General features: G+C 46.4%; 2 protein-coding genes across 7 annotated transcripts; both read left to right on the forward strand.

The window, feature by feature from the left end:
* The first annotated feature begins 8314 nt into the window (after positions 1 to 8314).
* LOC142587599 (uncharacterized) lies at positions 8315 to 45950 on the forward strand. Its single transcript, XM_075698729.1, has 9 exons — positions 8315 to 8707; positions 13793 to 14226; positions 16764 to 17061; positions 21125 to 21430; positions 28465 to 28680; positions 29014 to 29307; positions 39154 to 39375; positions 43809 to 44038; positions 44833 to 45950. Exons 1-9 carry the CDS (start codon positions 8672 to 8674, stop codon positions 45254 to 45256), a joined length of 2460 nt encoding a protein of 819 aa, XP_075554844.1. The 5' UTR covers positions 8315 to 8671; the 3' UTR covers positions 45257 to 45950.
* A 20203-nt stretch (positions 45951 to 66153) lies between these two features.
* Positions 66154 to 97664, forward strand: LOC142587600 (uncharacterized). 6 transcript variants are annotated; one of them, XM_075698731.1, is made up of 8 exons: positions 66154 to 66558; positions 66607 to 66741; positions 69077 to 69158; positions 75753 to 75941; positions 85439 to 85591; positions 87899 to 87966; positions 88050 to 88224; positions 95318 to 97664. In XM_075698731.1, the coding sequence occupies exons 1-5, from the start codon at positions 66400 to 66402 to the stop codon at positions 85534 to 85536; spliced, it is 663 nt and encodes a 220-aa protein (XP_075554846.1). In that variant the 5' UTR covers positions 66154 to 66399; the 3' UTR covers positions 85537 to 85591; positions 87899 to 87966; positions 88050 to 88224; positions 95318 to 97664. The 6 variants fall into 6 exon arrangements, with proteins under 6 accessions (XP_075554846.1, XP_075554849.1, XP_075554850.1 ...); XM_075698735.1 differs by adding an exon at positions 81014 to 81092 and having other exon boundaries at positions 66156 to 66741; positions 75864 to 75941; XM_075698733.1 differs by adding an exon at positions 81014 to 81092 and having other exon boundaries at positions 66161 to 66741; positions 85494 to 85591.
* The last annotated feature ends 46515 nt before the right edge of the window (positions 97665 to 144179 follow it).

Below are 144179 nucleotides of genomic sequence, written 5' to 3' on the forward strand. Positions count from 1 at the left end.
AGGTTACGAAGAAGGATGCGTACCCTCTACCCTCCATTTCCTCTTTAGTGTCTAACTTAGGCGGGGCGAAGTACTTTACAACGCTCGATGCTAGTCGCGGATACTTTCAGGTCGAAATGGACGAGCGTGACAAAGAGAAAACGGCTTTCACTTGTCACCGGGGGCTCTTTCAATTTAAAAGAATGTCTTTTGGTTTGGTCGGAGCTCCCGCTACTTATCAAAGGCTGATGGACCGAGTGCTAGGAGACGCGAAGTGGCAACATGCCCTCGCATATCTGGACGACATAGTGGTTTATTCGAAAACATTCGAGGAGCACTTGCGCCACTTGAGAGACGTCCTAGACAGGCTGAGATCCGCGGGTATCACGCTGAACCCGAACAAAGCTCAGATAGCTGCGAGCAGAATAGCGCTGTTGGGATTCACGCTGGACAACGGCCGCATCCTGCCGAGTAAGGATAAGCTCGAGGCTATATTGAGGTACCCGTCGCCGAAAGATATCGGCGAACTAAGGCGCTTTCTGGGATTGGTGAACTTTTATCGCCAATTCATTCCAGACTGCGCGGCAGTGCAAGCGCCTTTGACGAAGCTCTTGAGGAAAGACGAACGGTGAACTTGGGGACAAGAGCAGGAGGCGGCACTGCGGGGCCTCACGTAGGTGCTCGCTGACACGGCCGAATTGCAGCTGCCGGATTTGAATAGGGAGTTTGTGATTCAAACAGACGCAAGCGACCTAGGCTTAGGTGCAATTTTGCTTCAGGAGCACGGAGGCACTCTCCGACCGGTTGCGTTCGCGAGTCGTTTGTTGACGCCGGCCGAAAGGAACTACTCGGTGACAGAGAAGGAGTGCCTCGCGATAGTTTTCGCTCTGCGAAAGTTCGACTATTACGTCGATGGAGTGGCATTCAAGATTGAGACTGACCACATGGCTCTCACTTGGTTGAGGCGCCTGAGCGAGCCGAGTGGCCGCCTGGCGCGTTGGGCACTGCTGCTGCAGCGTTACGACTTCACCGTGCGCTACCGCAAAGGAAAAAGCAATGCCGCAGCTGACGCACTTTCGCGAGCGCCAGTCCGAGGCGATGGAGAGGCCCAAGTAAGGGACGCGGAACAACCGTCGATCCTGGGCGAGAGCGTGAACCACGTAGATGTTGTCGGTTCCGCAGGAGTCGTCTTTAGCAGAGAAGAGCTGTTCGAGGCTCAGCAGAAGGACGCGTTTTGTCGAAAAGTGCTCGACGAGCTCCGGGAGCAGGGTGGCGCGGCCGCCGCACACATGGAGGCAGCTGGTATTGCTGTCCGTGCTAAGCGCTCGGGATCAGTTGGTAATGCTGTGAGGGCGCTAGATTCTTATCTGCTGAATTCCGACGGACTCCTGCTGAGGTATATTCCCACCGAGGACGACACAAGTGAGGCGTTTAAGGTGGTGATACCGCGCGCGTTGCGAGGAGCACTGCTACGCTACTTTCACGACTCGTGTATCGCTGGGCACGCGAGTGGCCCCAAGACTTACATTAAGTTGTGTCGCCTCGCTACCTGGCCAGGCATGAAACGGGACGTGATGCGCTACGCCCGCTCATGTCATGTGTGCCAAAGCGTGAAGCCCCGAGGTGGACGACCGCCCGGCCTCATGCAGCCTATCGACAGCCAGACTCCCTGGCAAATCGCGGCGTGTGACGTCATGGGACCGTATCCCACCACACCGAGCAGGAACAAATTCTTGCTTGTAGTCACAGATCACTTCAGTAAATGGGTCGAACTTTTTCCCTTGGGAAAACTGACGGCACGAGTGATCATGGATAAGTTGACCGAGGTGTTCACCAGATTTGGCTATCCGGAGCAGTTGGTAACGGACAATGCGTCCTACTTCACTGCGAAGGTTTTCGTCGACTCGTGCGCTGCACTTGGCATTAAGCACAAGAAAACGACAACTTACCATGCTCAGTCGAACCCCACTGAACGGGTCAATCGCAACATTAAGCACATGCTTGTCGCGTTCTCTGAAAGACATAAGGACTGGGATACCTACCTTCCAGAGATCGGGTTTGCATTGCGATCGACAGTGAACCGCTCGACTGGGTATGCGCCTTCTTATCTCAACCTGGGGAGAGAGCTGCCGAATCCGATGGATAGAGTTCTCGCGGATCGCAGCGGAATGTCGGTCGCGCCGGCAGCACGAGCTGAATACGCGACGCACCTACGTGACAAGATGACGGAAGCTATACACAAAGCACGCCGTAATCTTCGCACTGCTAGGGCGCAACAGAAGGCGCAGTACGACCGCTCGCATCGGAACGTCCGCTACGAAGTGGGCGATCTGGTGTTTCGACGCCAGCACGTTCTCAGCGATTCTAGCAAACAGTTCGCTGCCTCGCTGGCGCCGAAGTGGACCGGGCCGTACCAAGTGCGAGAGAAGGTTTCCTCGCTTGTTTACCGGCTCGAGAGCATGAAAGGGAAGCCGATCGGCGGGCCGGTACACGTATGCGACCTGAAACGCTACGTGCCGCGTGATGAGCAGTGGGATGAAGATCAGACCCTCCCTCAACCGCGGTCGGTGAGTGAGAGCAGCCAGAATCGAACGGCGAGCCCACAGCCGCGCTACAACTTGCGTAGCAGGCGGAAGTGATCCGACGGCTATATTTGCGTAGCCCGATGACTGCGAGGACCATTCGGAAGTCCGGGCCGTGCTGGCACCTTGTTAGTTCCTGCCGGGAAGCGAACGTCTAGCGACAGCAGAGCGCAGAATATTGACGACGAGGCGTCGTTCCAGTCTTCAAGCAACCACACAGACTACGACGGGAATGTGGCGTGAACGATTCAACGTGTTTGCATGCGGTGTGTGCATTGACTAAAGACTTGCGAGGGCCAGTGCGGTGTGCTGTGAGTCGTTGATGATGCGGACGACCATTCCCTTCGTAACGGGCGTTGACGGTGTTCCCGGATCCGGACAGTCATGCTGCTTATCACAATTTCGTTCCGTGCAGTGGACTAATCCAATTTTCTGAAGCAGGAAACAAGACACGGCCGTGCGAACTGCCTGCAGTACTCGCGGGTACAACTGACGCACCGGCAGCGCTACGCTGGCCTTGCAGCCGCACGAACCGCTACCCGGCGCCCAGCAAGCGACCGCCCGGCTTGTGCAGCCGACACCTGGGGCGCGGCACGGAGAGTCGCCTTCGAGCCGGGACTACGATCCGCCTCGCAAGCCCGAGCAGTGCCGCTGACTGGACACCTTCGAGTAGGCATCAAGTACCTGCCACCTGAGGGCTACAGCAACGCAAGCCCGACGCTCAAAGCCGGCGTGTGCAACGCTGCCTTGATCGCCAACCTTGGCGGGAACATTAGCAAACGGGCGCCCGAACCCTTCGGGCGTACCTAGGTGCCAGCATCAACGTATGGGGGGCTTCTTAAGGGGAGGAGGACGCCTCCCCTGAGATCTAGTTTTCCCGCATGGCTCGTCTCCTGCAGGGCGGCTTCGCCCGCGGCGGTTGGAGTGGTACAAGCGCGGTGCGAGAGATGGCGCGAGCGTCGCGCCGCTGCGGGGTTACTCGGGCGTCGGGAGACAAGGCGCTCGGGCTGTTGGGTTCGAGACAGGAAGCGGGACGGCCGTGCCGCACGTGCAGCGACCCTCTTGCCCGGCGGGTCGGCGCGCGGCGGGGACGTGTCCCGCGTGCGCGCCGACCCATGCTTCTGCGAGACCGCCTCGCGTGGCCGCCCTCGAACGCGCCACGATTCGCGTGACCATACACGCGAACGACCAGGCCTTGAGATCCAGCATGGGGCGAACATATTCGCTCGCTTCCGGTCGCGGTGAGTCAGACTTCTAGATTTGTCGCGCGCCCAACGGCATGTTTTGTGGATAGCAACTCGGCTAGCAGGCACTGATCTATGAAAGGTGCAATAAATGCCCTTGTGATTGTTTGCACTACTGTGTTGTCGTTCCTTTGTCCCAAGAGCACGGGTGTGAGAGGACCCCACACTTGAAACAACATTTTTATTACGACCATACAAGCTGCAAAGCTTTTAAGCAATAAGAAGCCATCGATTCTTGCGCGGGAAGCCGCACAAGTGATATGGGGCGTTGAAACTCTATCACAGCGTTCAGTAAGTGGTAGGCTAGGACCTACAAGACACGGTGAAGGGGAGCCATGCAAGCAGTTATCCTCTGATAAGTTGGATGCTTTGTTTGGTGAGTTTTTTTTGTAGGCTTATGTACTTGAACTGTTCTTACTAACTTCATTTTTTCCTTTTAGCATGCCTGTCCCACTGGGGAAAAGAAAGAATGGTGACACCTCAGTGGCATCGGGAAAAGTCCTGCGCGTACTAAGTGAAAAAATTCAGGATGTTAAAAAAAAAAGCTAAGCTGCGTACTTGAAATTAGGATGTCGTCCTAGCACAAGGCTGCATGACAGTTGAAATAAAGTATTTTCAGTTTTACAATCTTGCTTTCTTTTACTGTGTACCTGAGCTGATCAGAAATTTCAGTGGAGGTACTCCAATAATCGCAGATGATCCAGCTGTAAGCTCTGCATTTTTGTTAAAGTATTGAGAAATCTATGTACTTCTGTACCACGAGTTAGATATATCGTCCTAAGCTAATAGTGCCTTATTGGTTTAACCAGAAACATTTTGATAACAATAGCCTAGGCCGTATTTCAATACCTTTACATTCAGCTCGAACTCTTAAATGTTCCATGTCCGGCTGGAATGCCTACCAGTTCCAGCTGGAAATGGCAAATATCCCAGTTGGAATATGTCATTCCTAGCTGGGCTCCAAAAGAAAATTTGATGTTTCTGGAAATTTCAAGATTCCAACTGGAAAATTCTCCATTGCTGGCTGGAAGTGGTAGACATTCCAACTGGAAATAAGACATTCCGACGGGAAAATTTTTTATTTCCAGCTCGAACTGGTAGACATCCCAGCTGGAAATTTCAAGACTCCAACTGGAATATTTTATGACTGGAAATAAAAAGATTATAACTAGAAAAGTTCCCATTTCCAGCTGGAACTGGCAGACATCCCAGCTGGAAATAAAAGATTCCAACTGGAAAGTTTTCCATTCCGGCTGAAAGCACCATCTTGTTTCTCTAGAAGAAACTGCTCCGCGAGAAGGGTTAATACTACTTTGCATATCGCGTGTTTCTTCAACGATGGACTCATGTTATTTAAAGTTTAGGAATTCGAGAGAAAATTATCTAATTTGCTGGTGAAGTTCTACAGCAGCGGCGGTCATCACGAAACGCGGAACAATTGCCGATATACTAACAAATAACAAATTTTCACTATTTAACCTTGCACTTATTTGATTTGGAGGCATTGGTGTAGTTCCATAATGCAGCATGTCCTTTTGCTACAAAGTTTGCGCGTAGCGTCGCTTACGTGAAGTAACAACAGTAGTTCTGACGCAAAATGTATCCCGGTTCCACTTGGTACTTTCCGTGCTGCCTTTCTATACAGTGCTGCAAAGGCATTGCATGTCGCAGGGGATATAAGCACTGCACAATTCACGATCGCAGCTCCAGTGTATGCTAAATGCGGGCACAGGCGCCCGTAATCGAATATGAAGCCACCAAGAGCAGGCGCTAAATCTGAGAAACCCTTTATTGCGTTTCTTCACTGGCATAGATCGGGTGGTTCCAGCTGTGGCAAATGTAGAGTGCATCATGTTCTAGTACAGCTTCCACGGCAGATGTCACAGCGCGCTGCCATGTTGTGGGAAGCAGCGTTATTTAAAAAGACACTTGTTGCCAGATGATGCCGTGGTACGTGCAATGAGTTCGGTGAGCGCTTCACCACCTGGAATGATCTGGATACCATGATCCAGAGCAATACAGCTGCCGTCACGATTATCCAGCAGCGTAAGAGGCTCTACAGGAGAACGTGGAGCCCGCATTCGCGCTATGGTCATCCTATCCTGTAGCCATATGACACCGGCCGGCTGTTTCTACTCTGCACAACAGCTTCGTTCACCTTCAACCGAAGGTCTTCGACATGTTGATTACGTCCCCGTTTACCTGTGGATAAATACTTCGCTTATGCCGACAAACCCTAAACAGTCGTCATAGCACATTTGCTAAAAAAAACATAAAGCAGCTCTGCAGTAACGCTAGCGCAGTTGCCTCATGCGGGCTATCGACGAGATGTACCGCACCTTTCACGATTTTCTTAATTTTTCATCATTGATCTCTGCACAGCTAATTATATTGTCTGACCGGAAAGAAATGTAATAAAGACGCGCGCCTTGCAAGATCGTCATCAGTGGCACGCACAGCTGTGCCTCGAACTTTTTCTTTACCTAAAGTTACGCATATTTTCAACGTTTGTGCAAATCATGGGCGTTATTGTCATTCACGTACGTTTTCTTTCCTTGCTTTCTGATGCTTTTTTTTCCCCGAGTTTGCCGGCACTGTCTTGCCGAGTGGACAACATGAAACAAAGGATATGTGGCCCGATGCCGGAATAGAGAATGTGGGATGCTGGGTCGATAAGTCCAACTTAAGATGTGCCCGAAAAGACAACTTTGATCTCATGGTATGTCTCGTTGGATACGTAGCAGAAAAAGAGTGGCCTTCCTGCTCAGAGTACCCAGGGCCCCACAAAATATTGTATGGTCACGTGACTCACCTTAAACTAACCCTTACTACATAGATAACACAGATTGGCACTTTTCAAACTCCTAAGTTAGCGTATCGCTTTACACGCCTCACAAGACCAAGAAATTGAGTTCTCTGTTAAATTTTATGAAATATTGCATATATCCTATTAATTTTTCAGCATTATATGTATAATTAGGCATAGATTAGGATTGTAGGAATATTTTGCTGGATATTAAATCGGAAATTGATTTTTAATCTGAACTGAAAAACTGAAAATTATCTGGCCTGATCGTGTGCTGTGAGCCTCCTATACGTGTAATGTTTCGTACTAAAAGTGAGAGCGCAGCTTGTAAGACGACAATTAAGAAAGTAGTTGCGGGACGCGTTCGTTCCCGAAATTACGCACTGATATGCTAAGCTTGACTTCGGTTACAAGCTTAATAAGAACACTTGTAAAGCCGCCTGCTCCTTGGCCAATCCCCCGTTGTACGCGTGGGTCATTCTTTGGCAACAACAATAATTACGCTGCGCGTCTAAAATCCTACTGTTTAGATTTGGCTCCTTTTCTACAACGTCAAGCACGGCGTGTTAGCACGGCGTGTTCTGTGGCAATTCGTTTTATAGCTGACTAAATTTACCGTTTCATCTGCAAAGTTCACCTCGGTGGCTGAGAAGCACATCCGCCACTGAAATCTGCAGCGCGGCCATTGTCGTAATGCCCCAGCTATCGTTTACAAAGGCGTCAAACCGAAGTTGGTTCCTCCAGGATTTCTTTACATACGGCTCTTCGCCCTGGCCGTCTTCGCTGGTTACAGGTCACATGTTGCTTTGGGGTTAGGAAGTTCGCTGGATGTGCTTAATTTGTTGTACGAGGAGTCGCCGGAGCATGGGTATCGAAGTAAAATGCAGCGAGATCAGAGAGACTCGAGAAAAGCGGTTTTTGACGTTGAGACCGCTTTTACACAGTTCAGCGACGTAGCGAAAGATGCACAAGTATGGCCGTCCCATGGGGTGAGACCAGAAAGTTACACAACCAGAAAGTTTTGAACACGATACTAGGTGGCATGTGCCACCGCCCCATTTCAAGAATTACGCTCATATCATCATGATCATCGTCGTCATAATCATCGTCATCGTAAACATTATCATCATCCTAACCACCAGCACCATGCATTTCCTCGAACACCATCATAACAGAAATCGAAACACGACTGTTAGAACCACGATACAAGTGGCAATCACGAAACGTTCTTTCAGGTTTCTTAGAATGAAGGAGGAGGCCACTAGCTCTTTACGTTAATGCAGTCCTTACACGTGCAAACAATATTTTTTAGAGCAGACGAACTGGCTGTTATTACCCAGGGAGCCTTGATTTCTTTTGCCGCATGAAGCTAAATCAACCTTGGCAGCATCGGCGGCTCCTCCTTTCAAGTGAATACCTGAAGAAACCCGTCCGTTCAATGTTTCTTTCACACAAAGATGCGCGGAAAACGGCAGGCGTCGCCCGGAAAGATGAATCAGAACTTTCATCGCTACCATTCCGGTAAGCTATCACTTTTCTTAGAAAATGATTTTGAGTTCTTGTTCCTATACTAGCGCAATTACCGGCCTACTCCCCGTAGTGGGCTGTGCCATTTTGTTTACAACCTACGAACGAACCTTCCGGTGGCGCAAGAGATGAAGAAGAAGAAGAAGAAGACGAGAAGTGCGTGAGTCCGGCCCGATTCTGCGCCTCGTTAGCTTTGCACTTTAAGAAGGGCTACTCTTTTCGTTATTATTAACATTATCGAGCGACACAACGACCACATGCGACAGCTTGGACGCATTCACTCGGCGACTGGACGTGGCCGCCAGGGAAGCGCGTCTCGTGCCAATCACTAGGACGCCCAACCATCACCGCAGAGCGTTCGCGACTTGGCTGATAAGCGACGTTGTTCGAGGCAAAGCTTGACGCTTCCCTCTACGTGTCCGGGCTGCACCGTTGCCTTCAGGAACAAAGAGCAGCGTCTTACTGCTATCAGCGTAAAGTGGCCGCTGGACAAGCACTGAGCCGCTGCACGCCAATCTCGCGACGTCGCCAAGATGCCGCCAAAGAAGCCCGCAAGACCGAAACACGCAGTAAGTGGACAGCTTGTGTTTCACGCAGTTCTTTTCGTTCGTACTTCAGAACGAAGACAGCACATAAGACTCGGATTTCAGGTCCGTATGCCACTCGTGTAATGCATAAGCCTGACAACCAGTGGTTAATCAGAGTAACAGGATGAATGTGAAGAGAAAGAAAACACAGTGCACTATAGTTGTATTTAGCGAGGGCGACAGGTATTTACATGTCGATGTGATAAAATATGGAAACTTCAACCACAAGATGGAGTCCGCTTATGAAAGACGAGCGGGGTGGGGGTGTACCTGCAGACAGCGTCCCCCCTCTTCCCGCGATATAAAAAAACGCGTAGTGCAGCACAGCCGTATCGTAATCGCCATATACGCCGATGTCAGGTTTAAATGCAAGCCATTCGAGTGTAGGATGTGTAGGCCTAACTAGCCTAACGTGCTTAACTCAGTTCGCTTGAGATCGAAACGTGCGTTCTTCACGGTGCGCGAGGCAAGGGTCTAATTAATGCCCGGCTTCCTTGGGTTGGCTTCGCCACAATATGCTTTGCCACAATTCATTCGTGTTTTGCGAAGAAGCATATGCCAAATACTGCGGTGAACCATTTTAAGAGTCGAAAGGGGCCACCGTCACGTGACATAGTACGGGTTCCTTAATACGTGTCTCATTAAGACGTGTCTCCGGTCACAGTACGAGCGCCGAGATATATGATAACTGTAATGGCAGCCATTAAAAGGTGTTTCTGACACCTTTTAATGGATGTGGCCAAGGAAAGAAATTTTAACTTTCTCGCCCCCCCCCCCCCCCCCCGCCTCACTCAACAAGTGCCCCAACTTTATTGTCGAGGTTCCCACGTGGGCAGGTATGACCCACAATGGTTATCAAAAAAGAAACATTTTGTAGCCAATCGCTCTCGATGACGAACAGTCGAAAGACACTGGAATGAAGGTGCGTTTCTAAACCAAGCCCTCGTCGTAGGAATCAACATGGAGCGTTAATGCATGACCTCGGAGATGGAGCGACTCGCGCGGGCTTTCGCAGAATTCTCCTGGCCTCTAAGATTGCACCGTTGCGCCGATGAAATCTCGGAGGCCACATATTACGGTAACGGTGCCAATTCTCTCACCGAAAGGCGACGCTGCACCCCACTGAAGCTTAGAGTTAACCTACATGCTCTTCTGCTGTGGATAATGTTTGGCAGCAGCGTAGTGATACTATAGGACAATGCAGATGATTTACAAGGGCTTGCGAATATGTGTGGCAATGACGCGACATATCTGGGTCTTAATTTTAGCACAGAGAAATCGGGATTTATAGTATTAATGAGGACACGAGTAATGGATGGGTAGGAATTCAATAGCAAGTAAACCAATTGGAATATCTGGGCATATATGTAGACGAAAAAAAAATACCTACACAAGTATCCATCAAAGATATGTGAAGCTGAAGGAGAAGCGATAGAGAAAGCAGGCAACCAAGTACAGAATAGCTGAAAGCGGGAATATGCATACAGGAGTCACCACAAGGAAAGTGAGAGAAACAAAGATGGTAAATTAAGCACAAAGGATGGAAACAAAACTGTCGAAAGAAGGCAAACCAAAATTCAGAATGGGAAATCTGTACGATAAAGCAAAGGGCAGCGCCTTGCCATTTGATGCTTGAGCTGGTTGTCGGAAGACAAAAGGAGCAAATTTAAGGGCACACTACGTCCGTCATTCTAAGCAACGAAATCTGAAGAAAATAAAGTTGGTTCCCCTGCAAAAACACGGCAACAAACGAGCATCTAAGCCTACATGCGTTGCCTACTTCAATGTTCATCTTTTGCACTCTTTTTAAATATAAGTTTGGTCTATCGGCATCTGCAACAAATGCGATGAGTTCTAAGAGACGAGATGTGTATGCGTGAAACGTCGTTTTCTCTGTACATGATAAGGGTGGATTTTTTTCCGTGGCGGCTGGCGGAGAAGACGACGCATCATCTTGACACACGTGCATTGTATTTTGCCATTGACCGTTGACCACCATCTAATCGTTGTCTGGTTCTTCACCGTCACTGCAACGCGACAATATGGTAAACATCATGTATAGCACAAGTAGAACGAAAAGTCGCAGCTTCCAACGCCGTACTTGCGGTCGTGTTTCAGCACCCCTAGGGCTTAATTACCGTCATACTCAACTTTCACTCGCTCTAACGCCAAAGCGACGCTGGCTCACGTGAAATAATGCTAAAAAAAAGCTCTGTACATAACAAAACGTGACCGATGGCGCAGATTGTACGCTTCTATAGCACTACGTCTCACACCAACACTGAGCATTAACGTGAGAAAGTGGGGCACACATAATTAGCCACTATATACCGCAACGTACCTCCCTCTTAATTTTGCCCACCCAGAGGAGCGATGCCTTTCGCTCTCAGAAAGCCATTTTTCAACCATTTGCAGAACACCTGCTGCAGCGCGGAACGCAGCCCGCGGGCTTCCTGTGAAAGTTAACCATCGTCATCAGCCTATTTAATGCCGACTGTATAGATAAACGCCTCTCCCAGTGACCTCCAATTACCCCTGTCTTGCGCCATCTGGCCTGCAAATTTCCTAATATCGCACCGCCCGTAATTCCTTGCCGTCCTCGGCTGCGCTTCCTTGCCCTTGGCACCCAACTCTATAACTCTAAAAGATCAAACATTATCTTCTTTACAAGCTGCATAGTCCGCTTGACTTCAGTTTTCTTTCCTCAGATTGCCGACTAGAATATGAGCTACCCCCGTTTGTTCCCTAATCCACACCGCTCTCTTCCTATCTATGAACCTTGCGCTTATCGTTATTCGCTTCGTTACTTAGAGGAGTGAGCAAAAAAAAGAACAGTAGTATTGAAAGTAGCCCATGCTGGTTTGGTACAACCTCGGAAGGGCGCGAAAAGAGGTGACATGACGAAAGAAGAAGAGACAGCGCCGACTGTCAAGTGAATTTTTGTTGAAGAGAGGAGAATCTAAATGGTGGGTGATACCCAACTTTGGGGCGATATACAAACCCGTAAAGCTTAAAAAGAAACACCGCAATGTCAATTGAGGCTACGACCCTTGAAGCAGTATTTGTTTCTTTGGCGTGGTAATACTTTACTCGCTTATCACACAGGATTTTGCTGCTTTGTTAAATTACGCTCGAATCTGCTCCGCTGGAGGTCATTGAGCTATCGTCACTCCGAAGGAGAGAATAAAAGAAGCGGCAGAAAATGGTGCTCGTGGAAAAAAATTACTAAAATAGATTCAATATATAGATAAAATAAAAAAAGAAATAGGAGGACAGAAAAGAAGAAAAAGAAAAAGACAAACTAAGCAACCCAAGTTCTGTTGCCTATAGCTTGAAATTTAGCATAGCCAATATGTTCTAAAGCTTCCTTTAAAACGGTTAGGCCTGTCGGTTGCAATGTCTTGAACTTATGGATGAGGTATGATTCTCTGTATTTTCTGTCTCGCGCCGAACGGTAATTTGACTGCAGCACGTATAGCTTAAGTTCATCAAATTTATTACCGGGTTGGTTGGAATGCTCGGCGATGGCAAACTTATTAGCTGTGTCTGCGCGATGTCCATTCAACCTTACTTTCACTGATTGTCTCGTTTCACCGATATATTGTATGTTACAGAAGAAACATTCAAGCCTATAAATCACAGCGGAACTAGTGCAAGTAAGGCTAGCTTTTACTTCGTGTGTATAACTATTCGAGGTACTTTTAATTTTAATGCTACTCTGAAGGTGCCGGCAGGTTTTGGACCTGGGGCGACAGCACGCTCTTATTACGGGGAATGGTGTTGGTTGACTTTTGCCTTTACTAACATGCCTTTAAAGTTTCTGTTGCAGCGATAGGTCACACTTGGTACCACCTGGAACACTTTTCTCAGACGCTCGTTACTTGATAATACTGGATGGTATTTTCTAGGATGTTGTTTGTTTGGAAGAGCATTAGACTATCTTGCTATAAAGGCTGGTGGTCTTCTCAGATTATGATGTAGGCTGTTTCCTAACTAATTCCGACTGCCTCTACAATTATGATGCAACGTCATAAGATCTGGTGAGAGAAACTTGTCGATAATTACTTTCTGCTAACGTTGCTTTAAGGTCATTTAGGTGGTGGATATAATAATTGTATTCGCTGCAGATACTTCTTATTCGTTTCGTTTGTCCGACGAAAATTCCCTGCTTGCAGTGTCGTGGGTGATGACTGTGGTAGTCTAAATATTGCTGGCAATCCGCAGGCTTCCGGTAAGATGTCGTTCTCAGTTTTTCGTTTTCTATGTAGGCCGTCGTGTCGAGGAAGTTGATTTGACCAGGAGAGTGGTAGCGGTGGGTCACTATACTCTCCTCTTCCAGTCAACTTCCTCGACTTCTTCTGGAGAGACATCCAACCCTCAGGCAGCGCACTAATAGGCGACCGGGGCTTTTCCGCTCTCCTTGCTTCTCCGACCCCCCTCTCGTCTGTCCCCTCTTTTATGAATGGATGCATCGATGCTATGAACATCCCCCTTGAAACGGAGCGCTGGGCTGCGCCTCCAAGCTCTTGCCATTATTTTGCCTAATGTCCTACCTATCCCGGGCGCTTCGCACCATCTACAAGAGAGCTAAGCGGTTAGGTTAAAGGGCACTTGGCGGCTGCACAGCAGAGGATGACAGCGACACGGACACTCATATACAAATCACGTTTACGGCTAGTTATTATCGTTTTCGATTATATTCTTGGTCGCGGAATATTGCTACGTGTTCTCGGCATGAATATGTGTCATTTGGTGCTATTTTGATGAACATATGACATTTACAGGTCGCCTAACCGTCCGCTTATTTTTTCTGGTAGTGGTTGCAAGATAGCCAGATTCCATACACGCCAAACCCTCACGAAGTGAGCTGACAAGACCTTGTCTTCAAAGAATGCCTGCGGCGCTCGCGGCAGCATCACCTTCTTCACCATGCACCTTAGCGAGGGCATGGGCCGGGTATGCCGAGATTGAGTTTTGAGTCGACGACCGCTTACAACGGCGCGGGCAAGCCGCGTAAACATTATGGCGCTCCGTCTGTCTCCTCCTAATTTGCGACGTCGTTCTCAGCAGGACGAGTACGCCCGTGTGGCCGCCGACATCCGCAAGCAGGTCATGGCCGTGGAGAGGAAGAGCAAGAAACAACGGCCGCGAGTGGCTGCGGCGTTCTCCGACAACGCGGAGAAAGCCTTGGTGCAGCGTTTCGAGGCGGCCAAGGACTCCAGACACAAGGCGGCGAACCTCGAGAACATGGTGCCCGAGGAGTTCGGAAGGCTCACGTTTTACGACGCAGCTCAGGCGCGCGCTGACCGACGCCTTCAGGAAGAAGGCGCCAGTCCCGCTCCACATCAGGGTTACACGTCGCCCTTGGAGTCGCCCGCTGGACACCTGTCGCCCGCGGTATCATCGGTGTCGCCATCCGCGAACATGTCGGCGGGATACGCGTCCCCGGGCCATGTGTCCCCCTCGACAGCCCTGTCGCTATCGGTGACGCCGCCTGGAGGGTGAGTGAGGCATTTAACAGTCGCGGTTGCGTATACGCGCATTTTGTCACAGTGAGAGCTGTAAATCGAATTTTCAAACGCTACACATTCGTATGCCTGAAGGCGTCGTAATTTCTATGATATTTTACTTTCAGTAAGTTGTTATTCATTAGGAGGTGATAAGGTTGGGGGGTTTGATGCACCTTCTTCGTAGCTTGGTTATGAATTTTTAGGTGCGTAAGCATTTCTATGCATCTCCAACGAAGGAACCCGCCCATCCGTCCGTCCGTCTGTCACGTAAGGCGAATCGCTATAAATAAATTCACGTAGAAAGCGATGTACACTCGAAAGGAAAAACGTTCGCAGTGGCGAGTTTCGAACCTACGACGCCACGCTGAGAAGCCGACTGTCTTACCCGCAGGGCTGAACACGCGCGTTTGCAACATGCGAAAATATCTGAACACCATGAATGTGTTGAACCGGCACCTCAGAATGTCAAAGGAGAACAGTTTCTATAAAGGCTCTGTTGAAAGAGTTCGACATAGTGGAATAAAAGCCGTCTCTAGGATCACATGCAGAGCCGACTTGTAGTATTGCAGACATCACGAAAATCCCGATTTCGCGAAAATTCAATGCCAGACATGCCACGGCCCCGATGCGTTTCGCTGGTCACAGGATGCGCCTTCCTTTGGGGCGGCGTTCGTATACACCGACCGAAGTGCGCCACTGACCAATGAGGGCTGATGCACTTCGCGTCGCGCAACTTCGACAGATGAGCGGGTAGTGAGTTGCTGGGACGATTAGGAGTGATTAGGGCTCACGTGGGTCTCATCACGGTTGATAATGGTTCGACAAGGATGGATAAAGTGCTAAAGGGCGATAAGGGCTTAAATCGTTGGAGCAATTCTGATAAAGTTAATGAGCACCGATAAGGCTTGACAAGGCTCGGATCGAGTCCGATAAGGTTGATAACAACCGATAAGGGTTGGCGAGGGTTCATACTAGTCGGATCAAGTTTCCCGGCACTTATAATGACACCGGGCTGCGTGGCGATGAGCAAGTGGCACAGTGCTTTCGCATACTTAGACCTAACACCCAGATTAGTTCCGGCATGATTTTTTTTTTTTTTTGGTTGCCGCACTTGGAGATGTTTTGTGTCTTTTGTTCTCGACGGACCAACGATTAGTATTTGGCTATTTGTCCGATAAGCTTTTCTATTTCACTGATCGTTGACCGAGGCAATCAAAAATATTAGATAGCTTTAGAATAGGGGCCCAAAACGTTTTGGGGCCCCAAATAAATAGCGTCAAGGCCACTGCGCATTCGCAAGACACAAACTGCGTTTGGGTTTGGCGTTGGGAACGCTATTTCACCGATTTAGCGGAAGCCCAAATAGCGGCCCCAAAAGCTTTGGGTCAGCAAACATGGCGGCACCGATCGAAGCGGCGGCTCTAACCTATAGCACCAAACTGCGTTCGATTTGCGGTAACGCGTGAAGTTCGCAAGCTAGGAGAAGTGACTGCGGTTATCGCTTTCTCTCAACTAGCGTGTGTTATGAAGATTGACTCATTAGATGCCGCTGATTTTGAATTCGATTGTGGATTATATGGCTTGTAGGCCTAACACGGCTAAGCTTGGCTGCTGAAGGCACGTAAAGCACTAATTGTTTGCTGCTTACAGAATAACCTCTAAATTGTAATTAAACGCGAATACACGCAAGTCAATATTACTATTCCTATCATAAAATGGTATATTGTATTTAATTATTTCTGATAGCTTTTGTTTGACGCCGTAATGGCGCTTCGGCGCAAGACGCTATCCGCAAACGCAATGCCCTATTCTAAAACTCTTCACTCCTGCGTGCACCTACGCTAACACCCTCAAAGCTCTTTGAGGCCCCAAACTATTGGGGCCCCTATTCTAAATCTCTCTAATTAATGAGTGATGATGATCTCGATATGCTGCCCGTTGTCGGTAACGCAAAATGCTCGCAAATGGCTCGCCCTTGCATCGACCTGGAGGCTGCACCTGCTGAACGCCAAGTGGCTGGAGTAGGCTACGAATACTAATCGCATTAAAAATACTAATTCGAAAGGATTCGGGGCTGGTTGACGTACGTAAACGTATACGACTGTACATGCGATCCTAGAGACGGCTTTTATTCCACCATCACGACATCTTTCAACAGAGGCTTCGTAGAAACTGTTCTCCTTTGACAAGTTCTGTGGCGCCGGTTCAACGAGTTCATGGCGTTCAGACGTTACCGTCCCGACTCCGCTGTGGGCGAAGGCAATAAATGATTTCGCTTGCTAGTAGGGCTCGGATGCCTTCGTTGCTAAAGCTCTTCCCCTGGCAGCATGGTGACGTAAATATCTAATCTATCCTGTCTCCTTCATTAACGAACCAACTTGAACAATTCTTGCGGTAAAACGCTTTTTTTTTTTTTTAGACGGCGCTTCACAAGTTCCGTTGTATATAACCAAATTTCCCTATGGGGCCATGGTCCTTCGTGGGACATTGGCGATGTGTCGGTCCCTCACGCGATTTGGCGCCTGCAGGACACCCTCGGACACGCTGCCTCGCGATAAGAACCAGAAGGGTGCGGAGGAGAGGAGACGTCGTCTTTTCTTGGCGGGTTTCGGCTGCGTCGTGCTCACGGCCGCCGTCGCCGCATCAACGGGCATCCTGATGGCTCTCCTAAACCGGAAGCCCGACCCGACGTGTCGCAGCCCCGGGTGCCAACTGTACAGTGAGAAGTTACGAGCCAGCATGGACATCACCGTGGACCCGTGCCAGGACTTCGGCCGATACGTGTGCGGCCGCTACTCACACCCGAGGAATTTCTCCGTGGCCGAGGTGAAGAGAGCATGCGGGGGAAAACAAATTCATCGAGACCCCTGCGCCAATATGTAGCAAACCATATATGCAGTCGATCACTCAGTCTCTCCGCTTCTCGCTTAGCGGTGCACCTCATTTGTGTTCGAGAGCTATAGTAGCCGCTCAAGTTTGGAATGAACGCGTGCCGATCAATATTTTGTTGCTGTGTGCGTTAGGTGTCGCTTCGTTAAGCCTTCTCCCATAAATTAGGAGCAATTGTGAAGCTGTATTGGAGTGAATAATTTTTCTTCTTTAAATTTAGGGATGTTCGAAAAGTGAAACTTGGAACCGAATGAGAATGTTCTTAAAATTACAGCTTCAAATATCGGATCGAATACCGAATATTTCCTAAATAATTGTTCGAAATTTATTTAGGATATCACTAATCCAGCATAAACATTCCACATTTTCTTGACAACACATCATTTCGGTGCGAACGTAGCGAGGCTCACTAAAAAAATATTTCGCTTAAACTGACGCAACTAATCTGCCTAAGGAGGAAAACACGCGCCACGGTACCCTTCGCTCTGGCCATGCGCTGCTAACCCCGAGGGCTTGGGATGGCCGCATTTCGATGGAGGCGAAATGCAAGAACGCCCGTGTATACCGTGCGCTGGGTGCACGTTAGAGAACCCGAGGCGTCAAAATGAATGCGGAGTCCCTCCCTACAGCGTACCCCACAATCATATCGTGATTCTGGCACGTAAAACCACGGTATTTCCTAAGCAGGAAATTTTGTGCATCTCGTAACTGCAAGATATTGTGAAAAAAAAAAAAGCTAGCCTGCTCTGAGACGGGTCGCTAGCCTTGCAGCGCGCTACAGCTTCCTGGTAACCTCAGGTCGTAGAGCGACAGCCCCGCAAAGGCGTTGGTCAAGGGTTGTGTCCCCGAAGCAAGCCGAATCAGTCTTCAACTGTGAATGCTCTTTTTTCCTGAGAAGCCCGTCCTTTGTAGCTTCGTCTTAAAGGTGGGGAGGATGAGAATTTTTCCTTTACTCTTGTTGTATCGTTCCCGGTGGACAGCCTCGCTTGTGTGTTTTTGCTGTAAAGGTGTAATTGCAGCAGTTCCCCCTGGCAGTGTTCTTCACCTAGTTTTGTTTAGGTGTCCGAGTTTTACGTGTTCGAATTATCCGAACGTTCAATTACCAAAATTAAGGGATCAGTCGCTGTACTTATGTCTTATTGTATTTCTTCTTGTGCATACGTGAGCGAATGTTTAATGCGCTAATGCATTCTTTTTAAGTCTTGTGAAACTGTGAATTTCCGGTTGCCGTTTTCGTTGGCATTTTAGTTTTCATTACTTGTAATTGCTTTGCATCCATCTGGCCGCATTTGGGTTCTTCAAATGTGCAACGTGAGGTGTGATCCCGCTACACATTATCAATTCGGAACCTCTTGATGTAATTACTGTTGTGTGACGTGATTTCACAGCGTGAGTGCGGCAAACATCTCTTCCTTCCTCAATCTTGGAACTCCTGCTGCAAACGTTTAAGCCACGTGCATATAATTCCAACTGGTCTTTTAAAGTGAAGCTTTCAATTCAATTCAATTCATTTTGTTTCGCCATACACATGGCCGGAGCTCTTGGGCAAAAAGCTGTGCGAAACAGCTTGACTGGGCCCAAGAGGCCACATCAAGGTAGAGCAGCGTGACAATGTAAACATCAGTAAAACACTAAATTAAGCAACAAAATTAAGGTGTTCAACAAAAAAAAGGACATGCAGCTAATACAGAACACATAGGTAATTACACCCTCGGACTTCTCTGACCATGGCTGCTGCTCCTGCGAGCTGTCTTGCCGAATATGTCGCACACATGACAGCACTCAAACACACATACTTGGGCACTTTTTTGTGGAAATGAATGGGAAGAAGCTACAGGGTCGGAGACAGCACGCAGTGGCGTTAGACGCCACTGCGTGCTGATCCGTGATCATTCATGTTTACTGGTTTCTCAGTTACCCCACGCGCAGAAGACAACACCAGAAAGATAAGTCAGGTTTTAAAATTCAGTTCTCTGTTTTAACGCGATAGCGTTGAGGGCCCCGTGTCGCAGAAAATCCGGTGTCGGTGTCGGCGTCAACGAAGCTCTCCGTGAGCGAAAATTTCCGTGTATATATATAGGTATATGTATATGCCACACCTTGCTACATACGTGTGGTATATGGGGTTTATATTGCCACACCATCCTATCACTAAATTTGCTCATACATTACATTACATTCTTTGCAAAGTTATTCATTCCTCGGAATTTCGACAGTGACAGCCCACGACCAAATGTCATGAAACAAAGCACCGAAAGCGCATGCCTTTTATGTTATATCTTCTCAGAATGAAATACTGAAAGTGCGAAACAATAACATAAACCTGGAAATTATGTAATTTTCTTGGTGCAGCTGTGGGGGGGGGGGGGGGGGCACCACCTCCTGGATAAGCCCACGCAAGAAGCCGCGTTTCTATCAGAAAGGTCGCCTTCGCGCATAGCGTTCGCCGCCAGCGTCTCCCGGTAAACATTACGGTTACACAAGCTGCAGTTGCCGGGAAGCGTGAGACGGGTAGTCAGGGATCTTTGAATGCTATCGCGTTACAATCTTAAAGACGAAGCTTAAGCGTCCTTCAGTTTTTTATATCATGTCGCTGTTCTAAATAAGATATTGGTCTGTTCTCTTTTCCAGCTTTTAATTACCACGGTGGTGAATGTGAGACTTTTTTTTTTTCTGGAGTGCTCTTGGACGCACTTTGCCTCCATAGCTTTCCTTACGAAAATAAAGCACTGCACAAGACACAGCGAGGACCAAGAAAAGACGACACCATGGCGCTCAACTTGCAACAACTTTACTGGGAAGCGCAGTACATTTATACATGATCATGAACCACATGCGGTCCCCGTTGTTTCACGCGCGCTGTTTTATTTTTTTTTGGTAATGTTGCACTGAAAAGCCAAGGTTTCCAGTATTCCATATCTTTATTCCCTTCACTGGCAAAGCAAGATTGCCCGCCAGTATATTCGGTGCACATTTAGCCCCATCTGTACTACCCCCGCAGATGGGCCGTTGGCCGGCAGTGTTCTCTGCGGAATTACGCAGTAAAACAACAAACCGTACCTAAATATCGTCAATGCAGCGAATGCGCCACTTCAGGCCCATAATCCCTTCCGTTAAGGCGACGCTTTCTGCGCCTTCTTTTCCTGGAATTCGGTGATTGCTCGCATGTTGCCTGATTTCCCGGGCAAGGCCACGTAATCGCTTCGCCGCGAGACGCCTTGCAGGCGATGAACAGTTGTGCGACATATAATTATCCATTTGAGGTAAGATACACTTCACAAAGATTCCAAAAAATGTGCGCGGTATCTGCTGAATTTCGCAAATAAAACATTGCGCCAGATCTAACGCACCTTGTTGGAATCGGCGTACAGCGAAGTTTCACTTAAATGCCTAAAAAAAAAAAGAATGCCGAAACCTCCGTTAGTTTCTGCGTTATTGCAATGTCAGTGCAACCTCACACCGATCGCCCAAACCACGTACGCCATCCACGTTTCAAGGTGTCCAAGCGCAGCCTCTTCTTCGCATCTGCACGCTATAGCGCATGCATGCAAGCGCTCTCGCGCTTTCTCTGCTGCGTAATAGGACTCACGTGGCCGTCATATCTCAAAGTGCTAGTTGGCGTTGGCACGATACAAGCGTGCCCGCGATTGTGGCACATGTCTCACGCCAATGATAGTGGCGCATTTGCCTGAATATTAAGCACTGGTTAGGCTAGAACTCTGCAGACCTCTCCGTCTTATTTCCACGTAATAAATACGAAGTGCGATTGTGGCACAATGGTTAGAGCGTCGGTTTGCTGCGTTGGAGAACCAAGGTTCGATACCACCATCAAGACCGAAATTTAACATCTTTTTTTTTATGTATGTTCGAGCTATTCGGTCAGACAGCAGTAGCACCCAGCAGCCCCGGTGGGCAAAATCCTGAGACGGTTCGCAAAAAAAAAAAAAATTTGCTGGCTTGAAAAAAGTGTTTACCCTTATAGAGGTGGCGGCTAACGCAGGCGGCGGCGCAGCGATACCGTGACGAGGTGGTGGCGCCGGTCCACAACGCCAGCCTGCTCGGTGCCGGTCAGAACGCCCTGCAGAAGTCCTGGCGCTTCTACAAGTCTTGCGAGGACGTTCTCGGGGGCGCCGTGGACAACACGCCCTACGTGGTGGACGCCCTGAACGACACTGGCATCCAGTGGCCCACGCCGTCCAACCACAAAGTCAACCTCGTTCATGCCATGGTGTACCTGGCGACCCGAATGGCTTGGCCCAGCATCGTCGACTTCGCGGTACAGCCCCAAGCTGACGATGTCGTGAAGGTCAGTACGGCAACGACCCCGCCAAGTCAGGGTTAAGTTGGAGCTTTATTCTGGCACGCTTACAGCTGTGTTGCAGAATAAGACGGCGCTCGAACGGGACCCACAGATTGTTGTCTTCCTGTCAAAACTGCACGCCCTATAATTATAAAAAAAATTGAACCAATTATGGTTTGTTGCAGCGAAGCTACTCACGGGCTACGAGGTACGCCGTAGTGGAGGGCCTTGGGATGATTTGACCACGTAGGTTTCAAGCTTAGGTCGGCAAGCTCCCGGATGAGTCGACTCACTCAGACTCGCTCATACTAAGCACGATCCATGAGTCTGAGCATGAGGGAGCTCGGCCTAATAGAATTTCGGTGAGTATGAGTGAGGGCCCTAAGGATCCTTTTTTTTTGTTTTTGCGAATGAATCTCAATGAGTGCCGTCCATTCTGCCGACCTAAACATTATATTGCGCTTATTATCCAAGTACTGAGGCTCTTTCTTTAGTTCTTTTCTTTTTCTTTTTGCATCGAAGCGACTAGAAGCGCTCAAAATCATTTATGACAGTTTTGCGGTTTTTTGGAAAAGCTACAATACTCTCGAAGTTTCCATTTCAAGGAAATATGTAGAACGTTAGGGCAATATGCAAGCTAAGTTTGAAGTGTATCCTTCAGTTAAGGGATGTCGTGTACTTTCAGTACCCTACATCCTTAGAGAGGCCCACACTTCCTGCAAACATACAATCTCCGCCGTTGGTGGTCCTTTCAGGATGGAGGCGAAATGCGAAAACACCCGCAGGAAATTGAGGAAGCATTTAAGCGTTTCCTACAAACGCATATATATATATATATATATATATATATATATATATATATATATATATATATATATATATATATATATATATATACATTGCGACGAGGTTTATTGTCGGTGAAAACGTTGCTGGAACGCTATAGGCAGAGGAAGGCACTGCAAGGGCTGTTCGTAGCACCGGAGTCACTCGCGATCACGGCACGGTCCTTCGTCCTTCCTCTTCACTCGGCCCATACACAGGGGCGCGTCTGCTTCATTACAATGCCTCGGGAGCGAAGCGTAGCCATCCTGGCAACTCAGGGTGTAGAGATGATGAGCTAATAGAGATAATACGGTAATACGGAGGTAATACGGTTTCAGGCGGCTGAGATGTGCTGTCTCTCGCCCACGGCGACGCAGGTCTGGAGACATTGTGAGCGGCTCGACGATGTAGCTGACCGGTGAAGTGCCATAGATGATACGGTACGGACCATAATAACGCGCCAGGAGCTTGGATAAAGGTCAGGAATGTGGGCTGGTATCCAAAGCCACACAAGCGAATCAGGAGCAGAGTTGTGCTGTGGTTGATGAGCATGGTCAGGTCGTGTCTTTTGACGTTGTTGAGTCTCGCTAGTCAGGGCACGTGCCAGCTGACAGCAATCTTCAGCAAATTTGGCGACTTCGGAAAGCGGAGTATACTCTGTAGCGTCAGGTTGGTACGGCAGTGTGGCGTCCAAAGGGCATGAAGGCTCACGGCCATACACAAGGAAAAAGGGGGAAAAGCCGGTGGTCGCTTGCGTCGCGGTGTGGTACGCGAACGTAACAAAGGGGAGTACGGTGTCCCAGTTAGAGTGGTCGAGCGAAATATAGGTATTCTCACATAAGCGATGAGTCGCCAAGTGTGCGACTGAACCGCTCGGTCAGACCGTTGGTTTGGGGGCGGTACGTGGTCGAATTTCAGTGAGTTATCCTGCACTAAGCGAAGAGAGCTTGGATGCCCTCCGACAGGAAGACACGGCCCCTATCACTCAGTAGTTCTCGGGGAGCACCTTGGCGAAGAACAAAATTGCGAAGGATGAAAAAACAAATGTCACGGGCGGTCGCTGCTGGCAGAGCTGCAGTCTCAGCGTAGCGAGTAAGGTGATATACGCCGACAATAATCCACCGATTTCCACACTCGCTGAATGGAAGCGGGCCGTAGAGGTCGATGCCGACGCGGTCGAACGGACGAGACGGGCATGGTAGCGGCTGCAACAGTCCTGCTAAACGTTGGGTATGTGTCTTGCCTTGTTGGCATCTAGTACAAGACTGAATGCACTTTTGCACAAAGTTGTACATGTCTCGCCAATAATAGCGCTGACTCAACCTTGTGCAAGTTTTGAGGACGCCGGCTTGAGCGCTTCGGGGATCAGCGTAAAAACGCTGATCCCCGAAGGAGGCCTTTCCGACCTTCGGGCATATAGTTGCGGCGATATTGAATGTTGTCCCGCACGGAAACGTGGGTTGCTTGGCGACGTAGTGCTCGCGTCGAAGGGACATCAGACGGAGCGGCGAGGTAGTCAAGTAACATTACAAGTGTTGGGCCCTCGCGTGGCTCTGTGAGCATGTCAGTGATGGTCAACGGTGACAGGGTGGACGAGTAAGCTGACAAAGACGCCAAATGAGGCGTCAGTGGGGAGCGGGAGAGCGCATCAGCGTCGGAGTGCTTGCGACAGGAACGGTACATGACGCGGATGTCGTACTCTTGCAAGTGAAGCGCCCGACGTCCCAAGTGTCCCGATGTGTCTTTCAATGAAGAAAGCCAACAAAGGGCATGGTGGTCAGTAACTACGGCGAAACAACGGCCGTAAAGGTGGCGAAACTTGCTTAGTGCCCAGAGGATCGCTAGGTACTCCTTTTCTGTGACTGAGTAATTTAATTCTGCTTTCTTTAGAGTACGGCTCACATAAGCGATGATGCATTCATCATAGCCAGCTTTCCGTTCCGCTAAGACCGCAACCAAGGCCAACTCCGCTTATGAACTTCCGTGGGACCAGCAGGGTCGTAGTGACGAAGAATCGATGGTGAGGTCGACAAGTGGCGCAACTGCTGAAATGCTGCATCACATTCAGGTGACCACGTTGCTATGCCGTTGCTGGCGAAAGGAATACTTGTCAATGGCACAATGATGGATGCGAAATTGCGTCCGAAGCGACGAAAATACGAACATAAGCCAATAAAACTCCTGAGAGTTTTGATAGACGTGGACGTTGGGAAGCCTTCAACGGCGCGAAGCTTGTCTGGGTCCGGGAGGACGCCGTCTTTTTAGATAACGTGACACAAGATGGTTAGCTTGCTTGCAGCAAAACGGCGCTTTTTGAGGTGAAGCTGTAGGCTGGCAGATGCGAGACATTCTCCATGGCGGTGTCAATTACCCACTGAAGGTGATGAGTCTGAGACGGAGGCGATGGCGTCAACGTAACAACGGAGCGAGTCGGTAGGAGCATCGAGATCGTAAACGTAGTCGACTGCCTTTAAGTACTCTAGGGTCTCTCCACGTAGTAGGGTGGTCGAGTATTGATAGTTGTTGGCGACCAGCATCACGGTTGACCCAGATGTTATAGTGAGCGCTGCAAACGGACGAACAATGCCCTTGCGCTGAGCAAACACATCGGACGGTGTGAACACTACAGTGGCGTCAGATGCATCCGCAGACGACAGGACAACAGCCATCGATGACTCAGGGGTTATGATTGTGTCGGCATCAACAGCGGGTTTGTTGGCATTAACAGCGGGTTTGTTGGCAAAGGGAGGAGAGCCGGTCAGCAGGGATTCACACAGTGGTAAAAGCGACACTTCTGCACGCGAACAGTCAATGGCAGCATGATGACGTGACAGGAAGTCCCACCCAAAGGTGGCGTCATGAGAGCACGATGGTAGCACGAAACACTCGATTGTGTACAGATTGTCGTTGATGACGGCACGGGACGTGCGTACAGCTGAATGGTGAATTCGCTGCGCGCTAGCAGTGGCGAGCACCAGGCCAGAGGGAGTTTTAATCACTTTTCGTAGTTTGCGACAAAGGTTCATGTGAATGACGCAAACCGCTGCTCCGGTATCGATTAGTGCCACTGCGGGTACTCCCTCCACAAAAACGGTAATAATATTTTGGGGCGAAGATTGAGGTCTTGAGAACGTCGATGTATTTGCAGTTCTTGCCTCAGGAAATGTACCAGTCAGTTTCCCTCTTCAGTGGGAGCTCGACGACGCAGGGGAGAAATCGAACGCAGACGCGGGGAAGGGGAACGCCAAGTTTCTGACCGGCGATCAGTGACAAGACGTCGCGGTGAAAATGAAGGCGTGGCGGCCTAGTGGTGCGTGGCTGGGCGCTTCAAAGGTGGTGCGCGTAGTTGGCATGCGGTGGCGACAGAAGCGCCCCACATGGCCAGCAATGCCGCAGTTGAAGCTGGTCATGAGTGCGCCACGTCTCGGTGGGACGAAAAAACTGTGGTGACGGTCGGGTAACTGGAAATGAACCCGGATGCATGGCCGATGAAAAGGAAGCTGCGGGCGCAGGTGGCCGTGCAACCGCGGCTGCGTAACTGAGCGGCAGCGACGTAGGGTGAGTGGTAAATTCGGTATAGGACAGCGGCACACTCATGGGATTGGGTGGGGGGTAGGGGGGGCGTGTAGCAGCTGCAGGAAGCGCGTCAGATATCTGAGTCCGGATGGTTTGCTGCAGCGTTGGGGGCAAAGCTGCCGTAGGTGCGTCGCTGTGAGGCAGCAGCGAGAGCTGCCTGGCCACCTCTTCATGAATAAAATCTTTGATATGCTGCAAGAGGGTCGAGTTGGTCAGGTAGGTAGAAACCGCGATGCTCGAGACGGAATCGGCGTGCTGAATGTTCTTGCGGGCGATGTAATTTGGCGGTGCAGCTCGCCAAAGCTCTGGCAGAGGTTAATAAGGACGGATGCACTCGCTGGGCTTTAGACCAGCAACATCTGGAATGCGCTGCTTTTGATACCCTTGAGGATATGCTTGATCTTGTCATCCTCTGACATGCTGGAATTTGCCTGCTTGCACAAATCGAGAACATCCTCGATGTAGCTGGGGAATGTCTCGCCAGGCTGCTGTGCGCGCTGGCGTAGATGCTGTTCAGCGCGTAGCTTGCGCACAGCTTGGCGATCAAATACTTCGGCAAAAAGAGTCTTAAACGCTGACCAGCTTGTAAAGTCGGATTCATGGTTGAAGAACCAAAGTTTGGCTACGTCGGCGAGATAGAAAGGCACGTGGGTCAGCGTAGGCTGGTCGTTCCATTTGTTATGGGAACTTACACGCTCGTACGATGACAGCCAGTCCTCCACATCGTGTTCGGCGGTCCCGCTGAAAATGGGTGGGTCGCATTGACGAGGGACGCCGGCGCAGACGCCAGTGGCCGCCGGTGATGCAAGCAACGAGGTGGCGGGATCAGGCATAGTGCAGGGCCATCTTGTAGGCAGGGTTCGAGTGCGGAGCTCCAGGACGAGGCGAAGGATCTCAGCAACCTCCACCAAATGCGACGAGGTTTATTGTCGTTGACGACGTTGCTGGAACGCTAAGCATAGGAAGGTACTGTGAGGGCTGTCCGTACCACGGGGCTCACTCGCGATCACAGCGCAGTCCTTCGTCTTCCTCTTCAGTCGGCACAGACACAGGAGCGGTCTGCTTCATTACAATATATATGCGTTTATACGAAACGCTTAAAATGTTTCCCAATTTTCGGGAAAGGACCAAAGGCGACAGAGATTGTATATCTGCAGGAAGTGTCTACTGAAAGTTTGAGGTGTAAAGCTGATTATGTGCTTTCAAAATAATTATTGAATCCTCCTCTTCCTTCAATTTTTATTATTTATACGAAGCATGTATTTGCTTTTCCATGGTCTCCTGGGTGATCTATGTGATGTCGGAAGCATCTTGTGACTAACTACAAATGTTTACTTTGTCTAGGGTAATTATAGTGTTTGCAGAAAGGTATTTATTCAAGCATATATATATATATATATATATATATCCGCCGCTCCGCTGTGGCTTAGCGGGGCCACTCGGAGCGGAGCGTACCGTAAGAACGCTCAACTGAAACACTCTAATCAAGCGAATAGCTTTCTCTAAGCGTTCGGCTGCTCGCTTGTATGGACGATCGTCGTCGATCATATCTGCACAATTTTTCTTTCCGTTTCGCAACTTGAAGTTATTCCTCGCACTCTAACATACCGGTGATCAACAATGGTTATTTATACAAGGAATGGCGTCGTAGCCAACGTTTCGATCGCAGGACCTACATGGTCAGGGCAGCAACTAGGGTTCGTATTATGTGCGAAGTTTTGCGGTAACCCGGGTCAGACTCAAGCATTGCCACTTGCGGGGACGTAAAGGAGCGATTCATAGTAAGAGGAAGCTTTAGCTCGGGTGCTCCTATCTAAATACACGTAAGCGAAGAATTCTTTTTTCTCGGCAACCACTGCACCAAACTTGACGAGTTTTGTTGCATTTAAAAGAAAAAAAATAAGGACTAGTGACTTTCGTTTCGAATTCTTTATTTAGGTCGTCAATTTTTATTAAGAATTGTCAAAAATCTAAAATTTTCTAAAGACGAATCTACCAAGTTTACAACTCCGTAACTCAGCAACGGAAAATGATAGTACCATACCGTGAATTGCATCTAATAGTACATCTAAAGCGGACAAAATTGATGTCACACACGAATCTAAAAAAAAAAAAAATTTGTGATATGGAAATACAGCTTTTGCAGAACCTTTGTAAACAACGTAACAAATTCACGTAAGGTATAAAATGACATATAGAATTTGTCCGCTTCCAATGATCTAATGGATGCCATTTACAGAACCGCAATATCTGTTCTTGATGCAGAGCTATGAATTTGTAAACTTCGGGCTTCTATATTTTTATTTCAAACTTTCAAATTTTTGAAAATCTTTCTGACCAAATTCAGACCCGAAATCGACATTCCGCTTCCCACAGCCACTGGAACTCAAATTTTTCTCTCAAATGCAACAAATTTCATTAAAATCGGCCCTGTGGTTATCTCCGAAAAACGTTTTTGCGTTTTACATGTATTTGAAAGGCCGCGTCGGAGTTGGGCCCGAGCTAAAGCTTCCTCTTAAAGAACGTCTAGGGCGAGAACATTCGAGCGAGATGGAGTATTGCATCGGATCGCGTGGCGGCGTTCCGCAACGCCATTTAACGCAGGCATGAGTGTCCCGTGAACCACGCTTTCCTCGCAGGTGACAATCAGCCCGTCGAAGTACACGGCCGAAGTCCTGCAACGTCGCGGGAGAGTCAACTTGACTGCATACGAGGACTTCTTCAATGTAGCCGTTAAACACTTCTCCAAGGCCGGGAGGTATGACAATACTAATACGTCCGCTGTCAACTTCAGTACCATGTACAACTTGGAAAACAACTACGAAGTTTACTACCTCAAGAAATCCGAGGAAGAGGTAAACCTTATTCGTCCTTCCATTTAATTTTTTTGTCTGCTCATTCGGTGCAGGCTCCTTCCGTCCGTCCGTCCGAACGCCCGGCCCTCCGTTTCACCTAACCGGCCTTGCCTTTACCTAGTCTTGCCTCGCTTTTACCTTGTGTGCCTGTGCGTCTGACTTCACGTGTCGTGACATCGATCTCTATGAAGCGTTTTCTTTTTTTTTTCTGCTCAGATAGTTGCACGACAATAAGTACTCTCGTTTAGCCTCTACTTTCGGCCACGCCATAGATTTCAGAAAGCCTCCTGTCACGGTTGTACGCGACCCACACGAGAACTGTGCTGCACGCAGGTAGTCTTCGACGAGAACCTCGAGTGGGTGCAGAAGTTGACCATCGTTCTGAAGGCCGAACTGATGCAGTCAATGCCTGACCGCGTGTATCCGCAGAGCCGGCTGAGAATCGCCACCGGCCACGAGGAGTTCATCAACTGGCTCGTCGACCAGGTCCTCGACCCCATGTCCCACGTCGAGCTCGTGCTCGGTTGGCACGTGGTGATGCACGTGGCGGCGCTCACGAACCGCGAGCTCGCGGTTCACTTTCACAGTCTCGTCACGGGCACCGGAGACCCCGTTTGGGAGCACAAGGTGTGCGCGCGCAGAGAGGCTTACCGTTACGCCTATTTTCGCTCACGAAAAAAAAAAATTGGCCGAAGATTACGCTTCTTGATAATGCGATCTTTGAGCGCAGCTGCTGCCTTATTTCTACAACAGGCAATCGCATGCAGAACACGCAGTGCCGAACGGAGGCGGTTCTGCGTTTCGGATTGGGTAGCACACACCGCGATCCGCCGCTGTGGAGCCGGTGCTCCGGCGACGCGCCATCGCGTCATCTTATATTGGGTCACCGCCGGGGAGAGGGGGGAAGGTGAGATTTGCAATTATTATTTAATATTTCTTCTGAAGTGAAATGAGGAAACGGGTGGAGAACAGGGGTATTGAGTAGAGGTCACACACTCATTCACTCGCAGACAGGCCTCAATTTGGCCGCACAAAGTTGGGGTGGGAAGTAGAAGCAAGGGGACGAAACGCTATAACTGTATTTAGAGTCACCGCAACGGCACTGCGCCAGATGTAAGAGGAGGTATAAGGCAAGAGGGGAGGAGGGAGAAGGACAGCCATACGCAAGCACTGCTGGATTCGACAAATGCCACAGAGGAACGCGCCCCGCAAACGGGGAAGCGAGAGACACAGCCACGCGACGCGGTGACGGAGTAGCGGAAAGCCGCGGATCACGCGCAAGGCGGCAAGGAGCGCCCGCCACCGCGGCGGTGCCGCGACAGCGGGAGAAGGGACGGCGAGGGCGGAGTTGACGGTAGCGGCGAGAGTCGCCGCAACGGCGCTGCGCGAAGGAAGAGGGCGAGAGGATAGGCGAGAACACGTGATCTGGCTTCGGAGGAGGTTGGACAACTTACCTCAAGGAAGCCCATGCTGCCCCCGCCAGAGAGATCAAGACCACTACGGAAGCACCAGCAGTACACGGCCATATCGCCCACCTCTTGGAGGCCCACAGAAGCCTCACCAAACGCTGGAAGCGGCAGCGGCGTAATCGCAAACTTAGACGCCGAATAGCCCTGTTGGCAAACGAAGCTAACGCCTATGCAAAGTAGCTGAATAATCAAAATTGGCGCAGCTTCTGCGACTCTCTCAGAGGCACCCTCAGCACCAAGAAGACCTGGGCCATTCTTCAGTGCATGTTAGGCCCAACTAGCATGCGCACCGAGCCGTCTAACGTCATGCGACGACTCTTAGGAGAATACAAGGGCTCAGAAGAAGAACTACTCGAGCACCTAAAACGCACCCACACCGGCGCTGCCCAGACATCTTCACGCGTTATGAGAGAATACCAAGAACAGGATAACTCGAACTTGGACGCCCCCATCATTTTCTCAGAGCTCTGCGCAGCGGCACAAACCTTCAAGAAGAACACGGCTCCTGGACCCGACCAAATCACCAACGCAATGCTGCGCAACCTTAGTGATGTAGCCCTACAGCACTTAGTCGACTTCTTCAATGAAGAGGTCTGGCGACGGGACGGAAGACTACCGCGAGAATGGAAGGAGGCAGACATCGCACTCATTTATTTATTTATTTATTTATTTATTCCTCAAATGCCCCTGGAGAGGGGTTTTACATTAGGGGTGGACTGCTTCAAAGGAAAATGCGTTCGATAACAGTCCTGAACGCAGTCGCACTGAGTGGTCCGCCGCTTCTTCAGGCAGGTCATTCCAGTCTCTCGCTGTACGTGGAAAAAAACGAATGAAGATGGGATGATGTGCGCGCATGCGGGTGGTACACTGACTTTGAATGATTGGTCCGGGATGAATGGCGGTGAGCTGGCGATATGACGCTGTTACCAATCGGGGCATGATAAAACTTGTGATATAGAATGAGCCTGGACACTCGCTTCTAGTCTAGGAAGATTCGCATTAGATTTTAGTGCTGTGGCACTTGTATATGAAGAATAGTCATGGAAGATAAATCGGGCTACGTGGTTTTGGACAGATTCAAGCATGTTAGAAAGATTAGTATGATGAGGGTCCCAAATTGAGCATGCGTATTCAAGTTTGGGCCTTACCACAGATTTGTAGGCAAGATTTTTTTACCGGAGGAGGGGCAAATTTCAGATGTCGCCGGAGAAAGCCTAAGGTGCGGTTAGCCTCGTTAGTTATTTTAGCGATGTGAGAGGACCATGGAAGATCTTGCGTTAAGATAAGGCCCAAATATTTATAACAGGTCACAGATTATATTATTGAATTACCTAAGAGATATGAGGGCGCTACATAAGAATGCCGACAATTGAAAGAGATTAATGAGGTTTTATTTACATTTAATGACATGTCTTATATGTCTTACTTAACCATGTCTTACACCATTTTTCAACTGTTTGTAAGTCACGCTGCAGGACAGGGATATCTGAGCTATTGTTAATGGGTCGGTATTTGTTATTATTATTGTTAACAGTCGCCTATTTGCGGACAGTCGTCCGCAACTAGGCGTATGTTAGAAGATATGTCATTAGGAAGGTCATTAATGTAAATTAAAAAGAGGAGGGGGCCAAGAACAGAACCTTGAGGAACCCCAGAAAGCACAGGAGACAGAGGGGATGAAAAGTTATTTGCAAAAACGCAGTGCCGAACGGAGGGAAAGCCGCGCGAGCTCAACCATCTCAGGCCCATATCTCTCACGTCTTGCATGGGCAAGCTCTTTGAACGAGTAATTCTAACCCGACTCGAGCCCACATCGAACGAAACTCACTCTTCCCTGAATCCATGTTCCGTTTCCGCAGGGGAATCTGTGCACAGGACCTCTTTCCTCTATTAAGAGATGAGGTGCTCGATCCACCTTCGGGCAGTATGGACAGAATCCTGCTAGCACTCGATGTCCATAGGGCATTTGATAACATCTCACACACGACAATACTAGACGGACTACGAGATGTCGGGTGTGGAGAAAGAGTATTTCATTACGTTCAAGACTCCCTGAGCAGCCGCTCCGCGAAAATAGGACTGGGTTCAGCACGTTCTACTCTGTATCGCCTACCAGATAAGGGCACTCCTCAAGGATCCATATTGTCACCACTTCTCTTTAACATCGGCTTACGTAGACTGGCTCTGGACTTACAGAAGAACCGGGACCTTGGCTGTGTCATATATGTAGACGACATTACACTCTGGTCCTGAAAAGGGTCCTACGGAAACCGACAGGACACGCTTCAACAGGCCATCAACACCATTGAAAGCTATATGAGGCGAGCAGGCATGCGGTGCGCCCCAGCGAAATCGGAGTACATTCATATTAGACCTAGACATACCCAAGCGACCAGGGCTCCGGATACGCAGCTCACCTTGGTGGGAGAGCCCATCAAGAAGACACCCCACCTGCGCGTACTGGGAATGTGCATTCAAGAAACGGGCCAGCGTTAGCATAGCGCTCTCCAATCTCAGACGCACTGTTCGGAGCGTAAGCGGGCTTAGTAGCAGAGTTCCACGCAGCCGAGAAGGCATGACCGAAGCAGACACCATGCAACTTATAAACGCCTTCGTCATTAGTCGTCTAACGTACGCTCTGCCTTTCCAAACCACGCGGCGTAACGACATCGAACATGCGGATAAGCTCATAAGAATCGCCTGTAAAGCAGCACTCGGCCTGCCTGAAAGCACAAGCACGATCCGACTGAACAAATTGGGAATGATGAACACTTTCGAGGAATATGCAGCGGCCACCCTAATGGCGCAGCGTGAACGGCTAAACACGACACCTCAGGGACGCTCTGTTTTACAAATACTTCACTATCCACTGACATCACAATATTGCGGCGAAGAAACAATACTACTACCATCTGAAATCCGAGAGGGCATCCACGTGGCGCCAATCCCTCGTCACATACACCCAGTCCATCATGCAGCACGGAGACGCGCGCGGGCAGCCACCTTCGAAGCGATCCGGATACAGGCACCCTCAATACATTTGCAGCAGTCGTGACTAGTCAAGGACGAACAACCGCAGCAGCATCCACACAGACTCGTAGGACGCCGGCCGCCTCTTCCTTGGGGCGGGAGGGAGGGGGGAGGGAGGGCTTTACCGGGCTGCGTCTTCCGCATCCTAGGAACGGAACTCACCATGGATCATTGCGTGACCTGGTGCCCGGTGCACACAGGGATAGCGGTGAAAGAACGGGCTCGAGGCATGACAGGCCGAGCCGCTGGCCACACCGCCCAAGAGAACACCTCGACACCCAGTGCGCCAAGAGAAATCCTCGAATTACAACGGCTAAGTAGGCGAACCAAAGCCCTTCCTTACCCAGACCTAGACAGGAGGCAAGCACGGGACTGGCGCCGCCTGCAAACACTTTCCCACATTTATGCAGACTACACAAAATGTACCCAGACAAACACAGCAACAAATGCCCGCGGTCCGAAGGAACAACGACATTGGAACACATAACATTCTAGTTCGCGTTACGTCCGGCGGCTGCCACCTCGCCGCTGCTTGACAACACTCTACATAACTGGTCGTGGGAGGCGCGACTCGCGGAAGTGGAATTGGGAAGCCAACTGGCGACCCTTGACCAGGCCCGGCGAGCCGCTGTAACCAGTGGAGCCCTGGAAGAGGGGCTCCACCCACCATAACCAAACAACCTGTACTACAATAAGCATTTACTCTCTCTCTCTCTCTGGCTTCGGAGGAGCAGCGAAGAGAGCAAGGCTCGCGCCGTGCGCGAGAGATTGCGCCAGGAGCGCGCGTAGTTAGAGCAGCGCGCTGGCCCCTGCTACGGAGCTGGTTACGGCGAGGCACGACGGCGACGCGAAACGCGGAAACGGGTGCTAAAGAGCTGCGCTCTAAAAACCCGAACACCGAACGTTTAAGCGGCTGCGGCGTAAGGTCCCTGAATAAAACTAAAAGGTAGCGACATTCATCTTCACACTGCCTCTCCTTCTCTTGGCCTTCTCGTAGCTCGCTCTTTCTCTCGTAGCTCGCTCTCACAGTTTGGTCGTTCGCTCGGAAGCCGCCCATAGAGTTACACGAGGGGAGACATTAAAAATTGTTGTTGGGTGTTCGCGCGTGAATTTTTACCGAATTTAAGGCTTGATTATTGTGTGCTGTGCAAGGAGCGATGATGGAACGCTATGAAAGTGGCAGAAGCAGTTGTTTCTTGTGCTTTTTCGGCGCTTAACTGCGCGCTTGTGGCTTCACGTTGGCTGCCCGCTTACAGCTAGAAGGCTTTTGAGGCTAGTTTGGTGGACAAATTCGTTTAAGTGTCGAGCACTAGCACAAAAATCAGAATTCTTTGTCTCGCCAGTAATGTATATGTAATGTATACGATGTTTATATACATGCCAGAGCTTTGTTAGAGTGTTATGTCGTCCAAAGGGGTGCATTCTATTCGTAGGCAAAAACACTCACGGCTTGCACAGATCAACCCGCTTCGCGAGTTATTTATATTGCAACGATCAGGTCTATTTGGCTTTCTAAAGACACTTGCCCGGCGTGAAATGGCTCCGATGAGCTTGCGTGTGTGCAGCACTATGTAGCTGGACTCGTGCAGCATTATGCCGCACTATGTAGCTGCCGATTCAACAGCTCGGATGCGTTTGCGCTGCTCGAAGTGCCTACGTGTGTACGTGCTTGTACCCAATCGACTGCCGTGTGTTCAGCTTGTGCAGCTTCATAATTTAATCATCTTAGTCCCACGACGACCGAACGCAAGGCGCTTGATATTTTCGCCTGATTAACGCGAGCGTCATGTGGAAACGTGCGCGACCAACGCGGAGCATCTCAGCTATTCTAGCCGTTTCGTCATGACGCTGGTATCTCTTTATGCAGTGAAACTGGTCCTACGCTTTTATGACAAACTGGTGCCGTTGGCTCTCAAGCGCAAACATCACAGTCGAACCTGTGCTACATTTGTGAAGAAAGCGTATGCAAGGGCAAAAGTTACGCATGGAAATGGTTTACATCAATCAGCACTTTCCCCTTTGCGCAGTTCCAAGTCAATATGAGCCAACAAACTCGTGCAGCACTTTATCCTGCCGAGATGGCGAAGCGGAGAAAGCCTACTCACTATTGTCAAAATCATTTGCACAGGTAGGGAACAGCTTGTTCTCCCGCAATACATTTGCAGCGCTTAACGAAAGCATGGACTTACAAAGCTATGCACTCTCAGTACTACAACAATAACACGTGTGACGTTTCTAGCACAATGTATGAGAGAACGCAGCCTACGTACTTCATAGCTTCATACACCCGTTGACGATAGCGTGATCAGGAAAACAAATCTGAACGAGCATCGAAATAGCACCCCTGCATAATAAGCTTACACATTCCTGACCTCCGTACCCGTAAAGAAAGACAAAAGCTCCGTTCCAATATGTTTGCACCACCAGTACTCTTAAGATCAATCCCTAACATAAAACAAAACAAAACCTGAGTTTTTCAATGACGCGGTTGGCCATGAAACTTAGCCAAAACATCCTAAATCCCTTGCGAAAGTGTCGCCGCGGAAACTCGACGGCCAACTATTATGGTGGCAAGTGCGCCGAGACCCGGAAAAGAAAGAGAGATAAGGGCGCGAAAAATACCACGTGAGTGCGCTCAACTAAATGGGAGACGCAGACCTTCTATCCTGCCTCCTCGCATGCCCATCGCAGTAGCAGCAGCGGCGAGATAAAAGCATGTCGCTGCCTTTTAGTTTTATTCAGGGAACTTGCAGCAGCAGACCGGGCATCGCCATTTTATGGCTCTTCATTCAACCCCAAAGCTTTAAGATTGTCCTTGAGTGAGAAGAGCAGGAACTCAGGGGCTCGATTTTAACGCGACAGCGTTGAGACCGCGTCGCAGAAAAGCCTGTGTCGGCGGCGTTGGTAGAGAGCGAAAAATCCCGGAAGGCCATTCATAAATAATAAACTTGAAGATGGGCTGGATGGGAATCGAACCAGGGTCTCCGGAGTGTGAGACGGAGACGCTACCACTCAGCCATGCGTTGGATGCGTCAAAGTGAGAGACAAGCGCCTCTAGTGAATGCGGTGTTGCCTTAGAAACGTTCCGTAGAAAGGTATACTGCGGTGTATATCGGTCATTATGAGCACGCAAATTACAGAAGTCGCAGTTAAACGAGTAGCGAAGTACGTTTCCTCTACAATTCTTCTACGCTTGGCGCACGCGCAGAGCCATCTTACGGCAAACACAGAAGACCCCCTGCTCGCAACGTATGGCGCTGCCCCGACAGGTGGCGCGCCACTCGCCCGCTTCTCCCCTTCGTCTCGTTTGAGCGCATTGGGGCCGCGCGGGGACCGGTGCGAGGATTCCCCAACACGCTTGCGTTTAACAAGTTATCTCGCTCTCTCCCCTTATAACTTCCAGCATGCGTCACTCGAACCCTCGCGTTTAGGAGACGCGGCTCCTCTTTCCGCTCACAGCACGATTCCTAGGGGCAGCGTCCGATGCGGGACGCCTCTGACTTGATCGCTGCGCCGTAGCGCGTCTGGTGGGAAAGCGTACCCTGCGATGTGTGCCGGGCTGCGAGTGACCGAGATGCTCAGTGCGTGTGAACGCTAAAGGAACAGGGAAGCAAAAACGTTGTAGTGCGCACAACACAGTGCGGTAATGTAGATTGTGAGAAGCACTTGTTAGAACAAATAATTAGAAAAAAGTTGTGCTGTGGACTTAGAAGTGTTGTATATGAAAACTATGTCTTTGTGTGACTCAAGAGCATGCCGAGCGAATGAGTGGGCGGTGCGAACGGGGTGCGATAACGCTATCGCGTTCCACCCTTGAAGGCGAAATTCAAGCGTCCGCTAATGTTATATAATCGCTTTGTTCCTGCAAGATAAAAAAAGGTGCGGCTTGCCACGTCAGGTGGACTTATATTCTATAGTAGGATACAACTTAAAGAAAGAGCAGTTGACAACCAAGGCGCACGGACAGCGGGGTTCTATTACTCCACTAGCCAATCACAGAAGGAAACCAAGTCGTCGTCATGCGACGTTTTTTAAATGGCGTCGTACTTCAAACCTCCGGACCGTCTGCTGTTTGTGAAGAGCTTTTTATCGGTGGAAGCGATGCGGTGGGCAACAGACTCGGACAATGTGTATGGAGTCTGAGCATTTCACTCTTCAATTGAAAAGTCCACGGCACAGTTCATTTCATTACTGAGTTCGTTTTACTCATGAAACTTCAATGCCAAGTGAAGTGAAACTTGACAGTAAATAGTTGCGGCGAAGCAAACGTTTTATTTCAGTTCAATAAAGAATTAGCCTTCACCGTTCTACTACAATAGACGAGTGAAAACGTATAAAATTAGGCGCATATAATTTTATTTTTGTGATTACCGCCTCATTTAGATAACAGGGAAAGTTTGAAGTACGAACTATTTTCAGCCTCGCGGAGGAACAGTGGCTGGCGGTTATGAGGGTGTGGGCGGAGCTTCACTGCAGAGATAAGTTGTAACCGGGCCGCAATGGGAACGAATGTCTCAGCCGTAGTTGCATTCTCGGTCACTTGGGGGGGCCGAACGGTGCTAGCTCTCGGACAAGATGCGTCGGTTTCCACGGTCGACGGCGTTCGACGCACGTTCCTCACGCATTTTCTATGCCGATCCCAGACAAGTCCCCGATCGCTAGCGCCGCGGCGTGTGACAGCGTTTTCGATGCACGCGGCAGGCCGCACCTTCTTTGTTTTAGACAGTTTTAGTTACACGTACGTAGAGGCTTCACGTACGCAAACGTGAAAAGCCTACGTACCTTACGTGCACTCCACCTGAAACGATTTTAGCTACACGTACGCGACGCACGCCAAGAGGTATTGTTCCTGTATATGTTCCGGTATATACAGGGACACTACCAAGAGGAAGAGAGACCCCGTAGCTCCATCTATCGGGAAGTGTGAACACGGCGGTAGCGCATTCAATCCTGTCACCGTGTTTCGATGCGAGCCGTCTGCGCGCGCGCGGCCCGCTATCGCTTGTTCGTGGTCTTGCGGAACTCCCGTGCGAAGCTGTCTACGTGCGCAAGAAACGCACGCAAAGAATTGAATCTCACGTACGTCCGCGAGACGCGCGCGCGCCCGCTACGTTCTACACATGCGCACTGCTCACACGTAGAAGCTCTACGTACGCAAAGCCTCTACGCACGTGTAACTAAAGCTGCCTTTTAACGCGATAGCGTTAAGGAGCTCGTGTCGCAGAAAAGCCGGTGTCGTCGGCGTTGACCGTGAGAGAAAAAGTGGCGGAAGGCAATTCGGAAATAAAAACAACTTGCAAGACAGGCTGGGTGGGAATCGAACCAGGGTCTCCGGAGTGCGAGACGGAGACGCTGCCTTTCAGCCATGAGTTCGATACTTCAAATGGGACAAAAGCGCCTCTAGTGAATGTGATGTTGCCTTAGAATCGAGCCGTAGAAAGTTATACTGCGGTCTATATCGGTAATTATGATCATGTAAATTACAGATGTCGCAGTTAAACGCGTAGCGAAGTACGTTTGCGCTACATTTCTTCTGCGCTTGGCGCGCACACAGAGCCATCTTGCGGCAAACACAGAAGACCCCCTCCCCGCAATGTACGGCGCTGCCCCGACAGGTGGCGTGCCACTCGCCCGCGCGACTCGGCTCGTCTTTCCGCTCACAGCGAGTTTCCTAGGTGCAGCGTCCGATGTGGAACGCCTCTGACGTACTCTGACGTGATCGCTGCGCCTTATGCGTCTGGTGGGAAAGCGTCCCCTGCGATGTGTGCCGGATTTCTGGCGAGGAGTCATGCGTCTGCGCGGTGCTCCCAAGCGAGATAGAGGACGATCCCCTCGAGGCGTCAGCCCCATGATCGCGTCCGCCTTTTTCTTTTTTCTTTTTTTCCAGCGGTCGTGCTCAATCTTGTGATCCGCGTACGCCCGTACAGTATCATTTGCTCTCAGGCGGCCGGCCGTACGCTGTTCCAACACGCAGAAACACTGTTTCGACCTGACCAAGAGGTACTTGGGCGTAGCGTCGATCCTGTACGTGAGCCAGCAGCGCTTCACCGACTCGGTGCGAGGCGACGTGGACAGCATGGCGCGCGACGTGCGTCGGACGTACTTCGGCACGCTCCAAGAGGCGACGTATGACTGGAACGACCTCAGGGTGCTGGTCGAGTTCTTCGACAGGGCGCTCTCCGGCGACATCCAGCAGGTAACCAAGGAAGTAACAGATAACGAAGCTCAATCCTTGCAAGTAAAACTGAAAGTCGGGGAACTGGCGCGAGTTCATATATTAAGACGGCACGAAGGGAGCACAAGGGCGAAGAGGAAAGAAGCGATGGGGACGAGCACTGAACTTGTGAGTCGGAGACACGGTGAACGTCTGTTACAAAGGCAACGCATGCCCACTTGGCCGCGCAAGAACACGAGATGGGGGGGGAGGGGGGTGACCACTAATATAATAATGCACAGCAAGCTCTGGCTATGGCGTGAGCCGTCTTATTTATTCCGAACCCACTCTCACTTAGCCGTCTTCATTGTGACTTCGTTGAGTTCGTTCGTCATCGCTCACGTAAGCAACTCTCTTAACACCTTTTTGCACTGCAGTTTGCACCAGGCGATACGGTCCAATGTGCATCTGCTTCGTACCTGAATGACATTTTGCTCCCAAGTATTAAATCGTTCAGCTGTATATATACGGGGTATCCGCGTGTTGTGGCGGCGGTCGAAATGTGTGTTCACATTTTCGCGGTATCGCTGGTGCGCTTCCGCAGTTTTCCTCTTATCGCACAATTGCAGGCGGTCAGCAATACCGAGCTGCGGATCAGCGGGGAGCTGAGGTGCCTTTCCAAATGCTGCGAAATACGGGTTGCAGCCCATGCTCGCAGTGTGCGACCGATAGTGATGAGCTATACAGCGACCTCCAAGCAGCACTTCCATCCGCCTTTAAAACTTGGATACACGGAAATAAACTGTGTAAAGTCACGTACGATTCTTTCAGCCACTCTGTTTCCTGCAGGATGGTAGCGCGCACAGCGTCGCAAAATAACTCGTTCCTTCGCCCACTCCTGCAGACGCTGGCTTGCAAATGCTGGTACATTGTCTGATATTACAACTTTAGTATTCTTAAACATCTCTCGGCTCAAAATGGCAATCGCACTATTTGCGTCTTCCATTTCCGGTCGTGCAGCCACTATTCTAGTGTACTGATCTATTGCCGCTAGGAGAGACCGCGTTTTTCTTACTCTTCCAGCCTTTTTCTTCAGCTCTGCAAAATCCGCCTGGACGACTTCAAACGGTTTGTCAGAACATTGAGGTAGGACCATCTCGTCTGTTCTCTGAAGGTACTTGGGTTTATGACCTTGACATTTATAGCAGGACTGGGCATATCGCTGGACGACTGCTTTAATGGCGATAAATTCACCAGAACCCGTCGTACCCGCCAGAGGCTGGGGAGTCATGATGAAGTTGCAAGATTCGAGGCACCATTGTTTCCGAGACTACGAACTTTATATCACGGAACTCCAGTTCTTCGGTGCCCTCCCACAGGAGAGTTGCGTGGTTATTCTCGTGACATGGGGTTACCGTAAGTCTTGAGGGTGCGCCTGCATCCTTGAGATATTCCCTAGGTCTGTGATGGGGACCACGAACACAAACTGCTGGAATTCACTTACCCACGTCGCGCCTAGGCTTTGCGAGGTTAAGGACGTAAGTAAAGGCTTAGTTATCGGGAAATAGCGTGAAGCTCCTGCAGTCCAGGTAAGATCTAAAATAGCGTACGGCCATTAGGACTGCCAAAGTTTCTTTCTCAGTAATTGTGTCATTGTGTCGGGCTTTCGAAAATGTATACGAACACTACCCTATAACCTTCTGTTGCCGGCTCCGTGGAGCTCCTGTATTCCTCCGGTAAAGCAGTGCACCTGTGCAGTAAGACGAAGCTTCGGTGTTCAGCTCGAAGGACAACTTGATGTCTGGAAGCATCAGAATAGGATCAGACGAAATGATCCTCACAAGGCTTTGACAAACAGAATCACACTCTGTTGGTCACCATAATGGGCATTCTTCTTGGTAATTTCTGTGAAGCTCGTTGTGTTCGTCACATAATCTCTAATGAATGACCGAAAATTCCCCGCAACGCCGAGAAATACCATCAAAGAGTGTAGACCATAAGGCTTCTGCATTTTCTATGATATTTCGACTGATTCCTGTTTTGTTGTCGTGGTTTGGCCATCGAACAATCTGGCTAGGAACACAACTTTACTATGGAAAAACTCACCTTTCTCTTCATTAATCTTGAGCTCTGCATCACTCAGTGCTTGAAGTACACTAGCGAGATGCTCCGATTGCTGCTCCTCACTGCGAAATTAAATTATTATATCCGTCGCTGTACACGGTACAAAACTGCCCAAGAAACGGTCGCAAGGCGTCGTTGACAATCCGCTGAAACCAAATGGGTGAGCTCTTCCATCCAAACGGGAGTCCATTATAGTCATAGATGTCGAACTGCGTTATGAAAGCTGAATATTTATTGTGGTCTTCTGAAAGAGGAACTTGCCAAAATCCTTTCTATAAACCAAACGCGAAAACACTCTGCAGCCACCCGTCTCGTCTATGATAGAGTCTATGATAGAGTCGTTCTTTAGCCACATTTTCTTGTCCTGCGACGTATTATAAGGCTTTTTTCTCGCCACTGTAGGATCGCTTAACTTAAATGGCACCTCAAAATTTGTAGCTCCCTTATGATATCCCTCCATGAATAGCAGTTCCGGGTAAAGCATCTTAACATCTTTACCTGATGATGGCTATTGCAGGCTCGTCGAAGACGAAGCTGAAGTGCTCGGACTGTGGCGCTTTTCTTCTGTGATTACTTCTCCAGGCCATTATATGTTAAGGCGAGGTACACTGATGGCTGATCGTCAAACGAGCAATTCATAGGGTACTCCGTCGAGTCTGGTTCTTGCACAACAACACTGCCACCTAGACGTGATATGAAGTTCGTAAACAGGGATAAGATGCCTCAGAAAGGCTGGCCAATGTTTCGATAGGAGGACCTATCTTCGTCAAAGGCGGCCTCGTCATCCTCGGCGTGTTAGTTTTAAAGGGTTAGTGCAGTGACGTCACGTGCGGGTGTTGTCGCTGGCGGCTGGTTTTAAAGAGAGGGACTACCAGAGGAAACAAGCGCTGTCGTCCGACGTCTGTGAGCTTCGTGGGAACGAAGCTCACAACGAAGTCCATTTATCGTGAACATCTCGCCTTCCGTCGTATCCATGTGCTTCTACAGGTCGTCCCTGTTGTACATTATGACCCTCAACAATACTGGAATTTACAGCTGTTATTCTTGCTCCACTGTCAACTATCGTGCTGCTTTCCTTTCCATCAATAAAAACAGATATGTACAAGCGGCTTGCATGCGACAAATAAATGGCTCCTCTTAGTGTCGTCAGGTGTAGGCTGAGGTCCTGTTTATTTAGTTTTTCTTGCTGTCGCATCATCTGACCCTTCATATTGGCTTGAGCCTCCCTGCTCAGTCAGAAAGGACACAGGAGTAGCAGTGGACTTCCAGCTTGCGAGCGGGCGTCTTTCATGAGCTAGTGTGGCAGTTGAACACCTTGCACCAGGCATCATGAGTTGCTGCTGTGACCTTGAGTCTTGTAGGTAGAGGTTTCGCATTCCCTGCAGTAGTTCGTCAACCGTTTTGGGCCCTATCACTTGTACAGTTGCTTATGAAGGTCCGGACTCAAACCATGAATGATAAGCGGAACCACGGACGTCTCAGGGAAACCTTAGTGAGCCAGCTGGAGTAACTTCCTTTTCTCGTAAAAGTAGCCGAGTGCAGATCCAGATCTGCACTTGAATGCGATAAATTTGTCCCATAATAATGTCTGGTTATCACCAAAATATCTGAGAAAACTTTCCTTCCACTCCGTCCATTGCTTGTTGCTGTGAACGTTGGCACGCAATTCCTACCAACTCTTGGCTATTCCTCATAAGAATAGTCGCATGTCATATTCATGGCATGTCATATTCATGGCATGTCATATTCATGGCATGTTAGCCAATATTCGGAGCTACTGGACTCTCTATCAAACATGTCTGGCTTCACATGTTCGAGGCTCGGTTTGTTTATTCCTCTTTCGGTCACGTTTACAAGCAGGCGCATTAATTCATTTTGCTGTCTCTTCCGTTCTTGTTGTAATTCAAGAACGTTAATGATCAGATTGACGTCACTGTCAGACGAAGCAACAATGGAAGGCTTCGTGCAGCTTCGAATTGGAGTCAAAGCAAAATTATCATAATATTGAAGTTTCATATTCAGCTTCACCGTTCCTTTCGCAATTGAACCGTATGAAGCAATGAATCGCAATTAGTATGAACCGCAATTAAACCGTTCTAGTGCTTATGAAGAAGACAAATGCGTCGGTGCTCATTGCTTCCGGAAGAGCTTGTTCCGCTTCATCTTCGTTAGCTAGCACAAGAGAGGGGTCCCGGTTTTTCTACAAGCTCACCTACGCTCGTACATCTGAAGCCATTCTTCGATAGCTCAGGAGGAACTCGCTTTCAAAGTGCACCCTATTTACCTATAACCCTGTATCAACCAGAACTCTTCGGTCCTTTTTCTTTCTTTCTTTCTTTGGTGGGGCGCAGATTCTCAGCAGCATGGGTGACATCGGCAACAACATCGTGGAGAACATGCGTTCCATGGCCGTGTCGACGTTCCGCACCGAAGAGTCGAAGCGGCGAGAGTTGATGGCCGAGCAGCTGGCCCGAACGCACGAGGAGCCGTTTCCGCAGCGGCCCGAGTACCCCGACGTGTCGGTGCTGCCGTCGGCGCTGATGTTTCCTTACTACGAAGCGAACGTGCCTGCGAGTATCAAGTACGTCGGCGCCGGTTGGCTTGCGATGGCTAGAGATACGGAGCGCACCTAGCGGACACGGTAACGCAGACGCACAGCGGCTCTATCCGAACTGACAAGGTCGGGCATGCTAAAGAGCACCATTACGTTAAAGGTGCCGAATTCATAACTACTATACGAATCCTCAGTAAAACACGTGTCAAGTGCAGCGCGGCTTCAGGCGTGAAACAGGATGCTATTCACGCCACCGAAAGCCCCTGCCACCAGACCGCTTCCTCGCGCTGGGCTGCGGACACGCCTGTCGCAAGCATGCAGGGCGCACGTTCTCCGACCCTATGTAGGAAGTTCGATGGATATATCCGTTGCGCGCCCGAGAGGATTCAGCAGACAACGTTTAACATGAGTGTGCCTATAATGTGTTCTAGAGTTCCAAATAGCCCTTAATTCTAAATACACGAGTAGATTTGACTGTAATGCGTGTACGTTCGGGCTAAGTGCATGTGCTCGCAGCCATACGCATGTGGAGCCAGTAAGCTATGTGATATTTTTTTTTTGCTCAGCAGAAATATCAGGTACACGAATTATTAACTGATTATGACAGTTTCATTTATGCATTTACTTCTGTAAGAGACAGCTCAGATTAATTTTTTGAAATCTGATGTTCTGGTGCCTTCGTCACACTAGCGCCAAAACCTCCAAATACGTCGTCATCGTCACGATCGTTGTCAGGTGCAGCGTGTAGCAGAACGAAATATCGACCAGTGTGCGCGACGGAGACGTCGCCTGACTTAGCCGCGGTGCACACGCCCTCACAGGTACGGCACCTTCGTCACCTCGCTGGCCAGGGCCACGGCCGTGCCCTACCTGACAATGGGCGCCCACGGCGGGTGGCCGCGCGCCTTCTCCAACTTCGACAACTGCGCTCGCAAAGACACCGCCACCACCACGAGGCTCGAAGACCTCATACGTGCCAGCGCCGTCGAGGCCAGCTCCATCCTCTACGCGGCCCACCGGAACGACCCCCAGTCGAAGGAGTCCGACCTGCTGCCCGGACTGGAGCAGCTCTCCCCGCCCAAGGCCTTCTACGTCGCCTTCTGCTACCTGCTGTGCACGGCCGACTTGAGCGACGTGCCCTGCAACGCCGCCCTCCAGTGGCACGAACCGTTCGCGAACGCCTTTGGCTGCCCGTCCAAAACCCATGCGGGGCCCCGGCGTCAGTGCCGCATGTTTCACCCGTAGCACGCGGTCCCCGTGATGGACGCATCTGGTGCGGCGACTAAGCGTGTAGGACACCGGGGAGCGTCTATATTGTGGATTCATTGTATAGCTCTTATTTATCGGTTACCTATTGTGTTCTTCGATACTTTTCAGTTCCTTTGCTTTGTAATTCCTTAGTGTTTTTTACGCGCCCTATACGTATATACATTCTGTGTCCAAGCGTTGTTAGGCTCACTTACGTGGAGTGTCATCTCGCTTTTTTTTTTCTTCAATTTGCGACTATTCTCAGGTGCTTACATATATAGCATAATTAATTGTTAATATATATGGACAATCATTCCAACGTCTGGAATGCTATTGTTAGGAACCCTTTTTGTCCCATAACGTTAGCTGTTCCTTGAATTTAACTTGCAATCCTGGACAACATTTTGTACCGAGGATCGCTCCAGTGAACGTGCTTTGTGCCCGTATAACACAAGTTTCGCAAGTAGCTGTTCTCATCGCTGCGCCGGAACGCGTTATCGCGAGGTTTTAGTTTCGACGACCATAAGCTGAAGATGTGCTAACCCTACCTAGTGGTCATAAAGGCAATTCGGGCGAAATTAGAATAGAGTACTGCTTTCTATTTGGAATGGTAAACACTCAACTGTTCCTGTGCTGCTTTCTTTCCTCCTTTTCCTTTTTCTATTTCACCTCTTAGATCATTTAATGCCTTTGCCTGTACTATGAATTAATAAATGACATCATTATTGAAAAAGCTGGCCCTTTGGCCTAATGTGCGGGTGGAATGTGGGGGGGGGGGGGAGAGCTAAGAGAACTGAGGTATTGGGAAAGGGCGGAAATGGTGCAGCAAACAGATCACGATTTTCAGTTCAGTCTGCGTGGCCGTCGCAGTATGAACAACAAACCAGAATCTCCAGCGAAGGCCACAAGGTAATCGTACACAGTACCGAGCCCGTCCGCTGGTTGGATCTAGCCTCGTAGTTCGGGAAAGTCGTCCAGTCGGATTCGGGAAGAGGCGCGTCGCAAATATCTATAGACCTAAACTATAAAAGATATTCTATTTTTAAGGGTGGAATACAGTACGATGCACCTGTCACGCTACCTTAATTGGGTAGTATTTTATGATGGGGCGAAACTCAAGGAAACTATGCTGCGCCCTTACAATAATGAACGGCCTACTAAAGGCTTGCTTCTACCGGTTGCGCCTATTAAACTTGCAGGGGTATTTTGTGTCGGCAGTGAATTAACTCTGGTAAAAGTACACTGAAAAAACTTCTGCCCCGTTCTTCCTTTAGCAGATGCTCGATTAATAAGCGCATGTTGCTCGCCAGAGCAGATATTTATGTGCATTAGATGTGAGACATTAGCGCAGATCAAATCGTCTGAACGCATAACACGTAGGCGCTAATTTTCCAGACAGGAGCTAGCGTCACACGGAAAGGTTGCAAATACAGGTACGGTGCCTGCAGGCGGCGTCTCGCGCAATGAACTGCACCTTCGCGAACGCCTGCTTTAACAACGGAAGACAAGGCACGGCAGTGGTTACACCAAAATAATTTTGGAAGCTGCGGCAATAGCTAAAGGGAAGGTCAGTAAGTAAGCCATTGATATCGCTGTCAGGTAAAGAGTTTTCATATTAGAATGCGTCTGCGCTCCGTAAGGAAGTCTAACAGGAATGGTCAGTTCCAGGCCAAGTCAGCGAAAGAGAATTTTCAAAATATATTTTCTCAAACCATTGAAGTAGCGGCATAACGAAAAGTTCTGGCACAACACATCTCACGATGAATGTCGTCAGTAATGCAATCAGCAGTGAAGCATTGTAGTGACAAACCTTATTGCCACCGCCGAAACATATCCTCTGTAAGGCACGAATGGACTCCTCTATGACGCTGCGCCATCTAGCGGTGCTGGCAGCCTCAGGACAAAAACATACCGGAGCAGTTCAGGATGCCTAGGCCCGTTAGTATGGCTTCGTGACTGACATTGTCAAAGGCGCCTTTGATGTCGACTGCCATGATGATATTTTCTCCGTAGCGTAGGATTTCGCTGAGTATTTCTTCTTTTATCTGCAGCAGCACGTCTTGCGTCGACAGCTTGGCTCTGAAGCCGAACTCGCATGCTCAACGGAGAAATCTGAGCTCCTGAGAGTACGCCGGAGACGCAAGGCCAGCGACGAGGACGAGCCCCTGGAAATCTACCTGGAGGGACACAAGATCCCGGAAGTGACGCAATGCAGAATACTGGGGATGTGGGTGCAAACAAACCAGTGTTGCACACACGCCCTCGCCCTAACCAAGACTGCAGTCAACCAAGTGGCCAGAATCATAAACCGGGTGTCGAAAAGAAGATATGGTATGAAGGAGGCAGACACACTCAAGCTGATAAAAAGCCCAGTATTCAGCAGAGTGGTGTACAGCCTACCGTGCTACAACTGTGTCAAAAGCGAAATCCAACAAATTGATACCATCCTAAGGAAAGCACTCGAAACGGCGCTTCAAATACCCCAAACAGCGTCGACCGGGAAGCTGCTAGCTCTAGGTCTGCACAACAGCTTTGAGGAACTGCAAGAAGCCCAAAGGATCGCACAATTCCAAAGACTACAGCAAACTGAAACCGGTAGAAGACTTCTAGTCAGGTACGGCGGCGAATCAACCCTACGAGGAGATAACATGACGATCCCGGACGAGTAGCGCAGTACCATCAGGGTAGCACCAATACTCAGAAATATGGACCCAAACCTGCACAAGGCACGCAGGGAGGCGAGGGCAGGGTACGTGCAAAGGACACTGGCCACCCGGAACGAAACCGTGTATGTTGACGCCGCAACATACACCGGCAAAGGGGAAGAAGGCAATAAGCATAAAGTGGCGACGGTGATTGGCTCGGACCTCAGGGAAATTACCAGCGCGCCAAAACGGAACTGCACGGTGGTTGAAGCCGAGGAAGCGGCCGTAGCTCTAGCGGCAGTGGAGGGCTATCGACTAGGCACGTCCCTAACGATTCTAACAGACTCGCAAACAGCATGCCGGAATTACATGAATGGTAGGATCAGCCGCAAAGCGCTGAACATTCTCCGCTCTAAAAGCCGACCCACAGACAAGCAAAGCAAACACGCGATAGTTTGGATACCGGGACTCACGAGTGTCGAGGGAAGTCTGGAGGCAGATAGGATAGCTCGAGGGCATGCAACAAACCGGGCGTCCAAGAACACTGCCGCCATAGAGGACCCAGAACCGGTAGGCGAAACATACGCGGACACGCTAAACTACTTCAGGGGCGCCAGAATGAGACATCCGGCACCAGACAAACAACTCAACAAAGAAGAAGCCGTAATCTGGCGGCAACTACAAACGGGGACATATCCGAACTTACATACACACTAAACAAAATTTACCCTACCCAATATGAGCACACATGCCCCTGGTGCGGGGACAAGCCCACGCTATATCATATCACGTGGGCCTGCCAAAAAGCAAGAGAAATAACCATAATAGAAAACCCGAGTGCGGAACAGTGGGAGAGGATGCTTTCCAGTGACATCCTGAAAGTCCAGCAAGGGCTAGTAACGCGTGCTTGCACGGCAGCTACCTTCAGTGGGGCCCTGGACTAGGGGCACCAACCCTGGATATCAAGATGGAAGAAGCCATCTGAAGAACCGCTAAATCCATATGTAAATAGAGCAAAATAAACGTTTTTCACCACCACCACTGCCGGAGCAAATATTCGTAACTAGGTGAGGCCTGGTCTCCGGTTGTGGTCTTGGATTTTTGCTGCATGATGCAGCAAAAATCCGGAGACCACTCAGCAAATCCCAATGGAACGCGAAGGGATTGACCCAATCAGACCCGTATGCAACGTGCACCTTCCAGAAGCGCTTGGATTTAAAGTGGACAAGTCAGGTCGCCAACCCGCCAGGTCGCCAACAGGCTGCGCGAAAAGAGCTTGCTACCCGTGTCCAGTCGTCGACTGGACACGGATCGTATAGAGACCGAATCGTATGTCTCTTACATACATGAAATGCTCGCGCTTTGCCGGAAAGTCGACGAGCACATGACCGAGGTTGACAAGGTGGGCCGTATCCTAAATGGCATCGCGGACGACGCCTTCAATTTGCTCGTCTATAACGACATTTCTACTGCCGACGCCATCGTCAAAGAATGCCGCCGCTGCGAAGTAGTCAAAAGCCGCCGCGTCGTCCCACAGTTTTTCTGGCTCCCAAATACCCCTGCCACGTCCTCTTGCTCCGCTCTTACCACCACACGACCATTTCAAGAGAACGTCACATGTATCGTTCGCCATGGGATTGAAGCGGAGAGTCCGGCCCCCCTTCATCCACTTCAACCAAGCGGCCCCCACTATTTCCTTTATTCAAGCAGTTGAGCGGGAAGAAATTGGGTGGAGGAAGTTCTGTATGATAACGCAAAGGAGAGTACCTTGCTATTTGAGACCCGAGCTGGCTGCCTGAGGACAGAAATATACCGAAGCAAACATGCGCCACTGAATGAGGTGCGTGTGTGCTGCAAAAAATTAAAAAAAAGAAAAGCCTGGGAACGACTCGGCACATTTAATGGAATGCCAAGGTCCCATTGGACCATGTATGTCCACCAGATATCCAGGGTAGAATTACTGGACATTCAATACGTATCCGTATCTGGACAGATATACGTATCTGGACCATACGTGTGGATGTCCAGCGGACATTCACACGTACCCGCCGGGTGTACTACTGACGTCCGTAGGAGCTCTCCACCTTGCGGGCTTCCGCAGAACTATTAGGTCAAAAGGCCCATCTTCCAAAGGGCCCCGTGGACGTCATACCCGGATATTCGGATGTCTCAGGGATGTATAAAACTGGCTATTCGCTCTTTCGAGATGTCCACAGGACATCTATAGGCTGCATATTTTGCATATATGTAATGTTCGAGGGATGTGAATTTTTTAAAATTTCATTGCATAAATACTGGCACCAGATCTGGTATTCCGCTCCTCAGGTCAATGTCATAACGTCATTGTTGTTGCAACATTAACATGCATGATCTTTTTTTTCATCGCAGTGTAAGTGCTGCAACACAAAAACAATAAACGGTACTGATTTTAACTGACGCCCATCATTGTGGTGCACAGCTATAGGAGCCGACATTCTTACAGGTTTTAACAAAATATCTACCATGCAACAGTCAACATGCAAGCTCTCAGACGTCAGGCTCCAAGATGGAGACCACAGCAACTGCAGACAATCTGTGTAACATAAATGTTCTTCAGTAGATGCAGGCCTCGACTTCTGCGAAGTTACATGCAATGTATGAAAAGGAGGTCGGCAAACTGGGGCCTGTCATAGGCTGGTCTCCAGATAATGCATTATGACCATCTTCAACGAGCTGTTTGTTCTTCGTTGACGCGTCAGTGAATCTGTATCTGAAACATCAAGTGTATTGATGCCATCTTGAACGTAGCCAATTTCACGGTAAAGGTGCTGGTATCAGGGAGTCATGCAGTCACATACGTTAAACGTACTCAAGCAAACGATCAAAAAAAAGTTTTACAGATTACAAATACACATTTCAACACAAACGAGAAAAAATCGCATCTCGGGTAATTTAAGCGAAGCACTAGCCACACTAAGATAATTGAGCTAAACTAATTAAATGCACAAATGACAGGTGTGCACACTTAACCTGCTTTGTTCGAAATTTTCATATATGGTTTCAACGGCTAACATGACGCTTTGCGAAACACAAATTACAGTTTGGCGCTATTCATACTATTGTACCTCGCACATTTCAACATTCGATACAATGACTTATGACTACGTTTAGTCCGCATGGCTGCAGCAAATAGCTGGCCGCCGCATTCCTGCAATGGCGAATAACAAGCTCACATGTATACTCGAGACGCTAGCAAAGCGCGTTATTCGCATAAGCGGAAATAACTCCATATCATAAAGACAATTTTATCTGTCGAATCACTTCGAACACAACAAGGTTACTTCGTCGCAACGATTATCAGTCACGCATCTAATGTCAGGCCGTTGTGACTGTCAGCTGTTACGGCAAATGCCTGACAGCACGCGATCAAGTATATAGAGCGTGTGAAATTCATTACGATCGCTTCAGTTAATTGCCGCTCATTCTACTGGCTCAAGTGAATAGCTGTGCCAAATATGCAGGCGCTAGATAAGTAGGTGACGCAACCGACAACTCTTTGTCTCGCCAACGCGACACATGCACAGTCAAGTCCGGACTACTTGACTGTGCGCCTCCGCATTGTAGGGATGTAGTGCGCGGTGGCGCGGCTACTCCGCACAGCCAAATAGCACGTAGACACTGGTTGGCATATTTTTGATGCTGATTGAAGAAATAAGTTTCTAGTATTATTTTAAACGACAAAGTGCAGGCTGTGTCCCCACCAATACATATTCTGTACCACAGGTTACCTGTACTAGCATTGGTAGCGAGCTGTATTTTCACAGTGTGAAACAACTACTGCACACTTGACCGTTTAAAGAAGAGAGAAGCGTTGCATATCGTGTACCTGCATATCGTATATTTGATTGTTTCAGTGAGGTCGCAAAAAGTATATTTCCCAGCAAAGTCCGGTGTCCGTAGGATATCCACTGGATAAAACTGATCGGCTCTTCTTAACCTTGTTCGCCCACACAGCATCCCATGTCGGATATGAATGTTCGGATGTTCTCCGTATGGTCTCGGCGAGTACCCGTGAATATTCTATGCGGGGTGTTGGCGTTCGGGCCTTATCCGGGTGTCCGTCGAATATCCATGGTCCAATGAGATTGACTAAGCGAGACTCGTATGGAGTGTCCTCCTTCCGGAAGCGTCAGGATTCAAAGAAGATGAAGGGATTAACCTATCAGCAGTCGAGGTAAGTAAGAGACGATTAGAATATTGGTGGAATAAAAGCGGGGAAGAGATTGATATAATCGGAGAATTTCAAGTGTAGGTATGATGTATACTCTTAAAGCAAAATTACACTCGTTGGGTCGTTTCTTGCCACAGAACAGTAATCGTCATCCGTCTTCCTTGCGTTTCCATTCTTGAAAACGCTGCGCTCGCTACCTTCCTGTCGAGAATGTTCTGTCATGCTGTTAACGCGCACGCCATTCGTGACTTGGAAGTACTGGGCTCGCAGCGTCGATAAAGGAAATACGGACAAGACAGATGACGATTATTGTTTCCTGGCAAGATACGACCCAAAGGGTGTAGGTCTGCTTAAGAGTGTATAGTAATAGGCTTTTTTAAAGGCGAAAGTTAAGATAGAGATAAGACAGGCAAAAAGATAGATAGCGATATATGTAGTAAAACTATGATAAATCAATTAGCTCAGGGGACTATTTGTCCTCACCCCGTCCCAAATGGAATGCCAAAAGAACTGCGGCAGAACCCATCTCACGATGATTATCGGCGGTAATGTGTTAGAATTGAATTAATATTGTGACACATCATATAGCCACCGTCGAAAAGCGTTATATATATATATATATATATATATATAGTAAAGGAAGTCTTCCAAAAAGTTCGTCGTCTCTTTCCTGCGCATGTTACGTCGGGTCCTGCGTGCTGAACTTTGAAGAAAACCCATATATATATATATATATATATATATATATATATATATATATATATATATATATATATATATATATATATATGAGGGAATCCTGTATGGCACTTCCCTAAGAACACTCTGCGCCATGTAGCGCCGCCGCCACGAAGCGTGCGAATGGCCTCCAAAATACATGTCGCGCTGGTGCGTGCTAAAGCTGAGAAACGCGCCATGCGGCAACTGGGTTCCTTTTTTCACGCTTCTGTTTGGCCTCGTTGCGCCATCTAAAGGCACAGCCGAGAAGTCCACTCGTGGACTCCGAGACGAGAAATGTGGCAGGCCGGTGCCTGTGAACGCTGAGGACTGTTCCCTTGCTTGCCGCACACTCAGTGGCACATATTCAGTTACTCAGGTTGTCAAGAGGCTCATTGAAAAACGGCACACACCCGGTGCATTTGCGGCGCCGCCAACTGTGTCGGCTTAAAGCTCCATGAGCCAAACCACATCCCTAAACATTTAGCATAATTCATTCCCTGTCATGGACATCACGGTTCTGATACTGGACTTGTCCGCACAAAAAAAGCGAGGTCGTCTGCATATGCCAGCACTTTTACCTCTGTTCTGCAAACACTGAAGCCATGGGTATTACAAGAGTCAATTACGTTTAAACGCAGTGGTTCTAAGGGGAAAAAATTAATGGCGGCAAGGGACAACCTCGCTTTACAGAGGAACGAATGGACACATGCTCGGACAGGTGACCGTTAACAATCAGATGAGTTGAACCATCGTTATAGCACAGTTTTGCACCTTTAAACATAATGGAGTCGACGAGTCGACATTATTAGGCTCGAGAAGAGAAAACAAAAGAATGACGGACCCTATCAAACGCCTTAGCTGAGCCTACTTCGAGCACTGTTAGTCGGTCATGAGAACTTGAACAGTGTTTCAGTACTGCACGGGCGATGTGTATATTTGTTTACATCGAGCGGCCTTCCAGACCGCAGGTCTTGTGAGAACCAATAAGAATCGACATTGCAGTTTGCAGTCTGTTTGATAATACCGTTTCGAAAATTTCAGTTTGCATTAGACAGTGTAGTGGGTCTGTAGCCTTCAACAAGTCGCAGTTTCTCTCTGTCGGTGTATTTTGGAATTAAAGCTGTGTGGCCCCTAGTGAATGATTGAGGAAGAGTACCCAGATCAAAACTAAGTCTGAAAATCTTGAGTAACACGGGGGGAAAGCAGGGATTTAAATACATTATAAAACTCGCCTGAAATGCCATCCGGACCCGGCGCCCTTGATATCGGTAATTGGTCAATAGTTAAATATATTTCTTCTTGAGTGAAAGGACCGCTCATGACAGCACACTCTTCTTCAGTTAAAGCGGTCACAAAGAAAACAAAACGTGCTACCAGGTCATCACTTTGTTTATCAGAAGGGGCATTAAACAATGCCGTGTAGTAAACCTCAAATTCGGACATAATTTCCTATATATTAGAGACTAAGGACCCGTTCGAATAGATATCTGATACCGGCCTTCTTTTGCACTAAGGTATTCGTCAAGTAAAGTTCGACGTTTGGGTTCCCCAGAATGCAAAGTACAATTATTACGCGATCGAGCGCGGGCCCCTCTGTAGCGTATTGCGTCATATTCCTGAAGTGCACATTTAACATTGTCAATTTCGTTCATATAAGAGCCAGGTTCCTCACATTCTAGGTCATAGAGATTATAAAGACCTTTCAGTAAAGTATTTTCATCTAATTTTATACAGCACGACTTCACAGATCCAATTTCAATCGCAGCTGACTAAGAGACTAACTCGCAAGAGGTAAATAAATGAATATGAACAGCCAAACAAGTTTGTCGACTGGAACGACACTATGTTCTTGTGCGATGTTCTCCAAAGAACATTTAAAGAAAGATATTGAAATAAGTCCTCATACGACACGATAAGTTATGCCGCCTAAATGGGAAGACATGCTGCTACTTATGGCATTGCAGAGTTTATGGAAAACTCGACTGTTAGATCGGAATGCAGAACCAATTGCATCTACACAGTCACACTTCATTCAGATGATTTCACATCTTCTTGATTTTTATGATCAAAAAGACTTCCAACCAGACTGGTATCTATTGTTGATGCAGTGTACCCTTTTGCCTCCCTTTTAGAGAAGTGCTAACTGTAATAATTGTACTGTGAAATGTGTGTTTTCTGCTTGTATACGCGGCTATGACTGTTTTGGTCGCTATGTAAATACCTTACGCAAGTACGCATTATATTCGTAATAAATACCATGAAAGAAAAAGAAACGAAAAAAATGAGAAAAAAAGCATTTGTGGCGCAGCCTGTTAATGCGTTGGGATGCTGCGCTTGTGGAACTCTTGTGACGTGGGCTCAATTTCGCTCATGGATGAATGGAAACAACTTTATTTTAAATCCGGCAAAGTTTAACGACCCGGGCTCAGGTCTCCCATGAGGGGACTTCGAGGCCCTGCCTCGTCGCCGCCTCTCGGGCCTGTTCAGCATCGGAGAAATTTAAGGGATCTTCTTTGACACTTTCGACCTTTCAAGAGGCACCTAGTTACCCAAGCTGGCGTAAAAAACGCCCATTGTAGAGCGGCACACAAGTACTGACACGTATCCGGTGACCAAAGTTGGCGTCAGAGAAGTTCATCGAAGACCAGCGCAGACCGGGTGGCACCCACCTGCAGTGCTCCAAGTCGGTGTCAAAGGTTTTCTTCGAACAACGGTACAGCATTTCACGTGGGTTCGATTCAACTCAGGATCGGTTAAATCTGAGGAATCTTTTTCGTCATTGTCGAGCGGCACATTCCCCGACGGCACATACCTATTTACCCGCGTTGGCGTCAAATACGTTCGTTGAGCAGAGGCACGAGCAAGGGGCACATACCCAGTGCTTCAAGTCGGCGTCAAAGATTGACTATAATTGGTTAGTTCAGATTTAATGGCGCAAAGGCGACTAGGCGACGACGAACAGCGGTGCCTACCCAGTCCTGCATCCACGGCGACTCATGTCGGTTTGAGAGAGAATCGTTGAAGAGCGGCACTATATGTACACATTGGCACATACTCAGTGACCTAAGTTGGTCCGATAGTTGGTTTTGAACCACCTTAGCTTAGCACATCAGTGTGATGCGCTACGCTTTCGACCCCGAACTACCCAGCGACTCAGGTAAGCGGGAAAACGGTTATATAGAGACATGCCAACTAACATAAATAGATAGATCCCGGAAAGTGCGTGAAGTGCCCAATTAAAGCATGTTAACGGCGTTAAAACTGCGGCGGAACCCATCTCCCGATGGCTGTCGAAGGCAATGCGTCAGAATTGAATCGATATAGCGACACAACGTATTACCATCGGCGAAACAATTTATGTATGAGGCATGTGCTGCAGCGGTATTGCTATCTAGCGACGCCGCCGCCGAAGTGCATGGTGCGCCGTGTGAACGCTTAGGAACGCGTCATGCGGTAACTGGGCTCCTCTCTCGCCCTTCTTTCTGGACATGCTACGCCATCTAGTGGCACTACCGCGAAGTCAGCGTGGGGCGTCGGTGCCCGCGTACGCTGAAAATGATTCCCTCGGTTGCCCCAAACTCAGTGACGCAAGTTGACGAGAGGTTCATTCAAGAGTGGTACATACATACACAGTGCATTTGTGGCGCAGCCTGCTAAGGCGCCAGGTTGCTCTACCTCAGGAGCCATTGTGGTGTGGGTTAGATTGCGCTCGGTGTCCAAGAAATTTAAGAGACTTTTCGTCATTGCAGAGGTGAACATTCTCAATGGCACATACCTATAGTTACTTAAGTTGGCGTCAAAGACGTTCATTGAAGAGCGGCGAATACCTCTAGGCATATACCAGGTGACCCAAGTTGGCATCAAAGATGTTCATTGGAGAGCAACCAGCACAAACCGCGTGTCACATAGTCACTCCTCCGAGTCGGCGTCAAAGAGGTTCTTCGAACAGTGGTACCTATACCCGATCGCACATATACAGTGACTGATTTCGGCGTAAAGGATGGTCTTAAAAGGCGTAAAAGATGTTAAAGGAAGGAAAGGCACGCAAAATAGATTACAATTCTTATTACTAACTTACTAAATAAGTCCCAAAGGGTGCAAAATTTTCTTAGTGTGCTCGCCGTTCGTTTTACGAGCGGCTTGTTGAGCATACGACTCTTTACGAAGTGCCGCAGTTAAATGTCGTTTCGTCCAACGTCATTTCGTCACTGCCCGGGCTCTTTCCACTGGTCTTTCCGATCAACCTCCAAGCCGCGGGGTCAACGCTAGCTCTAGGACTTAGGAACCTAATGTAGCACTGTGCAGCTCAGCAGCACCGTCGAGTTTTTTGTGCTAAAAAATTTACTATGCTGTTTTTCTGCAATTATATGTTATGAAAACGCACATAAATCAGTTCAAAGAAATTGAACTGTTATACCTGTGTCACACGGGCACATTTGGAAGGCCTTCCAGTCAACGGCCTTTGAAATGCCACAACTCTATCGACTCAAATGAGTTGTCGCGCTGCTACACGGCACTTTTGAAAGGCCGTTGAGTGGTTCAGGCGTTTCTCGCAAAATTGTGTGGTGCTGCGGATCTTTATTTTTGTTTTCATGTCACGAAAAGTTAAACAACATTAAAGCCATTTAAAAGCACTATAATTTCGTTTATGTTTGTTTATACATTAAAAAAATTTGTTTATACATTGCCATACATATACGTTTAGTTTTTAAGTTGTTGAGTAGCGAAACTACGGCAACGTTTGCGCCGCACGATGCGGCTGCCGTTTTGGTGTGTGTTCGCACATGTCAAGTGGCAAAGACACTTTACTGAATAATGAATAACACTCATATATAGTATTTTTAGAGCATTTGGTTTGATTTGTTCTTTCTAACCGCGAGTACGAGCACACTGTGAACGAGAGGGCATGTTCGCGCTGTTTCCGCTTCCGTTGCTCAAAGGCCATCGAGATTTCGATAGAGTTGTAGGGTGCTCCGTTGACTCGATAGACTATTGACTCGGCGGCCTTCGAAACCGCCCGTGTAGCAGCTCGAACTTGACCTTTGAGTCAACGGAATATCGGTTGGAAGGCCTTCCAAACGCCCGTGTGACACGGGTATTAATTATTTTTGCCCCGGAGTTTAACGGGAACTGAACAGTTTTCGCTGAACTAGAACAAAAAGCCGAACGATAAATTTATTTTAGGTTTGACACTCTGATTGCGTCTACTCAGGGCCGGGCTCAAACGTTGCAGCAATGCAGCATTCTGCGTTGCCTCTGAGGGCTGAATTCGCGCGCTAGCATATGGTCTACTATATTAGCGTGCTGGGCGTGACCGAGGCACGTAGTATTGTGTCCCTTGGCAGGCGACGCACAGGATGATTCTTTATAAAGCCCCTTTCTTGATTCAGAACGCAATACATATATTTACGCCGAACAAATAGAAATATTTACGTGCAGATCGTCGGGTTCGAATTTGCCACCAGAGTAGTGAGAAGCCGCGTTCTAGAACAGCATAGAGGAAGGCCTTACGATAGATAGCATGCATCACTGTCGACGGGATCGTTCGGAGAATGTAGGAATGCTGAAGTCAACACAGGCACTGAGGAGGTCACGCTGGCTTGAAGCAACATACGGATGTCAGTTCACAACATCCGATCCCATCGACGCATTAAAGGGAAGCTTATGCACGCGAGTGGTGTTCCTCGGGAGGACGATAGAGCTATTGAGCAGGTAACGTACGTACGTCGTGAGCATCAGAAAAGCGCAGACTGCCACCAGGACGAAAAAGATCCACGACAGGTTCGGCGGTTTCTTCGAGGGCGTCGTGCTGTCATCGGCGCCGCGAAGTGCGCAAGGTTCCCATATTGAAGGCTCGACGCTGATTGGCTGCGCGTCCGGCCGCGAGGGCTGGTGTTCCGATTCGCGAGCTTGAGAGCTTGATTCTGAGTGAAAGCTGTTGTCACAGTGAACGCTGCTGCTCCCAGTGAGTTCACGGACACTGGATTCCAGCGTACCGGAAAGAAGGCAGGTGAAGTTCGGAGCTGGGAGCGATCGCTCAGTGGAGCGTGTAGAGTCGTTCTTCACCTCACTGGCGTTGTGTGTAGGTGGCGTGTCATGCGCAGAAGACATGGTTAAGTTGCGACGTAAGGATGCGCGCGTCGCTGAAAGTCTCGCTTTCGGTCAATGCTGTCGGAGGCGACTCACTCACTGGCAGGTCAAACGGATCACTTGGAAACAGGCTGCGATGGCTAAATACATTTTACGGCGCATTGTGCCGTAGCAGGCGTCCAAGGGTCTGCGTCTTTCCGAACTGGATACTTTCTTCGGAGCAGGTGTCGATGACGCCCTTGGTAGCTCTTGCCAGTGAGGTTAATAGCTGGAACTACGGATGATATAGATCTGGTGCTTTCGGTGAGCTTATTGATGATGATGACGACGACGACGACGACGATGATGATGATGATGATGATGATGATGAAGCCTCAGTTAATGGCACAAACCCACTGTGGGGGATAGGCCACGAATCGGGTGGTAATATAATTCAATAAGTAAAATAAAATAAATTCGTTAATAAATAAATAGCACACGATAAAAAAGGAAAACAAATAACCCAAGATGCAAAATAAAGTTTGAATACATGAGATAAAGTATTGATCAATACTATAGTGAGCCTTGCGTTGATAGATGATAATATTACGCAATTAGCCTCCTGCGATCCTCTTTCTTCTTTTTTGTTCGTAAGCAGTGGCGCTTACTCTCGGCAGGGATTATAAATTCATTTGTAGGGTACAATGGCCTAACCAAATTAAAACATACAATACGCACATGGCATAGTTGCTAGATTAGAAGAAACTTAGGATCATTAAACACTCTTCAAAATAATAATTTAAAGAAAAAGTGAAGAACTTTCTCAAATTGTGATCAATTTAGCATAATGTTATCCGTATCTGTGGTGCGGCCCAAGGGTCATGGCTTGAATAACATTTTGTTTATTTGTTGTGCCATGAAGCTCCTCTTTGCACTCTGATTATTTCGTGGTACTCACTGCCGCCTGCCCTCCCGAATTGGTGTGCGAGTGTTATCGTTGCCTCAAAACATGGCTCGCACCCACAGGGGGGGTTTAGCCACACTGGGTTGATTGAAAAGTGCATCTAACAAAATACCAAAAGGGGCTAAAGGCAAACATTCAAAACAAAGCATTAGGTAACTAAATACTAACAGAAATTTGGAGAAGGCCTATACATTAATTTAGAAAAAAAATGAAAATAAAGTGTCCCGTAGTCGGCCCCTAGCAGCGAAAACTTCCTGACACTTCAGGGAATTTGCGTATAGCAGTAATCATCGACCCATGGCTTGTGCCTAATTGAGATGCACCAAAGGACAAAATGTTTGGTGTGGTAAGCGCTATCCCCAGCTTGCTAGTTCGCAATATGAGGAACAATCTGCGGATGGAGGAGAAGCGGCGGCAAGAAATAAAGAAATGGTCCATATATAGTTTCTGATTCATTGCGAAAAGAGCAGAGGTTAGTTATAGATAAACCAGATCTATGAAGGTAATAATTTAGGTGGCGAACTCTACAACGGAAGGTTGATAGGCTCACCTGTCATTGTCGTAAAAGGCATGTGCTCGTGTTCCACCAAAATTTTAGGTGTCGAAAATCATCTGCGGAAAGTATGGATGATTTGTTATAATTCAACAATAAACGGTGTTTAAATCTACTCCTGCTGTAAAAGAGAAATCAGGAAGAACATTTAAGACCGGAACATTTAGCGATGGCTATGCGAGCGAGTTAGCTTATTCATTCCAAAAATTCCACTATGTCCGGGGGACCAGACAAAGCGGACTTCAGACACAATATCTGGGACAAGAGTCCAAAGTATACTCAACAGGTGTGACAGATTATTAGGAGTTAAATGTGTACAAACCGAAAACGCATCGGTAACAGTTATTACTTTAGATTTCTGTGGACCCAATTTCCTGATGGCCTGAATAATCGCCAGAAATTCTGCAATAATTATTGGGGTATAATCAGTGAGACGGAGAGCAAAAGGCCAGTTAAGCTGGTGTGAAAAGATGCCAAATCCGGCCTTCTCTAAATTTCGTATTGCATGCGTAGGAATAACCAAGTGAGACGGAAATTTACTAAAATAATCTTGAAGTAAACCTTCAAGTATGCACGCTGGAATCAGTTTGGCACGTTTTGGAAGATCGTCATCAAAAATCAGTTTGACCTTTAACGAGTTAGTTTTTGGAGAAGTCAGGTACGGTAGCCGAACATGAAGTTTTGATAACAGCGTCTGAACAAAAACAACTTGTGGTTGTCGATAACGCCACCAACGTGTTCTGAAAACTGAATCGGGAGAATTGATGAAAGCGGATTGCAGACAGGAGAGGGATGCATCGTGAAGCTTCAGAAAAGTCAGGAGAGTAAGTTGCTTAAATCTGCGCCCAAGCGGAAAAGTACCAGCCCCCAGATGAAGCACATCGTTAGCCAACACACTTGGCAGCCCAAGACAAAGACGCTGCGCTTGCCTTTCTAGTAGTATTTGAAGTCCTAGCTTGTATGCTGCACATCCTGAAAAAAGAACACCGCTGAATTCGAAAATGGGGTGGATGGAAAGTATAGAAATTATAAGCAACGTAGCCCTACGCATACCCGTCTTTTTATTATTGAAACGGCTCAACAATTGAATTTCATGTTCTCCTTTACTAACATTTGTTTCAGTTTGCTTCGGCCAGTTTAGCCTACCATCATATGTTATCCCTACGCACTTCAAAACTGAAACTCGCGGTACCGGCTCATTTCGATAATGAGGAGAAATTACACCGGAATTTGACAATGTAAACACAAGTAACAAGCATTTCTTGACGTTAGGGGAAAAAGACAGTCCGTCCAGCCAGGACTCGAGTGCAGACAAATGATTGCGAAATTTGGTGTAACGCATTGATATTCGTGATGAGGAGAAAAATGCAATGTCATTAGCATAGAGATAGAGTTGCACATCCTGATGAACTGGGACAGAACCTAACAAAATATGAAACGAAAGCGGAGAAAGAACTGGTCCCTGTGGTACCCCTCTCGTCTGTTTATATGTACACGATGACACCCCATCCTTCATTCATTCAAATAGCTTTATTGAGTACCTTGCGATTCAGTGGGGTGGGCCTGGACCTCGCCTAGGTTTTGACCAAGGGTTGTTGGCCCTTGGCTGATTCCTCGGTTCTCTGGACGGCCCAGAGTTGATGCTTGCAGGTCCGAGCTGAGCAACGCAGACTCTCAGCGCGCGCGGAGGCTGTCCCTGTTTGAGGCTGCATCACCGTTATTGTGTATTATACCCGCACTTTCCCATAGGATATGCTCTAGGGTGGCTCTAGAATGGCAATGTCTGCACTTGTCAGTGGTGTATAAATCTGGGTGTATTACGTGTATGATAGCTGGACTCGGATAGGATCTGGTTTGTAATTGGCGCCATTTGACAGGCTGATTTTTGTCTAATTTCAGGTGCGGCGGCGGGAATGTGCGCCTCTGCAATCTATGGTGTTGTGTAATTTCGTGAAATCTGGTAATTCGATCTTCCCACTCCCACTAGTCGGTAGTCGGTGAGGCGGGGCTAACCGAGCCTCGGTCCGTAAGCTCTCAAGCCATGCGGTGCAACGCGTCATTGCTACCGCCTGGTAATGTAAGTGGGTGTCCAGATGAGATCGACACTTTTTTCGTGGTTATTAGCTAATTTGAGGAGTCGTAGCGGCTATAGGGAGATTCGACCGTTGGCGAAGTTCCGTATCGTCGTCCGGGAATTGCTGATGATTACGTCCGCTTCTGTTTGTGCTGTGGCTAATGCGATAGCTATTTCCTCTGTGATTTCTACGTGTGGCGTATTCACTGTAGCGCTCGTCGTGCATTTTCCCTCGTAATTTATCACCAATGCTGTGTAGGCGCGCTTGTGTGTTCTTGCTGGTACCGAATTTCTGCATATTGCGTGCTCTGCATTCCCGCTTACCCTGATGATGGGTGGGATGCACATTCTTGGGTATTAGAGAGGCGATTATCTGGTCTCTGATGTGTCTGGATATATCTACTTTAATGCCATGTTGGGTATTATACCCGATACCTAGGTGATCTAATATTTGCCTACCTGTTTTAGTTTTGGACAGGCGTTCGTATTGTGCTTTGGGTTGTACCTTGATTGGCTCATCCAATGAATTGTGTAGGCCTATAGCTGCAGTAGTCTATCGTTGCTGGTGGTGATGGAGAGGCCGATTGCTTGCTTGTAGATTTTTTGATTAAGCAGCCTAATTTGTATCTTTCTGACGAGTGCCATCGTTGATGCGATGCCACGTATGCTATTCTGCTTAGTACGAACGCTTGGACTATAGTCTAAGCAGATTGCCTTCTTTCATTCCACTATGTTTGTTGGCTACTCGTTTAAGTAGTCGCATGATTTGAGATTTTCACGCATACGTTAACGCCTGGTACGCTAGCTTGAGCGGGCAGAAGGCACACACGAACGCACGGTGCAGCACAGACAACATTCATTAATAATAATAATACCTTTATTGCCAATAATCAAATTAGTACATTCATACAGGCCTGCCAAAGCTTTTGAAGGCTTGAGCGGCAGCGCCTGGCAGGCATTCGATAGGCTATTTTAGCTGCAGTAGCACAAGCTAACGCACACGCGCGCGTGCGTGCGCGCTAACATTCAACACTTATTGCACACGGAATGCGTCCTCCCTTGCCAAGCTTTACGCTCGCACTAGCGCGTTTACTAACGTCTGTGCGGCGATCGTCTATACGCTATAGTAGGGGCGCTTACAGCTAGTACCGGTTCTGTTCGGGGCGGATATCGGCGTCCCCCGGTTTGTGGTCCGTCGTTGCAATTCGGTCGCCTTCAGTCGTCGCTGGCGTCCGGCGTCGCCGATGCCCCTGCCGACGTGACCAAGGCACAGTCGCTGAGGAACTGTAGCGCTCCGGCAGAGCGGGGCTCGTGCCGGCTGGCGCTCCCGGTGCGCGCCGGCCCAGCTTAGTTCCCTAGACGGGACGGTGACTGGCTGCAGCCAGCCTCCGCGCGTCTACGTTCAGCGGCGTAAACGCTGACGTGTCCTGGCAGGTAGGTCCGCGCCAGCGGTAGTTCCGGAGACGTCGGCCATCTGCTCGCCGAGCCTGGTACTCGGGAGGGACGTCGATGTGTCGCCTAGGAACTGGGGCAGGACCCAGAGAGGCGATCTCCGGCCGTCTTCTCCTGGAACGTTGCGCCCCGGCCACCACGTCCCTCTCTGCGCTGTTGTTGTTGTTGTTGTCCTGAGTGGCCGTGGCACATACCCACAGTGGGGGATTGGCCAAGAATCGGGCGGTTTAATTAGGTGCCTAAATAATAATGATAACAAGGGAGTTAACAATTTGGGCGTGTGAGTTTAAAAGTGAACGTTTTGTGTTTGGAGAAAAAGGAAATAATCAGATGAAAACCGGGTATAAGATAATAATAATATTAACAATAATAGTTAATAAAAGATAAGAAATAAAAGAAAGCTATGGTTGGGAGGGAGAACGATCAATCTAACATGGAAATCGCTTGGTTTCAATTAGGTAATTTTGGATCGCCAAGCAAACATTTCTGTTGCTGAACCCAACAATGGAGGCTCCAAAAGATAGGATCACTGGCACTGATAAAGTTAGACCAATAGAGCGAAGCGCTGCGCACGCCTCTTCTCCAAGATGGCCGCTCCACGCGCTCGCTTCACTCCTTCTTCCTCGTCTTTTGTCTTTGTTTACGCTTGTCACTCCTGACAGAGATGTTATGTTGTCTCATTTTCGTATGGTCTCTCCATTGTAGCCGTTACTTTCAATGATGGGGCCCAATGCTCTGATCTTGTCAACCTAGGGTATAGGCGTACCGTCCGCCATAGTTAGGTGAATTTCCAGATTTTTCCGTTATTCGTAGTTGCGTGCTTTTCGGCCACGTCGCGATGGTATATAAATGTGGAGCTCAGATTTCTCTGCCGAACACGCCAGTCCGCTTCCTGCTTCTATTGCACGTTGTAATGTGTTTTGAACCTGGTCATCTTTACCATCGCTCACCGAGAGGGTGATATCCTCAGCGTAGATGGTATGATTGAGGCCATTGATTTCCTGTTTGTTTGCTGGTAATCCGATCAGAGCCAGATTAAACAGCATCGGTGATATTACTGAACCTTGGGGCGTATTTGCGCTTCCAATCTGTACTTCTTCGGAGTGTCTCCTAACTTAATGTGTGCTTTTCGGTTAGTAAATACGTCTCATATATAATTGTATACTCGCTTGCCTAGGCCTAGCTCATTTATTCTGTTTAATATTGTTTCGTGGGTGGCACTGTCAAAGGCTTTCTTTAGGTCCAATCCTAGGATAGCTTTGGTGTTCCGACTTGTGTTATCTACAATTTGATGCTTAAGTTGGAGTATTGCATCCTGCGTAGACAAATTTCTCCGGAAACCCAACATTATAGGCGGGAAAACGTCGTTGTCCTCGAGATAGTTGGTCATTTTCGTTAGGACAACGTGCTCCACGAGTTTGGCCACACATGGCGTGAGTGAAATGGGTCTCAGGTTCTCCATTTGGAGCACCCCGTCCTTGAAGCAAAAGAATTGTCTATCGGAAAGGAACTCTTCTGACCACGCCATATATAGCATGAAACAGCACAGTTCGCCAATATAGAAATTAAAATTCTGTGCTCGACCTTGTCGTGTGCTTTTGCAATATTTAAAGTTATCAAAGCTCATACATCTGATAGTCCTGCGAGTGGAACGTGGCTTTCTAAATCAACGCGAGCTGACCATATGGAACCTAAGTTCTATATGTTTCGAGCACAGAATACCTTAAGAAGAAGTGAACTCATTGAGTCGGACATGGATTACCTTTTCTATTATTTTGACTAGATTAGATGTAACGGCAATTGGCCGAATGTTATCCAGGAGATATCCTAGCTTCTGATACTAAACGAAGTCGACGCCAAAATGCGATTTTTCTGTAAAATTTGAGCAAGAACAGTGCAGCCGGGAGCGCAAATTTTTTTTTTTTTTTTGAACACGCGCAGCCAAATATTCAGGACCCTATATGGATCGAAGGTGCCATATCTGGCTCGTTACTAAGCGTCGCTGCAATTATATCAATTGCAGTGCTCTTTGATGGCAAGGCAGATATAATGCATACAATGCATACTGTGCTCTCTAATTTACGCTTAATATAATGGCGCTTTCTTTACACTTTGCTCGTAACTGGAGGGACGCTGCAGAAGCTGACGTGCAACGTTACTTTGGTTGTGGCCACAGTTATCCCTGCAGACGCAGCCGAAACCGAAACTGACCTAGTCCCGTGTTGAGACGTGTAAACAATGGGGGCGTTTATTCTGTTAGGTAAACATTGCGCAATACTGCATTGCGGATGCCATCGGCTTGCCGCCGTTGCCACCTTTGAATTATTCCATACTCCGCGTCCGTACCTGCATCTTGCGTTGTCACCGCTGGTCATCGTTTTGAGAACTAAAGCGGGCTGACCTGCCTGCAACAAATTTGACATGGCCTGAGTACAGCCATTAAGCAACTCTCCATGGCGCCAAGGTATTGTGTTGTGAAGAGCTGCGGCAAGAAAGAAGGCGACAACGTTGTGTTTCACTACTTTCCTTCCGACGACGACCTAAGGAAAGCCTGGACCGAGTTCGTGCAGGCCGTCCGAGGTGCCAGTTGGACGCCGGGAAGACGCAGTCAGGTATGCTCCCTGCACTTCTCGTCGGACTGTTACCTATACAACATGCAGTACTGCGCCGACTTTGGTCTGCCGACGAGGCGAAACTACCTGAAGAAGGGTTCAGTGCCTACTTTGTACCCTGCTGGTGCAGTACTCATCACTGCACCGTCCACGTGTCCAGGAACGAACGTGCGTAATATTGCGGTAAGTTTCATGCGCTCGTCTTCGTAGGGTCGCTTTGTGTCCGTCTTGGTACTCATACACATACTATACCATGCACAAGCGATTTCATATTTGCTTCTCAATCTGCAGCACTATCCTTTGATGCGTTTGTCCATGCAAACGCTTGGAAAAAGGCTGCGAAGAGCGCAGTGAAGAATTCAAAGGAAACTGAAGCGAAATATTTCATCCTCCTAAAGCAGAAGAAAAAAATAATTTATAGTGCACTCGTATGTCAGAGTGTATGCAACACGTGCGTAGCGACCTTTGTAGGATGTGTAAACCATGGAGCGGTCGCATTGCATAGAAAATCTAAGCAAGTAATGCCCAAGCTTAAATCTCAATTTGTGGCTCAAAATTTGAAGCAATATATGATTCTAAGGGCCTATTGAAATATCAGCATAGAGAGAGTTAAACGCGGGAAGATATGTTGCACCCAGTTGTGTATGAGAAAGCCACTAACGTGCAGTCCTGTGCCATACAAAGTAAACACAAAACCCCTGCTAGTCGTAGTCAGTCATAATGAACAATAGGGCCTTCCTTGTGTTACTGTACGTTGTGTGAGAACTTATGTGTAAGGGAAGCTAGGCAAAAATATAACTGCCTTTCCTGGTGCAGAATTTACCTAATAGGCAGCTGTAGCTTATAGATAATCAGAAGTGTTTCTTAAAAGGCCACTGCAACGCTTAACGCGGTAATGTGGTAAGAAAACATTTGCAATCATTTAACAACACTACCATGAGTACGTAGGCCAGAGAATATTCCACTGCATGTGGAAGATTGCCCACTATTTTGCATAATAGATTGCTTTCCCTCTTCTGCAGTATTCAGGGACCCTCATTTCTTGCTCCCATCAGTGATGCCAAAGCCAGTACAACAGCCATTGATTATTTGTTCATAACCATGCATTATTCCCTAGGCAAAGCTTGTGCATGCATGCACACCCCTCCGACCTTCTGGTAAACAGGGTAGCAGCAGTTAACAAACACATCTCACTCGTCCTGTCAGCACTCCTTTGTCGCTCTTGGACACCTTCGTCAGACCTTGAAGGGCTACCATAAGGTACAAAGAAGAAAGAAATAAGCAGTAGGCAAGACATTTCTGTTGGCGCTGCCAAAGCTGAAAGAAAGCATTGACTTGACGAGGAATTAGGAAAAGTAACATTGCACTCTTCTGCATCTCCATTATTAGGTCCTTTCCAAAAATTTCTTTGGCAATATAGTTATTAAAGGGCATCGCACTCATTCCAGTGTGTTCTATGTGCGAAAAAAAAAAGGTGGTATCAGGTTGCATGTTAGGCTTGTTGGCACATCACACTAAAGGCCTGAGGCATAGCGCAGCTGAGACAGGACAAAAGAGACACACAGAACACACATTACGCAGCAAAACTTAGGTGTGCTCGCTGGCATAATTGAATTGAATTGAATATCTTTATTTCCAACAGATTGGGGGAGACAGGGAAGAAAAGCTGCAAGTGCAGCTTGAAAAAACACCATGCCCCCTATGACCATAAGACATGGGCAGCGCAGAGCTGCCGCGTGTTTTTAACAATACAAAAATACACAGTTTGCAAGAATGCATGAGAAGTGCTAAGTGAAAAGCGAGTAGTTGCGCGTAATGAAGTTACAATACGTTTCACATATGACAGATGAAAAAAAACATATATACATGTATATATGTAATATAAATGTGAACAAAAAGCTGTAAACTCATCTAATCTGCACTTCTGAAAAAATAATTGAGGCCTGTGATCCATAGAGTTGATTACTGGCTGACATGCCACATGCTGCAATTACCAATAACCGCCTTCAGATAACCTGTAACATATGCTCCAAATGCTGAAGCTGCTTTAGGGATCAAGGCAACACTAAAGGGGATTTTAAAAGATTTGTTACAGTTCCAGCAACTTTAATATGGTGCCTGTGAAAAATGTTGTGTTGCTTGAAGACAAGTGTGCTTCGCAGCACACTTGTCGAAGAAGGCTGCAATAGTCCATAGATGAAAAATTGCTTTGGAGAGCTTCCGCACGCTTTGTGCAATCTTGGTGAATTCTGTGAGAAATACTGTGCGATCATTACAAGTATTCAGCAAAATGCGAAGCATAAACATCACCTGCGACACTCTATTAATTCTGAGGTGTCGTTTCTCTGCAGCTGTCACTATGGTTTGTACTTTCCAAAGTATATGCGTAGATGTGCCTATTCATTTGCCATTTTGCCGTTAAGTACTGCAGTTGACGCTTTTTCATATTTCTGTATGTATTTCAGTAAAGATGTGTGCTATAGGCAGTTATACATTGGTGCAAAATGACCTCGCGCAGACTGCCACTGCAGTTGGGATCATACGCACTGACTCCTGGAGCAGTGGAAGTTGCATTCACATGTGCGGTGCACCAAGCACAGGTCAGTGCCCGTTTCTTAATGTAGTAACTAGGTACATAGATGTCTCACTGTCTCATTATCAGTCTGGTTTTAAAAATGTGGCTTTTGTATTGAATACATATGCTCCTTGATCTTTCAAAGTCATTGCGAGGTTAGTAAAACTTATTTTAAAGACCTTCCTGCTGTTCCCACCTTTGCGGTAAGCTATTTATTCTGGGACAATGTTTACTTAGAATGAGTGGAGTCGGGCAGCTCATGGTAATGCATAAAACTGACAAGGAGTGCTCTGATAAAGTAAAACACTGCCCACCAAGATACAGGCAAGGTAAAAAGTTTACGGTATGCAAGTTCCGCAATTAAGTCGAACGTCAGCCCAGCATCACCTTGCAGCCATTAAAACAGTGCAACAAGGTGCTGGCCTCATGCACTCGTTTACATATAATTTTTTAGAATCCAGGCTGTGTAGAAAATTTTCTGCTTTTTTCTCAGATCACACATTCTGTACACTTTCGACCTTAGCTGCATAAGAAAGACGCAGTGAACACTTGAGGGCACAAGAGAAAAAAAATGGGGGGGGTGGTCGTATTGTGGTATCGCAAGCTGCTGACACATGCATCAGTCAGCCTAGTGCACTGGTCACAAGCTATGCAGTGACTATTGCTGAAAGCTGGACATGCACTGCACCAGTCACTCTTTCCGCTTAGCTTCTCGGCATTCAACACAAGGTAAGCGTTGTTTCCTGCATTTTGTTTTTTTCGTAAAGCTTGCTGGTAGCATTGATGTTCATTTGAATTAAAGCGTGGAAGCCCTTCATGCATGAGAATTGCAGTAGTGGCTTAGCAAATGTATCGCCCATGAGCCTATGCCTATAACCGTCTTCTTGATTTGTTCATAGCTTGCCAGATGTTATGCTTTGTTGATAACCTCTCATTCATGGATAGACCCATGACAGGGAAAATGTCTGCTGTATATGCTGGAGGGGCACACTTTAGGCAGTTCAGTGGGCCTTCAGTTGTTGCACCACGGGCCCAGGTAACAGAATGCATAAGAGGTGCCCCAGCCCATATACTCCGAGGAGAGACATCCTCCACCCGAGAAAGATTACTAGGAAGAGAGCAGACACATGGAAGAATTAAGAGGCAAGGGTCATGACAATGCAAGTATGCTGATGGAGAATGAATGATCTGCGGGACAGAAATGCACTCCATTCTGCACATAATTCCACACAAGAAACCCACCAGGTACCTTCCCTTCAGACCCCAACTCTATCCCTTTAGTCCTCTGGTTTTGCTTTTCTAGAAAAATTACGCAGATCCCACGTGGTGTGGAAATCTAAGTTATGCGAAGAATTTTGCAGGTAGCTGGCGATGGGATCGACTCTGGGATGACTCTCCTCGACCAGCACTTTGACCCTCTCATTGACTTTCAGCAGGCCCTCATTGTGGAGTTCGGCATGCTGAGGTTCAGAAACAACATGGGATTGTCTAGCTGCTCGATCATCCCGAAGACATTCTCCTTCCTCTGTGACAAGTAGTGCATCAATCCTTGAGCTGCTCAAGTAAACCTCTGACTAACACAATGTCCAAGTTGACGCATTTTCAACAAAGCTTCATTCAGTATTGCAAGAGCTTCTTTGTGAACATCAGGAGCCACTTGCCCTTCACAGGGCTGGAGGCTTGCTTTTGAGTGCTGTTCGTGCAGAGGAAGCCATCATCCGGTGTTCCACAGTTGGCATACCTGCATCTTAGGCATGCCAGCTGGCTCGATGCAGGCAGTACACGAGAATTGAAGGCGAGAGTTGGATGGTGGAGCTCAAATCACGATGATGCCATGACCACGCTGGAAACGCGAACATGAGCATGTACCCAGCAGCTCAAGTTAGTAGGCACCGCCAGCCCTGCCAGCATAGGAGGATAGACAGACGGACTGGTTGACTGTGAGTGAGTGAGTGACCGAACGACCGACTGGCTCGCTCGCTCGCTCGCTCGCTCGCTCCCTCACTCACTCACTCACTCACTCACTCACTCACTCACTCACTCACTCACTCACTCACTCACTCACTCACTCACTCACTCAAAGTGCCTGAAGTTCAAAAAGAATGCCTCACATTAAAATGCGTAATTCCCTTCTCTCTCCCCTACCATGCTGGCATCTTTAGCAAGACAATGACAATGTGGCTTCAGCCACTGCATCAACTTGTGCATCAGTGACATTCTGTGACCACCACTCTCCCAGTTTTCATGACACGTAGAGATTCCTTTAAACACACTCTATGCCAAGAATATTGAGTACTTTTGGAGCTTGCTCACTCTCACAGGCTAAACCAAGGATAGAGCAATTGAACTGAAGTTTAGATACGCGGCCGTTCAGTCGCAGTAACTACTGTGAATGACCTACCAAGTTTATATTTGTGTGTACTGGTGAACAGTGAAAGCTCACTTGTGGTCCAAAAACCTAAAAGCTCCAAACTAAATTTTGTGGAGCTTACCATAAAATGATAGTGGACTCAAGGTCGAAGGCACAATATCTACACTTTACAACAACGTACATCGCGACAGGTGAATGTAAAACACGCCCATGAATGGCCTTGACTATCATGAACTTTCAAATAGGTATAATTTCAATAATGTGCAGCATAGACCAAAATTCTGGAAACAATATTTCTGCGATGTTGGATTGTTTGAAAAACTGCAGCCATTCCACTCTGTGAATGTTTTCTACTAGTGTAGCTGTAAAAAAGACAAAGCACACCACTTAGTGTAAAAGTTTACTTCATTTGGGGCTTTTTCCTTCTGCCTCTATAGAATACTCTGCAAACATGTACAGTCGCTACTAATAGCAGCTCAACCTGTCAAGGTGTCAAAATTGACATGCGCCAAGCATCTCGAGACACTGGCTTGCCTGCAAGATATTCATAAGCGCATTTTATGTCGCTTGTTGATGCAAGCATCCATGCCATAATGATTTCAATGTCATGCTTTGTGCTAAAGCTCCTGTGCTCAAATCCTGCCAGCGGAAGATTTTACTAATGTTTACTTAATTATTTATTACACAACACCTTGTTGAAAATGACGAGTTTACAAAGTCGAAGAGACGTTTAAAAAAGCCAAAGGGACAAATTTTAGGCAAACCCATGTACTTCCCATAATTCCCAGGCTGGCTGAACCGCCCCGATTGCAGCTCCCATAGACGCTAGCGCCAGAGTTCCCTCTAGTAATTATTGTATGAAACCATGCATTTGGTTATTTCTTAGCTTTCTTCTTGCTACGCCAGGTGTCAGCACATGCCTTACTTGTTTGCTTTGTCTCCTCATAGAGGACGCATGAGAGCTTTGAGATGTAAAGTCCCTTGATAATTTGAAAGTAGCGACACTCTTTGAACTCTGCCGCCCCTGCGCGACCTCCTCGCCCCTTGCGCGTTCCCCCGCGGCAACAAGCTTTGCCCCCGTTTTTCTACACGACGATTGGTCTCCCCGCCATTGCCCTTGGAAATGCACGGATCTTGAGTTTTGCTTGTGTTTTTCTTTTTCGTTTGCGCCATTTTCCTCCTGAGCACGGCTGGCTCGGCGCTTTAGCTCGGCGTAGCAAACGTACGCTGTGCTTCCTGCTCTCTGCGCTAGCGCTATGCCGGGGTGTTGCGCATACAACTGCAGCAAGAAGCCTGAAGATGTTTATGCCGTTTTTATGATACCACAAGGAAAGCGTGACGGCTTGCGCAGGAAGCAGTCGCTGTATGACATTGGCCGAAAGAACTTTGTTCCGACAAAGAACAGCGTTGCTTGCGAGCTGAGGCGTCTTATAGCTCGTAGGAGTCGTAGCAAAGCATCCCGTAATGCTGGATTTTTTTTTTTCATTCGTCCGGCCTGCTCACCAGCGTTTTTGTTGCGTTTGTCCTCAGTATGCTTAATATGCTGGGGCGGATCCATCACCTCGCACGTTGCTAACTGTTGTTAGTCAGTCGAAAGTGCAGCGTTATAGATTCTGCTTTGCGCCCTCAAAAAATTTGTGGCAAGTATGCCCGTGGTATTGCAGGTGATGAGCATTAGCTAGTCAACATTGAGTTTTTTTTTTTAAGTTTTAAGGCGAAAGCTTTTAGATCTCTATGTTTCAAGGTTGTAAACTGGAAGTATCACGTGACGCAAGGAAGGCCAGAGGTGACCCAAAGCATGTGCACCCCTGTATGAGATAACCCAAGTTAATTAATGAATCATTAGTGATTGACATAAGGTGGATTAAGGTTGATTATAGTGTACTAAAGAAGATTAAGATGGATAAGGGAAGATTAAGGCCAATTAAGGTGAATTAGGGTTGATAAAGTAGGATTAAGACTGATTAGGATGAATTAAGGTAGATTACCATGGATTAGGGACCATGGAGCGGGATTAGGATTGATAGAGGTGGATTAGGGTGTATTAAGGTAGATTGGGACTATTAAGCAGGAATAAGTTGAATTAAGGTGCATAAATAAGGATTAAGGTGGATTAGGGTTGATAAAGAAGGATTACGATCATATAGGGTAGGCTAAGGTGCATTAGGGGCGATGTAGGTTGATTAGGTTTTATTAAGGTGGATTGGGAGAATTAAGGTGGACTAAGGTGAATTAGGGTTCATTGAGTATTAAGACCGAATAGTCTACCATAATGCTCCTAATGCACATTAATCAACCGAATCCACATTCATTGACCCTTAATCCTCCTTCATTCACTTTAATCCACGAAAGTCCTCCTTAATGCACCCTCTCCTACCTTCATCGACCTTAATCTATTCTACCCTCCTTAATGCAGTTTAATCCTCCTTACTCAACCGTAATGCTTCCTCATTCACGTTAATCCACCCTAATCCACTATAATCATCTTTAATTCACCGTAATCCACCCGAATCCACATTCATCTACCTTAGTCCACCCTAATCCTCTTTAATCCACCCTAATCCTCCTTCATTCACTTTAATTCACCCTAGCCCACCATAATCCTCGTTAATGCACCTTAATCCTTCTTAATCCACCCTTATCCTTCTTCATGCTCTTTAATCCACCCTAATCCACTAGAATCGTCCTTAATGCACCTTCATCCACCCTAATCCACCTTCATTTACCTTAATCCAACCTAGTCCTCCTTTATGCACCTTAATTCACCCTAATGCACCTTCATCGACTTTAATCCACCTTAATCCTCCTTAATACACCCGAATTCACCTTAATCCAAGCACTACTTTGCTAATCATTAATCATCTCTTATACGCGGCTGCACATGCTTTGGTTCGCTTCCCGCCTTCCTTCGGTTACGTGATATTTTCTGTAGCTCACAACGGGACCTTGAAACAAAGGTCCAAGGCTTTCGCTTAATAAGCCACACACAAAGGGATGTGTCACAAGCAATACTAGATCAGACGCACGAAGTAAAGCATATGATCATGTGGCAGAAAAATTGTCTGGAGTACAGAACTCGCCTCAAAGCTCTCTTTACATCGGTATACCCTGTTCATATGGCTTTAATAAAAAACCAACCTCCTCAAAACATTGCTTCCAGCATTATCGATGCTGTTAGTAACATTTCTCGAAATTTTCAACCCCACTGGGGCACGCAACTGGCGCAAAATAACACGCGTCCATAGAATCCTGCGGCCCGTCCGCGGGAGCCCTGGAGGAAAAGCGCGCCGTGCGCAGCCGGCGGGCGAGGAGAATCGAGGAGGAAAATGCCATGAGTAGGAGAGTGTCGCTACTTTCAAATTATCAAGGGGCTTTATTGAGATGGGGACATTGAAGAATGTATGGGAAGGTAGATATATACTGCTCCACTGTAAAACTGCTTTTACTTTCCACACACAAACCGAAGATCCTAAAAGTGACAGTGGGCTTGCATTTGATGCGGAGCACATGCTGCCAACAAGTGACCTGAGCAAAGATTTCTCTATCACCTAGGCAACCCTGCGCTATTGTAATGGGGTGGCACAGCATTATTATTTTGTCCTGCTCCTTCTGTGCTCCATGTTTCCTTCTCCTCCTCCTCCAAATTGCCCCTTTTTGCTCTCACCTACCATTGGCCAGCACACCTCATTGAGAAGTGTGTTCACTACCATGCTTGTCCCGACACCTGGGCCTTCGCATGTTCTCAGCATCACAACTGCTGTTCCCATCTGGCACCAAAGCTTTGACTTCAGGCACCTCCTGACATTCCTGGAAGGCATGGAGCTCTTGTCTAAAGTGTAAATGTGCCACCTGACTACCGCTGACAGCCGTGGGCTCGTTGACTGCCTCAACCTTTTCTCACTTCTTGCCTGTTTGTGTACCCTTCCCCAGGGTGCTGAGCTATGCACCCTAAACGATTGCAGAAAGTAGTGCCTCTTCCTCTGCACTATCACTCTCTCTCACTGCACTTGTCTGCAAGATTTTCCTGTGAAAACCGCATTATAAGAGGTATTCCATCTCGCACAGCTTCATGTTAGGTGGTATGCACGTACATAGAGTTCTGTGTCAGAGTAAACGGGAGTGAAAAAAGACCACATTATAGTTGGTCCTGCACTAGAAGTAGTTACAGTATAAGTGGTTACATTATAAGTGGTCCCAACTTAAATGGTACTGGTTCATCAGTGGCTACATCTTTGTTTTCCCTCTTAGATCCACCACTGGGACCAACTCGCAATTATACTATAATGGCAAGTGTAGCTGTTGCAACTCTTCCAATGGGGAAAGTCAGTGCAGTCACTCAATGCTCATTGCCACTAACAGTGAAATCAACACAGGCCATGCTGAGTAAAAGGACGAGGAATGTTGGAGTGCAAGCAGAAGTGAAAACAAGAACTCCAGGTAGGCGGGCAATGCTCCGTTGCCATTTCTATTCCTACGTTCTGAATGTTTGGTCAAATCAATTATTAGAGTACGTTTTGTTTTGATCTTGTCCACTTCTACCAAGTTTTTTTTTTTTTACAATTTTGTGTGCTTGTTTTCATTTGCCAATGCCAACTGTAACACAACATCTGATCAGTGAGGACACAAAAAATGCAAATCAAGCTTCGTCTTCGTCTTTATGCAGCATAATCCACTTATAAAGTACCAGTTTGATAATGACTGATTAATCAGTCACTTGATTAACCAATCACATTTATTGAATTACTGTATCTCTCTAAGCTTTGTACTAGTCACCTACTTGCCATTATCAGTAGGGCTGCATGAATAGTGATTTTTGAGAGTGAATCGAATACGAATCGAATAGTGCCAGAATCAAATCGAATATTGAATACTTTTTGAATAATGAAGAGTCGTTATCACATTTAATATAAAACGATGTTCACATACCAGTATTCTTGAAGTTAGCAAGTTTCTGTCATTACACAGTATGTCACGAAGTGTTGTTTATTAAAAGCATAAATTGAGAATTAGGAGCAAACAAGTAGTTTCTTTGCATGCACAGGGCTCTTCAGAGAGCGTCAATGATTGCCGTACAGCCTGTGAAATATGGCTACCTAAGTGATGTAGTCTGCTCCACTACACAAGTCCTCATGTTTTATGTCTGTACTATGCTCGCGGGGGTGAAAATTTGCTGTACTTTTGCTCCAATTTTATGTTTATTTGGGCACAGTTAACATTATGAAATATTCTAATGGTATTAGAAACATATTTGCATTTACAAATGATGACTATTCAATTTGAACAAACAATGTTCGGTTCGTAAATCAAAAGTTTTGAATATTTTCACACCTCTAATTATCAGTGTAACTTACTGGTATAAGTGCTAGATTTCAGCTTAAGACAGACAACCACAAATGAAAGGACACCTGAAAGTGAAATGCAGTCACTAACAGCTGTTTATTCAAAAGTAAGAGAACAAATATTTTGCACATTTTTGCAAATGCACACTAGGAAGCTAATCTAATCATTATTATTATTTAGGAGTAGTTCCTTGAGCACAGTGATAACGATTTGATTGCTGGATAAACAAGAACGCATTCCTGGCATTGTGTGCAGATTTTTAGTATGTGCTTGTTCTCCCAATATCAAATAGACAGATGTTTGTCAGTGCCTGTCTCGTCGATGTGTCTGTTCGTTTGTGGTCGTCTGTGTCGCTCTAAAATCTAGCTATTTATCATCGTGTGCCAACCACCCCAGTTGCATTTTCTTCGTACTGATAGTCTGGCTCTATGCTCCCTCTCGAATTCTCTATAAGGCCTTAAAATACCCCCACTCAATCCCAAGAACCACTCTAGCAGTGCAGCCTGTGCTACCGCTTCCACCTGTTGGCTTAGAGAATGCAGCTTTCAATTTTCTAGGGCTGTAAAATCATAGGCCACATGCACCCTACAGCTTACATAGCAAAAGCACAGCTTGTGTGGGAGTGGGAAACAAAGCTAGTGTTTCCAGGCTAAGTCCCTGTGCACCATTATGCTTGACAAGTGTAGTGGCGCAAGTTATCTTTGGTGTTACCTAAAGGTATTTTGTAACTTCTTCTCTGATGAGGTTAACCTTTTGTAATCGCGGGCAGCTGCCCAATTTGGGGTCATTCCAGCCAGGAACCATTTTACGCAGTTAGATGCCGCGCAGAAAAAAGTGCTCTGGTAAATGAGCACATGTTAAGTGATTTATTTCTGAAAATGGCCTGAGGCTCTCAAAAGTACTTTAGTACTGTATGGTAACGCTTGAAACGCTCTTTTGGCTGGAGGCCATGATTTGTGCTGCAGGTTTGTAGGGTACTCATAGTCACTGTCGTCTCAGGTGCTGTAACATAAAGATGTTTTCTGACCATCTCACTGGGAAATATGTAAATCCGCAGCACTACAATCATTTCCTGATTCACTGAACTGACGTGAATTTCGTCTATAAAATGCACATGCAGAAAATACTGCCATCTTGTCGGCACTTCACGCCACTAATTGTGTGAAAACCCATTAAAGTATTATGTAAGATAAAAAAATCCCTCATCTGGAAACATTTCGAAGTGCACTTGTTACTTAAAAGTTCACAAACGAAGTGCAAAACACCTGTGCACTTATATTTAGGTGCACATTAAAGAACCCCAGGTGGTCAAAATTATTCCAAAGTCCCCCACTATGGCGTGCCTCATAATCAGATCGTGGTTTTGGCTCATAAAATCCCATAATTTAACTTTAATTTTTAAAGTTCTCATAAGCTTACACTATGAACTCAAATAACAGGCGAACTGTCGCTATTGTTGTGGAACAAATCGCTGGCAAATTAAAAAAACCGGCAAAATATTGCACAGTGCCAGATTCAGGCACTACCGCAAAAGGTTAAGCTCCACCACTTGTCCCCTTCTCGTCTGTGTTTGCTCCTTCACTTTTTGCTGCAAAAAAGAAGGTTTATCATGGAATCTGGCTCTGAAGAGTGACAGTGTAAATATTAGAGATTTAAATTGGGGTATGCAAGGGAGTGCTGAGGACGGCTACTGCTTCATTACATCGGCAGTTGTTTGTGCATGCAGAGTTCTGAGCACAGGCTTTGTACACCTCGTTGAAATCCTTCAGAACACTTGAATTTGGAAAGGGAGATTCCAAGGCCCTTAAAACTTCTTGAAGAAGCTAAATTTGCTCCTTGAATTCTTTGAAACCTGGCATTGGGGGCAACTTCTGAACAGTCAAAGTAACAAACTGCACATCACGGATTTGCCATGGACACTGTCTACAGGGAAATAATCCTAGATATTTTCTTTCCAGTGTCGCTAAGCAATGCAATGTGGTTTATCCATAGCTACCAATTATTGGTGTGTCTTAAATTATCATTGCATCACAGGGCTAGACAAAGCCACATCAAGCGACCAAGCCGTACCACTATTTTTGTTTTGCTAGTTGATTCGCACAGCGACCTTCATGGCTCCATTTTCAAGCCATATGCTATAGAAATGCCTGGTGGAAATTAGGTTTCAGTTGTATGGCTTCTTTGGCTGAAGCCAGACGCTACAAACCATCATGCTTGAAGCTGATTGACATCATTACAGTGGGAAAGTCAACTTTGAAAAGCCACTTGAAGAACTTGAAACGTATGTCCTATTCAGCAATAGCTTTCTTGCAGCTAAGAAGATTTTACTACTTTCAGATCTATGCGCACAACTAAGCTTTGTTCCCCCATCATTGATATTTGACCTTTGTCATCCTTCAACTCCTTGAGTTGCCCTTGTATTTTGTTCTGTACTAACCTTGCGGGCATTTTAGGCTATCATCCCAAAACACAAGGCACATGTGATCCAAGTGTCACGTGCATTTAGTGGAGACTGCAGACACAATTTTTGTCAAATGTAATTATGTAAAGTCAAAAGAAATGTGTTTTCACGAATCATAATTTTAGTATATGCTAAACGTCTCTCCCTACACAAAGCTGAAATGGATTTCTTGTATCTAGAGTCCGGAATAAACTGACCCTTGGGTGTAGTGTCAACTTGTTTGTACTGTTCTTTTAGTCCTGTTCTTGAGAGTTCTCACCTATTGTGAGAATAAAGAGGTGTCCTTGAGAGGGGAGGTGTTTCTTTGAGGTTGGCCACTGGACACGTGGAAGCACCGAAACAGAGCTTGGGCTCTGCTTGTGCACAGTTCTTCTTGTGCACCTGAACAGCTTGCATCTAAATCTGTCTTTGATTTTAGCTGTGGGCAGTGGAAAGCTTCAAGAGTGAGAAATCAAGGAACTGAAGAGTATTGAGGGAGATATGTAGTATTGCAGAAGTGCCACCTGCTGACAATAGAAACTGATAAGGTCGTAGTAAAAGTCAAATGCTGGCACTCCTTAGCAAAGCAGCCTTTCACACTACAGTGAAAGGGCTGCACTGGTTTGACAATGTTGTAACGATGTGCACAGAAGAACCAATGGTTCAGGTGAAGAACACTGTTCCTTTTAAGGACGTAATGCATTGGCTTTGTCCAAGTGCTGCTGAGACATCAAAGAGTGCACTCACTTCCTCGTAAGGTTTGGAATAGGTAGGCAGGTATTGATATTCAGTTATGCAAGATTTGCCTGGCCAGAGTTTCCTGTGGAAAGCATCCTTCTAATGTGCTACACAAAGAATTTTGTGCAGATAAGGAACCTTGACGTAGTGGCATGTGCACTTTTTCTTTGTCGACTGCAGTTCACAAACACATTCAGCTCTGTAACTGGAAGAGCTGTCAAAAAATGCCGACTCCTTATGAAAGAAGCATGAACAGTGTCATTAAATTTTTGTCTGTTAAGCAAAAAGTACGCATTTAAAACAATGCTACAGTGGTTGCATAGAACAGTGGTAACATTAGTCTTAGTATAAAAAATATAAGCTAGCGAAAAGTTAAAATAAATGTGTTTTCAGAGCGCAAGAATGAAGAGTGCAAGGATTAAGAGTGCAGAGGGAGCTGCATTACGAGACGGGTTGTCCTGAAAGTATCTGAGACTTTGCATCTACAAGATAAACCTAATCCATGTTTCTGAATGCTCAAGTTGCTGCAATGGGAACCTTGCATTTCATTACTTATGAAATCACTTAATATCACATACTTATGATCAACTAGTCCAGATCGTAGTATGCAGCTGTCTGCAAGGGGGTTTGGGTCTGATGGCACTTTCCCACTGAGCACTGTCACAGTTTGTTTGTTTGTTTTTTCTGGCAATTTTGGTGGTGCTTCTGATTGGGAAGGAATGTTCAGTGTAGATGGGAAGTTGCAGTGAACGTTGAAAACTCCAGGAAGCTGAAATTAAGCCGAGGCTGTTCACTCTGCCATGTGTCACAGCATAAGAGTAGCTTTGAGATACAACATGCATAACCAAATCAGAGTCGGTGACTGTATTCCAGTCATGCAACGTGTGCCCCTTTTGTCGAATCACAATGTGTGGGCCCGAAATGTGAGAAACCTCTGACAGGTGGAACTGGCACAGAAAGGTTTAAAGTTACAGCCTATCACTGTTTACAGGGTACACCAAAAGGCATACTTGACACAACTGGCGGAGCATAAATGGAATACCTGTCTTTTGGGCCTGCTGGCTTTCAAGGTACTAGCCCCATTCCTCTCTTTGTGTACACCATTGGTGCAAAGAAGTTCCAAGGCTAGTTGTTCTTTAAGTAGCCTAGTTCCATGTTAGTGTTAAGCTTGTTTTTGTTTTCAGCTGTGTTTCTTTAGCCATAAAGCAGTGCTGGTAGTAGCAGCCTAACTGCCAAAAGGCCTTGTGCAATTTATTCTCTCGATGCATTCTGTTATTTCATCATGTGAAAGGAAACACCTTAGCACCACCTCTTCTCCAAATCTCAGAACTTACTGGAGTTAGTGCATTGTCTTTCAATTGAAAAGGACCTTATAATAACGGAGCTATAATTTCTTTCTTTTCCACATTGTACTCACGGTGACCCTCCAAGGTTGCTAGAGAGCAACTAAGAGGAGTGATGACGGGACGGTGGGATGCGTTAACCACTGCTTAACCATTTGCTAGAAGATTGGAGGGGTGTAGAGTTAAACCTTGGTATAAAGATCTTCAATAATATGACTCTCTCAATATAACAAAGTATTTAATTTTTTTATAACTCCTTGTACATAGAACACAGTGCATTTAGAATCTCAGTATAATGAAGTGTGCTTATACTCGATTTCAGTGCCACCGCAAAGGAATACCAAGACAATAACTGAAAACTTCTGCACACACAGATAGTCAACTCGTTTGCTTACAAGCGGCTGCTTTCGAAGGCATCTCTCAAATCGTGTGCCACACAAGCAGGAGGTACCGCTTAACAAAGCAGCGTCATGTTCCCATAAAGTCCAATTGCAATAATATCCTATCATGCTCTGCACGCTATATGCTTTGAATGCGAGTGAAAGCACTAGCTACAGGGTGAGCCGAAATGGATGGGTCTTGGTGAGCATTGTCCGCCTGCACAAGCAAGGAGAAAAAGGTGGGGGGCAGCAGAGCAAGCTCATGGTAGGGAGGGGGGGCTTGTCGGTGTGTTGCTCCTTTTCTAGTGCGGCTGCGCATGGCTACCCGCACTAGTGCTTCCCGCAGGTTTAGTGCTGGTGGTTGCGTAATCTCAAGTTTCATAGATACGTTAAAGCGAGAGGCACGCAAAGCATTTGCTCCCCATTGCTGGCGCATTTCGCGATAACGTAATCTTACTGCAGCCAACTCTATCAGCCACAGTGGCAGAGTGGACGTAAAAGCATGGCTGGCTTTGCTTCAAACCCCTGACGTGAAGATATCATTAACATGTTATGGTCTATCTAGCATCTTTGGTGGCCGACTTCCAAATTCAACTAAATACATTTTTTTTGTCATTCAGGCTTTTTTACGATTGCCCAATAGTTGGAAATTTTTATAGTTCAATCCTTGTGAGAAAAATCCATCAGTGACTGTACCTGCATTAAGAGAGAAATTAAATATAATGAAATTTTACTATAACAAAGCAGATTGCCTATTTTACCGCCTTTGTTATATCAAAGTTTAGCTGTATGTGTGTGTGCAAGCATCCACTGAATAGTAACTCGTGGTCGTGAATAATTGCCCAGTGGAATCTGTTGGTTGTAGTGCTTGTGTTGGTGTCATTGGCCAGACATAACACACTGGTCCTTTAATGTTGTGGGACCGAGTGAGCAATCTTTTACGCAAGATTGTGAACTTCCTGCTGCATGCAGCAGAATGATATTTAACTCTCATGTTGAAGCATTGTCTGCAGATCAAGAACATTTTATTATATTCAAAAAATTCTGCAGTGCCCCTTTCAGTCACAATAGCAAGAACTGCCCTAATGTCTCCACGAAATATACATTAAAAACTGTCGCGCCCTGAGCTATGGCATGTATGTGGCCCATGGAATAGTGTTTCCTGTGCGTCCTGCACAAGGAGGTTTCCTTTAACCTTTCTTAGAGACACTTGTTACTGTGAGATAATTTAATTAGTTTGAATGTTGCATGTTGTGGTTCATTTGGTGTAGGTTGTGCATTTGTTGCATGCACTGTGCACATAATTTCATTTCTCATTATTCCCATCTGGAGATGGGTGTGCGGCCCATCTCCAGGTATGACACCAGGCAATCCTCTCCAGTATTCATTAAAGGGCCCCGCTTTTTCACTCTCTCAGGTATTTTATCACAAAGTCATGACACCCAGTATGGTTCCCACTGTTTCTATTATGTATTCAACTGCACAGAAGCAACAAGTATTTGCCAACAGTCATTTACATTCCTGGGTTTCTAGGAGCTATATAGCTATTGATTTCACCTTGGTGCATTTTACATGTTGAGACTACCTGTGAGAATGGCATGACAGTCACTGTGGCTGAGTCATGCCACCCCTGTGACATCTTCACACAGGACAGGAACAGTTGGTAATCATTTGCGTTTCTTGGCTTATTTAACAGCTATATTTGTTATGATGGGCTCTACATAGCATCAGGAAATATTTCTAGAACAAGCTTTCCAACCAGAGCTTAAGCAGGCAGTTTCTCGAAGCAGCGCTCCATGTGTTGGCTGTCAAAACTGCAGCGTCAAAGCATCTTGACTAAGGTTGTAGTCATCTCCTTCATAGTCATCATCATTGCCCTGATTATCATTACTGTTTGGTGGATTACACTCCATGCTTTGCACTGATGTTATTTGTGTAGTTTGCAAATTGTTCCTTGAATCCCAACATTTCATCCTTCCTAGTTCCTTATGCTGTGTTGCAAACTTTCCACAGTGTGTACAGAGATGGTTTCAACAGTCACCACTGACCAAGTTTATGTGCACTATACAGGACTTCGGATTCTTTCTCCTGTATCTGGTCAAGTGACATGCTGTATACGTGCCATTTCATGCTTCCAACATGGCCGGCTTTGTGGCTTGTATGCTGAATGACACAACCAGCACCTTACTGCTATATAGAATATTTGTAAACCATGCAGCTACCATGAATGAGTAGAAGGGGAACATAGGAGCACGATTTTTGTTATGCACAATCATATGAAGCCCAACAGACAATGACACAAAAAAAAAGCATACAAGTAAAATATCTTTTTTAATTGAAACATAGGAATGATTTAGTATCAAGGGAAATGAAAGTGAATGAAAAAGTAACTGGCATCAGGTAGCATACATGCCTACGCTTTTGCATTGTGCATGTGATGCTCTTACCAATCGAGCTAACGCAGGGCTGTTTTCCCATTTGCTTTGTTAAGTAATATGTGTGTACTAGATCTAGGCCTGGGAGCGTCAGCCAGCACCACACTGCACACCCATGACTGTGGATGAAGAACATCTTTTGTACTTCAGGCGTGACATAGTACATGAACTTGGGAGAAAGCGAATAAACCCTCATATGCTACCTGAAGGCATCAAAACTGCCAGAGTCGACACCCTCGTTATGTAATCAATGAGTAGAAGGGGAACCGAGAGGCCCACTTTTTGTTCGCCACTGTCATATGAAGCCATGTGTGATGTACAGAGGGGATGGTGCTTTCCAGAGATACCACTAATGCCTGGAAAGATCTAGCACTGCCAAGTAACTAGCTTTAGAGCCCACCAGCTTTTTGTGATATGCAGATGTGAAGCTTGGCAGGTGACATTGGTCTGACTCCACCCACCCACTGTGGATCACTGCTGTTTTTACTGGCTACGTGGTGCTAGCAGTCACTGGAGCCTCGCTCCTATGTATGAGTAATAAACAGCCTCCTGAAATAAAAATCCAAGAATTGCCACATTACGCATCTTTGCCATCCATTTTTATGGTGTTCTTGGCATGTGTGAGCATGTGAATGAATCCACCTGTTTTCAAAACTTGTTGATCAACCTCCTTAACTGATGCTGTTAATTTTTAACTCATCTCTCTATTTTGATAGTGTGCACTACGTTTCATTTTTTGCTGACTTATGCTCACTTATAATAATTCTCAAAAGTGCTGCGTTACGGTTTTCACTTGTGAATTAATATGCATTCTCTATTACGGGTTTGTCTGTTACTTTACTTTTCTTTATCTGGACTGTGACAGTTCTTTATAGCAATGCTGCTTATCACCAGTCAGTGTGTACTCGTGTGCACTTGTTAATTTGTACTCCCATCGTAGCACAAACTGTGACATTGGTGTACTTTCATCCCCTCTATATATTTACAGAACGGGCCTTCAGCGTGTTCAAAATAAAAATAAAAGAATATGCAAGAAAATAAGTCCTTTAGCAAGACCAGTGCCTCTTGTCAGAGCTGCCATTTAGTCTGCTAGGCACTGTCGATAGCAAGGCATGATCCTCGGTGAAATGAATCTACTCTATTAATACCATGCTACCTGCTACAACTCCCATCTTTAGCATTTGCGTGCTTGCTTTATTGTCAGTTTAGCACACTGCCATGAGTTTGGCCTCAAGTATGCTTTACATCAATTTTTCAGCATTGCAGGTTTCCAGAGTGATTATGTACATCTTGATGTTGTGCTCTCTTCAAAGATGTTTCCCGAACGCTCAACAGCACTGCCTACAGGACCAGTAATTCTGGGCAAACTGAGTGGCTGACACATATCACTCAGCCATAAGAAACCATTTGTGTGAGTATTGAGCGAGCACTCACTGTGCTTGCACCAGATGTTGCACTCTATGAAGTCTCAGTAGTGGAATTACTTTATAGCCAGAAGTAGTGTAGTCGGTTACCTCATGGCCTTAATATTACGGTGAAAGTACTGACTACCTTCCAGCATCGCGGTCGGTGGTTATTAGGTTTTTAAAAACGTTTGACAAGACAGATGAAAAAGGGAAGTGATAAAAAAGTTGCCACGAAATTTAGCCAAAGAAGCAATGGCTTCTGATCCCTCTTTCTTTTTTAAATATGACAAGCAGTCAAAGGAGAAAAACTTTCAGACAAACACAGTGAGAAACAGTTGCTGGAATTTGTTGCTAGGACTTTCGGAATGTCTACGTTTACCCTGAAAGCAAAACATTCATAAACTGCGCTTTCTATACCGCTGGGTTCGTCGCCTTGTAGACAAGGGCTTTTTGCAAACAGCATCCAAAACGAATCCAGCCTCAACCTCCACTTGAACGGATCTTTACATTACAGTTCGAATTTAACAAAACTACCGCACATCACGTCCGCACTTCGCAGAAAAATCACTGTGGCTGCGGCATGCAAAACTCATCAGTGTGCGATTCGCGAGCCTGCGCCGAATGCATTCATGCTCGCATGTTTACATATGCATGGGTTTGGACTCTCATGTCTGCAAGCTGAAAGCCACTTTTGAAACTAACAGCCCGTGTTGGTAGTCAGTGACGCTGAGGCCGGAGGAGAAACGACGCACTAATTTTTAGGGCGATCGGGAAGCGACTGGTTCCAACAGGGAAGGCGGTTCCGAAACCCAACATAGCAGTCTGCCTGGCTCATTGCCCACGTATGGCAGCAAGACATTTCAAGTAGATATGTTGAGTGGAGTTCATTTTTCAAGTGGACACATCTTGCAAGCTCACCGGCGACAATTTGCAAATTGCAATATTTGTCCTAACTTAGTTAATTAACAAGTTAATCAGTAGACTTTCCTTAATGAGTTGTATATGTGTTTTGATTTCTTGTGATAGTAATGTCTACCTCTTCGAAATAATCCAGCTCAAAGACAAGAATTACGCTATCAGCCACAGGCGATTTTGAAGAATTCCATAAAATGAAAATGTTCACCCTGTATAAAGGGGTTGCAGCAACACCTTTTAAGGCTGTTTCTAGGGCCAGAATCAAAGCGTTTGGTAAAGAAGTGATTCTGTCAAATCTGCATGTATGTGTTTAAGGTTGCCGACTTTTTTTCCCATGCTATTGCCATTGATATCAGTTATCACTGTTACCATTCTCCACGCACTATAATTAGAGAGCATTCACAGATAGGAAAAAAATTTGTTCAAGACGTTTTCAGGTGTTTTCTTAGCTGTTGTGGGTATAGATAGTTTAGATGGCAGGCTTTGTATCGTGTCACGAAAAGGGGGGGTCTTTAGTATTGATTGGTGGTACGTTTGATACAGTGAATCACAATTTAACAAAATTCATGATTTATTTATGTTTTGTTACTCTTGGATCTCGACTTCATTGAACGCAATCCCTCTCGACTGTGACCTAGTAATTTTGCATTTTAATGCTCTCCTAACGAAATCCACGAGTAACATAACTGCTTGCTTCAGGACTTTCATAAAAGGCGAGGAATAAACAGAGAAGATGATGCAAACTGTTATTTGCAGACATCTTTATGGGTGCAAGCACTGCTGGCAAGTGTACGTTATAGTGATTGCTATGTGAAATTAGAGCAAAACGTAGTGCTGTGCCACTTATCTCAGCATGAAACACATATGGAGAGCGCTCTTTTCACACTCCACTCTCAAGAGGCCTGGTATTCAGTGCGGGGGGCGGCGGGAGGAAAGGTGTACTTTTCTTTTTTTGCAGTATATATGGTATTGGTTGGGGAAATAATTGTTTTCTTGGTGCGGAGAAGTATTTTCTTTGGTGTCCTTTCACTGGTGGTAACTGTGACAAGTGTTGTGGCCCTGTGTGTTGCTATACTCGAGTCTACTGTACTAAACTAAACATTGGAAGTCCTTCATCGGCTGCTGCTGATTGTACTCGTGGCACCATCCAGTGGCTGTTTCGAGTACTAGGCACGGCCTGCATTGCAGGTTTGCTTTATTGCAGGCAGCTCCGTTTGCTGTAGTGCATTATGGTTCATGACATACAAAATGATGTCCAGTGGTGTTGATTATCAATTTGCTGCTCGAGTATCTTGTGAGATACCACTCATAAAGCTTTTACTACAAGGTTTAATGTACGAGGTGTGTTTTAGCATGTGACAGCGCTTCCTTTCTTGTTTGTTTTACCTTTTTTCTAGGTTCAACAAAGCCTTGATGAAACTATTACCTCATTATATTGAGGTCCAGCTGTGCGGAGTCCTATTTGGTGAGTCATCCTACTTCTACTACCAATGATCACTTTTGGAAGTCATGCTAAATGTGATGTTTGTTTTCTTTTGAATGGTCCAGCATTCGCCGCATATGACAGCTTCGCAAATGAGGTGCGATTGTCAGAATCAAGTGGCTACTGGATGACATCTAGCAGATATCACCACAGCTTACAAGTTTATGGTGTTGATCCCTTCTCTTGCTCACTACCTACATTCAAGAGCTGCACCTGATCCCTCTGTGTAATGCTGTCAAGGTAAGTTCTGGCAAAGTGGGTAACATTATCACACTGCTTGGCAGTGTTGAATATGTTGAAGGGACATATATGTAAAGTAATAAGTCAGTCTAGGCTGGTTCGTGGACTTTGCATGCCATTAAAAAGCTTTTTTATTTATTAATGCTCTTCCTCAGTTTGTAAGTACCATTATCACTTGACTAGCTTGTAAGTAGTTGTACTGTAATGCCAGAATGAACCCTGAACACAAAGAGAAAGCTTATTGATAAGAAAGGTCTGTTCAAAGGTCAGCATTCAAAGATCCACAAGTGTAAAGCAGTCCGCCTCTCTGCTTGCTGTTTATATTTGACTCCAACTGGCTACTCTATGCACTTGAAAAGGGAAGAGGAAAAGAAAGAGGGGCGTAATGAAATAAGTAGATGACAAGTCTGGTTGTGGCATAAGAAGGTAAGAGATGCACTCTAGCTCCAAAGTGAGTACCAAAGCTAGTTGTAGCCATTCATAACCTTGCAACAGTCTTCGACAGACACAGCAACTGAGGTGGCATAATTTTTCCCTTAATTTTGGCAAGGCTTTAACCAATCAGGTGTCCTATTTGAAATTTCTACTGATGTGATCTGCTGCTGTATTTCCCTTGATATATCTCACAAAGTCCCTCTAACATATTCTCTATTTACACACAAATCTTCCATTTCTTATTTTCAGCTATGTCTATTCCTTTATGAAAGAGAACACATGACCACATGGTCTGTGTTCTGCAAAGGCTGCTTAGAGCGCCAGCAAGTGGCAGCAAGGGGAAGCATACCCACTTGCGACGTCATCTATTGATAGCCAGAATAACCAGACACAGATAATAGGCAAGCGCCTGCTGGACTCCCTCCTATGCCATATAGATGCACAAGGGGTGGGCCTACATCCCAGCATCTGCTGCAAAAATGCATAATTTGCAAACATTGTGACACGTAATCATTATAATAGTGCAAATGCAGATGACTGGTAGCCTTATAAGCAATAGTGAACAAGTGAAACAAAAAGAAATTTATCAAAGAATTCGGGACAAGCTCCGCCACTGGAAAAGCTGGCGCCGCCGTCGGCGTGACATGGTATGAGGGATCACATGGACACAGTGGCTGCAGCGCCGAAGGGAGCTGAAAATGAAAGTTTAAGTCCCACCTGCAAGGCAGTTTTGATTAAGTGGAGGAGGTTTTCCCGCGTCGGGTGTCGGAATAACAACACTTGAAAGCACTTTAATAGGTAATAGCTGCCTTTTAAGGCGTCCAACTCGGTAGGCTACTGCTCGGTGCCGCAGTGCCGGATGTATGCAACAGAGCTCGGTGTCAGCCTTCACACGTACCCGAAGGACAAGATGCGTGAAGCATGGATCCTGAAACTTAGAACCTGGAAACAGCCATCGGCTACAACTTATGTGTGCAGCAAGCACTTTTGCGAGGTAGATTTCTGGTCCAGCATCAGGGCTGCGATGTTCGGTAAATAGCCGGAAGCGCACTGAGACACTCACCTACGCATGCCGCCAGCCTGATGTCATGAAGCTTTGGTCTATGAACTTGTTGATGCTATATACTTGCAAGTTCACTGGAATGAAAAGAGAACGGTAAGAAGCACATTATAAATAAATGCATGGCATATGCTCATGTTTGTGTTAGCACCAAAGAATGAATGTACTTGATTAAGAAAAAGAAGCAGCGGAAAATTGCTTGCTGAGAACACCGACAAACATACAGTGCGGCACAACATGAGAAATAATGACAGTGAAACGTACAAGAATTTAGAAGAAAAGAAAAAAGAAGAATTGAAGCGTCCACGATGGCTCATCACAAAATTATTTTTGAGCAGCTTTTATAGCATCCATGCAACAATGGTTGCTTGTGTACTTTCAAAACTCATATGCTGCGGCCTAAAGCTCACAGCACGATGCGAAAATGTGCTCACAGCGAAAGGGAAACAGTGCATGGACATGCATGCAGACGCGCAGTTAGTACGTCGCTGCGAACCCGTGCGATCGCTGCATTATTCTGTCGCACTCCATTTGGGTATACAGAGAGCCCACTAGAAGAACATAATTCACATAGCTTTCTCTCGACGATTGCCTACCTTTGACGCAAGAAGCCGGTTCGGGCGACTCCATCGTGGTGACCATGCGCAGTTGATATGCACTGTGTTTTTGACAAAAAGATAGCATCTGTAAACCATTCTGTGCTTTTTGTTTGCCCAAGATTATTTTAAAGCAAACCTTTCTTTTCCTTTTCCTTTGACTTTCCCACTGATGCTGCTGTGGCTGCTGTGGCTGTTGCTGTCCGACACACTGCGTCGGGAGGTGGTTCAGAGCATGTATATACATGGAAGGAGCATGGCAGAGAAGAAAAGAGACATGAAGAACTCGTTTGGACCGCACCATGTCAAATGTGCACAATGCCCTCTGGAGCTCTGGGTCATCGCCATATTAGCCTCTTGACAGCTGTAATTATCATTGACCCCCCCGCAAGCGCTTACCTTACTGTCAATGTCCAAGTCTAGAGAGAAGCTAGATAGAATGGAAGAAAGGAGGGGGGAGAGGAGGCAGAAAATGGGTGGAACCAACGCAGTTGCGAAACGAGTGAATAACAGCCTTGCCACTCTTCACTCAATTTACATACAAATACGAAGGGTGGGGAGGATAGAAAAAAGGCGACATGAGAAGGCAAGGAAACGCTGAGTAAACTTAAGTTCAAAGTACAGTACGGTGTGTTTCTGCTATTTCTGAGAAATAAAACCATGCAAATAACTTACACAAGGCGGGCTCAAGCGCCTCAAGCAAACACCTCTCCTTTGTGTTTTGTGTACTACGCAGACAAACAGCAGTAGTGCTAGCAAAGTAATGTTTAACATCAACTCACCACTCTTATGTTGGACAAAACATTGAAGAAATGCCGTTAACATCACTGCCAATTATTGTCAATCAAAGCAAACGGCACAGGAAGCTTCGCTTATATTGATTCCCACAGTGCTTGGGATCTGCATAATTTTTGACGGTAAGAACTTGCCTCGTTTCTAGAGTACTTACAGAAATGTGCAGGCAGGTTCCCATGCAGTATTTTTATTGAGCACCGCCAGCCAAACCTATGAGCAGCGTGCCGCATTATCCCTTATACCATGCAAGCGAGGCATTTCCGACAGATGGCAACTCCGTAAGTCCTCGTCCCCAGTACCCATAGGGATACATAGGGCTCCATAGGAAATGGAAGGGGGAGCCTATAGTAAGTGTAGGCCAAGTGAAATTTGGAGCTGGGCCAATTTAAAATTTGGGAGTTGACCAACTTGAAGTTTGGAGTAGGGTCAGCTTAACTGGGGGAGGGGGGGAGGGGGGGAGTGGGCAACTTGAAATTTGTGGATGGGCGAAGTCAAACTTGGACTTGGACAACTCCAGTTCCCCACTCTCCACTTCCCCGCATAGCGTAACTAAACCTCACCTTATTTGGAGTAGTTTAGGAGAGAGCAATCGGCACCCAGGTCAAACTTTGGCTCAGGTAAATAAACCTAATTAATTCTTTCGTGGTTTATTAGGATTATTTTTATACGGACATTTCTGTTTTGATTTGATATCTGTAATAAAAGGTATGATGGAGATATTTGTAGAATTAATTAATCATTAAGATTACCTAATTAGGTCAATCTCAGGTACTCTTAATTATTCTTACTAAGGCTCCATTTATTTAACCTCAGTTACTCTGCTTTAGTCTAATAATGTAATATAAATGATTAAAATTAACCTAGCTATTCTTATTGCCCTCAATTAATCTTCATTATGCTTAACAGGTTTTACCATAATTAATATTATTAGTCATTATTAACCTTAATTACTCTTACCTCTTCAGTACTCAATATATGTAGTCATCATAAACCTCTGTAGTCTTGCATAATCATCAGCAGGCTCGTAGCCAGGATTTTTTTTTAGAAGAGTGGGCTAAGGTTTCATTATTTCCTGTTCTAAGTTTCCCATGCTTAGTGCATAATGCAACTATTACCCTTGGTCTGCCTAAAGGCGTGTACCATCCTGTACATGTCCGGGGTGGGCGTTCAAAGGATATGCGCCTTTGTTCGTAGGCAACGTGCCAGGCATAAAAGCGAGAAGAGCGCCAGCCAGAAAAATTTTGGGGGAGGGTGAAAGAATCTGAAGCCCGGTAGCCCCCCTGGGGGCTACCGGGCTTGCATTGCATTGTCATATATACCTCCATAAGAGCTCGTATAACTATGCATGCAGTGCATCGTGTCAGGCATTACAGACAGACGGATGGACAGACATAGGATGCTTACGCAATAATATACTCTGGAAGCACCTAATAACTCCTGGATGTATGTTGGCACTTGCACGTTTCCAGCGCACTTGCGTACCCAGCGCAGTTTGCTAACAGCAGATGTTGCGCTGCAGGCCCCGCTCTTTGCGCAACAGTCAGGAAAAGGTAGCTTGCCTATTGGCCGTGCCTGGTTATTCTGGCTGCCAATAGATGGCGCCAGAAGTGGACGTGCTTCTCCTTGCTGCCACTTGCTGGTGCTCTAAGCAACCTCTGCAGAGTACAGGCCATGCGCTCGCGCATTCCCTTTTATAAAGGACCACCATGTGCACTGCAAATGTCTGTTTTTTGATGGGCATTCTTGTGTGCATTGTTTTGGGTATTCTCACATTTGTTATCACATCAGTGTTTGTTTACTGCTTTGCTTGTCATTGTTTGTTTCATTATATTCAAGTTACTGTAGTGGGCATTTCACATTGGGGCAGAAGACTACCTTATTATGCCTCCATCACTTCTAATGTGACTTCTCCCTGCGCTTTGTCTTCATTCTCCCTCACTCGTGCCACATGACATCTTTCCCATCTAGCCTGAAACAGTAATCACTTCTATTTCCACTTCTGCATGAAGTTTAGGCCTACAGTAATCAATAATTAAACGAATAAATAATACCTAAGGGTCCATAAAGAAATAACAGTGCTACACACACTGACCAACAAGGAAGCCAAAATATTTGTAGTTATTTCTGCATGGTGATAAATTGAAATTCAGCAAAATAATATGCTCTTTCGCATTTTTTTCTCTTTGACTTTTTTAATGTTTATGTGTTTTCTATTAGTGATGCATTTGCCAATTAGATATTGCTGCATTTATTTATACATTGCATTAATTTAATTACTGTCACATTGTATCATATAAATTGCAAATTTTATTATGTAGCTGTTACTGGCTGAGATAAGTTAATCATTTAGGTATTCAAAAGGGAGATGTGCTTTATTGATCAGATGTTCATTACACATATACAGGACGTCATAGTGTGTTTTCAAACAAGTGGTGGTCACATGATAATCCAATAATTTGTTACTGCACTGTGTAGTATCATATGAAGCCAACAAACACTGACACCAAGGACAACATACGAGAAATTACTTGTGCTTAATAAATGAAATAAACAAATGATGAATTAATGGAAATGAAAGTGGATGAAAAAACAACTTGCCGTAGGTGGGGAACGAACCCACAACGTTCGCATTTCGCGTGTGATGCTCTACCAATTGAGCTACCACGGCGCCATTTCCCCATCCACTTTCTTGGGTATGTATGTTTCCTAGTAGAACCCTGGGAGTGTTAGCCAGCGCCACCACTCGCAGACCTTGGCGGCGGATGTAGGACGTCCTTTCTGCCGCAGGCGTCACGAGAATGTGATCTTTTTGGGTGAAGGCAACCGGTCAATAAACCCACACATGCTATCTGAAGGCATCAATGTTGCCGGATTTGAGATCCTCATTATGTAATAAACGATAAGAAAGGGGGTAAACCGAGGGGCCCGATTTTTATTAGTCATATTATATGAAGTCAACAAACACTGACACCAAGGACAGACAACATAGTGGAAATTACTTGTGCTTAATAAATGAAATAAACAAACGATGAGTTAATGGAAATGAAAGTGGATGAAAAACAACTTGCCATAGGTGGGGAACGAACCCACAACGTTCGCATTTCGCGTGTGATGCTCTACCAATTGAGCTACCACGGCGCCATTTCCCCATCCACTTTCTTGGGTATGTATGTTTCCTAGTAGAACCCTGGGAGTGTTAGCCAGCGCCACCACTCGCAGACCTTGGCGGCGGATGTAGGACGTCCTTTCTGCCGCAGGCGTCATGAGAATGTGATCTTTTTGGGTGAAGGCAACCGGTCAATAAACCCACACATGCTATCTGAAGGCATCAATGTTGCCGGATTTGAGATCCTCATTATGTAATAAACGATAAGAAAGGGGGTAAACCGAGGGGCCCGATTTTTATTAGTCATATTATATGAAGTCAACAAACACTGACACCAAGGACAGACAACATAGTGGAAATTACTTGTGCTTAATAAATGAAATAAACAAACGATGAGTTAATGGAAATGAAAGTGGATGAAAAACAACTTGCCATAGGTGGGGAACAAACCCACAACCTTCGCATTTCGTTAGTGGTGGCGCTGGCCAACACTCCCAGGGTTCTACTAGGAAACAAATACCCAAGAAAGTGGATGGAAAAACGGCTCCGTGGTAGCTCAATTGGTAGAGCACCGCACGCGAAATGCGAAGGTTGTGGGTTTGTTCCCCACATGCGGCAAGTTGTTTTTCATCCACTTTCATTTCTATTAATTCATCGTTTGTTTATTTCATTCATTAAGCGCAAGTAATTTCCCTTATGTTATACTTGGTGTCGGTGTATGTTGGCTTCATATGATATGACTAATAAAAATCGAGCCCCTCAGTTTACCCCCTTTCTTTTCATTTTGAACTGTGTAGATGTTGTAACAATGGGCCCATCAAAATAACAGTAGGCTCATCACGAGATGCTATTACATCATGAGTGTAGACTCATGGCGTAATAGCTACCCAGTACAGTGTGTGGACACTGTGAAAACGTTAATGCATGATAATGCCGATATCCTGCAGTAGCAAACATAAAACATCATAACCAAGGAACATGGGATTGTCGTAGCTCAGACAAGATGTTCGTATAAGTTCATAGTTCATGCAGATTGTTGTAGCTTAGGAAACATGTTTCTAAAAATTAATATTTATGTATTTTACTCTTTTGTTTGTGCAGGTTATAGGACCTCCTTTTGGCACAGTTGAACGACCTTTGAATTCTTGTAAAGTGTGCTGTCTTGCAGACTCTTACCATGGTCGGCATCCCTTTCAAGTTGTTGTGATTCGTAAGTAATGTGTCTTGAGATTATAGTGCCGGTGGAAAGATTGCAACTCACAATGATAGGCACAAGCGTAAGTTTATTCATTAGCCCTCTCAGTGTCAATGATGTAGCTGAACATTCTTGCGTTTCTGTCTCGCCATGTCACTGATGTCAAATAGAAATGTGAGGACCATACCAAAAGAGCATTGGCCATTATCCATATCATTTTCTCCCTTTTGCCTAACCAAAAATAAACCGTTCTGTTAATTTTATAGTATCCGACAAAAACACCCCATGCTGGAGGTGCGTTAGCTCCGAAGAAACCTGACATTGAAAAGTTAAATAAGGAATTAAGTTTTTAAATCAGCACTGAAACTCACGCAGAAATGACAGTGAGGGGGTAGGTGACACTCGGTGGTGAGACATGTCGGTAAGCCCCTGAAGACTGTGTCGATTTCGGCATATATGTACAGGCCTCAGTTTGGTTTCAAATGCTATGTCTATATAAAGTCACAAAAATATTTATTTCCTAATATTGCAAATTGTCTCTATCTGTGTATTTGTAATCTGCAAATAGTCTTATAGAGGCGTTGCACTTCCTGTGTGCAAGAAAACGGAGCCATTAATTGACAGAGCACCATCACCTTGCGAGCTTCCCGGAAGTACAAAACCAGCTACTGTACTGCACCGCCTGTACCGCAACGGCATGCAGCTGTCTGCACGCCAACCGAGAGCGAGTTTTTGGATGACTTCACTGGCTGTGCAACAGGCACCGCCGCTCACCTCAGGCAACTCGGTGTCGACGGCACCCGCCTATCTCGCATTCGCAAGTGGCAAATCAAAAAGAACCACTGACGGTCACAAAACACATGCGTATGAGATCACTCAACTTTCTCCACTTCAGAATTTTATTGAGTAAGGGAACATGCGCTCATGTCCGCAGCGTTATAGGTAACAAGCTCTCTCGGCCGTCTTGCAGTGTGCGGCCAGACGCTGACTTTAAATTGAACATGTCATGTATTAGCAGCTTGTGTTGATGCTAAATTGGTTGAGTGGTCTTCGCTTGTCACAAAATATCCGCTTTAGACTTCACCTTATTCCAGCTGCAGTTATCTTTTACAAGAAACGAGTTATGTTATAACTGAGGTTTGCCTTGTCACAGGTGGTAATGCACACTGGCAGTCCGACCGGTGAGGGGCTGGCCGTGCCTCTGCACTGACATCACACTTTCATGGTTGTCCACTTATCCATTGGTCAGACACATAGGTAGCGACGGTTGCCTCTGAGATGCCTCTGAGTAACAGGAACCGATGTCAAGGCTGCCATGTTTTAGTTTGGCGCTGGCAGGAAATTTTGCAACATATAAAATCGTCCATGACATCTCTAGAGTAATAAAAAGTCGTTGCAGCTGTCTGTAGTCCGCAGTCTCAGCGTTTGATACAATAGCTATTCCACTGCCTAATCTGCATATGTTTCGAATTGCTAAGTTTCTGTCGCCCTTGATGCCCTCCATCAAGATGATGCAGGAAAGAGGCAGGCACACCGATGCACACAGGTGTGCATTTACAGGAGAGAGAGAGAGAGAAAGAAAATGACATCCAAGCAGCAGCCACCACCCATCTTCTCTCAAGACACCTTCAGTGTTCTCTTCCTCACAACAATATTACAGCGTAAGCTGTTATGGGCTCATTCCAACAGCCATTTCGGGTGGCGATAGTGTCCGCCGCAGCTGCCGGTGTCCGGTGTTCATAGCAGCTATCACCGGGAATCAGAAAAAAAAAAAGGCTGGTTCCCACCGGGATCGAACCGGGGCCCGCGGCGTGGGAATCAGCTGCTCTACCACTGAGCCGCGCCAGTGCTTGCTAGCATGCAGTGGAAAAATGTCCTATAAACACATTCTACCACGTGAGGAGACATGCGATGCGACATGTGTGCCGCCTAGCATCGATACATGCACGTTTTACATTGCAGTTGCATACTATTACACCATGTAGAACGCCATGTAGCACATACACAGGTAGCGGTACAGAGCAGTTAAAGAAGGTTTGAGAAAGAAAAGGAAGATTATAGAGATGCATAAATCTTAGGAAATGGCATTAAATCATCATCATCATTACCACCGTATCATGCCATTTCACATGCACGTCGCATAGCTTCAATGCATACAGACTTTGCATTGGAGTTCTGTTATATTCCCTCAGAGAGGTATTCTGTAGTAGTCCACCTAGTGGACTGGCCATTTTGGCTGCTGCTGATTGGCTGGGGCCGCTCGTCTCTTCCTCACTCATACAGCTGCATCCAATCAGCAGCGGCCAAAATAGACAGTTCACTTGGACTCTTACAGAGTACCCCCCAGGCGTCCCGACATATAGCAGTTGCAGATAGCAGTTGCATGCTTCATTTAGCTGGACCTGGTAAACTAAGGCAGGCTATGTGACTATTTGTTACCACCCCGTTTCGAAAGGGATGCCAACAAACCATTATTATCATCATCGACAACAACAGCAACATACCGTGCCATGTGTCAAAGCATGTGGCATGTGCGCCACATAGTCTGGATACCTGTGTTTACTCTTTGGTACATGCTATCGTGCCTCCTGGCTAGGTACTAAACATAGAGCTACATGCGCAGCTGCAACCAAGCAGCGTCAGGCTCAGCAAACTGCTTTGCAGAGAGCAGCGCAAGACACAGTTCACCGTCAACGCCGGGCAGACCGTTCAGATCGTTCTCATGAAAATGACACGAAGAGACTTCACCGCAGTGCATGCAGCCGAAAGTGAAGCTTCTATGAAGCCGCTCCTCTGGCTTATGCTGCGACTGCACTGCGCAAACCTGTGACTTTCATTTATCATTGTCGCCGTCTGTACACATTAAGTAGAACGATCTTCACATATAAAAAAATTATGTTTAAGAAATTTTTAGACATTTCCTGGATGAACTGTTGCAGGTATAGATACTTCAGATAGTAGGCTGTCCATCACTCCAAGAAAAGGGGAATGCTTGAAAATCGGTTGTCGGTCCCTTTAAGGCTCATATCTCAGGTTTTGTATTCAACTGAAAATTGGTTGCTTGTGGGCCCACAAGTAGTGTTTTCGTATAAGTAGGGATGGGATGTAATAAAGATGTCAGTTGAGAGTAGCACTTTGTTCTGTCTCCTTTCTTGGGTCGTGCTGCTTGTGGCAAAATTTATTTTGAACAGTACGTTCTGATTTGTCTCTACTTCTTCGTGCATTGCATATTTATGCACGTCTTTACTAAACTTTTAAATTTCTTTGACAAATTTGGAAGAGTTGAATTACCTGCATATTTCTTTCAATATATTTTCGACTGGAGTGGCGCTCTCGTGGTGCAGCCACCTTACCCTTCTGATATTATGTAAAGCTTCATGGCTTAAGTTCTGTCATTGTTACTATACAAAAGGTCTGTTACTAATCCGTTGTAGCAAGATGCTTTGCTCACCGCGTGACTGTGGATCAACAGAACCACTCACGAAAGACAGTGAACACCTAGGTGTTCTTAGCTATATAATTGGCAAACTGTGCTGGTGTCCACTTGTAGTGACACGCTTGTGTTTGTGAGCAAACATACTGTATGGCTAATTAGCCATTTTGGACGTCTTGCCATCATGTAAAGGCAAGTGTTTTGCAGGAAGCTACAGTGTGTCCAAGCACTCTTCTTTCTCAACCTTCACACCGCAGAAAGTGCAATCTGCATAGGGGGATGATCCTATGGAAATACTGTATACTCCTGTTAATACGAACATGGTTAATCCTATAACTACCAACGCCTAGCAATACTCATCCTCGCTGTTCGTACCACCATGTCCAAATACAATCTGTACTCGTTCAGACCAGAGCTGTTTCTGTTTTGCTTGCCAGAGACGAACTGCACTCATCAACTCTGTTCTCTGCATGCATTTGACTTTTGCTACACCAACACATTCTTTGATGCTTTCAATTCTTTTCACTATCGTCTGTTCAGAGAATTACAGTTAAGTCTCACGAGTGCTGAGGGAACGTCGCTTTTTTTTAGCAGGTATCTTTCATTAATATTTTAGCTGAATATAAGAGGTAAACCACATATATTTTCTGATCCAGATGTAATGTAGAAGAATTGGCTGGATGAAAAAAGTTGGGAAGTTTTGTACACTTTAATCACCAAATAACTTGGTATTTTGATGGTTAGGCCAAATTTTCGGATATGAGAAACACTATGCGACTAATTGGATGGTTTCCCATATGCCCACTGAAAAAAAGTCGCTTGGCATAAACCGCTATCTTGGTTAAGCTGAACTTCTGTGGCGGCCACTAGTCATGTTTACATGGATGCGGTAGAAGCATATCATACTAATTTCTCATATCGCATATACTCATATGCCACCATTTACATGAATATGATGGTAATGGTGGTAGCAACTTTATTGTAACAAGAAGGGGAGGAGGGGGCTAGGCCGCATGAATGCCAATGTTTCTATCCAGCAAACTAACGCCACCTAGTGTTATATGTGAAAGTTAGGCTCTTCCGATAAGCTGACTTTTGCCCTCGCTTTTGTAAAATGCACTGAAAGTACTTGCAGGGTGTCGGCTACATTCCATCAAGTTCTCCTTCATTTGTCCGCACGGACAAATTTACATGACATATATATTGCAGAAACGTACCGTGTTGTTTCAGGATATCCATGTTCAGTGGCAGCAAAGTGCGGCTATCTCGGCTTCCATTTCCTCAGAGTGAACTTCGCTACTTTAATGTCGCAAATAAAGTAATTCACAGATGTTAGCGTCATTTAATGTTGACACAGAAGACGCTGTTTCAACGCACGTAATGTACTTGCATGTGAAAACAAATCCCGTGCAGCGTTCTTTGTAAGCCACCATTTCGTTTTGTTGTCGTGCAGTACGGCAGTGGCCACCGCTGGTTAATTGGCCAGTTGTCATCCCGCAGTAAATGCTTTCCGATAATTCCTGGTGTGACGCGCTTCTGTTTACATGCACATTCACCATTTCAAGCTGTCCCCTGCTTGGCGCATTTTATATGATACAGCTTCCTAGCGAATTACTTCGTTTACACGAGATGCGATCTGCTTGAAAGTTGATGCAATAAGTTTCTGTTGCATTCATGTAAATGCAACTGATGACATCTGTTTGCAATTATCCTTAGCAAAAAGCTTGTATTGGAAACCTTCAAGGAGGCAACCTTGCTAGCTACATAAGAAGGAAATGGTGCAGCCGTGAATAACTGTTGCAGCATCGACAGTAATGTATGTGTGAAACAGCAGGATTGATATCAAGAACTGTGACTGAGGTGGTCCTTGAGGTGTGTCTGCAGGATGGTAATTATTGTGAGGGCCCTGCCCAGCAGTTTTCACAAATGGTGCAGCTGATAATGCCTTGAATCATTTGGTGCATTTTTTTAACAACAAAGGCATTGAAGATATTGAGCAAGCTAAGTGAAATGTCACCATTTGTGATGGCAAGCAGGTTGGCATAGTGCAGCAAGAAATAACCCTCACTAGCTTGAGAGTGCACAAAGCAGTGGTTTGCATCAGGCAAATTCAATAAATGTCTCTTGGCATCTACCTTTCTATATATTAAAGCTGTTTAATTTATAGATTTGTGTTGTAGATATTTGGGCTCATTAGGGATGAAATAAATTTTGAGTTGTGTTATATTAGTACGTCTGTTTAGACAAACTTTTGATAAACTGAGCACATTTTCACAGTTCTTTGAGTCTGTTTTAATGGGAGTCTATTCTATTTTGGACCAGCTTGGTGTGAGGCGAAGATTGGTTGTATTGATAGGAACAATGTTGTCAGCATCTTCATCAAAGTGCCTGTGAAGTCTTGATAGTGGCAAGCAGCATTTAAGTTCTCCGGAGGCCTTTGTTGGTTGTTTTTCCAAGTTAGTGGCACATTGAATTTGCCAAGCAAGCAAGAGCGGACAATTTGACAGAAGCCTTATTAAAGTCCAGTAGGAGGCGTACAGTTCTGAAAATATTTTGGTGCCCTTCTTGTTGGACAGCTTGCATATACAGCAGTGAAATAAAATATTTTATATTGTTGTTTTCTATGAAAAATGTATTACCTACATTTCTACGCTGTTCATTGCTGTTTCCTTTCTCTTTTTTTTGGGGGGGTGGGGGTAATGTGAAGCAGGTACTGCTGCAGTCAAAGGGATGAAGAAGGGTAAAATTTTGTTTATTGATGGTGCCATAATGCTCCACTTTCCATCTCATGATGCTCACTGTTGCCTACATGTCTGAGTTTGTGTGCAAGCAGTTGTGCGTACATTTTTTTCTTTTCTATCCTTTTATCTTTTGTGATACATTAAACCTGCAATAACATCACAAGCCTTTCTCTGAGCTAACCTCACCAGTTATCATTAAAACATTCCTCATCAGGGCATACATATTTTTACGTACTGGTTTATGTATATGATTTCTTTGTGATACATTCCTGGAATATGGAAGTTGTTTGCATGATGGACAGTCTATGCGGTGAAAATGGTACAACTAGGCAGTGAGTGTTCAAGAGGCTGTTGAGGATATTGCTATTGGTCTGGTGTTATGCAGCCCCAAATTTCTGAGCAGTATTAGTTGTAAGGACCCAAAATGCAAAATATTTTATATTTTTATATTTTTGTTCACTACTGTGTATAACACACAGCTGCACTAATTCCTGCAGCCATTTAATTTTGAGCTTTCCATGGGAGCAATGGGACAGGACAGCGTAACAACTTGTTTATCTATTAGGACAGTAGACATTCCCATTTTCCTCTGCCTGTGGTCCTGGCAGAGCCTGCTGGTGTTGATATTCGATTTGAACTGTTGTCTCGTGAAGTTTGTTACAGTGTTACTAGACTGGGTTCAGTTGTCGAGCTCCCCACTCTGCCCATGCAATGCAGGTGGCTCAATTTTCTTCCTTGTCATCAGGTGGCAAGCACATCACACCAAACTCCCAACTGCGTTGTGTCATCCTCTTAGGGCAGTTGTGCATTTGTGTCTGGGGAGGCGGCAGCATTATTTAGACGTTTATCTCCAGAGGCATGAATGCATTTGCCTTATTTTAACAGTAAGCTGGACATATTTTCTGTCTGTAAATAGAAGATGTATAAACCAAACTTTCGCCAAGCACTGATTTGCCACAAGTTGAGCTCCAGTGAAGTTCGAACTTAAACCCCAGTTGAAAATAGCGCTCTGTCGCACACTTTTGCAAAACAGCGCACTTTTCTTTCAGCATTGCATATTGCTAATAAGTAATAGAAGTTTGCGCACTAGATGTTAGGAACAATCATTCACACTAGTTTATCGCGTGCTTGCCTAGCGCATTATGGGATTTTAAAATTTGAAAGAGAAATTGCTCAGAGTAGCGTATAACATACTGAGCAGGAACAATTGGACTCGAATGATTTGTACATGTCACAGCACTCTAGTAATTGTGGGAGGTTGTCAATGCCCTGCTTTTCTTATGAAATCATACTCTCTAAATGCTTGTTCATAAGGCTGGTTCAACCCTCACTTGGTTATCATTTACCCTCTGCAAGTAGTTGATAGTTTCACATTTCAGAAGTGCCAAGCCAGCTAGGGGTAGCATACAAATGAGTCGCTAATGGAACAGCACTTTAGAGATTGGCTAGTAGTCAAACCATCTGTTTAATAGAAAAGAAAAGCTCATATGTTTGCAAATTTGCTATACAAAATTGGCAACAGGGTCACCTCATTTTGTTCCACAAAAGGCGCAGTTTTTGCACATCTTAGCTGCTACACCATACCCCTACACTAAATTAATATGGTTTCTTGCTGCCTTCACATTACCACATTAGAGTTGGGGTGCTAGTGAAAGAACTTTGTTTAGAAGTAGGCATCAGAGGGGTCACTTCAGCCAAACTGGATGAGACAATTATATGATAGTTCTTCAATGATATCCCAAAGCAAGTCTCCAGACACACTGTTGTTCCTTGTCTTATTCTCAATAACACATTCAGTGGTACTATAAGGCATACTAGAAAGGGGTCTCTGCTAAATTTTTAAGGTAACTAATGAAAATTAACCTGTTTCAGTAAGAGTGGCTACTGGTGTAATGTGATAAGTCGATACAAAGGTTTTAAAGCAGTTCCCACAACTGGTGAACTTGTGTGCTTTTGTGGCAATGTATCCAGTGAGATACAATTGTAACTGTGCCGGAGCATGTCCTCAGTTATTTGCTCCTGCAGCTCATTCTGATAATGTTCCCTAGTGGTTCTAGACAGGCTTCTTTTGTTAAGAATGTAAAGAGATGGCATTTGCACCAGTACCTCACAGGCCAGGTGGTGGTTCCATACAACACAGCCCAGTTTGAAAAACTGAATCTAGCCTAGTAATATAGGTTGGTTGTGACTTGAACGGGGAGGTATAATGCTTTCTTGTGTGTTGAGCATACTACTAGTATACTCATGAGCACATATGCTTATCGCAAGTCGTGATTGTGACATTGTGCCTCTTAAAGGCACAGCATGATTTAGAGGGCAAACTTCTTTGTGTCAACCTGTGCCTGGAGAACAACAAAGGATTTGGTGTCATGGAAAGTTAGAAGCCTGATTGATGACTCTCAGCTTGAATGCTGCTGTTTGCACCTGACCTTTATTTATGTGATAACATTCCCTGCCCTTACGATTGGGCAGAATATTTGTGACAGCTGTTAAAAAAGTTATATCATCATAAAAGAGCAATCAGGTCCTACAAGTGCACATTCGAAATAACTGAAGCATGGTGGAATCACCTGTCTGTGGTGGCAGCAGACAGCAACGGACATCTATGGATATTGCTATGTATTCCACTCTTCAGCCTGTCTAGTTTGATGTGTGCGCACTTGCATTCCTACAGCAAGTGTCTGTCTTCAACATGTTACCAAACAGAATGCGCAGCTCAACTAGGTGCACGCTACGTAAATTCAAGATGAATAAATCCTGTTTAAGCTCACCAGATATTTAATGTTTGTGTTTGCTGAAGGCTTGTGGAACCCTGCACCTCTTTCACACATACATGGGTCCCTTCACCTTTACCAGGTCTGAAGAAGCAGCTGTGTTGGTGAGCTTTGTACATAGGTGCATACACTTATTTAATGCATGTACACAGTGACGTTCACATGTGCTTTCTTCGTGGACTAGTGTTACACACACAAGTGCAAGAAGAAGTTCGAGCCTTTCACAGAAGTTCACAAAAGTATCAGTTCTAGATATGGTATTTGCATTGGTCAAGTAAATATTTTCTCAAAATGGTATTAAACATCCGGGGCTATTCCAGAGGTTGAAGACATGCCTTCATAATAGTGTTGTGTGTGTAAGCAAATAGTCGGGCGTCTCAGTACATGCTGGCGCACGAAAGGTTTGGGGCATCTGAAGGTATAAATATTGTTACGGGGTTAAAAACAGTCAGACGTATATTTACAGGGTACTTACAATAATTGTAGCAGCTGACAAGATGGTAGACAGCACGCGAAGTCCAGAGCGGCGTCTTCTTCCGACCAAGCTGAAAACATCTTCGTCAGCATGTCACAATATTGTAGTGGAGTGCTCGGAAAAGGTTGCCTTCCTCTTCTGCCACCCTCTCCTTCTGTGGTGTCCGCACGGGGCGGGCTCTTGCACCGCTCCATATCTACTGGCTAAAAGTCCTATTCTCTTTGTAGAGAAAAGACGGGGAATGCGGGAGATGGAAATTCAAGACGATGGAGCAAAACGCGAACAAGGTGAATGCAGGAGCCAACATTTTGACAAGTGGACTTGTCTTCTTCAAGGCGACATGTGCTTTCTCGCCACAGTATATATAGGTGGGGTTCTTCTAAAGGGGAGGGGGTGTGAGGTGGGAGGACGCGGAAAGGAGGGAAAATGTGTTAGCTTGTCGAATTGAAAGTAAAGGAACGCTGTGTACAAGGTCAAAGCCAGGACCCCCCCCACCTCAGTCTGTCAACACACGCGCGTTAGCCGGCGTGTCAAGGGCGTCAGTCACCCGTGTGGACATCCCTTGAAGGGACACTGCAGGGAAACTTTACGATTCGAACACAGTTAAACCTCGATATAACGAACACACTTCCCTAACAACAATCGGAGCCATCTAACGCCGCCACCATGAAACTTGCGCTTGGCGTACGAAATGCATGACGTGCTGGTATGGTGCGTGCGAATGCTGTGAAATGCGTCATGCGGCAACCAGGCTGATTTCACGCTTCTTTTTTGGAATTACTGTACACAATTTATTTGAATGACTGTAAAATGGCATACCTTGGCGCTCTGGCTTCATAAAGGGAGCCAGAGCGCCAAGGTACGCCATCTTGTGCTACAAAATTTCACAGGAAAGTCGCTCCCATACGCGTATGAGACGCGCTTGCGCGACAATGCCAGCAGTGTTTTTTTTTCGCTTTCCTTTTATTTTTATTATTTTGTGGGAATGAATCGATCGCTGAGATCATGATAACGAGCCTGAATTTTACGCTGGCATACTTAATTATTTAATGATTACTGAAAATGCATCGTGCGACAAACACATATATTGCCACAACGTGGCAACGTTGGTGAGCCTTTCCAATTTCTGTGCTGTCAAATATATAATGCTAAGGTACGATTAGCTATAATTTTTATTAGGCTTGCATGTGATCACGGCCCATGACAGCTGAAAGATGTGAATGCGCGCATTTGAAAGACAGCACTGTCACGTCCAACATTCTTGGTGCGTAAAGTATAAAAGGTAAACGATCCAGGTGAATGACGTGAGGAACTGCATGCATTCATACATTGTTTCCATTTAATTTCCCTCCCCCCTGCACCAATATGTAATTGATCCTGACAATTCCAGTACATCCCTGTCGCGTTTTACACGTCACGGACAAATTTAGCCGTGTTAGGGGTCACATATATAGCAGACACATGTGTTACGTGTTTATTTTGCGAGGGAAGTACTCGTGGGTATATTGAATTGTGCAGCTTCTGCAGTGCCCTGCTTAGATAAGAAAAGAAAAAAAAGCCCTTTTTCTTCACACCCCAACATACTGCAAGAGCTGGCAATGCGTCACGTGGCATTGATTGCGCAAACGTAACCTTTAAAAAACTACTTGTAAGTCGCTTTTTTTTTTTGTCATACTGAGAAAGTGACAATATCAGGCGACATTATGTCAACCGGTCTTGATATTAAAACAAAGTTCTGTGTAACTCAAGGGATTTTGCGAAGGCACTCAGGGAACTTGGAAATGTCAACTGGGTAGACACCCTGGGTTGTAACTTGCAATTAGAATGACTGGCAATGCTCGTTTTATGTCAAGAGGTGGATTAATTACAATGAGAATTGCGACTCAAAAGGGCCGCACTATTCTTGTAGGTATCCTAGGATTCGCCGGCGACATTGGAGATGGCGCTCTTCCAATCGAGCGCAAACATCTCATCAATATAGTAACTGGTTGCGCGCTTAGCCTGTTCTGAGAAAACAGCGCGGAAATAGTGCTATGAAGAGGTATCACCAGAGAGCTCTTCACCAGGAGAATACAATAAGATAATAGGCCAAGCACAATTTTCATCGCAATCATAACTGGCTGAAATTTATTAACTATAAGTTGGACATTACATAGTTCATGGAAGCTGGTACAGTACATATAGAGTGGCAATGCCAATTGCTTACAAAAATCTGCCCTTGATAAGGGTTGCGTTTGTGCGCCTTGGAGCGCTAACTACTTTAGCTTGACCTGATATTTGCCTTCCATCGTCATCAATCACTGCAGGATTGAAGGCTACTCCCAGCGATCTCCAAGTACCCTAATCTAGCGTTAACTTACCCCCTCTTACTTATGCCTTCGAATTTCCTAATTTCATCGCACCACCTAATTCTTTGCCGTCCTCATCTTGGCACCTATTGTATAACCCTAATAGATCACCCGCCAGCTGCCCTACGCATTACATGGCATGACCAACTCCGTTTCTTCCTCTTAATGTCAACTAGGACGTCAACTACCCTCGTTTATTATGTAATCCACACTGCTGTCTTTCCGTACCTTACCGTTACGACTGTCGTTCTTTTTTGTTTCATCGCTCGTTGCGCGGTCATTGCCTGCTTCTCAAGCTTCTTTGTTAACCTCCAATTTTCTGTCCCCTATACGTTAATAGTGGTAGACCGCAATGATAGTACACCTTTACTTTCAAACATTTTAGTATATCTTTAAAGTATCTCACTAGTATATTTGTCTCTAGTATCTCTTTAAGCACCAAAGTGGTCAGTAGCCGAAGCAACGGCGCACATGGACGAGGCGTGGTCGGCGCTGCCCGTTTTTCCTAGGCTGCGATCAACTCTACTGCGCCTTGCGCTGGTTCTATCCCGACACCGGCAGTGGGGGATACGCTCCTCCACACTTCATCGAGCACAGATCGACGCACCGCTTGCGGCACTCGGCAGATGGCGCCCCGCCGCACTCCCCCGCCAGGCACGGCTTCTCGCATGCGTCGTAGCAGTTGGGTGCACCGTGGTTGGTGGCGCTGGTCGTTGTCGTCGGAGGTGGGCGCGGCGTCAGACAAGGGTTGGACGCTGGCGGCACCACGCACAAGTCTCCGCAGCACACCCCGTAGTACTTCTTGAATATCACGAACGTCTTCGCGTTTCGTCAAAGCGATATCGTAGGAAAGGAGAAGACAGCAAAAGAAAAAAAAAAGTTCGGTCACTACCTCCTTTCAAGGGTTCCCATCCCCCACTGTGGCTACGTGCCACGTTTGAGAGATCAACATCATCGCAAATGACAAGTAACTTGCAGCGCGTGAAAAAAAAAGTGACAAAGAGAGACATGTGCTGTCTGCGGTTTTTTAAATGCGAAGAGGGGTGTGTACGGTTCTCGTGCGACCTAGCGAAAATGCACCAACGTGTACTACGAAGAACTGTGTTGTGTCAGCAGCGTTGCTCGTGACGCATCAGAGCGCTTCACACTCCTTGCTTTTCGCTAGGTTGCTCAAGAACCACGCACTCCAATGTGTGTGAATGAGTACAGATAGCACACGTATAACTGATCACAGTATTAAAAGGGACACGGGCTTCATATGACAAATGTGATTTGGTGCGCTGTTACAAGGTATGTCGCATCTATATAGCTTTATGGATCACTGTGTAAGTCGCAAAAAACTACCACGGATCGAAACTTTCAAGGCTATATGCCGTGGCTTCGCGGGAATTCGGCCTTTTCGCACATGCCTTAGCTGTTCCGTAAAATTTTGTGGCTGACTATACATGCAGTGCTCACTTGCAACTGAAAAATAATTCAGAGCCTTTCCATTATGTGAACATGGAAGACCAGCGAAGCTGTATTGTTCGATAGCTATATGAAGTTCTACATGGTGGTTATACTATAACGGTTGAATAAAGGCACAAACACATAACTTCGTTGTTTGCTTTGTCTCTTTTTATTTCACTTCTCTATTTTTATTTCCTTTATTTCTCTTTATTTATACTTTTTACTTTATACATAGACGGCTATATATATGTGTGCGTGTTTCCATTCTGTACGGCTCTTGCCTACGGACATATTTTTCATCAGAACATGCCATATACAGCTACGCTGCAAAAATTTCTTCACACAACAATGACAAAGCTTTATTGTCACCCATTGCAATGCTGCACGTAGACACCGATGTCTTTTCCAGAGACACACTGAAAGGCTGCATGCCGACACAATTTTTGTGCATCATTGTGACGTTTTCAACCAACTAGACTGGTAGTTTATTGTCCCTTTCAAGGGGTGCAGGCCGAAGCTCGAACACGCATTCTTCCACCCCCTTGTTGATCAACAAATACGAGTCCATAGAAATGCACACTCGCTGAGTGTAGCGAAGGCTCGCATAACCACAGTCGTGAGAACAGGATAAGGAAAATAGGATTATTATATCCATGGAAATGGTTGTTTGAGCATGTCAATGGCTGATCTTGTTGAAATTTAACCCTTTCCCTCAATAACTGTTCTGCCGAAATGCACACTACGTTTCCTCCCTACGGCCACATACTTCATTCTGTCACTACACTAGTCTTGCAGGTGCCCGCCGAAGTAGTCGCGAAGTGCTCTCCGAGAACTTCATAAAAATATAAAGCGCAGGAAAAAAGCCACGCAACACTCCAGCGAGATGCGAACTGCGGACCAATACGGATTGCGACTCGGGCATGTTTTCTTCGGCTACTCCACTTTCTTTTTATTTATCGTTTTGCTTGACACGTTTCAACTAACCGACAGAAATAGTAAAAAAATGGTTATAAATGCTCTTAGGCGTTCACAAACTTGTTTTTTTTTTTTTGCTTTCTTCTATAGCAATCATTACGTCAAATGTATATCAAAAGTGCGTACGATTTTTTTACTTGGACAGTGTATCGTGATGTCCAATGATTATGCATCATTCTGCGCACCTTTTTTTTCGTGGCGAATTGAAGAAAGCAGCCTCAAGCCACTGCAATTTCGCCGCCGAACCCCTTTCCTCATCGCAGTGGTATGTACGGAGCGCGGTGCATTTCAGCGACAGCTTCCGGTATAGTAGCGGTGTTATTGCGAATTGCTGTGGTTCCAACATAGGGAGTCTCATGTGTCATTATTGTCACGTTAGTTGACTCAATGCTAAGAACTACCTATGTGCTGTTTTCAGCTGCAAAAAAGAAAAGTAACTTTAATTCACACGTTAAATATACTAGCGGCCGATGTATGTGATGTGCATCTTCAGCTGTGACCCCCGTTTCAGCTATATGGGCTGACATTGCGCTCGTAAATTTGATGACTTGCAAGATTCGATGTAGCACGAGTGTGCACATCTGCTGCACTCGCTTCTTTGAAGTGCAGGCGTTGTCTGCGCTAGTTGTCGATAAATTGCATGTACAGCGCTCGAGAACACGGGACGCACAGAACAAAAGACGACACAGCGCTGTCTTGTTTGCGTCCGTGTGTTCTCGTTCTCGAACGCTCCAAAAGAAGTGCTTCACAGGTGAACACTCCGGCTGTAACATTACGCTTATATGCAACACTTATTTATTCAACGCGCGGTAGTGATGCGCCTGAAAGAAATGTGCCGAGATATAGGTGCGAACATGGACTAAAAACAAAGTAATTTTTCTTGTTTTACACTAAATGGAAACGTAGCTTTCCTGCGATCCGCTTGCCTTGTATGGTACCAAGCACCAGCACGGCAGTTCTAAGCGCCCGCACGACAGAGTTAATGCCCCTTAAGCTAAACCATTTGTGAAAATACCCACATTTTGCCAGATGGTATTATGCAGTGCGTTATTATTTCTTTTGACAGCACGACCATACATTCGGTGCACAGGTATGGTATGGTATGGTATGGTATGGTATGGTATGGTAAAACTTTATTGAGGTCCTGCAGATAGTCAGTCATCACGAAGCAGGCCGCTCCCACGCGGGAACCGGAAGGCCAAGCCCCTCGGCCGCATCGTGGGCCTGCTGGACAGCCCAGAGTTGGTCAGCCAGAAGAGGGTTGTGGAGAACCGCCTCCCGTCTGGCCGAGCTGTCATGAATGATAGAGCGTGACCGGGCACACCGACAGAGCATGTGTTCTAACGTGGGTATTTCTTCACAATCGTGGCAAGTACCATTGATGTAAGCATCCGGATAGATTTTATGCAAGAGCGACGGATTGGGGTGCGCATTCATTTGTAGTAGACTAGCGTTAGTGCTTGAGCTTTATTGAGCTGCGGATGAGGAACGAAGTAGGTTCTACGGCTGAGCTAGTAGTGTGTAGTAATGTCGTTGTTGGTGTAGGGCGTGTCCCTGTTCTCTGGGGAGTCGGATTCCGATCGGTAGGGAGTAGCGCGGTGGGCAAGTTCGCGCGCAACCCCGTGGAGCGGACTCGTTGAGGTTGGAAGGCGCACCCTCTATCTGACCCTGATGTGCGGGAAAATATTTGCGAAAGAAAACGAGCAAAAGAAGGAATTCTGCAGCGTCTCTTCTCGGCACAGCCAAGCGCCGCTAGATTAGCCGCACATATGCCAGCCGTGGCCTCCCTGACTTAGCGCGTTGGCAGGCTTTTGCTCCGGCTGTCCCATTGGCGCGAAGATAGCGTAATTTGGCTACGTATCTAGGGTTGGCTTTGTTAGCCTCCGCCCCGCTGTCAGACTAAACACCGCACGCAGCAGCCGCGTCACATCTGAGAGGAGCGTTGCGCCGATCCTAACTCCCTAGCATGCGAACAATTAAAATTTGGAGTCTAATATCTCGGAGCACAGACACGCTAGAAGAATTCTTCCAACTGACACTGTGTATAAACACGTCTGCCTCTAACTTTTCAATACAAACGTACCAATTTACTGCACTCAACTAAATGTTAATTATTCAGTTTTACTTAATTGGGCTGCCGACAGTGATACTTATCGTCGCACTTTGTGTCCCCTGGCCAAATAAGTTATTTGCGCAGGTGGTCCTTCGCGGGCCTCCCAGTGCCTAATTTCAAGAAAACCATAAAGCTTAATTTTGAACACCCTGTATATCCTGCGAAAATCTTCCTCGACACGTGAAAAGAGAGGGTCCCGGTGCAGTCTCTGAATATTGGACCCTTGTTTGTACATCATTTCTTGTAACCAATTGTTATGAACGAATAATAAACTGAAACTGAAAAAAACGTGCGTTGAGATCTCACGCCGTCTGCGTTCTATGACAGCCTCGGTAGGCGTGCTAGATAACGATGATGATGATAATTTATTGGCATTCCCTTTCAAACGGAACGGCAACAAATATTCTCCTAGCCGGCTTGAGTAAATCAGGTATGCTATACGTGCTTTTCATTCTAGCAGTTTATTGCGATAGCAATTATATAGACACCCCAGGCGCATTTTTGCCACCGGCGCCGCCGTGATGTTTCCTATAAAGTACAAAGGCGAAAACACCGTTGCCGCGCGCCGTATGCTGTATGTGCGAGTGAAAGCACGAGAAGGAAGCCGGCGATCGCGGCTCAATCTGGCGCGCGTGAGGGAGGAAGGCGGAGAGCAAACGCGCCGTCTTCCGTCGCGCGAAAGGCAGTGGGGGGACAGGAGGGAGGGAGGCGCGGCGGCTTTGGGCTCCGGCAACTGCGTATTTCGCGACCGAGCGCAAGGGAACTAACGATCGCGGCTCAATCTCGCGCGCGAAACGGAAGAAGGTAGGGAGGCAATGTGGGAGTGAGGGAGGGGGGGGGGGGTCTTCTACTTCGTCGCAGCAATGCGCACTTTGCGCGGCGGCGCGCGCTTGCGCGCGCCGTTTTTGAAACTGACCTGCAGACATCTCGTATACCTTTGTGCGTGCTGTTTTCTCGCCGCTGTTTGCGTTGAAGCGATACACAGCACGAAGGTCACTTCACTTGCTGCTGCGTCATTCACTCGCTGCTGCTGCCGCGCTTGCTCACGTCAGCGTTTTGACAAGCGAGTGTCCGCGGTTATGGAGTGTGATGTGTTCATGTTTGCCTGTGCGAGCTGATACCATGCTTGTTAATTCAGTTAGTAAGCGAATGTTTCTAAGTTGATACGGCCGATAAAAGTACTATCCGTACTTCGTATAACTATCTGCTAATTTTCTATTGCAATTGATCCTTCGCCTTTCGGTCAAAACTCTGCGACGTTTTTTTTTTTTTGTATACAGCTAGTTCATCTTTTTTTTCTTCCCCAAAACTTCTCTATCTACTTTGCACCGCTGCCTATGCCTGTAACGGACCGATTACTATTATTATTATTATTATTATTATTATTATTATTTATTGGTACCCCCTTTCAAACGGGGCAGGGACATATCGTCACCTAGCCTGCTTCAGTTAGTCACGTATGCTATCAGTGCTTTTCCTTCTCGCATTCTTGTATACACCTCTTTAATCTTCTCAGTCTACCTTGTACCGCTGCCCATGCATGTAAAGGATCCCGTTGTATCAGTCCAGGGTGTCTACCAACCGGGAAAACCGGGAAAACCGGGACTTCTCAGGGATACTAAGTAGCCTGGAAAAAGTCAGGGAAAACACAGGGAATTTGTGCCTCTATCAGGGAAGCTTAGCTGTGATTTTATTGATAGGGTCGCATGTCACGGTAATGCTAGCTCGAGTAACAGACAGGAATCGTAATGAATCGTCTTTGACGGCCTGTCATCTTCTGGAGGGGTTGCCAGTGTACAGTCGACGGCCGACTTTCCGGTTTCCCAATAATTTGGACGGCTTCGCGGCACCGCCACGTACCCCATAGAGTCAATGTATCAGAACGTCTGAAATTTCGGACGCAAGAACTCTTCGTCGTCCTATTTTCCGGACGTTTTGCCGTGGCTGCAGGTCCGAAACGGCATTCATCAAAGCCAGCACCGCTGCCATATTGATTACCTCGCTGCCTCGAACCGGCGCTCTCGCACGCAGATCCAACGGCAGCCGTAGCCACCACTGCGGCAACGCTAGGCCTAGCTGCTTTGACGTTCGCTATGAAGCTTCTTGCCGTTGGATGCCGTGTTTTTTATTGAAAGAATTTGTTGCTGTCAGCAGTGGCACGGACTCCGCCTTTTTGGTCCTCGCGATTGGCTGAGAAGCTTGGAAAGCACGGTGCATTGCATAATACCGGATCCCGAGAGTCAGCTTCACCTCTGTACAGAAATGTTACTTGGTGAAGCATACGCACAAGTATTGCAGTGAAGCGTAACAAGGGCGGGGAGGGGCTATTGCCACGGGACACAGTTCGTATTCTTTAATTATAAACGCGTGCACGTGGTATTTCCTGTCACAGTACGAGCACCGATAAGCTTAATACGTGTACTGACAGGCCTTCATGGCGTTTTCGAATGTGCCTGTGGCGGTTTAAGCCCTTAAGGGCAGTAAATGACATGCATTTATTTTTTCCAACTGGCCGATTTTTCGGACGTTTTCGCGGCCCCTACGGAGTTCGAAAAGTCGGACGTAGACTGTGCAACTGACCAAGATGATGCTTCAAACGGTCCACGGGGCGAACGAGCGGCGGAAAGAGGACAAGAACAGAAAGGACCTATGCATTGATGAATGAACGGGAAAGGGAGTGTGCCGCCACTTCTTTCAAGGAGCATGAGCTCAAAAAACAGTGTCGTCTGACGCCGAGATGCAGGCGTTCCTGATCGAGACCAAAATAAACTCTTTAAAGCAATAAAACGCAACACTGAGGTGTTGTGCGCGGGCTGAGAGTATGTCAGGACAGTTGAGGTCGGCACACGAGCGATTGAGAGAGAATCTCACTTCTGACAAAGTTCGAACCTCATTCCAACGAGCTTGCTATCAATTGATAAAAATAGCTCATATTCGAAAATATTTGCTTCTGCATGCATCTCCTTTTTATTCGTATTTGAGAATGCCCGACTCGATTTGCAATTTTTTTCGAAGAAATTTTATTTACTGTGCATTTTACTAACCCCTCGCTTCTATTCTCTTTTTGAATGGCATTAACACTCCTCTTTAGTATTCAAATTGGATTAAGTTGTTTTTAAAAAAAAAAATTCTCATATGCTTACTAGAGAGTGACAGCATCGGGCGATATGGTTTCAACCTGTCTTGACATAACACATAGTTCTGCATCACTCAGGGAAAACCTGGAAAACTCGGGGAATTTGGAAATGTCAACTTGGTAGACACCCTGCAGTCTCTTCCCTGTTTTTTTACCACCAATACTCTAAACAGCTGTTGCTTATCTCGACTGCTGGCCAGTTGAAAATTCAGTCGACATTAAATCCAAGCGCTTCTGGAAGTTGTATTTTACGTACTGGTATCACTGCGTGAATCCCTTCGCACTCCACTAGGATGTGCTGAGTGGTCTCAGGATTTTTGCTCTAGGATACACTTGCCTCGTCTATACTTGCCTCGTTATAGTTGCGAATATTTGCTCCGGTATGTTTTTGTCCTCGGCTGCCTGCTCGAACCTCAAATGTCAAGGCACTTCCCTTCGTGATATCGTACAGATTTTCCCTTCTAATTGCTTTTTTTTCTCATTCTTGTAAGTCTCCATGGTGTTTTTCGTTTACATTCTTTGCATCCAATTCGCGGTCTCTGTTTCTCTCGCTTTATGACTCTCTTCAAAACTAATTTTGCTCTGCACTTCTCTGACTTCAAACGAGCACCAACCCACATACCCTTGCGCTGCCTCATTTGTGGTTCTGCCGTGGGCTCCCAACACCAACCGGCCCAACCCCATCTTTGGTTAACTCCCAACCGCGAAAATATATACGATTTTAGGCACAGAATGGCATTTTCGAACGTCAACCAGCGGTCGGCTAACAGCATCATCTCGGGGCAGCCTGGCGCGCGCGCCGGGTGGTTTATTTTTTCGGGGGAGCACTCCGAATAGGACGGCCGGAGTAAAACCTGCCAGCGCGAGCAGTCCATTATTTTGTATTTAGATCCATTTTAGAGTACAGCTTAGAAGAATGAGGAGAGACCTGAGTGGATAGCCCTGGCTACGCTCGACGACAAGCGCCAGACAATATTCAGCGACTCGAGACCGGCTATCAAAGCTTTCGAGAGAGGAGTCGTTTCCGACCAGGCGTTACGCGTCCTCCGCGGCGCTGATCCGAGCACCCGCAAGCCCCACACCGTCATCTGGTTTCCCGCCCACCTTGGCCCAAGCTCAACGAGACAGCCCACGACGCTGCGCGCGCGCTTACCGACGACGCCGTCACCCCCGGGCAACCGCGTCTCGACGAGTTGGGGGCGAACAGAGACGCCCCAGTAACGTACAACGAAATCACTAAACACTTTTACTTGGGACGACGTCTCCTTCCGCCTCCGCTCTCCAAACTAAACAGGCCGCAGGCGCTAACGCTACGCTTGTTACAAACACTTACCTATCCCAATCGCGACACGTTACACATCGTCTACCCGGACGTCTACCCCTACCGATGCGCGCCCCTCGTGCGGGAACACGGCGACACTCGCACACGTGCTCTGGGAGCGCAGAAACGCTCCGCCCGACTCTACCTCGGACAAGTGGGAGAATACCTTACGAAGCTCGTTACTCCAAGACCAGCGATGGGCCGTCTGGCAGGCTCGCGCAGCGGCCGCCAGGTACACCCTGTCGGTCCCTGCGTGGGAGACGCCCACTGCGCGCTGACGTGCGTACAACCTTTATTAAAGTTTGTCCAATCCAATCCATTTTAAAAAGTGCGTTTCGTTTGCATCTCAGATTGAACGTGTACTCGCTCGAACAGTACGGATACAATCTTATTGCGCTTTTGTGAGATTTAAAATACTTACGTGGGTTAACATTAAAAGGATGGAAACTTACCTTGCACTTGTCGCCGTCTTTAAGGATCACTCCGCACTTGTAGTTATGCTGCACTCGAGAAAGTGCAATCTGATTAGTCAATATTCATGAGTACACACAGCGTACAAGCGGACGAAGACAAGCGTATACAGGCACACAGATTACTTCCAGCAAATTATTTATTCTTGAGCGGATGCAAATGTATACCATGTGACATAAGCAGAAATAGGCGAGGCATTAGCAACGGTGCACAAGTGTAAAATATGCAGAAGGATACATACGTCATCCTATTTTATATTATTTGTAGATCCCAGTGAACTCTGTGTGTATCAAGTAATTGATGCCAGGACTATGCCACCAGGACCTGAACAGTGGCATTCGCGTTTTACTTGTAAAATAGTTCTTTTCATTTGGCAGAGTAATGTAACGCGGGTGCATACGAGAGGCTTTTCCTGTTTTGTTTGTTGTTCTTGTTTTGTGTCTTGGTTTACCCCAAGGTTTTTCTATGTATACTTAGTATGTTTGTCTGTTTGTGGTATGTGCGCCTACGAAATATTTATAAAATATTAGGGGTTGATATGTTTATTGAATATAAAAGGCCAAGGTGGGGGACCAATCATGTATTCATAGAGAAATAGGTTGTTTGAATTTCTTAATTGTGTCTTGGAATAGGGGACTCTATAATAAAGCTATACCTTCACATTTGCGTTTATTTATTTAACAGCAATATAGGTAATCCAATCTGAGGTATACCGTAATTCATTACGTTACAATGCACGAAACTGATCGGTTTTGCCTCTGGTATGTCTCGCGTTAGTTGGTTATCATGCCTGTGCAAGATTGGTGTTTTACTGAACCTTGGACTTACCTAACCTGACACAAAGCGGTACATCGATGTGTATACTGAACTGTCTTATAAAATAAAATAAGAAGTCGCGCTGTTTGCATTGACGCTTTGCACATTTGACATTGCGTATGCACAATTTACATTGCTGCTTGCTTTAACTTGACAAATCCCGAGATGTTGGTTAGCGCGACCTAGTTAGAGGCGGCATCACGTGCGCACTCACTCGGAAGCCGACAGCAAGCAAGCACTCTTGGAAGAATGACTGGAGCTCTCCACAAATTGTAAAATCAGCACAGTTTTGATCATGTTTATGTATTTCGGCCCATCTTAACTGTATGCACATATCTCCGAATACACGTAGTGGAGAGTGACAAAGCTGCTCCGAGACGGACAGTATGTGCTCGCGCTTTCCCGTGCACGACGGCGCAGGCGCGTTCTAAGAAAGATGCTGGCAAAATTAGAGCAACCACACAGTCAGTCCTCAAAAGGGCGCTTTCGTCCCGCTAGGGACTAACTGCAGGAGTACGCATGCCGCGTACAAATTTCGGAGGTTAAGCGTTTAGTCCCTAGTCGGGGAAAAGAGCAACGGGAGAATGGAAGGCGCCAGTTAGTCCGCATGCATCTCTGCCGCTGTTTTTCCCCCGTGTCATCGAGTAAATGAGCGAAAGCGGTATTGTCTCTGTAAATCCAGAAAACGTAAGCAAATTTTAAGTTTTGTGCCCTAGCTGTCTATACAATCACACGCAGGGCGACACTTAACCTCTTCGTAAGGAAATGTAGTAGAAATCAGAAGTCGGTATGCTGGGGCCTCGATACGTTCTGTCTTACCGCGCACCAAGTGCTGGAGTTAAATCACCTGATTTGCTCAGTTCCGAAGGTGAGGAACAGGGAAATAGTAAAAGAAGCGGCAGCATGGAACGTTCGCTCTGAGACAAGCAGGAGTGCTCCCCGCTGCCAGCGCTCCACGCCGCGGCATTGTGTATATAGTTTCTGCATATGTTCCTACATATACAGTAACTCCAGATGTGACCGGGAGTAGTCTCGCTCCAAGAGTCAACTGTTTTCGTGTTTGGGCGCGTAACGCCATGCATGTTTAATTAGTAAGCGAATTTCTATTGCAATTTATAGAGTCAGCAAACTACGAACCTTCGTGTAATATTCTGATGGCTTGCTATTGCTGTCAATCCATGCTCCACCTTTCGGGTGAAACTCGCTTCTAACAACTAATCCCGGCTGGCATGTTTTAGCGAAAAGCATATTGGCTTCTACAGGTTTTCCTGCTCAGTTTAATTCAAGCGCAAGTCAATTTAATTCGAGCGCCAGTCGATTTAATCCGAGTGCTTTTCAAATTAATCCGATTGCCACTCATTTTAATTCAAGCGCCAATAATTTCAATCCAAAAATCACTGTATTTAACAAAAACGCCAGCCAATTCAATCCAGACGCCAGCGGATTTATTCGAAGCACAGCGTCCTTCAACAATGATGGAATTTCACGGCAACGGAAATTTTTCTAAAATATTATGGGTTGATATTTTTATTGAAAATAAAAGAGCAAGGTGGGGAACCAATCGCGTTCCTCCCAAATGACGAACGACAACCTTTGAACGCTTTTCTTTGTGTTTTGAGGGCGACTCAGAAAACAGAAATTCTCGTATACAAGTTTGAGGAAAGGGCAGCATTAAATCGGTAAAGGGTTAGTGACGCAGATATGATGTCGTAATGGGTATCAACCGAAACACCAAAGAGTGACTCAATGATGCTCACTATATATTGATAAGTTATGGTCACTAGTGAACATGAATTACTTTTGCTGCCGCTATCGGCAACCTTCAATCGAATACGTCGTCATCGACACCATTCATATTCTCATGAAGTTGGCAATTAACTGCATGGCCAAGTTACTAGTGATCAAAAGTCAGTAACTACGCTCAGTTCAGTGTTCTCGCTGTTTTGAACGCGATAACGTCATTCATTTCAAATCAAATGTCATAAAACGAGTGATTCAAACACACCTATTAGGAACTGGTGTGCTCCTGTCACTATACATAGTGATTATGAATCGGTTACTTTCTCTGCGAGTGACAGCTTTCGTTCGTACACGTTATCATTGGTATGAATCAAACTGTCATAAAATGAGCATTTTTTGTTATTTCCAAATGATTAGTCATTAGCGATCACTAGTGATAGGTTCGGTTCTCCTTTTTCATGAAGCATAGTGTCATGGATATCAAATGAAAAGTTATTTAAACGGCAATTCAATTATGTTAATTCAAGGACACTGGGACTGGGTCACTATTGATCATGAATCACTATCTTCAGTATGACAGTGGTAGCTTTCATTCGTGCAGGTCGTCATTGGTATCAATCAAATTCTCATAAAATGAGCATTTTTTGAAGTCATTCTTCGATCATAACGCCGAGCTACTAGGGATCATTAGCGATACGCTCAATTCGCTGTTCTTGTACTTTTATGAAGCATGGTGTCATGGATATAAAATTAAAACTCTTCAACAACGATTTAATTCTGATAACTAGGGGATGCTAGGGTGTAGTCACTAGTGATCACGGATAACATTGTTCTTCATGACATTGGTAGCCATTATTCGTGGTAGTCATCATTATTATCGTTAAAAATGTCAGTGAATGAGCATTCTGTCTGTTACCATGGCTAACTCGTAAGCCAGAATGACTCGTGATAACTACTGACTCATTCTTAGCGCCTCCTAACTATTAAACTTGAATCGCCGTTTGAATTACTCTGATTCCTATTACTCTATGATGTGTGAAAATACAATAACACGGAGCTGAGCTCAGCACTACAATGATAATTAATGAATTTGCATTCTTTGATTCCCTGTAGTAGCAGAAAAAAATTTCATTTAGTGACATTTTAATAGATACCAGTGACAGCGTGCCCGAATGATGGGTACCACTGTAATGCAGACCCAGGAGATTCGTGATTAATAGTGACTATACCCCAGCACTTCCTAAGTTGTCATAATTCAATCGCTGTTTAAAAGTTTTCATATAACATCCAGGATGATATGCTGCATAAAAGTACAACACCAGACTAAGCGCATTACTAATGATCACTCAGCGCTATCATTTAACGATACCAAAAATTTCTAATTATAGGATAACTTGATTGATACCAATGATGACATTCACTAATGAAAGCTAACAATGTCATTCTGAAGATAGTGATCTATGATAACTAGTGCCTAAGTCCCAGCGTCTCTGAATTATCATAATTAAATCGTCGTTTAATTGACTTCATTTGATATCCACAACACTGCGTGAAAATATGCGAGCGCCGAAGCGAGCGCATCGCTAGTGATCATGACTCGGGGTTATCATAGGGAAATTATAAAAGAAATGCTCATATTATGGTAGTTTGATTTATACCAACGGTGACATGCACGAATGAAAGCTGCCACTCTCAGAGAAAATAGGTGATTCAAAAATCACCAGTGACTTAATCACACCATTTCCTAATAGGCGTGGTTGGATCTCTCGTTTTATGACATTTCATTTGATATCCATGACGTTATAGTGTTTATAACAAAGCGATAACATTGAACTGAGCATAGTAACTTGTGTTCACTATTGACTAGGCCCTATCACGTGTATCATGCAGTTAATTGCTGATTTCATGAGTATTTGAATGGTTTCAATGGCGACATATTCGACTGAAGGTTACTGATAGTACTGATAGTGGCAGTAGAAAAGTTATTCTTATTCACTAGTGACCAAGGCCAACCCGTGCTTAGTGATCACCAGTGAGTCACTTATTGGTGTTTCGGATGATAACTATGACGACACGATACCTTCGTCACTAAACTTCTTAACCATCCAATGATGACATTTCCTCAAGTTGTCTGCGAGGATTTTTGTCTTAGTCGCTCGCAATACACAAAAAGGTAAAAGCGCCCAAATGTTGTCATTAGTCACTCAAGGAATAATGGCGCAAACAGGGACGAGGTAGAAAAAAACACGGACGAGTGCAGTCCATGTTTATGTATCTCGTCCCTGTTTGTTTGCGACGTTCTTCCTTGAGTATGGATTACCAACATGCCAAAGAAGTCAGTACTTGTAAATCCTTAGTCACGTGGGAGGAACGCTACTGGTCCCCCATATTGGCCTTTTATTTGTAATAAAGACATGAATCCCCAAAATTTTCACGAAACTTCAGTTACCCGAAAATTCAAAAGTTATTGTTGAGCGTTATGCTTGGAATAAATTATTTTATTGAATTATTATTTTATTCATTATTTTTTATAAAATTTGGATTATTTCGGCTGGCGTGGTGTTCTGATTCAATGATGGTCTGATTAAATTGAGTAACACTTGGATTAAAATGACTGACAGTTGGAATAATTTGACTGGCGCTTGGGTTAAATTCAGCGGGAAAACCTGTAGAAATTATAGTTTTTACTAAGGCGTAATGAAAAGGCTACTGCCACCACATCTAAAAAATAAAAAAAGGCGAATGGTCTCACGTGATGGTGACAGGTTTCCGTGACCCAGAGTGCTCCTGCAACAGGAAGAAACTTCATGAGTGTGACTTTTTTTGAGCAAAGAAACGTTGCAGCGTTGGTGCATATCAATTTCTGCCGTAGTTAACATAACAATTAAAAGCCACGAGAGTTGGTACGGGCTCATTTCTTGGAATTATGATTAAAACACACAAACAGAAAAAAAATTAGCGCGGATGTCTTTATAGTGCAAACTTTCAATGGCATTTGTAAGGCGATATAGCTTTCTTGGAGAACCTTCTGCGATTTTTACCGCGATAGCGTTAAGCGCCCCATCTCCCATAAAATCCGGTGTCGGCGTCTTGCATAGGACGGCGTTTAGCGAAAAATCATTCCGAACCACAACCACGCAGGCCCTGCGTGTGGCGCAGAGGCGTTACTGAACTAATTGAATTCCTCAAAGTAAGATGCGCCAGAAAAAGAAAAAAAAAACATTAGCCATTCCACTCTGTGAAGGCAGCTGACCAGCGAAGCTGTTTAGCGTACAACACGGAGGTGACACATAATTTTGAACAAATATACGAACACATTTATTGTCTTGACGTACTTGTCATCGTGACGAAAAGCACACAAGCTCATTTATTGTCTTGACCGGTGGCCATTATTTCACTCGCAACTGCAATCACATTCTTTGATAATGTCAAATCGATGCACGTACGCCGCTGGGTGGTGGGTTGGGCCGGATAAAAAAGATTAAATTTGAGTTTTACGTGCCAAAACCACTTTCTGATTATGAGGCACGCCGTAGTGGAGGACCCTGGAAATTTCGACCACCTGGGGTTCTTTAACGTGCACCTAAATCTAAGCACACGGGTGTTTTCGCATTTCGGCCCCATCGAAATGCGGCCGTTGTGGCCGGAATTCGACCTTGTGCTCAGCAGCCGAACACCATAGCCACTGAGCAACCACGGCGGATGGTTGGGCCGGATCAGTGTAACATTGCAAGGGAAATGTCTGCGACACGGAACGCGTAAACCGCTCCCTTTTCGGTACCGACACATCCACATTGAAGTCACCGACAACGACAACAGGGGTAGTGTCATCGCAGCTAATTCACGCAAAGTGACTAGCCATGAACCTTATGGGACCATGAGTCATTGCATTTTTTGCTTGCTTACTGGGGTATGAGCCATTGATGATGACAGTTTTCAACATGCTGTTCTGTATGTTGTATACGTGATTAGAAATAATTTAGGCACTGTTCGCTTCATTTAATTGAAATGGTAACTTAGCGGGATAAAAACACAGAAACAAGAAAGGTGGACGAAGACAAGCGCTTTCCAGCTTTCTTGTTACTGTGTTCTTATCGCGCTAAGTTACTACTTCAATTATGGAAAACCAACTAGCCCAACAATCGCTTCACTTTGCTTAGTGCTTGCAGCCCCTGCCTTACGGGGCTGAGCCATTGCATTTTTTGCTTGTTTACGGGAGCACGAATGCTTACGGGGTTATGAGCCATTGATGATGATAGTTTTCGTTAACTGACAACAAAAATGCGTGGAACCCTAGCCATGTACAGCTTCGCTGTAAAATCATAAAGTACAACCTTAGCACAACCTACAGGCATGATAGCGTCGGAGTGTAATTTGAATGTACCAGAAAACTTACCTCTGTTACGCGGAAACTCAAGCATAAACCCCCTTTCCAGCTTTTCTGCCATTCATTCAGCGGCGCGCTGCGCTCAGGTATTAACAAGGTCACCCGTCAATACCTTGTTTTCAAATAAAGTCTTTACTGACTGACTCACTCAGTTCCTTCCAACAACACCATCCAGATGGTGCTCGCCTCCGCGCATCCGCGGCGCACGCAAGAGGCCGCGTTTCTACCAGAAAGTTCTACTTCGTGCATAGCGTTCGCCGCCGGCATTTCCCGGTAAACAATACAGTTACATAAGCTGCAGTTGCCGGGAAGCGTGAGAAGCAGTCAGGGATCTTTGAATGCTATCGCGTTCCACTCTTAAAGACGACGCTTAAGCGTCCTCCAGATTTTTGTTGTTGTTGTTGTTGTTGTTGTTGTTGTATGTGAACTATGAGAGCGCGCCTGCCTTTCGCTATAACGCTCTGCTTGTACTGTGTAGCACGCTTTCCCGTTTTTACTGCCATAAAGCCTTTGATTGTACATATGTGGGCGGGGGGGGGGCGGTTAGATGCAAGCCGATTCGTTGGCAAATCAGTTCTTGGGAAGGTGGAGGACGGTTCGTAAAAGGAAAGCTTGTTATCCACCCAACTGCAGCACGAAGCTACAAATGAAACCTTTTCCCTGCTGTCCCTGCTGGGTTCGAAAGGGGAACGGAGAGCCTGGGAGGCGAACCCCGTAAAGCTCCACTTTCCGTCGGACGCCGGCCAGGTTTTGAACCATAGCGGCGTCCTCCGCCAGCCGGACAGCCCAGAGCTGGTCTTCTGGGCATTCGCTGAGCCGTATAGCCTCCCGCTGCTCAATGGTTTTTATTTTAGCATTGTGGTTTATGCTGTGTCGGATACTGTTTGGAGCTGATGAGCATGCCCATATAATGTGATGGAGGTCTGCACGTGGTGCACTGCTTGTCTTACAGTGTGATGAGTATGGTTGTGGGTGTATTCGGCGCACGAGTAGTGGTGTAGGAAAGGAGCTTGTTTGTAGAAGTCTTCTTGAAGTTGCTTGGTGTTTGTTTAATGATTTGTCGGGAGGAGGATATTTATAGCGAGCACTTCGGTAGTATTAGAGGATTTCTTCGTAAAGTAGTCATTTGTTCGTATTATTAGGTAGCTGTTATTTCTTGATGTAGTTCTGGTTCTGGGGGCCGTAGTACTCTATGGGTCTTTTCGGAGATTTGCTGTCCAGAGAGAGATGGGCGACACAAGTGACTCTCCTGGTTGATACTTGCCTGGGCAGCGTCGGGCGCAGCGTTGTTCCCAAGTAGCCCTGCATGGCCTGGCGTCCAGATGAGTCGAACAGTTCTGCGGGTAGGATGTGTTCCAATGTGAATTCGGTGTGCTTGAGGTGATATAAGAACCTTGGTGTAATTAATTAAGGCTGCTTTGGAATCGGTGACGATGCATGATGCATTGCTTCATGCGTATGCTAAAGCTATTGCAGCTTTTTTCCCTTCTTCTGGGTGTTTGGTACGTATGGAGCTACTTGTTGCGATATCCATTTTTGTACCCGTAACAACTGCAAGAGTCATGGCTGGTTGTGACGGATACTTTGCAGCATCAACATAAGCCACATGTTCAGCGTCTTAGAGCACTTTGTTGTCTTTGGGTTCTTGCTTTCCGTCGCTCTGCGTTAAGGTTTGGGTGCATGTTCTTTGGGGTGGGGGGTATTATGATGTTCCTTATGTCCGGTGGAATATCTCTCTTTTCTTTAATTCGCGTCTGGTATTGTATTGCCAGCTTATTTGCTATTGTCCGTCCAGTCTTCGTGTGTGCTAGGCGTTCATAGTGTGATGTTCTCTGTGCTTCTATAATTTCGTCCAGTGTATTGTGGAATCCTAGGGCTAACAACTTTTCGTTTGCTGTGCTTGGAGGAAGGTGTAATGATTGTTCTAATGCTTCCTTTATCATTATGTCAATAGTGTGCTTCTCGGTATGCATCAAACTTAAGAATGGCGCACTATACGCTGTACGGGAGATGATAAAGGCTTGTACCAGTCGAATGATATTGTTCTCTTTCATGCCGGTGTGTCTGGTAGCAATTCTCGAAATAAGCCGGCCCACCTGTGCCGTGTAAGTCTTTGAGCGTTGGATTGTTGTGGTGTTTTTCTGGTCACTTTGTAGGCTGAATCCCAGTACCCTTAGGCATGAGACCTGGGGTGCCGATATACCTTTGATTTCCTAGGCAATGCTTTGTTGGTTAGAGGCTTGCGATTTTCTTTGGTATTTTGGTTTGATCAGTAGAAGCTCAGATTTCTCCGGGGAACATGAGAGTCCTCTTGGTTCTACGTATGTTGTGAACTGCCATGCGCCACGCTACTCTCGCTATTACAGGCACAACAGGTCCATCAGTGTCACTCTTGTTTTTTCGGTGCTCACGAGAGTTTCGACGGGAATTCAGGGCGCAGGCGCCTTTCCCAAGCGTTTCACCCCTGAAGAGAGCCGAACGCCAGGCGGGGGAACGCTTGTGCCCATTTGAGAACCAGTGGGTAGCCGGCGGCGGTGGGAATCGAAACCACAGCCTCCCGCAGGTTCTCCTGGATTTCGCCATCGCTGCCACCTGTCACCCATAACGTTATATCAGCCGCAATAAACTGTCATGTAGGTGAGGGATGTTCTCGAGTCTTCTCGGGAGCCCAATGAGTGCGATGTTGAATAACACGGGTGATAGCACCGATCCTTGCGGCGTGCCTTTATCACCCATGTTCAGAATGTTCGACTTGAGTCCTCCGATATTCATGGTAGCAGTTCTGTCGGTAGAGAAATCCGCAATATATCGGTATGTCTTATGCCCTACGTTTAAGTTAGAAAGTTCTTCTAGTATTGCATTATGGCTTACGTTGTCAAATGCTTTCTTGACATCGAGTCCGAGTATGGTTTTTGTATCCAGCTTAGGCGCTTGATGCGGATCTGTGACTTGATGGTAGAGTTGTAGCATGATGTCTTGCGTTGAGAGTTTTGCTCTAAGTCCTGTCATAGAGTGTGGCGGTTGCTCATTCTTTTCAGTGTGTGTAGCAAGTTGCGAGAGGTTCAGTGAAGAGCTGCAAATACCCAGTACGTTTATGGTGCAACTCGCTAAAGCGTTTCACCGACTGAAGAGCGGTCCTGCAGTCCCTGAAGTCGTCATGCGTGCAGGAAGAACTCGTAATGAACATCGGACGCATATGAAATAAAGCCTGTGAACTGCATCACAGCGTCGTGCGGCATTGGTTACCAGCCCACTGCGGAATACAAGGCAACGTCCAGGCTGACCATGCTGCCAAAGCTGGACACGACACTTCGAGAGAAACGGTCCAGATACCTTTCTCCAGAAAAGGCGTGGTGACACTGGTATCTGCGCACGCTTGGCGTCTCCAGCGATCCCTCTGGACAGTTTCCAGCTAGCAGTACGGACCCTTATACAAAATAGATCCATCGAGCTACTTTTACATGCCGCGAGGCCTCAGCAGACAATACCAAGCATGCCATTACCGCATAAGACTCAACGTGGCCTACACAAACTACTTCAGGTGTAAGATTCAACTCACGGACTCGCCAATGTGCTCTGAATGTAACGTCCCTGAAGACCTGCGACATGTTCTGTGCGACTGCTACCGCTACGCACCAGAGAGAGAGAGAGCCTCTGAAGGCGTCACTGCACCTTGAACGGAACTCGAGCTTGGCACTACAGCGCATTCTCGGCCCATGGCAAGGCACCACCTGTGAGTTACGCGCCCCACGAAGGCGTGTGTGTGTGTGTGTGTGTGTGTGTGTGTGTGTGTGTGTGTGTGTGTGTGTGTGTGTGTGTGTGTGTTTTGCGAGAGAAACAACCAAATTACCGGGTCCTTGGCACCCATCGATAACCGGGCACCTTCCTTGTCGTCTGTCTTTTTTCTTAAAGGAGTCCTGAGTCAAACCTTGGCCTTCGTGAAAAAAACGCCGTCCGCGGATAGCATACGCTGCTGCGAACTTCTCAGCTAAAATTTGCAATCTAGCTAGGCGTGTGGAGCTTGTAAGCATAGCGCGTACTCAACTTTTTCTCCCTCTCTATTCAACAGAACTATTGAACATTATTTTCTATCATGACGCCGCTTTCTAAGACAAAGAAAAATATTAGAATACTCATTTACCAAACTTGGCCTATCGCTAACCTCGGCAAACATTCTTTCCTTTGGGGCAACTTCACTGGGACAGGGATGCTTTTCTTGCAGTTTATAATTTTATTAGAGAGACAAAAAGAGTACCTTGCTGATTTTCTACAATTATCCATAGTTTCTATTACTTCATTTCTTTACGTTAAATTATTTTATCAAAATTCTTACTAATATTTTCATTGCAAGTCTAAATTACAGTTCTATCGTCCCATGCTCCACTATTAAAATCTAGTTTCTGTATACTTCTAACCTTACGGAAAACCGCCTGCTTCTTGGCCAATCCCCCATAAAGTGGGTACTCGCCACTGTCTGGGACACAAGGCAAGACAAGAAGCCTTCGCCTCACTCTTTTCAGGCGCGGTATTTCGTCATATTCCCATACATGGCTGCAATTGGCCAATAGCTGACATCAATCAAGAAGGATATGCGGACCAGTGCGCTTCTTCCTACTGTTACTTCGTATATTTATTGACGCATTATTGAAACAGGCTGAAATAAGCGAAAATCTGCTTTCGAATTTCGATAAGAACTACGTATTTCCGGGAAAAGCCGACTATCGTCTGCACACGCTCGACCGTGGCCGCACGCGTAGGAACTAAACTTTGGCCAGACAGCTTATCGGTGTCGTAGTCGTCGGGTCTCGCTAATTTTGATTAGTCTCGTACACTTAACTAGCCTCTAACTACGCATAATTTAAGGTCAGACCACGTGCACGCTTTCAAGCAAGCGCTCACTCTTCGCCCGTCCTGGTTAGACGCCTTGGCAAACTTCGCTTCGTATTGAGCTATTACGTAGGGCTTCATATTCATGAGGCAATACCAGAACAAATAAATATAAGACCAGAAATATCAAGTGTAAATGCAACGCAACGGTTGTCGGAGCCCCGAATTCGCTTTGAAACACAGTAATAGTAGATCATAATAGGAAAATTACTTTGCGCACATCTCATTTGAATGGACAACAGACACGCGCGTTTTTAATCCGTTATTTTTGCTTCTCGCGTCGTGTACATACCGTCGTGCATATTACGTCATGCTTGGCTTGCATCAGGTCAAGCTAGCCCTACAGAAAAGGCCCCACAACACGAACGGTCACACATCAAAAAAGGAGTACGAGTACTTTCTGACGATAGTCTAGCGTACTTGGAATGCGCCTAATATTTGGAGATAACGTCTCGTAGCCGTTACAGACGTTTTTCAGTACATTCACTTTCGCAGCCTGGAACGTCATACAGATGATGACAGAATAATGTCCTCTTCTAGCGCATCTTCTACATACTTTCGACATAAATAATCATGCTTTGTGACGTCTTTTGTTTAACGCTGCCCGCATTGTGGTGTTCTTTTTTATCCGAAATATGTGACTCAAAGAATACCCTGTCTCCCCATCCATAATGTGCCTATGTCTTTCATTTACCTACAAGTATTAACAACAACAAGCCACAATCAGAAATAAGTCAAAGAAGAATGTGAAACTCTGCGTATGGGTCCGGAGGCAGGACTGTGAAATGCAACGCAATTGACCGGCTTTTGCGGCTATTGTTCAACACATGCTTTTACTGTACACTGGTATGCATGCCATCAAGCTCAGTACACTACGAAAGGACGCCCCGAAGCCGAATATCGCCCACGAGTTCGTAAAGACATTATTGCAGTTACTGCACAACGCTTTCTTATAGTCGCTCTGCACCCAGTTGAAATAAAAAAACTTCGACCGGAAAGACCGAAACATGGGAACAAGGTGACCGCTTTCTGGGGGAATATTTCTCACAAATGCTAAGCACCATTCCATGTGACGTTAAATGAGAAGATCGCTTTTATTTCTGGCCTGAGAGAATACATTCTCACAGCAAGAATATAGAATGAAAATTTATTTCAGTTACAGATGAATTAGTACAGCAATTAATTAATTAATAATTGGTTTGCTGAAATATCCACTACTAAATCTCTGCTCCAGCCGGTCAAAACGCGGTGTGTTTCGCGTTAAGATTCCCTTGATGAAATCAGCATTCTGAGGTATTAACTCAGAGTATCGAAGATGATAAGTTGAACTTTGTGTAAATTTTTTCGACATAGCGTCATGGTTTTTCGGCATACGACATAGGGTAAATTTTTTCGACATGCAGGACGTACAGATATGGAAACATTAATTATATCACTATTACCATTAAGACATTAGACGTTGTTATGCATTAGGCGTGGCCATACGAATACGAATCAGGCCCTTCACTTCAGCCCCGTACTTACCATTCCCAACGACGGCTGGTTCTAAAGGCATTATAGTGCTTCCTCACTCGACAAAAGGTTCGATTTCTACGCAGTCTTGTAAAGGCGAGTGCAAATATCCGTGGCGTTCGCTCTATGTTTAGCGGGGCGACATCAAAGCAGCAGAGCACGTCCTTCCCGTTGCCCATTCTGCGGTACGTTTGGCAGGACGATGGCAGAGAGGCGCCTGCAGTACGAACTTACCGAAAAGGATAACTATTTGCAGTGCGTGCGACATCTTGCTTGGTTTGCAGAACCGGCTGACGTAGGGTTGCGCTCTTAAAACAGTTTAGCGAGCTTGTGTTTGCGATACGCCAAGGTTGGCGTATCGCATGTCATGAGCATCTGACGAAGCATATGATAATGCGAAGGACGGGTGACTGAAAAAAAGAAACGAAATCGTCACCTTGCGCTTTTTATAGTTTTCTCCTATTTTCGCGGAGGAAAAGTTTATGGACAAAAGCGAAGCGACAGTTCTTTTTTTTCTTCGTGCCAGCCTTCCCACGAACAAAGCTAGCCATTCGCAGAAGCGTCCCTTCTTCTGAGGATGTTTTAAAGCAGGTGATATAGCGGGCGCATTCATGCAGCGGGTCCATTGTATGCTGCACGGCACTTACTCGTGGTGTTCATCTCAGCGAGAACCGGATGCGTGAAGAAGAGAGTACATATATACCATATTAGTGTTTCGCACCAGTGCATAATCTGCACATGTTCAAACTCTGCATGGTGCATTGACCAGCGCGATTGGCAATTACGCCGTCGGTGTGGAGGGGTAATGTACGTTCGAATGGAAGTGACGGAAGTTGCGGAGCGATGGAGTTATTGAAGTCGGATGTGCAAACAGAAAGGCGAGTGTACGAGACATGCGTCGTAAAAAGAGCGGCAGTGTATTTCGACGATACTGTCAATACAAGCCTGTGTGAGAGAGAGATACTAAATGATTATTTAGAAAACTAGTAGGAACTTCTTCCTTGATGAGTGGGGCCGTCAGTCCAGGGCTGCGTTGCCTATGAAAGCGAAGACAAAAATGCAGTCAGTCAATAATGCTGGTAGACGTACCTGCCGCGAGCAATCTGTGCCTGTGCGGAAGCGCTTTTCAGGCAAGAAATGACGCGCTACAAAAGAAAAGCGCATCATATTTTGAGTCAAGCTTTCCAGAGGTCTCTTGGAGCGACTACATTTCTTTGAATTCTTTACAGGGGCTCTTTATTCAAAATGTGTCCCTCTCGAACGCGCGCGCGTGTGTAATATATAAAGTGAGCGTATGCCGAGATCCGATATATATATATATATATATATATATATATATATATTGCACTTGTTCGTTGAGGACGCACGTACGAAAAAAAAAAACAACATGCGTTATTTTCTACGTTTCGGCCAGGGTCCGGCCATCGTCCCGGGCCGAAGAAAGTGGATGGGAAAACGGCGCCGCGGTAGCTCAATTGGTTATAGCATCGTACGCGTAATCTGAAGACGTGGGAGATCGTTCCCTAATTGCGGCAAGCTTTTTTTTCATTGCCACTAATTTAACATTTTTTAAAATTTCAATTAGTAATTACAAGTAATTTCCTCTGTTGTCCTTGGTGTCTGTGTCTTGGCATACACACACACACGCGCGCGCACACACACACGTTGTATATATATATATATATTGGGGAAGTTTTCTTCTTAAAAGTGCGCAAAAATCGGGATTCTTTATATATATATATATATATATATATATATATATATATATATATATATATATATATATATATATATATATATATATATATATAAAGAATCCCGATTTTTGCGCACTTTTAAGAAGAAAACTGGTAGCCTCCTTGAGCTGTAATGCACTTGACAATTCGTTTTTCCCCTATTCGATGCATCCCAGGAACTCTTCAATTGCCGAGCGCCACCCGCTAATTTGCTTCTACGGCCGGTGCATCACCGAAACGCTGCCCCTTCAAACCTGCAGTGTTTTCATCCCAAGAAATAAGAATGTAGCAAGGTGCCAGGCGATACGTGCTGGTTGGGGAATGACCAACCAATTGGTGCGACGCCAGATACCGCCGCACACTCCGCGCATTGTGTGCGCGGGCATTGTCACGATGACGGCACCAATCAGTACTGCGCCACAGATATATTCGCTTCCTTCAGACGCACTCTCGCAGGCCCCTTGTGACCTCCGGATAAATCTCTATTCGGCTGAGACGAACTCCCTATGGACAATGCCCTGGACGTTCAGGACATAGTCGATATAGGGAGCATCGATCAGCAATGTTTTGACGTCTGACCGACTTCGTCGTATTTTTTTCTATCATCGTGATCCATGAGTGTTTCATTGATGTGAAGCCTGCTTGGATTCCAGGACGTCGACCTAACACCAACTCTCATCTCCTGTTGTAACTTTTGACAAAAGTGGGTCTGCTGTAATTTCATTTTTCGAGTCTTCAGCCATCGAGAAACGAGTTTTCGTTCCCCTGTGAGCAGCTTGGGCACGAATTTTGCCGCAAGTCGCCTAACCTGCAATTCTTCAGTCAAAATTTGTTGGCATGCAACCCAACTAACGGCTCCGTTCTCTGATAACTCGTCGATTGTCATTTCACCGATCTCGGTTGATCATTTCACGAATCCAATCAACATTTTCTCCTGTCCGACTGGTAGAAGGCTGACGCAAACGAGGTACATTTTCAATGCTCATTCTGCCATCCTTGAATCGACGATACCAGCCGTAGACTTGAGTACAGCTCAAACTCGTTTTTTGAAAGCTGCTTATAGCATTACACGAGTTTCCGTGAATGTTAATACAATTTGATGAACCCATGCTTCTCCTTACGATATCGTATGATTGTGTCGCAGACGTGTCGTGTTTAACCTCTGCAATACAAGCGATGCGCAGAATGACTTGCTTCTGCGATGGCTTCCGTCAAAACACTGATAGCAGAGGACTATAGATAACCACACCTAGTGGTGTGGAAACGAAACTTGGGTTTCTTCTGGGTCCCACTTCCCACACACACACACACACACACACACACACACACACACACACACACACACACACACACACACACACACACACACACACACACACACACACACACACACACACACACACACACACACACACACACACACACACACACACACACACACACACACACACACACACTGTATATATATATATATATATATATGCGAGTCGGAAAGATGGTTACACGTGCATTAAACTGGTGTTGCATGGCTTCCAGTCCAAGGAGGAAATAAGTTGACACAGGAACAGATTTGGAAGTGTTTCCATAGTGTGATTAGTTTTAACGTTATAACTCGTTGCACAGCACCTTCTCAAACATGCAGCCGAGCTTTGCATATTAGCGGTCTTTACTCGTGCTACGATCAAGCCCTAAAATGAGCAGCATATGGACTTGTGCAAAATAGTATTCCTTAAACGAAAACCCGCATAACGCCGAGGGAGTGACCAGCACACACAACGCTGTGTTGATAAGTCAACTGCTAGAAGACATTACACCCGCTGGACTTACAATCACGCCTACAACAGCCGAAACAAACCAGCAATGACAGGATACACAGACAAACGCCATGGTAGCAGTAAATGCAGCAAAGACTTAACATGAGTATTATTGCGCCAGTTGGACAGAAAAGGAATACCGGCGTTGACAGGCAGCCACAAGTCAAAGTGAAATACCGTGTAGAGAAGAGTGACTACAGCATAGTGGCTCCGGGGCGCTATAACGTAAAGATATTCCAATCTGTATTCCGTTTTCGCCGCTATCCCTCCACGATTGTTGAAACCTTTGTCAGGCCTCCCCCATGTTACCTGTCTGTCACGTGACGTCACGAAAGTCGCGAAAACACATCTGATGTGGTGTGACGCCGAACAAAAGACAAAACACTTCTTTACGATTTCACACCTTCTCGCCATCAGCGCTACTGTATTTGGTCAGAATATTTCGGGCTGCGCCCACTTTGCCTATCTGTCGCGCGACGTCGCAAACCGGAAAAACTCCCCGACTGATATGACGTGTACATAGGCCGAATAAAAAAAAAGATTCTTTACGATTCTACGCCTTTTTGCCAAGAGTGCTACGCTATTGGTAAGAAACATTTCGGGCTGCGCCCACTTTGTCTATCTGTCACGCGACGTCGCAAAACCTCGAAAAATCACATCAATGTGACGTGTACGCACTAAAGATGCGTTAATACGCAAAAAAAACTGAATTTATTTCGGTATAGCCGGAGACCGTCCCTGTTCCGAAAGGAATGAGAGAGGACTGCTCACCGATCGCTCTGGCACTGGCTACTCGGAGCTGTCGGGGAGAATGAATTTTTCTACGTATAGTAAACATGTATGGGTGACACCATAACGTTGTCGATCCCTTTCGACACGCATACGAAATCGTTCTGCCAACTGCGCTGCGGATGCGTTTTAGCGCTATTTATTTAGCCTTCCAATTGCAGGCCGTCGGGATTTTCGACCAGCCACCGCAAGCTAAGCAAGGGTAAGAGAACCGATTGCGGACGCGGGCACCACCGTTCCCAAACGGTTATCTACTTTCACTGCGCTAGCTCGGACCCACTGAAGCCCTTTCCAGTTGTGCGCGCTCCTCGCTTGTCAGTCAATTAGATAAAAAAATTGTGGCAGGACCCATCTGAAGATGACCATCGACGGTAATGCGTTACAATTGAATCAATATAGCGACACAACGTATTGCCGTCGTTGAAAATAAGTTATGTATCGGGCCTGTAGTGCAGCGGGACTCCTATTTCGCGCTTCCCTGAACACTCGGCGCTATCTCACGCCGGCGCCGCGAAGCGTGCGCGTCACCTCTGGATTGCATGGTGCGCCGGTCTGTGCGAACACTAAGAAACGCGCCATGCGGCACCAGGCCTCCACCTCTCGCGCTTCCCTTCAGGGACCTTAGCTTGCTTCTGGACACTGCGCCATCTAGTGGCGCTGCCGAGAAGCACGCGCGTGGCCTCCGAGAGGAGAGGCACGGTGCGCTGCTGCCTGTGATCGCTGAGAATTGTTCCCTCGCTTGGCCGTGCACTCAGTGGCACTTACTGCAGGGTCTGAAGTTGGAGAGAGGTTAATGGTTGCTGCACTCAGGGTAAAGCTCGCCAAAGCATTGGCGTGAAAGCCGTTCATTGAAAAGCGGCACGTAGCCAGTGCATTTGTGGCGCAGACTGATAATGCGACAAGTTGCTGTCCCTAAGGAGTCCTCGTGACGTGGTTTCGGTTCCGTTCAGCATCGTGGAAACTTACGGTATCATTCTCGTCATTGTAGAGTGGCACATACTTAGTGACCCAAGTTGGCATCGAAGAGTTTCATAGGGATACGAAGAACTCTATTAAAAGGATCCTGAGAAAGAATCCTTTTAATAAAGTACCACTCCGTCTGGGCTGGCTTCATTGCAGACCAGCACAGACCGAGTGGCACATACCCAGTCGGCATCAAAGACTTTCTTCGAACAGCGGTACTACCCAGTCCCACGTCTACAGTGACCCATGTCAACGTGAAACAGGTTCGTCGAAGAGCGGCACTATGTAAAGTGCGCGCGCCGCCCTTGTGCTGAGAGCGCGAACGGCTGCCGCCGGGGCGTTCCGGAGCCAGCAGGCGACGGCATCTAGTTGCTGGGTCCGAGATAAGATGCGTCTGGGTACGTTTGGCCACACATACAGACAGGCCTTGCTCTTTCAATGCCCGCGGGAGTGGACGCTTACGCAGCGCCTTCGTCTTGCCACTGCTACTTGCTTCCGCGGCAGTTTCGCTTTCGCGCGGAGCGAGGCAGCGCGAGCCGAGACCAGGGGTTTGTTTCAAGGAAAGTGCCTTCTCGCTGATGCTTAGCTAATAGTCTGCTTCCGCGGGCAGTGAAAGAGCAATGGAGCAAGGCTTGTCTGTAAGTGTGGCCAAACGTGCCCAGACGCATCTCGGGCCCATCAACTACCCTCAGACGTCGTTGGCTAGCTCCGTCGGCTGGCTGGCTCTACACAAGGGTAACGCGCACTGTACTCATTGCCACATACTCAGTGACAAGAAGTTGGTTCGGTGGTCGGTTCCGAACAATGTACAGCAGCCGGATGCGCCACCCATTCCACCACTGACTACTCAGTGACCGAGGTAGGCGGGAAAACTGTTAGACACAAACAACAAACATAGATAGCTCCCGGAAAGTACGTGAAGTACCCAAAGAATGCTAACGCATTACAACCTGTCAAGGTAGTCAGTACTATTTGTTTTAAAAGGAAACAAAAGTGACCTGCTATTAACAGGTATAGCGTTTGATTGGGCTATTCAAACAACGATGCGGGTCCCCGCACGGTGTTTTCATCGGCGGTTACGTAAATTTGATGTAGGGAGATTGGAATAAAGTCAGAATGGAGTAGTTTTACAATACACGGGCGCTGCCTTGGTTCACGGCGTCGCACGCAGTCATATAACCCTGCCGGTAAGCGTGAACCGTGGTTGAAACATATACACACGTCGTGCGGCAGTAAGGAGTATACTACTGCGCAATGTGAGCTTTAATTATTTACCTATACTTGCGTCTTCCGAAGAAGCAAACGAGTGAATGTATATGGGCCGCGTACACTATCTGAAATCGTCGAGTCTCTCGATCGGACAGTAACGCGCGCTAAAACCGACGTCGCTGCAGTTCCTGCGCCCCTGCGCCCCTGCGTGGCCCAGGGAGATGGCCGCAGCTTTTTCAGCGCCGATGTATGGCGCTCAGGTTGAAGTAGACGAGCACCACGAGGAGGAGCAGCAGGGCGACCACTATGCTCGCTATCCGAATGGCCAGCTGCTTGGACGCCGGCGAAGCCCGGCTAGGTCCGCCTCCACTGCCCTCGCTCCCGAACGTCGACGCGGTCGCTGATGTAGAAAAGAAGCGTGCGTAGACGACAGCTTTCAGGCGAATTTTTTTGCCACGGGGCTTTCGTATGCGGCCCCGAGTTAAAACATGAGCATGCGCAGTAGCCGAGCGTACGCGAACGGCACACAACCGGTGCATGTAGCGCAATGCTGGAAGGCTCTAATGCCAGCTTTACATAAGATTTATATTAAGTTACCTAATATCGCGTTTAACCGCGATACTCGGCTCCAGCGAAAAACTTTTTTGCGCTATGGCGTTGTGTCTGCCGGGCAACGTCATGAACAGCCTCGATAGTGTAATAACGGCTGCTGAGTAATTCTAAACTAACCTGTGGGGTATTCTGTAAGAGTCCCCCTAGTGGACTGTCCATTTCGGCTGCTGCTGATTGGATGCAGCTGTACGAGCGAGGAGGAGATGAGCGGCTCTAGCCAATCAGCAGCGGCGGAAATGTACAACCCACCAGGTGGACTATTACAAAATACCCCACCTGTATACAGTGCTTACTTAAGTCAGGGTACCGTGGACTTCAGTACCTCGATTTTTACAATACATCGGTATGGTGGAGAAGTTGCGGTCACTGGCCAGAGGCGTAGCCAGAGACTGACACACCGGGTATCTGCCCCCCCCCCCCCCCTAGAAATTTGTTTACAGGATACCTGTATAAAACAACGTGCAACAACAACATCCACAAGCACCTACCGCCCCCCTTTCCTCGAAAAATATTGCTGGCTGCTCCACTGTCATAAAGCCAAGGTGAAAAAACAGATAGGTTTCGGACGTCTGATCCAGCTTTTGCTGGAATCTTTACTGATTCAAACGACGGCCAGCACTCTCAACAGGATAGATGGATACATACCTGATATCTATACTCCGGCCCAATACGTCATATGTTGGCATAAAAAAGGAAAAACGGCTCTTGTCTGGTTTGGTGTGGCCAAGGAACTCGCGTGGGTTCCGAAACGCCTGGTTTATTTATTATTTCTTTTTACCTTGACTTGTACAGTGACTGCAATTTCTTCATCATGCGGTTACCAGACCCTACGAATTTTCATCGAGCCCTCGACTATACACCGGTATAAAACTATAAAACGCACCCTTTAAGGATGATGACCAAAACGAGAACAAGGTAGCCAACGTTTCGACAACGTTGGCTCCCGCTTTTACCCTGTTCTCGTTTTGCTAATCGTCTTGAATTTCGATCTCCCGCCTTCCCCACGTTTACCCTTTAGGGATGACGCAGAGGATGGCGAACTACAGCAGCACCGAACCCAAGTCACTCGGATTCCGGAAAGAGATTCTGTGTGGATGATTGGGCGACTTCGCAGCTATAAAGGTACTGGAGCGAAGAGTCGCTTAAAGGGTGGCGAAATGGGTTCATCTTGAATGGCAGTAGTTGAGCGCTTAGTAAAGATGAGGACAAAAAGGAGACCCGAGCGTCGGTGTGCCTGCTTTTTTGTCCTCGTCTCTACTAAGTGCCCCAACTACTACCATTCACTTAAAGGGCTCCTGCACCAGATCTGGCCATTTCTAAGTTACAAGCGCAGTGCATACAATGCGCGCTGAAAGTCGTGTCTGTTAACTATTACAACCCTACGCGCCCCAAAAAGAGCAAAAATTTCAACCCAAGCGTCGTTTGCCCTTCTCGGTGGCGCCGCGCTACCAATCGGATACCGATTGCGCGAGTGCGCCTACGTACATGTTAGTGCTGTGACGTCACTCATAGTGACACGTTTTGACACGTGACAATTTATTTAATTGGTTGTTTCAATAGACGAATCTCGGTTTAGAGAATAATGACGCCTACAAACCGAATGTCTGCGTGTCCTTGCTTTGCTTCGGTACGCAGCAAGAGGGATGTACTTCCGTTTGGTCTGCTCGTTCCCTTGTCGTGCAGTCGCGCGCGCCGAGAGCAATACTATGTCATTTTCTACCGTGTTCCAGCGTGCGATCATGCTCTTTCATCCTCTCGCGCCCGCCTCAGTGCTCGTGACTGTGACACTGACTGATACCGCTAATAAGGTCTTATTGTGCAGAACGTTCAAAATCGTCTGCTGCGCGAACCAAGACGAACTTAACGGCCTGCGCGTGAGACCGTTACCGGAAGTGCGCCAGTCAGCAAAAATGCGGGCGAGAGAGAGAGAGAGAGAAAGCGGGGCCCGTGACGTATTTGTCGCGCGATCCTCCGGCTCCGGTATGGGAGAACGCATGCACGGATTGAATTTCGCTTGCGGAGGCTATACGGGGCAACTGGAGAGAGTGTCCATGTTGGCGGTGACGCTCGCCTCCTGAAATGATGGGTTCGCGGCACTTCAGGTATTTCGATCTCTGCTATTAATAAACTAATTGGAAAAATTCTTGCGGTAGAACGCTCCTTAGAGGGCACGTATGAACGTCTAGAGTACAACCAAAATTCGCTATGTGGCCTGGTGAGGGGCCCTTTAAGGAGGTAGGTGCCATGCGTGAAAAAACAGCTTTGTTCCTGCGGATAGCCATGAGACTACTCATAAACGAACGTTAGTTAGTAGGATGCGCTTCCTTTTTCGCACCTCTTGCCAATGACGCTTCCTCCGCGCTGGCCGTTGGCGAGGTTAGCGAGCGGCTGCCTGCCTCCAGCTCAAGGAGGGCCTTGGCCAGTTTCTCTTGCTTCCAGTCCTGGCAGGAAGGGGAGAGACCCACACCGCGGGGCAGTGCCGACTTGTTGACCGCAGAGCCGGTCAGGTCCAAGGAGACCCGGCTCGTGGCATCCGTCGGGGTTCTGAGCCGGCTGCTCGACCTGTCTCGACGCATGACGTAGCGCCTTCGCTGAACTCCTGTTCTTGTTCCCAAGCAAATGGCGCTTACCCACTGCGGCAATTGGTCAATGAATGGGTCGCTGGAAAAAGATTGTAAATTTAACAATACGCTAAAAATCAAAATAAACGTTAGAATACGCATGTATGAGTCTATATATTTGCCAGGAAAAAAGAAATTGTAATGAATATAAGAATCTACAGAATCTCTGTATGTATCCGCTGTGTCCTCTTTGAGAGCTTGTCTAATGTTGAACGTGTGACAATAACCAGGAGGATCGTTCTGATTATATGTAGATATAAGGTATGGCGGTCTTTATTAAAGCCGAGAAACGCCGAAATTTACATTTAGTAATGTGGCTTTAGGCGAGAAAAATCAATATTTTACGACGATACATGCATAGATACATATGAAAGGCGGCTGAGAAGTATGCTGAAAAATTTTTTACTTGTAGTGTAGTAAGAACACCTGAACAGTGTGTATCTGACACATATAACACTTACGAATCAATACATTATTAAAAAAACAATACACTTTGAAGCGCAGTGTCCCGATAAAAACATAGCTTCAATAATAGGTGTGAAGTAATTGACCTTATCTCCTTCACCACCGGCCTTTCACCGTACGCGTAATTCGTTCATTTCGAGTGATGTTGCTCATGGTAATCTCCTTGGTCTATTCGATTCGTTCTACTACGGCAATTTGGCAACTGAAAAAAGAATCAACGCTTTTCCCGCTGGCACTTTAATCCATTTCTGCGGCTCTTTCCCGTTCTGAAACGCAAGAGACTTAAATATTGCTGACGAGTGCTGTCAGAAGGCGAAAGGAGAAGCACTGAATAAAAATAGCGATGTGGTGCGAGTAGGCTTAAGTTCATGGCGTAATTTCCGCAGTGCGAAGGACTGAAATGCGGAAAAGTAAAAAGGACGAAGGAATAGCAATATTCATGTATTGTGTTTATATATAGTGTTTGTCTTTATATTCGTATTCCTTCGTCATTTTTACCTTTCCGCAATTCAGTGTTTCGCGCTGAAGAAATCAGACCACGAAAGGAAAATCCCGCTTTCGTTTCGTGTATTCATTGACGTTTCTCATGAAGCATTTGATTGGTGCTATTATTCCGTCACACAACATTTAATCGCCTCGGGCAGCACGAAATTCTTTTAATGGGCGCAAGTCTATGTTTGATTTGCCTTTGCAACTTCTGAATCAGGAAAAGGCATGAAGAAAGCTGAGAAAGCAAGATTTGTTTTGCCAATCCTGCCACGTCAGATAAGAACCATACTGGAGAACGGTGAATTGGGCTAGCTATGAACCGTGTTGGGTTTGTGAGAAGCATCCAACCACAGGCCATGTTATACTCTCTTGTAGACGATTGCCTAGTGCACACGCACACCCCAAAAATTCACGTGGTCTCTTATGTTATTCCTAAGAAGACTTGAAGGCGAAATACCCAGCGGCGATGCATTAAAGACGGACGCATGACGTACACATACTCCTTCATTCGCTTAGTCTACTTCGTTTATTCATCCCTCTTAATGCGCTTACCCATCCTCTTAATTCGCTTAGCCATCCTCCTTAATTCGCTTAGTGTACTTCGCCTTAATTCCAAAGGTCGAGGGTTAGACTCCCACCCAAAGTCGTGGGTTCGAGTGCCTTAATTAAATCTATCATAATTAATTTTGCATTCATTAAATCCGCGTTAATTACCACTAAAGGTGGTGGGTTCTAGTTCCACTAAATATTCACGGCTCGACTCCCGCTAAAGATTGTGGGTTCGAATGCCTTAACAAACTCTATCTTAACTACTTATGCCTTAACTCCGCTTTAATTACCACCGAAGTGGTGGGTTCGACTACCGACAAAAGTCATGGGTTCGAGTGTCTTAATTAACTCTACTTTAATTAACTTCGCCTAAAGTACCGCTAAAGGTCATGGGTTCGACTACCACCAAAGGCCGAGGGTTCGTAGACTTTCTGTACCTTTCGCGTCGTCGACGCGTTTTCGCTCAACGACTTTCAAGGTCGGCTGACTGATGAGGCATATAAAGCTTTCGCCTTAATAATAGTCGAAGAGCCGCTTCATCATGTCTGACTCCAATAAGCCTTCCTGCTTTGTTACCCTCGACTTCTGGGCACACTGTCAGGAAAGATTGAGCGGCCTTGCATGAATTTGTTTTTCTTTCCAAACAAAAACGGCCTTTTATTCATAGCGGCGGATTTTCCAAGAAGAAGGTTCTTTTATACTGTATGGTAATGAAAATATAACCAAAATAAATCATCATAGTATTCGATTTTGGCTTACAGGAAAAGAAAGCATAACTGAGAAGAAAACTCGAATTGATTCGGAGATAAAATGATATAAACGAAAATAAAATTAAAAATGTAAAAGATAATTATGGATATTTAATAAAGTAGTTGTCTTATGCAAAAAAATGTTGTAAATGTTAATACAGGTGCTCCTGTTATTGAAACCCAGCGAAAACGCCTCAAGGGAGAAAATGGCTTCTTTGGTTCCACGTGGTTTCACTCAAGCCGTACTGATTCCTTTTAAGGCAAAGCTTTCTTTGTTTACTTTACCGTGTTTCGCCTCGCTGTATGGCTGCTGTTGAGACGGAAAGAGAAGTTAGCAGACACATCAAATTAATTCGCAACAGTGACGTGACAAAAGAAATGAAAACACGGTGCTCTCAAGAAGTATACCCACAGAAAAGAACATACTACAATATGTCCATGTTGCACACAAGCAATAGTTTGAATGACAGTAACGGAATAAGATGTCCATGGGGACAAACAGAAGTTTCAAGGACAGTCTACGAAGAAAATGGTCACAAACACTCACACAGAAATGGCTTACAATTCATAAGTATGACTAATATTGCAGTATGGGCAACAACAGACGATTGTTCCCAATTCTCACAAAGCGTGTTGACAAATGCCGCAAAGGAAAGTTTAATACACCTAACAGAACATATCAAATCGACAGAGGTCAGCAATTCGCGACAGTGACATGACAAGAGACATGAAAACAGAGTTATCAAGAGCTACTAACAGAAATGAACCCACTACAAAAAGACCATGTTGCACATAGCAGTTTGAAGCGCAGTCGGTCGCTATCACGGTGGATATATATGCGAAGTTCGTACGAAACCACCATCAAAGCGGCTTATACAACCTCTTTTACGCTGACCAAGCGTGCAGGTAATTACAATAAATATTATGTCAACTTCCTACTGAAACCTGTGCAGATCATGTCGGATCACAGGCATTGCTAAAGCACACCAATTCGTTAATGGAATGGTGAACAAACTCTTTAATTAGTTTTCCTTGATTGGTACTCAGTAGTTTCCACCCGGTTCTTGTTCACTTACCCAGAATGGGCATGTTCCATTACGTATGATTCCTATATAAAACATAAAATGCGTAAAAAATTTTCACCGACGATTACGATATTCTCTAATGCGAATTTTGAGCACAGCTGTCTGGGTGTTTTTTTTTTCTACCCACCGTGGTTCCTTAAAGGCTAAGATGTTGGGCTGCACCGGCATTAAGTAAAGAAAGAAAGGATGTCGGGCTGCTAAGCACGAGGCCGCGAGATCGAATCCCCGCCACGGCGGCTGCATTTCGATGGGGGCGAAATGCGAAAAAGCCCGTGTACTTAGACTTAGGTGCACGTTAAAGAACCCCAAGTGGTTCAAATTTTCGCAGTCCCTCACTACGGCGTGCCTCATAATCAGATACCGGTTTCTGCACATAAAACCCCGTAATTTAATTTTTTTAGGTGTTTTCAATTCGCGATATAATAAAGCAAAGAATTTTATTCTGAACGACAGGGTCCTCTCGGCGGCGGCTGCGAGCCTCGGCGCGGGCAGCTCGTTCAGCAGCAGCGGCAGACGATGCACGTCCACCGGTGACGTCGCTCATTGCTCACAAAGCGTGAACGCGGAAACGCGTGGCTCGGGCGGAGCGCATTCTCTAGCGACGGCTGCGCCGCAGGCGAAGTTCCGCATGCGCAGTGGGTCCGAAGCCCACGCCATCGCTTTGTGTGCGCCGCATGCCTGGTCGTTGTTGTTGTTGTTGTTGCAGCCTGTGATGCGGGTGGCTCCTACCCACGATGGGGGATTGGCCAAGAAATGGGTGGATTATTCGAAATTATTATGGAGCATAAATTTCCTAATTGCTATTGAAATAGCATTGAATAGCGCAGAATTACCTGTTAAATAAAATCAGAAAGGTCATATTAAATGAGTTATAATTAATTTAAAAGTAAAACAAATTGAAAGGAATTTAGCAGGGCACCCGTTTAGATTCCGTAAGGAATGTTCGGACAGCGAAGCATGCATCCTTGTGGCTGAATCCCAAAGTGGATGCTCCCAACGAAATAATTGCAGGTTCTGACAAGTCCGGGCCAATTCTTCAAAAAGGTATTTCCATCCATCTTTTTCTCACCGAAGTAAAGCGGCAACAAGATCGACGAAAGTGGTGTATC

This window comes from Dermacentor variabilis, chromosome 7 (assembly GCF_050947875.1).
Source record: "Dermacentor variabilis isolate Ectoservices chromosome 7, ASM5094787v1, whole genome shotgun sequence".
NCBI classification, from domain to species: Eukaryota; Metazoa; Arthropoda; class Arachnida; order Ixodida; family Ixodidae; genus Dermacentor; species Dermacentor variabilis.

Bases quoted from the DNA above. Each gene is read 5' to 3' on its own strand.
- LOC142587599 (XM_075698729.1), top strand. From the start codon at position 8,672: ATGCCGCCAAAGAAGCCCGCAAGACCGAAACACGCA. The intron at 8,708-13,792 runs GTAAGTGGACAG...CGTCGTTCTCAG, and splicing joins CCGCAAGACCGAAACACGCA to CAGGACGAGTACGCCCGTGT. The intron at 21,431-28,464 runs GTCAGTACGGCA...CTTTCCTCGCAG, and splicing joins AAGCTGACGATGTCGTGAAG to GTGACAATCAGCCCGTCGAA.
- LOC142587600 (XM_075698730.1), top strand. From the start codon at position 66,400: ATGGCGCCAAGGTATTGTGTTGTGAAGAGCTGCGGCAAGAAAGAAGGC. The intron at 66,742-69,076 runs GTAAGTTTCATG...GACCTCGCGCAG, and splicing joins CGAACGTGCGTAATATTGCG to ACTGCCACTGCAGTTGGGAT. The intron at 69,159-75,752 runs GTCAGTGCCCGT...TTTCCCTCTTAG, and splicing joins GTGCGGTGCACCAAGCACAG to ATCCACCACTGGGACCAACT.